Genomic DNA, 144,179 nt, shown 5'->3' on the forward strand with positions numbered 1-144,179 from the left:
GACAAGATTGTATGTACTATAAGGGCATACTGAAATTAGTCCCTGGATCCAATACCTTTAGTAGGATACTAATTAAATTCTCTATTCCTCGGTTTTTCCTATGTTAAAATGGGAAAAATAGGAACTGCTACTTCAAATGAATATGTAAAATTGGACACCATACTAAAGAATATAAAGCAATCAAAATAGTCTGTGGTGCACCCATTTGTGTAGTAATGGTTATAATTGTCACCGTCACTGTCATCCTATTGCTCATTGATTTGCTCAAGCAGGAACCAGTAACATCTCCATTGTGAGATTTGTTGTTACTGTTTTTGGCATATCGAATATGCCATGGGTAGCTTGCCAGGCTCTGCCGTGTGTGCGAGATACTTTCTGAAGCTTGCTGGGCTCTCTGAGAGTGGCGGAGCAATTGAACCTGGGTCAGCTGAGTGCCAGGCAAACACCCTACCTGCTGTTCTCTGGATCCAGCCCAATGGTTATAATTTTGTACTTAATATCAGGTGTCTTCAGAGTTTATCAAAGGTGCTGGTACATTAATTAACTAACAGACACAAACAAATAAAAAACAGCCAAAATTAATGTCCCACAAAACAAAGTCTTTTCAGTGTGCATGTTGGAAAAAGAAAATCTTTCCAACTAACACTGGTCCAAGCTATACATAAACTATAGACCAGATACCAAAAGTGTTGGGAGAAAAAAATAAAAGAAAAATATTCCCTACATTAAGAGAAAACTATGTTTCCATCATCAAGAAAATAATCACATCTCCTTTGTATGTATGTAGTCATGTTAGATCAAAAAGCAGCAGTCTTGCAGTTTAAAGACCTTAGATTGACCTTAGATCTTCTGAGATTTCATATGAGCACTATTAAAAAGAGAAGAGATTATTTTATGCAGAATAGATTTTTAGGACTAGAGAAAATATAAACAAATCATCCTACTTTTCCAGGCCTATTTTAGACCATTAATGGTAGATATTACTGGGATGAGTATTATGCTTATTATGATAATGATTGGATGTAGAAGATGGAATTCAGAAACCATAGTAGGTAGTCTCACTCCCTTGGGTCTTGTTCCCAAATCTTTTACATGACAAGCTCTTTTGATAGAACTGGATGACTTTAGCAAAACATCAAACTGAAAACATTGAAATCATCTATTTAAAGTATGAAATAGAAATACAAAGACTGGGAGCACAGTACCAGTGTGATTGTAGGGGAAATAAAGGCATAAGATCCTGTTCACAATCAATTTAAATTGACTTGATTTCCAGATACAGCATCAAATTTTGTTTTCCCATATAACAAAGATGATGACTGTGTTATTAAATTTTGATTATTTATTTCCCAGGGCTATCATAGGACACAAACTTTTTATTTAGAAAAATATATTTTCTCCAAAATCTTAAGTATTAAATAATTTTTAAGAAGTAAAATGCTTTCTCTAGTAACATGGTAATTCAAAGGCAAATTTTCCCCAAGATTAATAGGGGGAAGGAAGAGGGAGGGTTACGATGACTTGACAATAAATTAGTTCTATTTGGCTAGATGCCATTAGAAAACAGGTACTATCCTAATAAGAAATATTTGAGTAGAACCCATAAACAATATGAACTAAATTTAAAAAAATACATAGCTGTATTTTAAAAGAATTCAGTGGGTTATGGGATAAAATAAATGAAAAATTTCCATCACATTATTTACAAATTTCAAATCCTTATACTTGTCAAGTTATGTAAATAAATTATAAATAAATAAATAAATAAATAAATAAATAAATGTCTCATGCATGAAGGAAGAGGAACCCAAGCATGTGGAACCTGGGGCTGAGATCTCCACGGCTGCTTGGATCGGGACTGGGCTTCTTCCACCCAGAACCCCCATTTTTCAGTAGCTAGCCAGTCATACCCAAAAACTACTCCAAGCGTTGTGTAATCCCATCAACGGCCAACATCCACAGACTACACAACCAAGCTCCCAGAAGACATCTAGTAGCCTAGTTCTCCCTCTTTGAGAATCTGAAAAGCTACCAATAGACAAGAGTCTATTGCCCACATGGGAGAGCCTGGCAAGCTACTCGTGGCATATTCATATCCCCAATACAATAACAAATATATACATACCTCTCAAAGAGCTTGGCAACCTACTGAAAGTATCCTGCATGCATGGCAGAGCCTAGCAAGTTACCCATGGCATATTTGATATACCGAAACCAGTAACAATAGGTCTCGTTCCCCTGACCCTGAAAGAGCCTCCATCATTGGGAAAGACGAGTAAGGAGAGGCTGTTAAAATCTCAGGGCTTAGTGTAACAGAGACATTACTGGTGCCTGCTCGAGTAAATCGGTGAACAACGGGATGACAGTGATATAGTGATATAAATAAATATTACTTTATAATGTGCCCTAATTTTCCAAGTTTTTTGGAAGTGAAAATTTTATTAAATTAGGCAGTGGAATTAAATATAATGACCAAGAATTTAAACCCACATAAAGAAGATTCATTATCCGTGCACTCTTATCTCTAATATTTTCAGCATGGATCTGATATGATTAACCAAAACAAGAAATGAAAAATTATCATGAATATTTCAGAAGATTGTAAAAGATGGACCATAAAGATCCAATGGACTATGGCAATATCTCTAAAGGTCCAATGGTTTTTTTGGTGTTTGGAGTACTGCTAACTTTACTAACCTAAAGCAGTAGACATTTACACTTGTATAAATCAATGAAAATTATATAAAAATACAAAAAATAAGTAACTAGAAAATAAATAAATATTAAATAAATGAAAGTAGCTTAATAATTATGGTCTCAATCAGCAGACTAAATGTTAAATGCACAAGAAATCTTTGTTCAATTGGTTTGTTAATTGATAAAGGATATTGCTACAAAGAATAATTTATATGATACATTTTGAATTTGCTTAAAATGTGTAGGCACTGCTTATACAAACCAGTTTTGACCCAGAGCTACAATCATGGTAAAAAAAACAAACATAGTGAAAACTCACAGTGATGGAGAAACAAACAGATTAAGTATGATAAAAGAGAAGAAAAAATAAATTGATCTTCCAGAAATAACGTACATTGTTTGAGGTTGTGATATAAGTCCATTTCTGTGATATAGTGATTTGGTTAATTACATACTCATAAATATGGATAAATCTTCCACTCCCAGGGAAGATTCATCCTGCCCATATTCTCCAAAAATTAGAAAATAAATGTCATTACACTAGAAGGATATTCTAAATTTTATAGTATATATAACAGGTTTAAAATGGAAAGATTTTACACCAAATATGTTGCTGGGTCTCATTCCCCTGACCCTGAAAGAGCCTCCAATGCGGCATCGTTGGGAAGAGAGGCTTCTAAAATCTCAGGGCTAGGACGGATGGAAACATTACTGAGACCACTCGAGAAATTCGACGATCAATGGGATCATGATGATGATGATGATGATGATGATGATGATGATGATGATGATTTCTTATTATTCTTCAATAAAGTTAAAACAGGTTATATTTGCAAATTATGAGGAAGAGGAAAGCTAGAGAGAGAGACAGAAAGAGAGAGAGAGAGAAAGAAAGAGAGAGAGAGGAGAGAGAAACATGCCTATGAGAGAATACTGGCTTCTCCAAAGGTGGAGAGAAATCCAGTGCACATCCCAGTGTTCAAGTATGAAAGCATAAGAGTTCATATCTCAAGAGGGGAGCTGTGGGCAACACTTTTGCTGGGGTACCACACGTGCTCAGCAACAACACATGGGCACAGGCAGCACATGATCCAAATATGATTGTCTATGCTCTGTTTAGGAAGCCAAACCAATAGAAACTGAAAGATAGTACACGGATTAATGCAACTGGCTTGAATGCAGCTGACTATGTTACATATAAGACCCCTGGCATTACATACAGTCCCCAGGCATTTCCAGGGACTGGCTCTGAGTAGGAAACAAAGAAAATGAAGTCAAACTCTTCAAGCACAAGCACTGTAGCACAGTCGTCCCGTTGGTCATCGATTTGCTCAAATGGGCACCAGTAATGTCTCCATTCTGAGACTTGTTGTTACTGTTTTTGGCATATCAAATATGCCATGGGTAGCTTGCCGGGGTCTCCCTAGTGGGCAGGATACTCTCGGTAGCTTGCCAGGCTCTCCAAGAGGGATGGAGGAGTCAAATCCAGGTCGGCCACATGCAAGGAAAATGCCCTACCCACTGTGCTATTCCTCCAGTCCAAGCATAAATAATCATTTAAATGTTAGTGGTTTTATTGAAAATACTAAGGTTTTGTTGATTTTGTTTTTCATTTGGACCAACCTAGAGGTGCTCAAGACTGATGCCATATTGTGCACAGAGGAATCATCACTACCAAAACTTTGGATACTTTATGGGATGCCAGGGATTGAACCTAGGTTCACTCATGACAAGTCTCTCTAGCCTCAGTCAAATACCAAGATTTTGGGGCTGGAGCGATAGTACAGCAGGTAGGGTGTTTACCTTGCATGCACCGATCCGGGTTCGATTTCCAGCATCCCATATGGTCCCCTGAGCAGCGCCAGGGGTAATTCCTGAGTGCAGAGCCAGGAATAACCCCTGTGCATCGCCGGGTGTGACCTAAAAGAAGCAAAAAAAAAAAAAAACCCAACAACAACAAGATTTTAATCTCTCTAGGGACATTTGTTCTAAAGCTTCTGAACTTGTATTTTCATAGGAAATTGGAGATAATATTTCTCAGCCATAAGAAAAGATATCTGTATTGCAAATCATACTGCCCAAAAGAAGAGTGAGAGAGATAGAGACAGAGATTGAGACAGTGAGAAAGAGATAGAGAAACACAGAGACAGAGACAGAGAGAAAGAAGAAAAGTGCCTGTCATGGAGACAGACTGTGGGGAGGTTGATGGGGGGCGGAACTGGGGATATTGGTGGTAGGAAATATACTTTGGAGGAGGGATGGGTGTTGGAACATTGTATGACTGATACAGGACCATGAATAGCTTTGCAACTCTGTATCTCATGGTGATTCATCTGTGTCCCATGGTGATTCAATTAAAAAAAAATAATAAAGAAAAGGCAAAAAAGAAAAGATAAAGTCATGCAGTTTGCTGCTACATGGAGGGACCTGGAGAGTATCATGCTGAGTGAAATTAGTCAGAGGAAGAGAGACCAACAACAAGGGGGGGGGGTAAGAAATGTCCAATGACAATGGGAATAAAGAACAAAGCACCGGTGTTCAGTAGGAAGCATTACCACCTGAGGGGGCAATGCTGTGGTGGAGGGAAGCTCAATGGATAAACCCAATAGTGCTGTGAGGTGGTTACATATAATGTATGAAGCCCTATCAGCAACAGTACTGTAAACCACAGTGTAAAAACTTATGTACTACAAAAGTTCCCCTTGAAGAGGCAGACTGGGGGGTGAGAGGCAAGTGAGGAGGGGGGTGATTGGTGGAGGGAAGTGCCCACTGATGAAGGGTTTGGTGTTGAAACAATGTATTCCTGAAACTCAATCATCAGTAACTGTAATCTCACAGTAGCTAAAAATTAGAAAATAAAAATTATTATTAAAAAATCATCTGAGATTTAGAGTACCATGAGAGCTTTGTTCATACAAACATGTATGTCAGAAGTGTGACTCAGTTATGCAAGACTCTTGGTTCATATAAAAAGTCCTTCACAGTCCAGAATCAACAGATATTGTAAATTAATCCAAAAAATCTCCTCTTTCCTAGGAGATGTGAACAATGTGAACTTGGGTAAAATACACATATATTTAGCACTCCAGTATTTGTTTTCTACTGTAACTTAATACGTGCTATTGTTAAAAAAAGGGAAAAACGTCCTATATGAAAATATTGAGTGAAGTGTCTTTCTCATAACAGATGTTTATGGAACAAGACACATGAGACAGTGTTAACTGAGAAGCTATACTTACTAATAGTGTGTCCATGTTTAGGTAGAGAAAACAAATCTACCAAATTTTCAGACTAGTATCATTGTGCTGTGATATCTCTCTATTACAGATGTGGGAAATGATTATAAAAATAATCACATAGCCCCTTTCTCAGGGATTGGTGAGTCAGAAGCATCACTGTCTTATGCTCAATATAAGTAAGATGATGGATAACACTTCACTTGTGCCTCCTTGAACTAATCAATGTCTCCAGAAAGACATCTACATCATTATGAAGAGATATGCAGCAACTACTAAACACATCCTTTTTCTAGTTTGTGGCAGAGCTTTTACATATATTTTATCACACAGTATGTGATACTGTAACTCGCTAAAAATAACACTGTAATTCTCATTAATTCCCTAATAATAACATTAAATATAGTATCTACAATTATCATTTGAATTGAAACTTTATGACCAGATTTTATTCTGTAAAGATTTTTTTAATATCTAAGCAGAGCTACCACTTAAATACAAAATCTGGGATTTGCAAACTTTAATGATGGAATTTCAGAGTTATTATTTATAATCATATATCATAATAATCATGATGATATCATAATAATCATATATCATTATAATCATAACTTGAGTTATAATCACCTATAACTCAAGTGCAGAATAAGGTTGGAGAAATCAAACTCCTTTATACTGGGTTTACAGCATGATTTGTAAACCTGTCTGTCTCACTCTTTTTTCTATGTAACACACATAAATTTTCAGGATGTTTCAGAATTTCTTATATGTTTTATAGTAAATCATATATTTTCAAAGAGTGACTATGCTCCCTAAAGAATGCTTATAAGTTATAGAGTTGAATATAAATCTTAGTGTAGTAACCTTGTTTAACAGGAAAATATTGATATGTGATAAATATAACACCTATGCTGGAATGATATAAGTATAATGTAACTGATAAGATAAGAAAGAAAACAGGAAAATTATTTTAAGTTCTTTCAATTAGCAGGACTAAATTTGGCCTGAGAATATGATATACCAATCCCAATGGAGTTTCTTCTTTAGAAAGTGAAAACATTCCCCTTTTATTAGATGACACCCAGTTTGCTTCTCAGTTTGACTTTAAGAGAAATAATTATCTTGCCAGGGTTGCAAGTATAGTATAGCAGATAGGGTGCTTGCCTTGCACACAGGCAACCAGGCTTATATCCAGACACACACACAAAATCCTCTTGTGCCTTGCAATCTCTCCATAAACAGGTATCCAAAAACAAGATTCAAATTATGATCTGTCATAGAATAATTGGGCTATTCTTTTTGGTCACTGTCTCTTTTTATCTTCATCTTTAAGTTGAGAGATCTAGACTATTGAACTGTTGAGATCCCTCCTACAATTAATCATGCATGAATCATTTATGAATCAATACATTCTTATATGATAAGTCTTTCAAAGTTGTGTAGTTGTCCAATTCTATTGGCACTCCTCATTAACAGGTCTACACATTTTACTTGATTTGGCACCTAAATTTTTTACCACATGTTTTCAATGAAAAGAATCAGTCAATTATTGCCATGAATTAATCCATCTAACCATTCATCCATCCATTATTAATCTACATTCTCATTCGCTCTAATAAGTCATTCTCATTCAACAGAGAATAATTGAATAAATATCACAGAAAAAAGTGTGAGTTTCTGGGTAAGTACAGTGACAGATATAAACTCTCTCTCTCTATCCCTCTCTAGATCTCTCTCTCCTTACAATGCATGATGAAGGAAGATGGACAGTTTCATGCTAGACTAAGGGTCACATACCTCATGTTCAAAGTCTAGTTCAACCCCAGCTCTGTCAAGATAAGGTGTCAAATATAATGGTATCTATCTAAATCCTTCTCACAAAGGGCTTTCCTCTTCCTCTACACAACTACTTTTTGGATCCAAATTCTAGCCTTTTCACTCCAGTACTACTGCTGGCACCATGCGTAACACTCTCCTTTGTTTTGGTTTTCAGCATAAAAAATTCCCTATCTTGCCTATACTCCAACAAAATGTTCTTGTGCTGAAATAGTGTATTAGCCTTGCATTTATCATTGTATAGCCAGGAATAATATTTAGAGAAAATGTTTTACGTCAGTAAGTATTCTACAGACTGCATATATAATCTCACTATCTCCTGACAATAATTGTTTATTGTAGATATCTTTATCTACATTTGATAGATGAGAAAAGTAAAATTCAGAGAGATTTGGCCATTTTCTCATGAATACAGATTAATATATAGGTTGGCTCCATTTCTTGACTCCAAATAGGATTTTTCTGCAATAATTTAATTACTTCCTTGTCTTTATATGATCAAAAGCTAGAGAGAACTTCCAACCTATAACTGTGGCATAGCTGGGATGACCAATATATTCTACTTAGAACAACTTTGAGAATTTTCATTTTGAATACATGCTTAATTTCCACCAGACTTTAAAACAGTCATGGTATGAAGGAGGGCTCCATTTATAACCATTTTATAATCCTTGAAGACTAGGAATGTGAGATGATGAATTATGTTCTACATATCACAAGGATTCTCTGTTGTCCGAGTTTAAGCACAATTACTATTCACCACAAAACAATATTATACTTTGTGTATGCGGTTGATTAATCAATTCCTCACAGCTGCCCATTGTTGTCAATAATAGTTCCCCTGTTAGTAATGGGATGATACAAATTCAGAAATTAAGTAAATTTTAAAATTTAAATAAATTTAAATTTAAGCAAGTTTCCCAGTTTTCACAGACATATTTTTAGTGCTAACAATATAGAACAGTTCTGACAATGTTGAGGCCCTTTACAATCTGAGATTGCCCAGATGTTTCTGTTCTTCTGAGCCACAAAGGAAGATGATAGAACTGACTCTCAACTCTCTCCATGTTGTTGTTTTTATTTCTTCAAAGAGAAGCCTACCTATCTTAAGGGCAAGGACAAATCTTTTTTGTCTACTACAATCTTTGCTGAGAACTTACTTGAGAGACCAATTTACATGTATCATGTATGACTCATAAATCTCTTTTTTCATTTGCATTTGTTAAGAGAAGAATTTAAAGTACTGGAAAGAAGTAAATAATTTGCAGAAACTGGGAATTGGGAATCGGAGTGATAATACACAGGGTAGGTTGCTTACCTTGTATAAGGGTACTGGGATTTTCCATCCTTCATATCCTGTATGCTCCAGGAGTGATCCTGAGTGCAGCACTAGGGAAAAAAAACCCCTGAGAACAGGGTTGGCCCAAAAACAACAAAAAAAAGTTGCAGAAAATAAAATGTTCAGAACTAATTGTTGGTCAGTTGAATCTAATCCAAAGGCATTTATCTTTGTGTGTTTGGGGCCACACCTGCCAGTGCTCAGGGCTTACTCCCTGAGTCTCTACACTCAGTGAGTATTTCTGGCAATGCCCAAGCCTTATTCCTGCCTCTGCACGCAGAGAGCACTCCTGGGAGTGTTCAGTCGATCATAGGCGTTGCCAAAGATCTAACTGATGTTGACTGGGTGCAAGGCAAAGACCCTACTTGTTGTAATATTGCTCCCGCCCGTGAAGGGATTATTGTAAATGCCTTCTTTTTGTCAAAAAAAAGGGGGGGTGGGGGATAAAACAGAAATAGGGTGGTTTTTGATATTATATGTGTTCAAGTAGACACAGCACCACTTCTCTGAGGCCAAATTACTATTGGGTTGGGAATATTCTACAATGGTTTAATGTTATAGAATATGTTCCAAATACATAAATGCACACAATATATCTATGCAAATGTTATCTTTATTATTTTTTGGATGATAATAGATGTTAGAATTAGAAGAAAAAAAGCCACTCTGCTTCAGAAAGTGTTAGGGTCTCAGCAGCCAGCATGAGACTTTGACCAAATCCCTTGAAAGCAAGAGCTGGTCCTGTTTACAGGGGCCCAGGGGCTTGCCCCAGCACTCCACACACATAGGCACTCTGGTTGAGGATGAGGGATGTAACAGTTATCATTTGCCTCAGCTGATACACGGGGCCCTGAGAGCGGGATATGCAAATCATTAACTAACATCTGTACTGAGCCTGACAAAGCCAACGTGATACACGTGGATTGCCCCCTGAAATGCATGTATAAAAACCCCTGTGTGAGAGCGGATTACTGATTGACCACCAGCTTTTCCCCCCTCTGCGTGGCTGTGTCTCTGAGGCGGCAGGAGTCGGCGGTGTGCAGGGTGCCAGGGCAGAGGTTTCTCTCCGACCCACTCCCTCTCCTAGAGGGACTAAGTCTGGCGACTTCAGAGGATCATACTCCAGTGTGCCGGGGTCGACTGGCCGGGACCCCGACAAAAAAGCAGATTTTTGGTTTAATCATCAGCAGTATAACTATTAAAATGACCAATATTGCATCTGGGTAAAGTACTAAGTTGTCATATAATGTAATTAATAATTTATTTGCATGTTATATGTGACACTAATCTGCCGCTAAATGAGGATGTGTGTTCTGTCCCTGATCACACAGGCAACAGCATGTAGATCTCTGCTGAAGTCTTCTTGCTCCGTAATTTATCAGAGAGTACCTTGGCTCGCACCCAAAGACTAACGGCTATTCTGCAGGTAAAAGTGTTTTTTGTGCATTATCTATGCCTGAATTTCTGGAGTCTCCCTGCATAGAAGGCATTTATTTTAAAATGTGTCTTAGGGTGTGAGTAGGTACTATATAATTGATCAAGTATTTGGGGAGAGAAGTGACTAAACATCTTCCCAAAGGAAGGCTTAGCATCAAAGAATTATCGCTCTTTGGCTCTCCTTGACAGGGATATAAATCAGCGAGTAGGTGAGCCTGTCTTTCTTGGGAAACTGCAGCTTTATAAATAAAAACACTAATGTATGTTGCTGCTGACCATCCATGGTGGCCTGCTTGCCGTGAAGGGCCTCCTTCATCAGTCCAGGAACTTGCCCACTGCCAGGTGCTGCTTACCTTTATTCTTCTTTTTAAAATAAATGTTAATGTTTATTCTAAAGCAACAATAAAAATACCTTATGAGTACACACTCATTTACATGTTTTCTTGTTTTTTTTTTCCCACTTGACTATAAAAATACAATTTCCATTTGTTGGAATAAACTCTTTAATATAAAACATATTTTCTTTCTTTATATTTTATATTTTATATTTCTTTATATTTTCTCATATAGAAAATTACTATCTGGGGCTGGAGAGATAGCACAGCGGGTAGGGCGTTTGCCTTGCATGCGACCGACCTGGGTTCAAATCCCAGCATGCCATATGGTCCCCTGAGCACGGCCAGGGGTAATTCCTGAGTGCAAAGCCAGGAGTAACCCCTGTACATCGCCAGGTGTGACCCAAAAAGAAAAAAAATAATAAAAAAAAAGAAAATTACTATCTACTTAACTCACTGTTTTAAATTGGAAAACTTATTAATGTCACACTGACCATTTCCCACGCTTGTTTGACTTTTTTAGTTATTTCAACCATATATGGTGGTGTTCAGAGACTTTTCCTGGCATTGTGTTCAGGGGTGTTCCCTGGTGATGCTCGGAAGACCATGTAGTACCAGTGACAACTTTGGCCTCCTGTATGCAAAGAAGCCATAAAAGTATATCCTAACACCCATTTTTAATTAATAATTACTTTCAAATTAATACAACTTGAGTCTTTCAGTGTAAAGAGTTCGTTTCCATTTGTGTCTTTGTGTGTGGGGGGGAGGGTGTTATTCCTTGAACTTGTTTAATAAACAAATATGGTACATTTCTCAAAAATAGGACTATATTTTTGTGATATAAGATTAAAAAACAAAATTCATGCTCACATGAATTAATTTGGTGGAGATCAATCAGTAAACAGACTGACGTGAAACTTTCAAGACAAAAATTCAGAGGATGTAATGAGGGGCAACAACTCAGTGGAAAGACAATGAAAAAGATTCCTGGAGCAGTGGTATTGCTTGCTCCAGGAAAAATAAGAACTCAGCATCCTTTTGATGTACTTTTGGCCATCACATCCCTTCTCTTATGAAATATTTATTAAACTATTCTTCACATTTTGGAGATGGTTATTTGGTTTCTTCTACATATTCATTTTTGAGACTTTTGATGTTATCTTGAATATCAGTTATCTAAAATGTATCTTCTAATAGCACAGCTGGTAGGGCATTTGCCTTGCATGCAGCTGACCTGGGTTCGATTGCTCCATCCCTCTCAGAGTGTCTGGCAAGCTACTGAGAGTATCCCGCCCGCATGGCAAAGCCTGGCAAGCTACCCATGGCATATTCGGTATGCCCAAAACAGTAACAACAAATCTCACAAAGGAGACATTACTGGTGCCCACTCAAGCAAATCGATGAACAATGGGATGATAGAGTTACGATAGTGCTTAAAAGATATATCTTGTATGAATATAAATCAATATTCACTATATCACTGTCATCCCGTTGTTTGTCCTCCCAGCCCTGAGATTTTAGCAGCCTCTCCTTACTCATATTTCCCAATGATTGGAAGCTTTTTCAGGGCCAGGGAAATAAGACCTATCATTACTGATTTTGGCATATCAAATATGCCACGGGTAGCTTGCTAGGCTCTGCCCATGTGGGCGGGATACTCTCCGATATATATGTATATATAACTAATAATAATATATAATAATGATAGTATGTATATATTAGTTATATATATTAATCTCTATGATTTGTTGCCTACTGTCTGAAATCCACCAGATATGGTGTGGTAATTATGGAAAATGGGTAGGAATTGTCTTGTAATCAATATTATCTCACTAAAAACTGGAATAGAGGTAAAAAGAAAGGAACAGCTTGTTTAGATAGGTAGATGGGTATGTATCATGACTCCTTTGCAGATCTGAAAGATATTGAGTATTATGTCAGCAAACTGGAATTCAAGGTGAGGAGGAGAGTGATGAGGCAATTCAGCTAAGAGGAATAGGCACAAGGTCACAAGTCTTTAACAAAAGATATACTATGAAAATTTAAATTACATAATTCCTAGAAAAATAGAAAGTATTCCCTACTCAGGTTTCAGAAATCAATTATACCTAAGCTTTTATACAGATTCAATGCAACCCACATCCAAATTAAGATGATGATATTCCAGGACTTAGTAACAAAGTTTGTATGGAATCTAAAGAAAACCCAACTAGCCAAAGTCATACTTAAAATAGGAATCTAAGTAGTTCCTCATCCTGAGGTCTTGAGAAGTTGATCCAAGATCCTGAGATCAGATTGGGATATATTGAGGAAAATATATAGAGGATCTATTGAGAAAAATAAAGGCAGAACACTCAAAAAATTACATGTAAAAAGAGATCTTTAAGCATGTGCCATTGGCAAAGGCAACAATAAAAAAAAATAAACAAAATGGACTGGAGCAATAGCACAGCAGGTAGGGCATTTGCCTTTCATGCAGCTGATCCGAGTTCAATTCCTCTGTCCCTTTTGGAGAGCCTGGCAAGCCACTCATGGCATATTTGATATACCAAGAACAGTGATAAGTCTCACAGTGGAGGTGTTACTGGTGCCTACTCGAGCAAATCAATGAACAATGGAAGGACAGTGCTACAGTGTCATTAGAAACACCAGCTAAAACTGAAAGACAGCTAACTGGTATGGAGAAGATATTTTCAATAAACACACCATATCAAAGATTTATCTCTATATACATATATGTACATATATATATATATATATATATATATATATAGCACTGTAGCACTGTCAACCCACTGTTCATCAATTTGCTCTAGTGGGCACCAGTAACATCTTCATTGTGAGATTTGTTGTTACTGTTTTTGACATATTGAATATGCCACGGGTAGCTTACCAGGCTCTGTTGTGCAGGAGGGATACTCTCTGTAGCTTGCCAGGCTCTCTGATAGGGATGGAAGAATTGAACCCAGGTCGGCCTCATGCTAGGCAAACACCCTGTGTTATTGCTCCAGTCTGGACATATATATATATATATATGTATATATATGCATATGTTACAAAAATCAACAAGAACAAAAATCCCAAAACCATATTAAGCAATAAAGAGAGGGAATGAACAGGCACTTATTGGAGAAAATGGATGGTCAACGGGCACAGGTGCTGAACATTGCTTACTCTTAAGTAAATTGAAACCAAGTCTGCAGTAGCTGGAGTGATAATATTTCAAGTAAGATGCTTGCTTTGCAAATCACCAATCTGAGTTTGACCCGTGGTACCCCATATGGTCCCACTCAGAATATGGAGAATTTCTGAGTGGAGAGCCAGGAGTTAAACCTAATCACCACCGTGTGTCTCCCCTAAAACAAAATTAAGACAATTAGATATCATATGCCAGTGAATATGGCAAATATACAGTATTATGGGGATAATCTTTACTCTTGGGGATATGGCGAAAACGGAGCTCTCATCCACCCCAATTATAAAATTATCTGGCTCAATCCCTATGGTAAACTGTATGGATATTCTTTAAGTGAAGTAATATAGCTACCATGCAACCCAACAGATCCACTTGGCATCCACGCTACCAAGACAAAAATTCGTTTAAAGGACATATGCACAACACTATTCACTTCTGCACTGAGTATAATAGCTAAGATATGGAATCAACCTAGGTATCTAGTGACAGATGAAGGATGCATATGTAGCACATGTACATGAGGGAATACTATAAACCTTCAAGTGTATACTTTCAGGAACAACAAAATCACAAAACACGCTGCAATTTGGAGGGAACTGAAAGATATCATGTTCAATGAACTAAGCCAGAGAAAAAAGACAAAAAGGATACTGTCACTTATATTTGGTATATAGAATAAATGGATAGTAATAACTGGACAGTGAGTGCAAGTTGTTAAAGGTACAATAACTCAATCACCCTTGGTACCAGAATTAATGGCACTAAAAACAGAAGCTCCAAATTATAACAATAATCATAAAAATATGTCTTTCAGAGAGACAGGCTGGGTGCTTGATGGTGAGCATGGGAGGGAACTTGGGGGAACACTGGTAGAGGAAGTTGGCAGTGGTGGTAGAACCAGTGCTGGGACAGTTTGCCTATATATCTACTATGAATAGCTTAAATTAACACAATAAGTCATAGTGTCTTAATAAAAAATAAAAATTATCTACCAATACAAAATTGTTAATAAAATTAGGAGCTGATTCTTCAAATGAAAAATGTAGATAATTTATCCTTAGCTAGACTTATAAGGATAAAAAGAGAAATCCCACCAAACTACCAATGATGAAGGGGAAAAATTATAATAGACTTATCAGAAATACCAAAGATCACATAGGGTTATAGTGAGGTTATGATGTTAAACTGGAACACCTAGAAAAAAAAATGGATGAATTCTTAGAATGATATAACTTTACAAAACATAATGAGGAGGGAATAGAAAAACTGAACAGGTCAACCTAAAATAAGTAAACTAAAACAGTAATTAAAAGTGTATCTCATCAAGAACAAAAGTCTTGGATCAGGCAGGATTACTGGTGAATTTTATTAAACCTTCAAAGACTTATTCCTATACTTCTCAAGCTCTTTCAAATTATCAAAGACATAGGATCTTTCATCACAGTTTTTATAAAGCGGATGATTAATATTTTTACCTGCTTTGGCAAAAATATTACCAAGGAAGAAAATTTCAGACAAATATTTCTGATGAATATTAATGTAAATATCTTCAACAGAACCTTAGTAAATTGAATCCAATAACTATCAAGAGGATAATACACCATGATTAAGTGAAATTCATTTCATAGATATAAGGATGATTCATTACATGCAAATAAGTTGATGTAATATCTACAAAAGGTAAGATAAATAATACTGTTATACCAATAAATGCATAAAATCCTTTTTGACCAAATTTCATCTATTCAGGTGCTCAATGAATAAAGATAGGAGAAACCTGAAAACTTTCTCCTGATAGTAATGACCACTTACACCAAGCTGACAGTCAACATTACACCCAATGCTGAAAAACTGAAAGCATTTCCTCTGACATCTGGCAAAAGGAAAGAATACTCACTTTCTTCACTACAATTCAATATTGTATTGGAGCCCTAGCTACAGCAACAAGACCAGAAAATAAAAGGGGTCCAATTTGTAAAAGAAGTCACTATTTTGCATATGATATGACACTACACATAGGAGATCCTAAAGAGTCTACCATAAAACTCCTAGAAATAGTAATTTAGTACAGTAAGGTAAAATAATATAAAATCAATACTAAACAATCAGTTGCATTTTTGTATACAAATAATGAACAAGCAGAGAAGGTGTCCAAAAACATTAAGTATCCAGGAACCAATGTAACAAAATATATGAAATATCAATACCTTGAAAAACCATTTTCCTAAAGTTCATGCTTTCTTCCATCAGCAACATATGAGAATTCCACCTTTAAGGCAATAGCAGTACCTCCTATTTGTTGGAAACTATGTTCTAGGTAGTGCAGCCGGTGATGGTTCACATGTATTACCCATTAAATTCTTTAAATAATCTTTTAGAATTAAACTCCCATTTAATAGAATTTCCTGAAGCTTACATAGAAAAATGATATTCTCTTACAGTTATTTAAAAATCAAATGGTGGTTTAAACACACACACACACAGAAAAATTAAATGGTTGAGCTGAAATTGAAATCTAAATAAGTCGGAGTCTTAGAATCAAACTTCTCTCAATATATGTCAATAACTCACAGCTCATTTAAAATGTGCAAAATTTCTATGGAAAAGAATTACAACACCAGTGTTTTGCCTTGTTTAATCTGAAGAAATAGTGTTTCAGAATTTTCTGGAATTTGACTTTTCTAGGAAAGTAATTTATTAAATAAAAAATAGGAAATGTTATGCAATGGGAGACAGATTTAGTTATATAATGGATGGGAGGTTTATTTACACAATACTCTTTATTTCTTCTGTTATCACTGCAGAAGAATGTCTACTCCAGATTAATGTTAGCAATAGATCAGATGCTGTGGTCCTGCAGAATTCCTGACTTCAGGACATAATCAAGGTAAATAACCTTATCTTAGAAGGAGGCTTCCTTTTCAATGAATAAGGCTGGAGTAGGAGAGAATTCTTTGTCTTAGTAGACCTTGTTCTGCTTTCATACATATAATAATGAAGATTTTTTCATAGGCTTCCTACAGAATAATATGGCATTACCTATCATTACTGACTTTCATTCAAAAGAAATCTGAAAGAGTAAAACAGTTTTGACTTTAATATTCACAAATAAGCTCTTTCTTCTTAGATTTATTGCAATTATACGCAATAAACTTAGTCCATTGAGGATTCAAAAGTAAAATTCATATAGAGATTACAAGGTCTTTCAAAATGTATAGAAACGTTTCCCAAGGTAGATATTGAAAAGGAACAATGGTTGCAGTAGAATGGCTGACCTCTTACCACTAAGGTGACCTTGGATCACTAACTCAGCCTTCTTAAATGTCAGTTCCTTTCTTTGTCCAGTGATAACAATAACAATATATTGTGGGTGAGATGGGTTAAATAATATTATGTACCAAATATTTTGAAAGCTGACATGTGTAAGAGAAATTCTGTCAACAAAAAATAAAATTTATTAAATAAATTTATTATTTAAGCATATTGTTATATCTCTTATTTATCAATTTTGTCATTATAAATTTATTCAGAAAAAATAAATATATGTGTTATTATTTAAAAAAACAAACTTTGTGTCCAGGCGTCAAAACTCTTGGATTCTGTAATGCAAAAACAAAGTCATGAATCTCAGTTTTGTCAACTTTAACCCATATGTCATAGGACTACTCACTTGTTATAGCCTTCATGGGACTCTTATGATTACTAACTTCTACTTTCCGAGTAGATATGTTTTTGTCATACTGTGTTCCTATTCAGATATATTTTGAATACTCTAGGAGTCCTCTTTGAGCAGAGGAAAAAAAGTGTAAATGTACCCTATGTTTTAAGGACAAGCAAGAAAGACATCAGGACAGTTTGACCTCTCCTGACCCACAGAAGACACTAAAGTCCTTCAGACTAGGAATTCAGAGCAAGGCCCCAAGGATTTCTGTCTTCCTGGGAGCACACACAAAATGGATGCGGATGACATCTATGAACCAAAATGTAGACCACAGAGGCATAGAAGTGAGAGTATTTACCAGAATATAACCAGGTATGAGGCTTTAGACATTGGGGATGGCGGTCGGTTAAAAATTACAAAGACACACACATGGGAGGGAGATATATGATGTGTGTTGTGTTGTTCTGTCGTTCGAGGGGTCTGGGGGTGGCGCACTCTTGTGCATGTCACTCGAGTTCGGTGCTCTGGAGCCAGTGGATATGGACTAGATCGGGATGGCTCCTCCTTGTGCTCTGCTTCTGTGTGTGCCACTGTGCTATCTTCGGTCACTCTCTCTGTCTCTTTAGTCTCTCCTCTGGTCTCTTCCGACCTCTCTGTCTCTGCTACTGTGTCTTCTATCTTGCTTCTGTGTCTTCTCTCTTGCTTCTGTCTTCCCTCTGTCTTTCTGCCTTGCTTCTGTGTCTCCTCCTTGCTGTGTCTTCTTCTGTCTGTGTCCTGCTGCCTCTTCTTCTGGCTCTGTTGTCTCCGCTCTTCCCCTACAGTCTTAGTTTATATAGAAATCACATAGGGTGGTGACACAAAAGTGGGTTGACATTAACAAATCAACAAAGAGGGGTAAGACTACTCCTCCAGGAGATTAACAAAATCTCATCTAAGAAGATTACTCCAGATTTCTAGTAGATCCACTCAAGGGTGGGGTCCAAACAAGGGTGTGTCCCTTTCTTCCTTCCTCAGCTAGTAATCCACTTACATATTTGTAGTAAATCTACTTCAAATATTTCTATCAATGTCATTCTGTATGAGCACAGTAAGAGATGTATCAAACTTTAAGTTTGTTTCTTTCTGAGGACATCTCACTATATTTTCTAGACCACAGTCCTCAGGTCAGGTTAGTCTTCCTAACCCCAGCAGAGTCCTAGTCTCATCGTTACTTTTGGATCATGACAGCATTTGTCTATGACCATGCTCTCAACTTATAGTTGAGTATTGTGGTGCTTTGGCCTGGCCCATTTCGATGCCAGGGTAGCTCACAGCTTGCTCTGGGTCCATTCTGTCCCTTGTTGGGACCCTGCTTTTGGAGTGCTAGGAATTAAGGGCAACTGAGTCGAGAAAGCAGATGCCCAGGAGTAAATATTATTGGAGTCAATCAGCTCCCAAGTTACAAAGCATAATATTAACTGTCTTCCTGTGTCCATACAGAAAGGCCATTGCACTAAGGTAAACTAAGTTCCCTGTGCAAGGCTGAAAGGACAAACCCAGTGTTATCCTACAGTGGTCCACCACTAGCCACTATAGTAGCAGCAAGTTTTACAGAATGCTAACTTTGGAAGTCTGTTTTGAGGTCACTAGTCCACTGTTCTCTTCACCATGTTTTGGAAGCCGTCTCTAAAGCTCCTGTCTTTAAGTAAATAACCCCCTATTACCACCTCTTCACAGGAACTCTTCAGCCTTTAGTATTGAACTGCCAAGATAGTTACACATGCATTGAATTAATGACTGAATACGTTGGACAAACACGTCGTTTTTCTTTCGTTGGATCTTTCTTTCCTTTCCTACCATTCTTATTTCTCTTTCCAACTTGATGAAAACCTGCTTTATAAGCTTCTAAAGATATTATTACTTTTTATGGTTTATAGAGTTACAATTTTCACATCAGAGATAAAATCTGCAATATCATTTGGTGTATATTACATGAGATATAGCATACCAACACAACTGAAATCCCCCCAATGAAGCAAAAATATTTTATTAATGCTGTGGATTTTAGGCATATCATGATTTTCCTATGAATTATTTGTTAATGCATTTATATATGTTTAACCCCATTTACAGAGATATGTTCTTAGCATATGCAGTATTATTAATATTTTACTCATATAAAGCTGGGAATGATGAAAATATAACTTAAAAATGACAGAAGTTTTAAACAATATTCAGATTTTTACTTTGTAACTATATCCATTCTAACACAGCACAGTCAAAGAATATAATATTTTAAGAACCATCATGACACACATAAACCCATTATGGGTCTGTGGGGCAATTGTCAGCCAGATACTTTTATAAGATTTTCTTGCAACACAGGACTTTTCATTTTCTTATAAACTTTTGCAGCATTTGTACTACAATGGGAAGATGAGTCATTACCTCAATATTTGGAAAGCCAGCCTGGACATTTACAAAGTTTGCCAAACCATGCATTATAGTAAACATAAACTGTAAGATCTAGAAGTGACAGTGTTCAACCATAATTGTTAGTATAATTGTTTCTATTAAGTGTCTTGGACATAAGGAACTCAAAATGTTTAGTTAATGCAATGTTTTTTTCTGCACATTAAGCAATTAATTTTCCATGATTTATTAAATCTTATCTGATTTAAAAATTTCCAAAGACATGAAATACAATGACAACAAAAACAAACTTTAGGATAATACTGAATCCTCAATTATTCTAAGAATAAACCAAGTGATACATAATAATCTTATTCAAGCTCATAAACAATAATGATAGATATTTTTCATGTTGGATCTCAGATGGAAGACCCTACAGTATGAAGTATACTTATTCTGCATAATGACCGTTTTCCATAAATATGGCACTGGCTCAAGAACCCTATATACAGGTTCCTTGTTATTTTAGAAGAATAAACCTATTTGTTTAAAACAATGATAGTTCAGATATTTATTACCTTAATATAAAAACATACTTGTTGATAGCAAGCTTAATTATAAGACTATGACTTATTAAATTAGATTTATAACTTTTAATAATGATTCCTATCAGAAATATTAGAGTAGTTACTAATAAACTAGTGATGCACTATGAAATATTCCTTTATAATATCTTATTTGTTATATCATAATTCACCCAGATTTTTAAAATATATGTAACAAATATAACTACATATAATTAAGGCATAGCAGTGATGTTATACTTATACACTGTGAAAGGATTATAACAATAGAGTTCATTAATATATCTTTCACTTCATATAGTAAATGTGATTTTGTTTTTTAATTAAGTTTATGCTTGTTTCACATGATACTGTAACTAATCTCAGAATTTCAAGTATAGTACCTAATAGATTATCTATAAATTTATTATAGAATTTTCATCACAGTTTTATTATCTAAACATTCATTACCTATTATGCATAGCATATTATTAACTAACACAAACTCTTAGAACATCAGCTTATAACTAAAAATCTGTGCCCCTTTGCCAACATCTTGAAACTAATACACAGAGAACATAACTTTGAAAACAATTATTAAATTCAGGCTTTGCATCGTAGTTTTAGACTTATTAACACTGTCACTGTCACTGTCATCCTGTTGCTCATTGATTTGTTCGAGCGGGCACCAGTAACATCTCTCATTGAGAGACATATTGTTGCTGTTTTTGACATATCCAATACGCACGGATAGCTTGCCAGGCTCTGCCGTGCGGGCTCCATACTCTCAGTAGCTTGCCAGGCTCTCTGAGAGGGGCAGAGGAATCGAACACGGGTTGGCTGCGTGAAAGGTGAAAGCGCAACCGCTGTGGTATTGCTCCAGCCCTTATTACCGCTAAAGAATAATATTTAGGTGGTATTATTAACTCATTTTAGACATTAGGAACTTAAGTTCACAGAAGTCAAGACATTTTTTTCAGACTTACACTTAGCATCCAAAATATAAATTCAAAACAAGTTCTGTATGACACTAAAATTTATATTTTTAAAATATAAATCTGATTTTTAAAAAAGTGAGCTTTTTAAATTCTAATATTGCCCATAAACTTTAAAAAAACAAATCTTAATAAAACATTCCCTGAAAATGAAAGGCAATGTTTTTGGAAATCAGATGCTAGTCTTTTCAATTTAGGAAATGTCAAATATTAGTCTTCCAGATTCAAGTGATAACACTAAACAAAAACATTAAATAGAATAATCTGGCATAGTAAGTCATCAGAAGAATAAATTATCAATTAACACTTGATGAGCCAGAGAGTACAACAGGTAAAATGCTTGCCTTGCACACAACCTATCCAGATTCTATAGCGGGAACTGTGTATGGTTCCCTGGGCCCTGCCAGAGGTGATCCCAGAACCACAAGTAGGCCAAGGTGGAAGAAAATAGCATGCAGTGGATAGAAAACCTTTAAAGTTATGACATCATGTCCAACCTCCTCATATGCAAGGGAATTAAGACCATCAGTTGTACTGACAACAGGTTCAGCAATGATGCTGTAACCAAGTAAGAACCTCCTGCTTGGGAACACTAATTCTATTTTTAGAAAGGGGTTGTAGAAGAATAAGTAGATTTAGATACATTCATAGGGCAATCTCTTTAGAAAGAAGCTATCTTCTGTATAGGAAGACAGAGCAGAGAACATCACTCATTTTCTCTGGACCCCTCTTCACGGTGAGAACACAAGAAGAAAGACATGCAGAAGCCAGGAAGGGAGTAGGCACCAGAAATAAACCAGACTGGTACCATGATATTCAACTTCAAATGTACAGAACTATGAGAAGTAAATACTATTGTTTATAACACCCACTGTGTAGTATTTTAAGTGGTTAAAATTAAAGCAGGTTCTGAAATTGACAGATACATCCTTCTACTTTACCAAACTAAACAGAGAAAGAGGAAATGAAATTGTAAAGCGTTCTTATACCTACTCCACATTTTTTGCAAGGACTGTCTTGAATTCACCTTTCAACTGGGTGACTTAAAAATAAAAAAGCAAAACAATGTTGATATATTTACTTGAATGCATTTTATCCAGAACAGTATGCTTTTTCTTGGTCTATTTACTGTCACTTTTATTTCCTCCCTTCAGCTTGTCAGCAAGTGGTATACCAGGACTTATTTGAGGGTTCAAATCTTTAGTTGTGCTGTCATTCGCTAACAACAGAAGAGGAAATATCTTTTAATTTCAAAATATATCATTTTTATTTCTACTAAAAGAAAAATGACAGCAGAAAAGAGTAAGTTTTCTTTTATAAATCAAAACCCAATTTTTGCTTTAGAATTTAGTATAGTTATTTTATACAGCATCAGTTCTCTTTTTTTAAGTTTATAAAGAACAAACAAAAATGATTAAACTATAATCAAGTAGGTAATAATAAAGCTTTAAGCATTCAGGGTCATTTGGGAGACAACATTATAAACTATCCTCGATTTTAAGGAATAATAATTAAAACACAAACTTTACAGTAGTAAGGAATTCTGAGTATGAGTTAAAATTCTAGTTTGGTTTTGATATGATCAGGTAGATGGCATCAATATCTCTAGTATAAAAATAGTAAAAATGAAGTCAAATAAGTTGTGTTACTTGTATTATTTGGGTTGGTCATGTCCTTGTCGTCAGGCTACCAACCTATATTCTGGGTGCTAAATTCAGCTGTCATTTATTATTACTATGACAGTAATGATAATTGGTGAAAGTTAGTGGTAATTTTGTTAATGGTGGTAGTTCATGCAAGAAAATGATAACACACATCTTGACTGCCCTAACCTAGTAGCTGTGTTTTTCGTTAGAACTTATAGAGGCATAAAAGTGTATAAGAATTAATACACCTAAGTCCGTTTAATAAATACTTATTAAAATAAAAAGAGCTTAACTATGACTCAACTTAATATTAATTTTGAACATCTAAGTTTGCAAATTGGATTTTTAGAGGAATACAAATTGATTGGAACAGGTTATCTTTCTCAAATTTTATCTAATATCTGCATGATTTTCATCAAAAATTTATTCTAAGCTCAACCTGAAAGTGTTTGGAAACATATAACATTTAACCAATTCTTGGTGAGTTTTAACTAATATCTGTCATTACACCTATTTCTGTATACAGATATTTCCCCTTTGTGTATATGATCTAGTCAAAATGTCTGAAATCATATATAATGTAAATTACTAATTGTGTTTGTGTTCTTTCATGCAAAATCACAGTGTATACTTCATCCCTTATTAAATATGAATAATAGTATTGAACTCACAGTACTTTCTATGGATTACATTATTAGATAACAGAATAGCACCAGAACTTAGAATATTATATTAGATAACTGGTAATCAATCATTAATGGTTAATACACATATGACAATAAAGTATATTTAGCTGGTAGTAGCAACAATAATACTAATAGCAGTAATAGTAATGATTGTAATAGTGTAATAGTTATTTTTTAAAGATCTCTCTCACTATAGATATAATACTGCTATTATCAGTTCTTTTCTCCTGACTTAACAGAATAAATTCACTAGAAAAAATTTTCTGATAATTGATTGCAGATATGAGCTATATTCTACTGGAGATTAGTACTTTCTGCCTGAATCACTTTGGTAATAGCATAATTTAAGTTATTTATAATATTTAGGACTCAGAATTTATCACTGTATACCTAGTCTTTTGAGCTTTAAGAACTAAAATCCATTCAATTATTTTCAAAGAATTAAATTTCTTCTTTTTTTTATTATCGAATGTCTCCAAATTACAATTAACCTGAGTTTGTAATCCAAATTCAATAATGAATTCAAATAATGAGTGCCTTTTGATTCAAGCCTACAAATATTCATTTATTTCACTGTGGTCCAAAGAAAGACAAGAAAGACTAACTGTGAATATTATAGACCCACACATCTCTATAATTTGGATGACTAAGTAAGCTTACTAAATACAATACTAACACAAAGCTAACAAATAATGCAATTAAGCTCTTGTCTTTTAATGTGAATATGGTAATTGATAATGATGATGCCCTTTGTTCCGAATGTGGCTAGATACATAATTATCTTCATCATAGCAAAAAATAATAGAACACTTGAGAAACATAGGGGAACTTTACTTTTTCAGAAATAAATTATATCAAGCTGGATACTCAGTTGCAAACAGCAGCATATGACCAAGATGTACCATGTAAGTAATCTTTATGAGCAGATTGGTAGGCATTTTGTTTTTCCCATATCCCAGGACCTATAGGATTGGTTGGTCCATATTCGGTAGATTGATAATTACAAATTCAATGAATCAATCAATAAATGTTAATTCAATTACATATCACAGATCTCTTTCTTTGTGTTATAATCACTCAGAGCAAGGAGTAAGCCCTGAGCACAGCAGGGTTTGGCCTGAAAATTTAGGAAAAAAAGCAAAACAAACAAACAAACAAGCAAAAAGCAATTAATTTGCAATGAGAAGGAACGATGAAATCATGCAATTTTCTGAAATCTGACTGGAACTGGAAGATATGTTGAGTGAAGTAAGCCAGAAGAAGAAGGGCAGAACCAGGATGATCTCACTTGTCTGTGGTATATAGAATGCTGGATAAGGAAATAAATTACAGTAAAATGTGGATGTATAGATTATCACTTACTCCAGTGTTTGTAGAGAAGGACAGAGAAAGAAAGAAACTATGGGGGAAAGAAGAGAATGGGAAGTAGTGGGTGAACAGGCAGCAGGGATTCATTTATACCAGTGATGTGGGTGAGTGGCTATAGATCCAAAATACAGATTTAGCAACACTGAAGACATGAGATCTAAGCTGCAACCAACTGAAACTTGCAATGCGCCTGTCAAGTTGTCAGGTGGAGTTCGGGTGGGGTTTGGAATAGGGAAGAAATCTGGGAACACTAGTGGAGAAAAGTCTACACTGGTGGTTGTTAAAGTATTATGGGGATACTTCAACACCAATGTGGCATAGGCATTGGAATATTATATACCCTAAACACAACTGTCAATGATTTTGCAAATCACAGTTTTTTAATAAAAATATTATATCAGAGGTACTTGATAATCTACATGTGAGACTTAAAATATTAAGTGCAACAATAACTAAAATGTATTATTTCACAAACCCTTGATCTTTATACATTCCTCTCCTCTACTTTGAGCAGTCTTTCTTAGTGAAGTTAATCCTGATTCAGCTTCGAATCCACGTGCTCTTTCTCATTCCCATGTGGGTGCAATAACAATTTCTAGTCTTCTTCCGCTACTTTCAAAAAGGCATTCAAGTGTGATCAAACAAGTTAGATATTTCTTCTTTTAAATTTATTTTCTCCATAGACTCTAGCTTCCATAAAAATCTTAAAATTTTAAATATTAATATATAGCTTCCATAAAAATCTTAAAATTGTCTATTTATTTTTAAGTTTTCAGAAAAATAAAGAATACCTACTTAGGATACCAATAAGCTGATGCATATTAGATACTAAAATTAAGCCTTTAGAAAATGTAATTTTGTCATCAATTTTACAGACAGGAAACCACAATTTATAGGCCTATAGCAGTCTTCTCAAAATCACAAAGGTAGTTGTCAGAACTAGAATAGCCACTCATGAATTAGCTTTATGCATATAGTGTTCTTCATTTCACACCAAACTGTTCTTTCCCAACACCAATAGTTCTATTTTTATAAAAGATAATGCCTTTCTTTTAAAGGATAATATTCTATCCCATAAGATCTCAGATAATTAGGAACATGAAGCTTAAATTGTGGAGTACACAAATTTAAAACAACATGGAAACAAGAATTCACCTGCTCTGGTACACAGGTACAGGACTCCCAGAATATTATTCAGCTCCAATAAAGCTTCAAGCCTCACTGAGGAGGACCTCAAATCAACATTCCATGCAATAGCAGTAAAAATAAAACAACCACTGAAAGGAAAAATCAGCCAGTACAAGCATGAACAGAGCCCGTACAAATTGAATTGGAGGAATCAAAGAATACAACAATAAGGCTCAGCAACAGAACTCAACATATGGAAAACTTCATCAACAATAGTGAAGACAAAATACTAGCTATACATAATAATAAATATAAATAATAATGAAGTAGCAAAAAATAGTAAATGAGTAGCAGATAATAAGATCCTTGATAGAAATTATTAAGAGGAATAATCCCTAAATTATCAGAATTCCAGAAGGAAAAGAAAAAAAGAAAGGGGACAAATGACTGGTGGACAGAGGAAATAATAACCAAGAACTTCCACAGACTCTGGAGAGGGGCTTGCTTAGATTCAAGTGACCCAAATAATATCAAACAAAATAGGCTCAATCAAAACAATGCCAAGACACAGAGTAAACAATCTGGCAAAATTCAAAAACAAAACAAAAACAGACAACTTGCTGGTTTGTTTTATGTTTGGGGGACACACTGTACAGTGCTCAGGGGTTTAACTTGACTCTGAATTTAGGAAATCACGTTTGGCAATTCTGAGGGACCATATAGGATACTGAGGATCAAAATAGTTTCAACCGCATACTAGACAAGTGCTTTACCAAACTGCTTAAAGATGCAAGAGAGAAGAAAACCTTCAAATACGAATAAAGCAACGTAAGAATCACAACACATCCTCTATATGATATCATGCAAGACAGGAAAGAGTGAATGATATATTCAAAGTACTGAATGAAAAAGAACTTCCAATCCAAAATACATTACCCTGAGAAACTATCATTCATACTTGAGGAAAGGACACAAACCTTTTGCTGCAACCTGATTGGAACTGGAAGATCTCATTTTGAGTGAAGTAAGCCAAAAGAAGGACAAACATAAGACGATCTCACTTATTTGTGATATATAGAATAACTGAGTGAGGAAGTGTAAGGTGGTAAGGGGATACCTAGATCACCCCTGACCCCAGAATTTAGGGAGAAGGATGAAAAAGAAAAGCAGTGAAAGGCAGAAGGAGGAAAGTGGAGTGCTATATCTATATCTCAAAAGCCCAGTCTCAACAATGCTAGAACATGAAAGCTAAACTGCAACCACTCCTCTTGGAAATATGCCCGTCAAGGCCCTGCAGGGGCACACGCAAGGCAGGGGTGGGATCTTGGGAACACTGTTTTTCAGCATTGGTGTTGATATATTTTATTATTAAACCTCAACTATTTTTTTTTTCTTTTTGGGCTACACCCAGCAATGCATAAGGGTTACTCCTGGCTCTGCACTCAGGAATTACCCCTGGCGGTAGTCAGGGGAGCATATGGGATGCTGGGAATCAAACCCGGGTTGGCCGCATGCAAGGCAAATGCTCTACCATCGTGGTGTCACTCCAGGTCCCGTCTAAATCTCAACTATTAATAATTTTGTAAATTATGTTTTTTAATTAAATATTTTTAAAGTATAATATTCTAATGACAAAAAAAAACTGTATAAAGACCTATCAGAAAGTAATTACCCACATAGATTTCTTAGTGGCTCCCTCCTCAAGCTTACGGTTTAAGACATTTGCCAGAAATTAACATTTATATATCTCAAAATTTAATTATACCCAAATACTTTAAACTAGCTGGAGTATGTCGTCAAAAGAATTATACTAGGAAACCTAGTATGCTCGCTTTCTTCTTCTATGATGCTTACATATGCTAATTACATGATTATCACAGAACCCAGTCGAAAATAATTACTATTGCCTGAAACTGAGTAGAGAAATCTACCCAAGAACACCTACCTATCTATTTCAGGGAAGGCAGTATCAGAAATACAAGGCTATTTTGAATGAAGTACCTGCTTTCATGTGTTTCATTTGTTTGTTTGTTTTTTATTTATGCCAAGATAAATCAGTGTTGGGTACCACCTACCGGATTAGTAGCTCTCAGGGACTGATCATTGTTACCTTCTTTAAAATGTTATTGTTTTCATTTTGAGGCCATACCAGGTGGTGTTCAGGTACTACTTTTCTCATAATGCTCCCTTTGGAACGTGGCTGTAATAGAGATCAGATCAAGGTCCAGTGCATGGAAATAGTGTGCTTCAGTCCTTTGGGCTATCTCTCTGTCTCTCTTTCATCATTTTAAAGATTTATGAGAGAAATGAAAACAAGTGATCCTGAACCAAGAATAGTATGTAAGGTGCTTGCCTCGAAGGTGGCCAATTGAGGTTTGAACTCCAGCACCTCACGTGGTCCTCTCAGACCTGCCAGGACTGATGCCAAAGCACAGAGTGAGGAAGAAAGCCTAGGTATTGCTGGGTAAAGAAAAAGAAATATAAAGGAATCTAGATCACTTTTTAAAAAATATTTTGAAATATTAGTGAATGTGTAAAGACAATTTGAAATAGCAAACTTATTTTTAAAATTTTAATTCACATGTATTGTGTTGTTATTTAGGTTTTAATCTAGATATTTTTGAATAAGATTTTTTTGTACCCATTCAAACCGAAAAATCCTACACAGCTGGACCAATAGACAGGCTTATTTATTTAATTTTGGTTTGTGGCCTATTTAATAAAAAGGAAATAACTCTTATACCTTGAAACTATAAACTCAACCATCCTTTAATATGATTCCCTTCAAAAGCAGGAAAGAAAAAAAAGATTTTAATACAAATTTAAACTCTTCCCAGTCTGTATGTCAGCAGAAGCCACTAAAATTTTTGAAGAGTAAATCAATGTTTTCTAAGATTAAAGCTTCAAGGCACAGTAAATCCTTGATATAGTGATAAGTAGACTTCATCCATATCTACGGACAGAAAATATTGCCAATCCTCATAGGATATATCCCTGTTTTTAACAAGATAACAATGTGTTACTTCAGTGTTTTAAAAATGTCTTATGCCTTTATGTAACATCTTGAATATTGCCAAGCTGTTTCAGAAAGCATGTTAATTGACCATTGAAATAGATACAAAACACAGTCATCTACCCTTACATACTACTAAATGCCCATGTTTAATTTTTACTTTTATGTATATATTTTTTCCAAAATCATTATATTCTTGGTTCCAGACACTTGGCAGTAAACATGGTTTGTAATCCTAAGGAGGAAGTTTGTGTAAAGGATGTTAACTGGATGACAATCAATACCTATCTGCGAGGAAAGAAAGTAGGGCATGGCTGAAAGAGGAGCTGAATTGTGATGCAGTTTTAAAAGAGGGCTTATTATATTGCCCAAGGAAAATTTACTCACTTTGAGGTAAACGGACAAACTTTAGTGTTATCAGTGTCCAACATCAGTATGTGCTATTTCCTAGGAGCAGATGCAAACTGAACTAAGCTGTTCTTGTCAGCTAGAAGCAGTTTTTGGAGAGGGATTTTGTGGAAAGCCTTCAACAGTCACTACTCAACACGTGGAAGAGAAGATATGGACAAGATAGCAAGAGCCCACCAGAGCACATACCGCATATTTTGAATTTAAACAATAATTGGGTGTTGGTTTTGAGCACTCTTTGAAAAATAATGCCTGGACATTTAATTCCCACATAAGATATGAATAATTTGGAGGTACAAATGTTTTATCTCCTATGCAAAAGGGGGAAAGTAAAATCTCATCTCACACCACAGAGACTGGCCCACATCCAAAAAAAAAAACAAAAGCAACTGGTGTTGGCCGGAAATGCCTACTGGTTCAGCCCTTCTGGAAAACAATATGGACGATTCTCAAAAAATTAGAAATTGAGCTCCCATTTGACCCAGCAATACCACTCCTGGGAATATATCCCAAAGAGGAAAAAAAAGGTATAGTAGAAATGACATCTGCACTTGTATGTTCATTGCAGCACTGTTAACAATAGCCAAAATCTGGAAAAAATCAGAGCACCCAAAAACAGATAAATGGTTAAAGAAACTTTGGTACATCTACACAATGGAATACTATGCATCTGTTAGAAAAGATGAAGTCATGAAATTTGCATATAAGTGGGTCAACATGGAAAGTATCATGTTGAGTGAAATGAGTCAGAAAGAAAGAGACAGACATAGAAAGATCACACTCATCTGTGGAATATAAAGTAGCAGAATGGGAAACAAACACACAAGAGTAGTAGAGATAAGAACCAGGAGGTCTGCCCCACAGCTTGGAAACTGGCCTCATATGCTGGGAGAAAAGGCAGCTGAGAAAGAGAAGGGAACACCTAGTAGAGAATGTTGGGAGGGCCCACTAGGGTTGAAAGCTGCGTGCTGAAAGTAGACCATAGACTGAACATGATGGCCACTCAATACTTCTATTGCAAACTACAATATCCAACAGGAGAGAGAACAAAAGGGAATGCCCTGCTTCAGATGCAGGGTGGGGTGGTGGAGGTTGGGGTGGGGGTGGTGGGAGGGATACTGGAAATATTGTTGGAGGAGAATGGGCACTGGTGGAGGGATGTAAACAAAATGCAAACATGAACAAAAATAGGTTTCCCAAACTTACATTTGTTTCTAATTAAAGCTTAAATCCAGGAGTTTGGAAGAAGGAACATAATAGCACTGTAGCACTGTTCAGTTGTTCATCAATTTGCTCAAGCGGGCACCTGTAACATCCCCATTGTGAAACTTGTTTCTGTTTTTGGCATATCAGATATACTCTGGATAGCTTGCCAGGCTCTGCCGTGCAGGCAGGATACTCTTGGGAGCTTTCCGGGCTCTCCGAGAGGGATGGAGGAATTGAACCGGGTAGGCCGCATTCAAGGCAAATACCCTACCTGCTGTGCTATCGAAGAACATAATAATCTTTGTAAAATATTGGGCAGGATATGCATTTTTTAAAGATCAAGAAAAGCCTACACAGATATAGGCGTGGTGGGGTGGCCCTAGGTGTGGCACACTGGTGATGCCGAGGGGTTGCTTTCATGGCTCTTTGCTCAGGTATCTCTGCTTGTAGTATCATATCCCGAGGATCACATGACGTCAGCTGCATATGAGGCTTGAGTGCTACTCATTGTATTCTGTCTGTCACTCTGAAAAATTTGTCTAGCCTGCCAAATTTTGGGGTTTGGGGGAGGACATCACCAGGCAGTACATCACAGTTTATTTATGGTTTCGTGCTTGGGGAGGAGGTTCCTGTGGTTCTTAGGGAACCACATGGCACTGGAAATTAAAACTAGTGACCCTGTTTGCAGAGTATGGACTCCACCCCATTGAACTATCTCCCTGATCACTGACATAATTTTTAATTTTGCTCCAGAGCTATTACTATTTCTAAGAGTATTTATAATGTTTATTTTGTTTTCTAATAAAAGTAATTCATAAATATTTTATTCTTGAGTAATATATAGTTCATTTTGCAAGTATTTTGAAATTTGAACTGTCAATAAAATGACTTAGTAGTGAAAATGAACACATTTTAATTATACACAATGCCACGGTTGAATTTTAGCAAAATGATGTTGAATGAAAAAGCATGTGTGACACTCTATTTATTGCAGTCTATTTAAAGGCTTTTGTTCTTGCATATCTTCTCACTAATCCATGATTTCTTGGAGGACAAATTGATTTTAAATTAATCTTTGTAATCTTTACATTTCTCGAACACACAGCATACTTGGCATATAAAATGAATTTTATACATATGTGTTGAATTATGTTGTGTAATTAATCTAAACTCATTACTTGATCATCACTTGAATTCTTAGCTATTTTGATTCATCTCTATTTGTAACTTCCTTTCAAATATAATATGGATTTATGCACTATGCTTTTACATACCAACTATATCCTTCATTATTTCTGACTTTATACAGGTTGCATTTAGAGGGTAAGATGCCTGCCTTGCATACAGTTGACCCTGATTCAACAGTAGCACTGCACTTGGTTCTTTCCCATCACCAAGAGTCACCGTTGAGCCTCTGAGCCTTTGGGGTGTGAAACAAACCATACATCACATACCCCCCACTGAAAATATAAAAAACTAATAATATTTAATTTTTTTCTACTTCAGCAGTAAAATGGGCAGACAGGAGAAATCACTGACCTGTCTGTCTTATGTTAAGTGCTGGGGATCTTGGTGGAAACTCCAAATGTTAAGTCACCATAAGCCCAAGCTCAGCCAATGACCTAGACACACAGAAACAGGGTAGGGGTTTCAAGGTTCTATTCACACACAAAAACGCACAGACAAGGGACTCAGCGCTAAGGGTTTGCAAGACTAAGACACTTAGAACTCTGAGTACTCTCCAGGAGAGGTTTTTAAGTTCTGTGTCCTCTTGCCTATATGCCTGGGTTCCCCATGTGGTGCTATGTCTGGGCATTTACGTCTATGACCTAAGGTCTGGCATGATTTCTTACTAGGTTGTAAACTCAGGATCCTGAGGCACAAGATGAGGTCTGGCTTTCCAAAACAGAGTTGCTGTGGTCCTGTTTCTTTCTTTGAGGTCATGAAGAAAGAGGGATGTCTCCACTTTTTATTTGTCCTTTCAGAATTTATTTAACTATTAGTACTTTGTGGTCTCATACAAATTTTAGAATTGTTTATTCTATTTTCTTGACAGGTACATTGTTAATTATACAGTGATTAGATTGCTTTATATAACATGGTTACTTTAATATATCCATTATTTCTGTTTGTTGTGTTTTGTTTTTGAGATCTTGAAATAACAACAGTTGTTCTTCCTTTCCCATTTAAATTTGTTTACTTTTTATTTTCCTGTCTAATTGCTCTGGCTAGGACTTCTCAAGCTGAGCTGAAAAGCAAATGTGAGAGCAGACATTTTGCCTTCTCTTAGATCTCAGAGAAAAGCTTTCAGTTTTATACCACTGAATGCATTGTTAGCTGCTTCATAGATATGCTCTATTTGCCTTGTAGTATGTTACCTCTATTACAAATATCTTTTGTCAAAAATAGTTGCTGAATATTGTCCAAAATTCTCCAGCATCTATTTAGATGATCTGGCAACTTTTTACCCTTTTCTTATTGCTGATGTTTTGTATCACATTAATTGATTTGAATATGTGATTCATTCCTTGAATTTCTGTAATAACTCACTTGGGGCACATGATTGACTCTTTTAATATATTGATAATTTACATTTTTCAATTTTTGGGGGGTGTCACACCCGGTGATGCACAGGGGTTAGTTACTCCTGGCTTTGCACTCAGGAATTACTCCTGGAAGTGCTTGGGGGAACATATGGGATGCTGGGAATCGAACCTGGTTGGCCGCATACAAGGCAAATGCCCTATCCGCTGTACTATTGTTCCAGCCCCTTTTCAAAATTTTACTCAATATTTTTACATCTATGTCCAACTGATATATTGCTCTTTAATTTTCCCTTTTTTATATTACAGTTTACTTATTTTGAAAATTAGAGTGATATTAACCCAATAAATTGCATTTGAGATTGTTCTCTTATTAATTATCTTTGAACAGTATGAGCAAGATGTATTTTATATCCTCCTTAATTTTTTTTTTGTGGGGACTAGAGAGATACTACTGCACGTAAGGTATTTGCCCTATAGTCTGTTAACTATGGTTCAATCCCTGGCACCCTTAATGTTCTCCCAAGCCAAATCAGGAGTGACCCTGAGCCCAGACCCAAGAGAAAGACCTGAGCATAACCAGGTGTGATACAAAATCCAAAACTTAAATCAGTAATTTTTGGTGGAATTTTCTGGTTATGCCTTCTAGTTTTTTTAGACATTTGTTCTTAGGGTAATCTTTGATTACTGGCTCATTTTCTTTATATTTGATTGTTCTGTTCTTACTAATTTTCCCTGGACTATTCTTGAAATTTGTCACATTAAAATTTGTCCATTTTTCAATATTATTCCGTTTTCTTATATATATACACACACACACATATATATATAGTGTCTCATGATGCCTTGAATCATCAACTATAACTACCTCTGTTATTTTTTAAATCACATTTTTCTCTTTTTTCCTTTGGTGAATATAGAAAACGGCTTACTAATTTTATCGATCCATTTAAGTACTATATTCTGATTTCACTGATTTTTAGAACCATATTTTTGGTTTTAATTTCATTTATACCTGTTCAAATTATTATTTCCTTCTTTCTGCTGACTTTTCATTCAGTTTGCCTGTTCTAGTTACTTCAGGTGGAAGGTTTTTATTTCATTTAAGATTTCTTTTTTATTGATGTTCACCCATATAGCAACGAGATTCTCTCACAACACTGTTTTGACTGCTTCACATATAATCGGATAGCTTGTATCCTTGACTTCATTTTGTCCAATTTCCAGTATTGTTATTTCATATGATTGGTATGTATTTGAGATACATTTGCTTTCATTTGGGCAAGGTAAAATTTTCTACCTATTCAGCTCATAGTTTCTTGTTACAGTTTTGTCTGTACTTTACATCCATCATAATAAGAAATGTGTTGGGATGCTGTTAAGTCATTCCTTTTTTTCCTACTCATTCTGAGAAGTCTAATAATTATTTGGTGTTGTTTTGGGCCACTCTGTGTGGGGCTTACTATCTGTTCTGAACTCAAGGATAGCTTTTGGTGGTGTTTGGGGGACCAAAGCCAGGGATTGAAAGCTGCTCTGCCACATTGAAGGCAAATGCCCTATACTGTACTGTCATTCCAGCCCTATTAGTCATTTTGTATACTTGAGCAACATCTTTTGGATGCAATCTATCAAAGAACATTGTATCATTTTGAAGAATGAGTCAGTGAACATTATATAATTTTAAACCTTTTTTAAAGCTGTTTTTGAGTGGAAACTTTTTATTCATAAATGAGGAGAATAACCTATGCCTTTTTTTGCATATTATTGACTTGAAACACAATCAAATATAAACAGTCCAATCAAATTTAACTGGTTGATATTTAGCTTCATGCTGGAATTTATACACTTCTTTATATAGTATACACATCTCCTGATTTTATATTTATCACTCTATGTTTTTGTTGGTGAGTTCACATCACTCATATCATTCATATTTATTATTAATATATGCGGTTTACCATAACTCTTTACTTTTCTAGTTTTATATTGTCTTGCTTGTTGTTTTCCATTTGCTTCAATATGCTTTTCCCTTTGGATGTGCTGATCTTGTTATTTTCTCTATTTATTTTTTTAAATGATTTATTTATTTTTTAAACTGAGGCATCATGACCTGCAAAAGATTTTATAGTTATCTCTCAGGCAGGCATGCAATTTTCCAACACCTATTTTATTACCAGTATCAACTTATCTCCACTAATGTTCCCAGTTTCCATCCCACCCCAGTATGCCTTCTTGACACACATATTTTGTTTTATTTTTGTAGTTTGAATGCCATACTTTCAGATTTGTTGATTCCGTGGTTTAGATGCATATTTATAAGATACATCAAACCATTTTAGTAGTTTTCCAGTAGCTTGTCAGTCACACCCCAAAAGCCCCCCTTCCCCTGCCATGCAATCTCATCAACAGCCAAGATCCAGAGACTCTAAAACAAACTCCCAGAAGAGAGTGATGCAGAATCTCCTGCTCCCACGCCAGACTGTCTTCACTGGGGCCCTTTCAGAGGTGGGCAGGTTGAGTTTCCCTCCCCGCCCTAAGCAGAACCCCTACAACAGAAAACCTCCAGAACCCAGCCTCAGCCATACTCAAGGCCACTGTCCAATGTCAGATGAGCCTCATCCATCAAGGAACCAGCAGAGGAACCCAGGTATGTAGGACCCATGACTGAGATCTCCAGGTCTGCTCGGATCAGGACTGGGCCTGCTCCACCCAGATCCCCAGTTTTCCAGTAGCTTGGCAGTCACACCCACAAATCCTCTCCCCCTCCCCTCCACTGGGGCCATGTAGTCTCATCAATGGCCAAGATCCAGAGACTATAAAACAAAGCTACCGGAAGAGAGCAATGCAGTTTTTAAAATGGTTTGATGCTATTTGTGTTCCTGGAGCGAGCAGATGCCATTTGGTTACACTAGGACGTGACAGGGAAAAGTGGTGCCTGCTTGAGCAAATCGATGAGCAATGGGACAACAGGTGACAGGTGATTTATAAGATACATCTACACTAGATATATATCCAAGGCACCTGGCACCTCCCCTGTTACCTGTCTTCTTCCTCTTCTTATTTCATTCCCCTCTTCAATATCTTTCTAACTTTACCCTAAATTCTGTAATCTATGAAGTAGGGCAATCTAAGTATCTGTCCATTAATCCCTTAAATTTTCTTTTTATACTATTCTATATATCACAGATAACTGATTGTATATGTGTGTATGTATACATATAAATATATATGTTTTTTTCTTTTGTTTTTTCTTTTGTAAAAGAAAAGTATTTTGTGTACTGGGAGTAGATAGCCAGTAGTGGAATTGCTGGGCCATGTGATATACATCTATTTTTGCTTCTATAAGAAATAGCTATACTAATTTACACAGGAGTTGAACAAGACAGCATTCCCAGCAGCAGTAAATGAGGGTTCCTTTTTCTCCAGATTCCATCCAACAGATTGTTCCCAGGTTTTTTGATAAGTGTCACTCTCATTGGTGTGACATAACTCATTGTTGTATTTAAGTTCAAGGAGGAAAACAAAGGCAGAAAGTCCTGAGGTTTGAATCTCAGAAGCTTTACATAGAAGTGATTCCACTGGCAAAGAAAACAGAAACAAAAATAAACATAAACTTAACACATGATGGTCTTTATATATCCTTATGTGCTTATAAATACATATATGTATATATAATGACTTTTATCACAAAGGTGAACAAAAATAAGCTCAAAACCTATACAATTTAGGAGAATAAATGAACAAATATTCCTCTGAAGAAGATAAATGAGTGGTCAATAATCATATTTTAAAAAGTGTTCATTACAACTTATCGTCAGGAAAATCCAAATTATTCTCTCAATGTCTTAATTTTATCCAAAATGTCTCAAATCTCTACTTCTTTATTTTGTATTACTATGAGCATCATGTCAAGCTTGACATTTCTAAAGTAAGTTTTGTTTGTGCTGGAACTGACTTGTACTTGACTCTACAGATATTTTCTTTAAAAACCCTTTAGTATGTTTTATTATAGCAGTATATCACTTGCTTATGTTTCTGCTACTGTATTATTATCATATTCAAGATTTGTGGGAAAGGAGTTTGTCTGGTTTATTTTTATGTTTTTATGTTTTTATGTAGAAAACTTCATTAAAAACTTTTTGTAAAGACTTGATGGTGGTAAACTCCATTAGTATTTGTTTCTCTGAAAACACTTTTATACATGATCATATTTGAATAGAATTTAATTTTTTTAAACTATGACTTTATTGTTGAATCGGTCTTATTTGAAAAAGAGCAGTAGATATTATTGTGATTGGAGCCATCACTGCATCACTTATAAAATAGTGCCTTTCTGTTAAAGTATTTTTATTCTTGGACAATAATTATGAAGATCGTGGTTTTCTTTCATATAGTTACAATTTGAAGTAATCAGGTTGCTATTATTAGAATGATAATACTTAGGTGATTATACTCTAAAAGTTCATGATAACTCCCTTTAAAAGTTTTTATTGATATCTATGGTTTACAGTGCTATTATGATTCCAACACCACCCATCACCAGTGTACACAATTCTGTCACTGACTACCCCGATATCCTTCTCTCTCATCCTCATTACCACCTCAAATATATGGGTCAGTTTGCACATTATACTGCTTTTGCACCTTTGTTTTACTGCACTGAATTCTGTATCTGTCCCTTTCCTCCTGACTGAATGGAACTTCAGAAATAAGAGCATTACTGGCTGGTGTTTGTTATATTTTTTAAAATGAATATATAACTCTATATTCTCCTATCCTATATGACTTTTGCTGATAAGTCTGATGAAGCATGAAAGAAAGTTTCTAGAGAAAAAGCTAGATATCCTGGTTGAGAAATTAAAACCTTTCTCTCCCTGCCCTACTTTGCCTCCCACCCCTCACTCCTACCCCTTTTTAATAAAAGCTTCAAATTTCAGTCAATACCTGCATCCATACTTTCATCTGAATTTGGACCAGAAACAAAATTGATTGGTTCTGATCTATTGTAAGCACTAAGCAAAGAAGCATATGTGGCATTTTAATTTTTATGATGATCATAAGGGGGCCATTATTAGCACAAATGTAGGCAGGAGGTAAGTACCACTCAGGGAGATGATGAGTCCCGTCAACGTACGCTGCATCATGCACACACTCTTTTTGCAGTCTCCTACTGGAAACCTCAAAAGGGCAGGAATCCTGCTGTTTTCACCGATCTTCCTCCCATGGGGCCTATCATTGCATAATAATAATAATAATAATTACATTAGCAATAAGATAGTAAAAAAAGGAAGAATTTTTAGGTTTATTACACTAGATTCCCTCTGTTTATGGGCAGTACCTGCTCTAAATTTGCTTTACCTTTAACTTATGTAAAAATCCCTCATCCCTGGCCCACTCATATTTGGAATGTAAATTGGTTATTATTGAACCATTTAAGGCTATTATTTAGTAAGATAACTGTGTCAATCTTTCTGTCTGTCTTTAAGGTTTGTTATTCCAGGTTAGTGAAAGCATAAAAATGTTCAAAATAAAAACTGTTAAATTTGTATTGTCCTTCTCCACCTATTTGACTACATGACATTTTCTTAAAATAGCCTAATGATTACAGTGGTGGGTGCAAAAAAATTGTGGAGATGAAAACCATCATTTTGACTATCAAGAAAACAGTGCTCAATTATTGTTCAAAGGGAGCTTGAAATAAATGAATTCAAATACAGCTATATGACATCAGTAGTTTGCACCAAATATAGAGGTGGCATTTCTATCAGATAATGATGGAGGAAACCCATGAGAAGCACCATACCTGATATGTAATAAAATATAAGCATTTAAGCACACCTCTTCTACTTCCTATGTCTGCTTTTCTATTTAAAATATAAGGATAAGAATATCTGTTTCATGCATTCACTATATATACAAAGTGAGATTAGTTATAACATGTTTTTCTTATAGTTGAACAGTGGTAAAGACTTGATAAATATCTGTTGGTGCACAACCATATTGTGAAGATGAGTCCTTAGATGCTGCTCCCCAAGCAGGAATTGGGCCAGGAGCCCCCATTGCACTTCGTGGGTGAGACTAAGCTGGAGAGGCTGATTGAGATGGAAAAGGGAAAAACAGCCTCTGTGGCCAGCAGGTTCCTCACTCAGCTCGAAGCAGCAGCTGCCGCTTCTCGCATATCTCAGGCCCAGCTAGGCTTTGGATGTAAACATTTTTTCCCATTTATCACAGACTCAAGTGTGAGGAGGTTATTACAGTCTCTGTTAACTGACTATGTTAATTTACATATTCATAAACTGTTGAATTTCATTGGACATGATTATAATAAGCCAGCAAATAAAAGGAGGCCAACCAGGCTGCTCTGGGTCACAATACCAGAGAGAGTTTGTGATCCTCTGTGAATCATTAATTTCTTTCACATGCATATCTCAGTGCCTCAGACCGCCTAACCTATGTTCGTACAACAAATATCATTACCTTTTAATTTCCTATAATGACTTATACTTGTGTCATAAATTTTCTGTTTCTTTATATTTTTTGTTATGCCGAGGATTGCACCATGGACTCTAAGCATTCCAATCCAAACCTCTGCCATTGAGCTGTATTGGGCTAATATGTTTTTATTGATCATGTATTATCAGACCATAGGAAAAATAAAAGAATGGGGCATTTTCATAGATTAAAAAGATAATTGAATTCTTCCATTCCTCAGATACTAAACAAAATTTTTCAAATGCTCTGTATATTATAAATTCCCCAAGGAAGATGAACAAGTTATAAATCCCATTTCAGGATCTTGTACAGACATTTTTATAAGAAAAAAATAATATATTTCTTCTATGACTTCTATGACCTTCCAATTCCCTTTTTTTAAAAAGAGAAAAACTATACAGTCTGAACATTCTCCCTAGTTTGCTTTCTGCTCCACTCAATGATAGCAAATACAAGAACAGAATAAAAAATTCTAAGAGCAGAGTCAAATCCCAAGTGCTTCTTTACACACCTTTCTCAGCCTCTGTGGTGGATTCTAAAGATTTACTACTCTGTTATTCAAGCTGCTTCATACACTGCCCTCTGAAAGCTCCAGACCCAGGCCATACTTGGTATCTTGATCCCCAATGTCCTTTGTCATCAGGATAAGTCTTTATATCTTTTTGTAAAGTGGCAGCAGAGATCAGGGAAGATGAGGAATCTTTTCCCACTGAGCTTCAAATGACTCAGATCTAAAGCCCTTCCAAAAATCTCACTGTGGTCATGAGAATGTGAAGTATCATTATCTCTGACCTTGGTCTTTCTCAGCTCCCAGAATGCATGAGAATAAAAAAAAGAAACAAACCAATGATGACTGACATAGGCTATTTTTCATTTGACCAACATTTACTTAGAACTTCCTAGGTGTCAGGAATGGTACTGGATGGTAGGTATATTTTATTTATTCACTCAATAAATATCAAGGGGCATATAATCTGATATTACTAATTTCAGTACTCTTTTCATTAGTTTTGGAAATAAAACAATTAGGTGAATGTATTTAGGAAATATTAGGTTATACTGGGCATGTTTACCACCCAACTCTCAGTCTCTTGATCTCATAATATCAAATTTATAAAAGCATTATATTGTAGGGCCGGAGCGATAGCACAGCGGGTAGGGCGTTTGCCTTGCACGTGGCCGACCCGGGTTCGATCCCCGGCTTCCCATATGGTCCCCCAAGCAGCGCCAGGAGTAATTCCTGAGTGCAAAGCCAGGAATAACCCCTGAGCATCGCTGGGTGTGACCCCCCAAAAAAACATTATATTGTAGCTTAAGTCACAGTATCTTAGTGAACTAAAGTTCAGTTAAGTATCTTAGGAATTAAATACATGATGTAATAATATAATGTCTATGGTATAATGTCTACCATTAATGATGTAATCTCCTCTATTTAGTCTAAGTTTTATGAGCATGAATAAAGTCACTAGATATATATCTGAACTTTTTATTTCATCATATTTATAGATTGCAATTGTCTTTTTAAATTACTTCTTCCATATCAAAAGAAGTTTATTTGAAAACAATGTACAATGACTTTTGTTGGATATTATATAAATATATTCAAATACAAACAAGAGTTATTTATCTTATAGCAATCCTTCTACTCTTCCCAGAACAAAAATATAGTGTGTACAGTATGGTAACTGAAGAAATTGACTGTGTGCAGAAAATCATTCTATATAGAATGGGTCTAGCTGGCTACTCAATTTGATTTGTTCAGAAGACCTAAGAATAAATTTGAGCTCAATCTAGAGGCATTAATGTCTAAAGCAATAATATAGAGTGAGATTATGGCAGTGGAGGAAATTTGAGTTTAACAAAACCAGAAAAGATTCTAACATTTTATGTATACAAACCAAAAAGCAGAATCTAAATTCTATGGAAATGGTTAACAAGTCCAAGGTAAAGATACAGATCATAGAATATTCTTCATATCAAGACCTTTATCACTAATGAGTGGGGGCAGAATCCAAGGCTCTAACAAGAGTCCATCTGGCAGTACAATTGTATCAGATAGTGTGCAGATTATATCAAGACCTAAGAATTCCTAAAAGGACAACAATTTTTTCATCAACATGTGAAGGAGTAACTGGAATACACAGACAACATCTAAATGCCATATTTTGTAAAGATAATTACCCAAAATTCTACTAGACCACATTTTCAGTGTCACAGCAGTGTGTCAGGGAGGAAACAGTTCTTGTTACTCCTGGGACAGGGTGTATTGATCATTTATTAATTTTTAGGGTAAAAAAGAAAGGGAATCAAAAGCTCAAAGAAAATTTTAAGTTTAAGTGATAAAGTTTCCAGACACTGTTTTTTATTTTATTAAAGAATCATGATTTATAAAGTTGATCTCTGCGTTTTAGGCTTAAAATAATTCAAAACTATCCAGACACTACTTTGAGGCTATTATCAGTTTTATAATCTTTCCATATATATATAAGTAAGACTGTTTTAGGCATATTAAATACGCCACATGTAGCTTGCCAGGCTCTTCTGTGCAGGTGGGATACTCTCGGTGGCTTGCCGGGCTCTCTGAAAGGGATGGGGGAGTCCAACCGGGTTGGCTGTGTGCAAGGCAAACACCCAACCCACTGTGCTATTGCTCCAGTCCATTTTGTATGCAGTTATATATATTTAAATATACATTTAGTATGTAGGTACATTTATTCTGATACTACTGAAATGATGTTAGAGTGAATGGAAATATGACAAATAGTAAGTACAGTATTACAGAAGTAGAGGTAAAAATATTCAGTAATTTAATCAATATTTGTGACAATTGTTTTGCTGCTATATACCTGAGTAGAGAGCAGAAAACAAAGCATAAAGGCAGAAACATCTGTTCTGAAGGAATGCACATAGTTATGAGTGCAGGAATAGTGGTGGGATAGATAGCATGGATCAAATAGTACTTTGAAAGTGGGAAGTAATCACAAGCAGAAACAGGGAAAACTGAAACACTTGGAAAGTATACAAAAGAGGCAGAAGGAGGAGGGAGAAAAAAAGAGGAGAGGAAATGGAGGAAGAGGAAAGGAAGAAGAAGAGAAGCAAGAGAGTAACATGGCCAACAGCAACAGAACTGCAAATTTTATCTACAGAACTTACGGGGAAGGTTTGATAAGGTGGGGATTGATAAGGTGGGGGCCTTGGAAATTTGGAAGAGGGAATCAAGCACTCTGATAGGTGTGATATTGGGTCAATGTATGCATGAAAGTATCATTAATGTATTTTAAATAAAACCACCTCACTAATGATGAATAAAAATAGCTTCAAAAGTAAATCAGCCTAAGTTCAGATAAAACGCATGCCTTGGAATAAAGACATTAGGTTGATTTTTAAAATGATGGTTAAACATTGCTTTTTTACCTCCGGATAAAGGAAATTATGATAAAATGCAGATTAATGAAACATGAAGGAGACTAATTCTGCCTTCAAGATATAATGGTATCAAGTACCACTCATTTTGCTTTTGTTAATGACAATTTCTAATATTGTTGTTGTATCAGTATTTTTCTTTTTTCAAAAATATTTTATGTTGTTTGCTTTAAATATATCAATAACATTTAATGTTTAGCAATTTATTTAGACTAATATATATTTACCAATATATTTAGTAAAAAAATAAATGGGGGAAAGCAGAAGTATAAATTGTGGAGCATACGCAAGAACTTAATACCAATTTATATCTTATATATAGTTAGTGCTCAATGTAAATTGATTTTCTTTTTACCAAAAGATCTAAGAAGTTGAATTCATTCTTCCACTGAATATACCCAAGGCTCATGATCTTGAACTGTAAACAAATTAGGTACTAAATATATATGAAAATTAAAGATTTCTCATCAACTCCTTGATCACATCTATTTATTTCCAGTATGATCCAAGGATTATTGGAAGGTTATTTTGTGAAAAGTACAAAAGGCTATTAAAAGCATGAATTTAGTTCATAGAAAAGGAAATAGTTTTGCAATATTATAATTTTTCTTCTAATAAGTGGAAGTAAAATATCCATCTTTAAATCTAACTTGATTATGAATATTGACAAGTTATTAATCTTATTGCACCTGAGTTTTGGTTTTTGTAAATAAATATTTACCAAATTGCTTTAAGGTTCTAAATTAATAATGTATTCATCTATCCAAACAGTGTATAAATCCAATACATGGCACGTAGTATATATTTAATAAACATTTTCTTCCTCTGTAAGGAGCTCTTGTTTTAAGTTCAAGCAGCTACATACTAAGACCATAAAGATGGAGCTTAAAAATATAAAATTTGAAATTGTGTAATTTACTGAAAGCACAAGAACCATTAATTGTCAGTGATGGTTCTCATTAACCTAGCAGCATATGTTGCTATTATAAGGATGTTTGTCATGAGTTCCTGAGAGGTCTATTAACAATAAACTCCTATTATTCCAGATGTTTCACATGCATGTAATACACTCACAATAATTAAGTTCATATGGGCTAAATTCATAAATCTAGAAAACTAGGAAGATATGCTATTCACTAGAGAAGGCATCTTATAAGCTATTTATAATCAGACTGAAAAGCTAAAAAATACCATTAATTACAGGGAAATCCACTATCATTTTTCTTGAGAATGGACTTTGCATTTTAAATAATCTATTACCATTATAAAGGCAGCATCTGAACAGAAAGGGGAACTCTGCTACCACATCTGCTGTTAAAGCCATAGCCCCTTCTCCTGGTAGCAGTGTTATTACCCCTTCTTGTTGCCATTTCCAATTTTTCCAGTGCAGCCCCACTTTTTATTAGAAATAAAGAAAGGTGCTTACATGTTCTGGAGTTTTCTTATTTAATTTTTTTCTGGTCTATTAACATTCAAAGGAGTTGAGGTTGCAAAAAGACAATATGTGGATTAAGGCACTTGCCTTCCCTAACTCAAATCCTAGTAGCATGTAGGGTCCCCTGAATACTGCAAGGGGTAATCCCTGAAGCACAAAGCCAGGAGTAAGCCCTGGGCAATGCTGGATATAAATTTAAAAAAGGAAAAGTCCCAAAGTTTCAGTCTCAAAGTCTCAGTGAGGGACCCCAGAAATCCTCTCATCAATAAAAACTGAAATCAGATCTCTAATATCAAAATATGATGTTTCGTCACAAGATTCCTCTTTAATAGCTCTAATAAAATACCTCATTATTGTCTGCCTGATTTAGTTGGCTTGGTAGCCTGTGAGGTGGACAAACAGAAGGCGGACAGTCTGATACAGAATCAATTTTCATTCAATTCCACAGTCTCTTAACAAAAGGCAAGACAAATGGTTATCCACCATTTTTTAAACCCTATACCTCTGCACCTGGTGAAGGGTAGGGTGGGGGTTGGTCTGATTATTAGCATTTTGAGCAAAGAAATGTGTGAGCTATGAGATAAAAAGAAAGCAGAGAGTTTATTTAAAAGGGAAATGTACGCTCTGTAAAGTAGAGTGTCCAAGTAAAGAGTGGCTCAAGTCTTTGAGGATAAAGTTCAGTGATTTTTTGTTGTGAACTGAATTGGGCATATCAGGCAGGCATACATTGGTGTAGTATGTTGAGTGACTGGGGAGTCCAGTAGGTCCTGACTGGTACATGATGGGTGTATAAGTCTTGACAGTTCTTAACTGGCACAGGACTCCTAAGGGCTATTGTCAGCCTCCATTTGTCTACCTCCTGACCATTGACTGACTAGGTGGGTAATTTCAGGACCAGATATAGTTGGCTGGAAAGTTCTGGGCTGACATTCATGGTTTTTTCCACTGTCCTTTTCCCTCTCAGACCTGTTTACACTTTGAGGGCAGAAATTCATCTTTTATCCCTAGTATCGGTCGTGGGTTCTGGCATATAGAGTCCCTGCCTGGTCAATGGTTATCATATTTGTAGATCTCCAGAGCACTTCAGGAGAAACCCACCCCCAAAGAAAATTTGAAAATAGAACTGTAAAATAACTGTATAATGTAAATAAACAGATACATAAATAATACATAAAAGCTTATATTTATTTATAACATATAGTGTATATAACTTATATTTATAACTTATAGTATATAGTTTATACTAATTGTTTATATTTACTAAAAACTAGCTATTTTCTGATGAATCATGAAAACTCTCAGCAAAATGGGCATTGAAGGAACTTCAATATAGTCAAAGCCATCTACCCCAACCCACAGCAAGTATCATTTTCAAGGGGGAACAACTAAAAGCCTTCCCTCTAAGGTTAGGCACAAGAAATGGTTGCCTGCTTTCGCCACTTCTATTCAAGATAGTACTGGAAGTCCTGGCCATAGCAGTTAGACAAGAAAAACATATCAAAGGTATACAGATAGGAAAGGAAGAGGTCAAGCTATCACTATTTGCAGATTATATGATACTATACTTGGAAGAACCTAAAGACTACAGAAAAGCTCTTAGAATAATAGGTCAATACAGTAAAGTGGCAGGTTATAAAATCAACACCCAACAGTCCATGGCTTTCTTATATGCAAATAATGAAAGAGAAGAAAGACATTTAAAAAAACAATCCCGTTCACAATAGTACCTCAGAAAATCAAGTACCATGGAATCAGCTTAACCAAAGAAGTGAAGGACCTATACAAGGAAAATTACAAAACGCCACTTCAAGAAATAAAGGAGGACACTAGGAAATGGAGACGCATCCCCTGCTCATGGATAGGGAGAATTAACATGATTAAAATGGTAATACTGCCCAAAGCACTATACAAATTTAATGTGGTCCCTATAAAGATACCCATGACATTTTTCAATGAAATAGACAAAACACTCCTGAAATTCATATGGAACAATAAACCCCCCACAAATAGCTAAAACAATCCTTGGGAAAAAGAAGATGGGTGGCTTCACCTTCCCCAACTTCAAACTCTATTACAAAGCAGTATAATTAAAACAGCATGGTATTTGGCTAGAAACAGACCTGCAGACCAGTGGAACAGAGTTAAATATCCTGTCACAGACCACCAAATATATGGCCACTGAATATTTGACAAAAAAGTAAGAAATGTGAAGTGGAACAAGGAAAGCCTCTTCAACAAGTGGTGCTGGGAAAACTGGATAGCTACCTGCAAAAAACTGAACTCTGACCTCTTTCTAATGCCAGGTACAAAAGTCAGATCAAAGTGGATTAATGACCTCAATATCAGACATGAATATATAAGGTACATAGAAGAAAATGTAGGCAGAACTCTCCATGACATTGAAGCTAAAAGCATCTTTAAGGATGATAAATCACTGACCATGCAAGTGGAAGCAAAGATAAACAAATGGGACTACATCAAACTAAGAAGCTTCTGCACTTCTAAAGGAACAGTGACCAAAATACAGAAAGAGCCCACAGAATGGGAAAGAATATTTACCCAATACCCATCTAATAAGGGATTAATCATGAATCACAAATCACAAAATCCCCTTAATTGTCGATATCTTTAGCGGGCTCAGTAACCTCTCATTCGTCCTTTCTCTGAGATCTTAGAAGTCTCTCTCAACTCTGCCCTCCAAACGATGTCGCACTTGGGGCTCTTTCAGGGTCAGGGGAATGAGATCCAGTTTATTACTGGATTTAGCATATGAATACACCATGGGAAGCTTGCAAGGCTGTCCCATATGGGCAGGAAACTCAGAAGCTTGCCAATTTCTCCCAGAGAGAGAAGTAGGCTACAAGATATCGCTTCTGGGAACTTGCTTTTAAGTCCCTGGATGTTGACTGTTTATGGGATTACACACACCTGGGTTCCTCTGCCGGTACCTTCATGAGTGAGGCATGTCCTAACGTGTGGAGAGGGGCCTCAAGCATGGCTGTAGCTAGGTTCTAGTGGTCTTCGGCCACCGGGAGCTCTGCTCAGGGTGGGGAGGGAAGCTGGAGCCCATCTCCTCCAAGGGGCCCCAGGGAGGACAGCCAGGCGTGAGGGCAAGAGACTCTCTTGGGGATTAATATCCCCAAGGGATCAATATTAATTAATTAACATTAATTAATATCACCAAGGGATTAATATCAATTAATATCCCCAAGTATTTAATATCCAGGATATACAAGACACTAGTAAAATTGTACAAGAAAAAAAACCTCCAACCCCATCAAAAAATGGCGAGAAGAAATCAACATAAGTTTACTCAAAAATAAATACAAATGGCCAAAAAGGTGCATGAAAAATGCTCCACATTGCTACTCATCAAGGAGATGCAAATTGAAACAACAATGAGTCTCTCTCGAACCACAAAGACTGGCACATATTCAGAAGAACAAAAGCAACTAGTGCTGCCATGGATGTGGGTATAAAGGGGCGTTCTTTCACTGTTGGAGGGAATGCCAACTGGTCCTACCTTTCTGAAAAATAATATAGACATTCCTTCAAAAACTAGAAATTGAGCTTTCATATGACCCTGCAACACCACTTCTGGGAATATGCAAAAAAGCACAATAGAAATGACATCTGGGGGCCAGAGCGATAGCACAGCGGGTAGGGCATTTGCCTTGCACGCGGCCGACCTGGGTTCAATCCTGGGCATCCCATATGGTCCCCTGAGCACTGCCAGGAGTAATTCCTGAGTGCAAAGCCAGGAGTAACCCCTGAACATTGCTGGGTGTGACCCAAAAACCAAAAAAAAAAAAGAAATGACATCTGTATCTATATGTTCATTGCAGCACTGTTCATGATAGGCAAAATCTGGAAACAACCCACATGCTGTCGAACAGATGACTGGTTAAAGAAACTTTGGTACATCTACACAGTGGAATACTATGCAGCTTTTAGGAGAGATGAAGTAATGAAATTTGCTTATAAATGGATAGACATGGAGAGTAAGGTGCTAAATGAAATGAGTCAGAAAGAGAGGGACAGACATAGAAGGACTGCACTCATTTGTGGATTATAGAATAACATGACATGAGGCTGACACCCAAGGAAAGTAGATACAAGGACTGTATACAACAATCGTATACAAGGATTGCCCCATATCTGGAACCCTGCTTCATGTGCTTAGGGGAGAAGGCAGAGAAGGAATCACTAAGAAAATGATGGCTGGATAAATTGGTCAGGATGGGAGATGTGTGCAGAAAGTAGATAATGGACCAAACATCATGACCTCTCAGTGTCTGTGTTACAAGCCATAATGCCCAAAAGGAGAGAGAGAGAGAGAGAGAGAGAGAGAGAGAGAGAGAGAGAGAGAGAGAGAGAGAGAGAGAGAGAGAGTATGGGTAATACTGTCTGCCATGGATGCAGGGGAAAGGTGGGAAGGGGGGGGGTATGCCGAGGACATTAGTAGTGGGGAATGTGCACTGGTGGAGGCGTGGGTGTTTGATCATTGTGTGATTGTAACCCAAACATGAAAGCTTGTGACTATCTCACAGTGATTTAATAAAATAAAATAAAAAAAACTAGCTGTAAGGAAGACCTTTAGAATCTCTTAACCACTCTATGATATGAATATGTTTATATTATTCAAATCACAAAGATCAATGTGTCACATTAGTACATAGCGAAGTCAGCATTCAGCAACAGAAATCTGGCACTAGAAGCTGCTTTCCACCATTGAACTGCACGTCTGTAGTGATTTCTAGTCAGATTAATGGTACACTTTGGTATTGGATGCTATCTTTCTCTTCTAGCTTGCCTATTAAATGTGTTTACACTTGGAAAAATTCACTAAGGATTATGATGTCTGTACCTTAATGGAGACGTCAGAAAAAGTCATCAGAGAAACTGAGACTGAGTACCAGATTGCATTACTGTTTTTGGCAACATCGATCAAATGTTCCTTCGTCCTTTCATTTTCCTCTGTCTTATGCTTATATTATATAGTGGCAAAATATAAATTTTAGAGCTTTCATTCTGAAGTCAAATAGATTTGGATTCAAGTCCAATTGAAGTTTTTATTTTGTGACCTGGATTATCCCGTGATCTTCATATTGCTCACATTCAGAACTTTCAAAAAGGGGATGAGAATGGTAGTACAGCAGGTAGGGTGCTTGCCTGACACATGGCTGGCCTGGATCTGATCCCTGTTATACCCCATATGGTCCTGAGCCTGCCAGAAGTAATCGCTAATTGCAGACTCAGGAGAACTTCTTGATTACCACCACACACAGCACAAAAGCAACAACATACCAAATAAACAAAAACCAAGAATGCAAATTTTATGATGTGATGAAACCTACATAGAGAATGTTGGAAAAATGAAATGAGATACTACACATAAATTATTTGTACAGTGCCTGGAATAAGCTTAGATGCACATAGAAATATTGCCTAATATAATTCATTCTCATTTTACAGATAAGAAATCAAAGTGTCTGATATATCAGCTAGATACTCAGTTCGGATTGTCAGATGAAGGAGAGTTGAATGAATAAATAAATCAGAGAGGAAGTATGCATGCTGACAATATGCACGCTTAGAAGCAAGACAGAAATCTTTTCTCTGTCTGGTCTCTAAGTAGCAAGGGAGAACTATTTTTTTCATTGCAGAACAATAGCCTCTTCTACATATTATTGGGAGTTTGTGGCCCTGGTGTCCATGGCTCACTCTAGTCACTTGTATGTCTGAGCAGGTATGTCCATTCATCTATCACCAGTAATACCTGGTGAAAAACAACAGAAATCAGTTATAATGTCCTCCACTTGAAATAAAAGAAAGTGAACGAAAGACAAATGAAGAAGCACACTTTTGACCAGAGCTCAAATCATGTAGTCACAACATTGTAACAAAATTTCCTTCTAGTTGAAAAGGGTTACTATTGCCCTTATAATATGTAGCACTGTCCTCTGTCCCATTGTTCAAAGATTCACTCCAGAGGGCACCAGTAAACTGTCCATTGTGAGACTTGTTGTTACTGTTTTTGTCATATCAAATGTGCCAAGGGTAGCTTGCTAGGCTCTACCATGAAGGCAGGATACTCTTGGTAGCTTGCCCGGCTCTCCAAGAGGGACGGAGGAATCAAACCCGGGTCCTTTGCGTGCATGGTAAATGCCCTACCCGCTGTGTTATTGATTTCTCCTGATGTGCCCTTATAATAAATTAATAAATCCTAATCACTTTACTCTCTTCACTTTCCTAAATTCATCTCAATTCTCTCTCTCTTTTCTCTCTCTTCTTTCTTTCCTCTCTTCTCTTTTTCTCCCTCCCTCTTCTCTCTCTCTCTCTCTCTCTCTCTCTCTCTCTCTCTCTCTCTCTCTCTCTCTCCCTCTCTCCATCTCTCACATTTGATTTTTTCAAATCGCATGAATTGTGTTTTCCATCAAAAGGATAATCTCATATCCTTCCTGTTTTAGGATTTGCAAGTAATTTGAGGCACAAAGAAATGTGTTATTAAAGATTTGAGTAGAATATACCTAGGTGGTTAGACAGCAGTGGGAAACACAGGCTTCATTAGAAATTCTGGAGCATGTTTGCTCTGAAATTCTAGTTATATTTATTTACACTATGAATGTGGAGATATTTAAATACATTAATATATCATTTAGAAACTGACCAGAAGATAAACTTCATAGTAGTTTTATCTAAAAATTGTGGTACAAATCTCCAGGGAAGGTAATAAAATCAGTACTGGAGGTGTGATATCTTCTTATTTTAGTATGAGTTACATAAGGGAAAACAGAGTCAGTGACAACAAAATAGCTGCTTCAAGGTTGAACATTTTCTAAATTGTGTTTTGGTATTTAAACCCGCACTTATTAGATTAGGTTCTCTTATATGTGCCATTTTCCTTTTACAAGGATGACTTGCCTCATTACCAGAATTACTCTGCTAGGGCAATTTTAAGATTTATTTGTTTATTTATCTTAATTTAGGGGGCATACCTAGCAGTGCCAGGATATACTCCTGACTCTGTGTCCAGGGATCACTCCTGGTGGTACTCAGGTAGAGCCAAGAATCAAACCAGATGAGGCATGTACAAAACAAACACCCTACCTACTGCTCTCTATCTCTGGCCCCTATTGTAGCTTTCTTCACTAAGGATATGAATGGGTGGAAAAAAAGGTTGTGAAATTAAAGGAGAAATTAAAATCAGCTGATGCTCAGCTAGAATAGACTATAGACAGGAGGATCACGAGATAAGAGAGATTTATCTACAAAACAAACAAACGTTGGATTCATGTTGTCTATAGGGAAAATGGGAAAAGTATGATATTTGAATCAAAACAAGCTCCAATTTAGTACTTTAATAAGAATCATTGAAAAAGAAGTTTCAACTATCTTTACTTCTACCAGTTATACCAATGAACTCTGAGACTTCAACATATCTTAAAGATTTGTCAAAGCTGATTTGTGGTGATTTATCTAAGATTTAATTTCAGAAAATCTACTGAATCAACGACATACATAAAAACTTCTACAAAAACAATGTGAAATAGACTACTTCCGTATTTTGGAATAAAAATTTTCATCTCATTAGCTACATAGTATTTTAGCATATTATAATTAGTTTCTTGCTTTTTTATCTGAAAATTGGGTAAAATCATAAGTTCTATTTTTAGAATAGCTCTATTACTAATAACAATAATTATTATTAATCTTTATAAAGACCATGAAGTTAAATATCTTCTACCAAACAGTGAAATCTGGCATGTCTACATCCACAAGAGGAAAAAAAGGCATGAATAAGCACATGAATACTTTGGATCATTTTTAAATTATTCTACCAAGATATTCATATTATTTAAAATATAATTTTTGAATTATTTCAAAATATATTTAATTTACTACCTATATTAATTTCATTGATGCTTTGTATTCCTTTGCTAGAATAAAGACTCACTGTTGTTTACTGATGATAGTTTTTTTTTAATTACTCGAAAACAATTCTTTTTAAGGAACTGTTTACAAAATTGTCACATTATTGCATCATAATTCTGTGCTTATTTATTTCCTCTTAGAAGAAATAGTTTGGTTTAAATTATAATGCCTTTCAAGGCTGGAGCCATAGCACAGCAGGTAGGGCATTTGCCTTGCATGTGACCAACCGGGGTTCAATTCCCAGCATCCCATATGGTCCCCTGAGCACCACCAGCAGTAATTCCTGAGTGCATGAGCCAGGAGTAACCCCTGTGTATTCCTGGGCGTGACCCAAAAAGCAAAAAAAAAAAAAAAAAACCTTTTTATCGTGACACCTTTCATTGTGCACTTTTATTACATAAAATTCTGTTTGCCCTCTTATTCTTTTTGGAACTACCTTAAGCCTCTATTAGATTCATAATATATTTAGAAATGTAAAACCTTTCTTTATAAACAACTCGATGTTTAAGACTTTTTTAGAACTGCATTTTTTATACAACTATGCATGGGCATAAACCATACTAAATGCTTGATTGGATTATTATGGGATATGCATACCTTTTGTGTATGCATACCTTTCAAGTACTAGTAAAAGGCTGAATATGAATTTCTCTATATGTGATTTTGATGCTAAAACTGAATGTGTTAATGCCTGTGCTATAGTCTAAAACTCTGTAAAACAAACTGGTGGTTTTTGTCAGAGGTGGCAAGTTTCTAGAACAAGAGGCCCCATTGTTGAGAGAGGACAAACCTTGTTCATCAAGTGTGAGATACGTTTCAACTTTCCAACATAGAAGTCGGATCATAAAGTAACTAGAATCCAATTGGAAATGAGAGATGCCTATCCAAATAGGACAAAAAAATGATAAAAAAGAAAAGAGTATAAATTTTAAGTGAGCCATACATTTATTTTAGAGTACTTGAACAGCTAGGTGCTCAGGGCTTATTCTTAACTTTATGTTTATATCATAAGGCTCGCTCCTGATGGGACTTAGAGGACCATGTGGAGTGCCAGGGATCAAATCCAGGTCGATTTCATGCAAGACAGGTATGTTTTCCACTGTATTATCTCTCCAATCCCCTATACATAAGTCTTTTCCTTGTTCTTCATTATTTGTGATTCCAAGGGCAAATTGAAATTTATAATTATTGTCACAAGTTATTTGTATCAAGTAATATGACCAAACTTATCACTTGTATCACTTGTCATCCTGTTAATCTTCAATTTGCTCGAGCAGGCACCAGTAATGTCACCATTTGTCCCTGTTGCATGCTAGTGCAGCCCAATGATATCTGGTTGCTCCAGGAACAGAAAGAGCCTCAAACCATTCATTCAGGGATTTGATGAAGAAATCTGACCATCTAGTTGGTGGGCGGCCATGCAGTCTTCTGACGTCCCGTGGAATCCAGTCGGTAACAGCTCTAGTCCAGCGGTTGTCTCTGAATCACATTACATGACCGGCCCATCTGATTTTTGATGCCTTGGCAAAAGAGACAGTGTCCAGTGTCCCTAATTTTTTTTTTTTTGATTCTTGACCTTCAGTGGAGATCAGAAGTCCAGATTCCTTCTCTCACTTGAGTGAGACGTGATACTCCTAGCATAGCTCTTTTGATCCCTCTTTGGGATACCTGAGTAGCGTTCTCATCCTGTTTGCGTAGGGCCCAGGTCTCTGAGGCATATGTTAGCGCAGGAAGAATGGTGGAATCAAAAAGATGTGCCCAGAGTCGGAGGTTCTTCGTCCTCTTAATCACTTCTTCGACACTCTTGAAGGCATTCCATGCTGCTCTCTTCCTCCTGCGCAGTTCTGGCACCAAGTTGTTCCTCATGTTGATTTCTCGACCCAGGTACACACAGTTGCTGCATTCAGAGATGTTTGTTCTTCCTTCCATTGAGAGCAAATGGAGCTTCAAGGACTAGTTCATTTTTCATGAGCAACATCTTGTTGAGATTCAGCTGCAATCCTATCTTTCCATACTCGGGTCCAAGTTGGCCAGCATTTGTGCCGCTTGGCTAATGTTTGGCGTTATGAGAACGATGTCATCAGCAAAGTGGAGGTGGTGTAATTGTGGACCATCTATCTTCACTCCCATTCTTTCCCATTCCAGTCACTGCATGATGTTCTCGAGTGTGGCACTGAAGAGTTTCGGTGAAATGGTATCACCCTGTTGCACCCCTCTTTTTACATCAATGATCACTTCCTTGTAGAATGGTGAGATCCTGGTGGTGAATCCACAATACTCCTGGTGGAGGATTTTGATATAATGAGGTTGAACCCCCTGCTTGGCCAGGGCTTCGATGACTGCCTCAGTCTCAACAGAATCAAAGCCCTTCTTTAAGTCGATGAACGTTAGACAGAGCAGCATCTTGAACTCTCAAGAAACTTCAATGAGTTTGGGCACTGTGTGGATATGGTCTATCGTGCTGAATCCCCTTCGGAACCCAGCTTGCTCTTGCTCGCATGGTTGTCCTTCGTCTAGTGTTCTTCCTATTCTATTCAGGATGACAAGAGTGAACAACTTGTAGACAACAAACAGCAGGCAGATTGGGTGATAGTTGACGATGTCATGGATGTCTACCTTCTTGTACAACAGAACGGTCCTACTGGTTTTCTACTGAGACGGAACCATGCATTCAGACAGGTAGTGTGTAAAGAGCCAAGCCAGTGTATTGATGAGTACTGGCGGCAGATTCTTTAGGTGTTCGGGTCTGACCTTGTCTGGACCAGGAGCTGTACGCATCTTTACCAACAAAATGGCATGTCAGATTTCAGAAGGGAGGACGTTGGAAATGACATATCCATCCTGCAGAATTTGGTATGTGGGCAGGCGGACATGGCTGTCAAAGAGATCTGAGTAGAAGCTATAAATAATCCTCTCCATTGCCTTTCTGGAATATGTGATAGATCCATCAGGATGTCAGAGGAAAGTCATCTTGGTCTTGTAGTTGGCGAAGGATAGGCGAGAGTTGCGAATACTTTTCCTGGCTTCTGCCGCATGGCCAACACTGCTGCTCTTCTCTCTTTTAGGTCTTCCTTTATCGTATCTCTGCACAGCTTTGTGAAATTATATTTATATTTATTATATTTATTCCAATGTTGAGTGACACATTAAGGAGGTAAAAGATAGAATCCAAACCAAGTTTAGTCATAGGGTTAAGAAAAATATTTTGCTTAACTGAAGGGTAGTATACATGCCATATTTTCCATGCAAAGATCTGGAAATATACTTATTTTAATATTTAATTTTTTGAAAATTAAAAAATATAGAATCATTTGATTTCTATCAATTCATCTTGGCTACCTCCAGCTTAGAAGAACCCCAATCCTAATTATATTCTAATTAGAAGAATCCTACAGAACACTGCAACTATAATTGGCTCAGGAAGACAAAATCATCTACTCAGGCAAGAGTATCTTGAAAGGAAGATGAGCCATAGTTTGATATGCCTTAAAGGAAGAAGAGTATAAATAGCAAGCAATGTAAAAATGATCTTGGAATGCAACTTTATTCTGATAGCTTATAAGGTATGTAGGAATGATTGTGGCATAAATGATCTTTCATGAAGATAAGGTAAAGTCAGAATATGAAACATCACTGGTGCCAACCCAGGTTTGGTGTTTAAACTGAATGATGATTCTAAGCAAGGAGTCCATCAGAACTACTTGGGAAATGTGTTTAATACAGATCCTTGACTTTACCTTAGATGCTGAATTAGTATTCCCAGGATGTACTTAAGACCTGTATTTTTAAGGAGGTCCCTAGTGATATTGATCTGCAGATGGTTTTGGACTTCATAGGCAAGAAATTTTGTATCTATAACTTAGTTCTTACAAAACAGAGGTCATTGAAGAGCAAGTCAAAGAACACTCAATAAATATTTGCTAAGTGAAAAATTAAAACACATCAACAATAGCATTACGAAGTATTGGTTTATTTTCATAGGTTCCCTCCAAGGAATGTTATTCAACCTTTGAGCATCTGCCCCAAGGACATTTGATATAACTGCATTTATGTTCTTTTATCAACCACAGAAATGTTTAAGGGATACGTGGGGAGCATATGCCAGTGCTCCTGAAATCCAGTACATAGTTTTCACTTTTTCCTTTTATCACTTTGCGTTGTGTAGTTGGCATGAGTATAACACAACTTTCACCAGCTCATTTTACTGAGCATAAGAGAACTATTTTCCTAGACATAAGGTACATCAGTAATAATTACCCTAGAACATTTTCATTTATAGTATATTTTTCTGTGTAATTCTATTGTTTATCTTATTGTCTTATTTTCAGTGAGAGTTGCAAGTCCCTGGAGGGCATAAATATTTTATTTATAATCTTTACATAACACAATCCAACTCAGAATCCACAGCTTTGTAGATAGTGAGGAAATGCTTATTGATTAAAGGAAAATTAATTCGAGTTATTGAACCTTTCATTTATGTTATTTAGCTAGTTTTCTGTCACTTGACTATGCAACTCTATGCAGATAGTAAAATCCTTGAGGAAGGGAATTGTGACTCCTACTTTTACATAATCAGAGTATTTACTTAAAAGTCTGGGAAGTAACTGTTACCTAGTATATACATATTAATTAATTAATAAAATAATATGATCACTTCCTTCAGGCTTAAGTAAGTCCAAACAGAATCATCATGAATTCTTTCTTGTTCCATTCTTGCTTCCTCAGTCTTAGAGGTCATGTGTAGAAATAATAAGAGTTCAGCCTCTGGGAGAATCTTTCCTAACAAATGTTTCTTCGATTGATAAATTGAAGTTTTAATAAGCTTAGCTTGTCAATGCAATGCTTTTAAAGGTCTAGCTAGAATAGCAGGTGAATATGTTGTCTTCACAGAGAGATATGTGGGGCATAAAGAGGTAAGGAGTGACCCAGAAGTCATCACATACACTGGGATCTGTGGAGCTAAAGTAGTCATAAATGATCTCCAATATTTTAAAGTGGTATGATTTCAAATAGTGAAGATAGTCCCAGCCATCTTTGAGCAATTAATTTATGTCTATCATCTTTGACCTCTTTAAGTTCCAGATATTCCTATTACCATATCGTCAAACTTTGAAATGATCTTAACTCAGGATGAGAAAATAATTTCCCTCAAATTCTAATAGCAACATTCATGTAACAACAGGCTCTTCTATCCATACACAGAAACTAACTTCAGATGATTTTTCATAAGTGTACAAAAAATGAAATAATGGTATTAGTATGATTGTACGGAATAAAGAAGAAACCAATAAAAGAAAATTAGGAATGCCCAGTTAAAAGAACACTTATGGAATGTTTTATGTTCAGAGTAAAGAATTACACTCATCTTTAGGTATGTAGCTTATTCTTGGTAAGTTCTTAATATCAAATATTTTGTGCTTAAGAAGTTCTAATTACCCATCCATTCACTCATCCATGAAATTTTGAGTACCCTTTTAGATATTATAATGAACAAAAGAGCAGATGTTGTCTCTAGAAGTTAGACTATTACTGCTTAACACACTGGTATTTAAATAAGAACAGATAACTGCATCATCTAACATCATATGGAGCAATCAGCTTCCTGTGGCAGTATCCTGCACTTGAATCAGTACTCTGAGAATATTGCATAGATGAAATATCACCTCTGCTCTATGAAAAGCAGGTGACATATGCTTATATCTTCTCTGCTCTATGAAAAGCAGGTGGCATTTTTCTATTTGCTCACATATTTCAGGCATAACAATAATGTACAAAAGTCTAGATAAAGGAGACCCCTTATTCTTTTCAAAACTGAAAATAGTTCATGGATGCGCTAGAAATAAGTATAGAAAGGAGGAAACAAGAGAAACAGACGAGAGAGGATAAGAAATAAGGTGTGGGGACTGGGAACAGATCATGAAGGCAGATGCACATCATTTAAGGAGTATGAATTTTATCCTCAGCGCTCTTGGAAGCTGTTGAAAGACTTAACAACTGAGTGATGTGATCATGCTTAAGCCTCAGTGTGAATGTTCTGACAGTGTGGTGGAGTACAAATGCAAACCGCAGGTCTAAAAACATTTGGTCTCAGTGAGAATGAGTGGCTTGAATGAAAACTGGATTGAGAGATGGACAGAACTTTTTATTTTACTTACATTCAGGCAGTAGGAAAAAAATAGAATTTGGTAAGTAAATTTTAAAAAGCAAATGAGAATGTTTAAAAAATGACAAAAAGCGTTGGTTCTTGAGATTATGGTTTGATTTTGTCTTGAGGTTGTTTACATCATGACAGGAAGTTCTAAGGTGAAGTCTCCATGTTCTACTGAATAAATTTTTTTTGTTAGCATCATCAAAAATTTTGCTACTATGCCTTCCTTCCATGACACCCTTACCCCACACTCTCTTTCTGAAAACCAATAATGACTCTCTGTAAGTTTAAACAGAATAGCAAGGGGCATTTAGTTAAGAGAGTGTGACAATCTCTCTAAAAGAAGCTGCACTGTTATATTCTTTTGGTTGATTTGGTTGAGTATCAAGGCAGACATATGAACACTTTCACTGACAGAGACCCAAGGCACCTCGTTGGAATACCAGCCAGTGCATAATGCACAGTGAAGTACTTCTAGACTTTAGTTAGCTTACCTTTTCTTAACCATAGTAAAGACAGAACTACAAAGATATTTCTCCATTTTCTGCACATTCTATCCAGCCTCAATTCAAGTGTGCCTTGTGTATGGTCATTGTACTCCTTTATGGATTTGTACAAGTTTCCCGAAAAATTGCTGGAACTGTGTGTAGCCAAAACATTAAACCCTCTCTCTGCTGGACTTCAAACCAGACCAGTACTCTCCTTTGGAAGATTTTCTTCAGTTCGTCCTTGTGGAAAACTTTCTCAACTTGTTTTTGGGCCAATAAAGTCCCCTTTTATATATAATTTTCCATGTTTTTTTTTCAAACATACAAATAATGCTTAATGTATGCTTTCAAATTACAGATGTTTTATAGTTCAGTGTGAAAGGCAACAAAGATGTAAAATTTTCAAGCTTATCAAGGAAAAACATCCAATAATTCATTAAAAATTGGGAAGTAAAGATGAACTGGCATTTTCCCAATAAAGATACAGAGGTGGTTAGTGGGTATATCAAAAAGTGTTCATCATCAGAAGGGACTAGAGAGATAGCATATTGGGCAGGGCATTTGTTGTGAGAGTGACTAACTCAGGTTCAATTCCAAGCACATTGTACGGTCCCCCATGTATATCTAGTAATGATTCTTGAGTGCAGAGCCAAGAGTAAGCCCTGAGCACTGTCAGGTGTGTGAGGGAGGAGAGTTCATCATCATGTATTATTAGAGGACCACAAATCAAAACAATGATGGCTTGTCATTTTATACAAATGAGAATGGCATATATCAAAGAGTTTAAAATAACCAGTGTCAGTGGAGATGTGATGAGAAAGGAATGCTTGTTCACTTTTGCTGGATTGTTGTGTCAGCCTCTTTTGTGTCATAAAGCAATATGGAGAGTTCCTGAAATATTAGCATCTATCCCAAAGCACAATATATTAATTCAAAAGTATTGTATTCACACATATGTTTTTTGCAACACAGTACAAAATCCAACATATGAAACAATCCAAAATTCCAACTACAGATGAATGGACCAAGATGTTGTGGTATATTTATACAATGGAATACTATGAAATGGTTAGAAAGTGAAATCCAGCAATTTTTAACAACTTGCAAGTCTTAACAGTATCTGTATTTCTTGAAGTTTGTTTCTGCTTATAAGAAAATGTGCATGCCTAAGCTACCACAGAATGATAAGAAACACAATTAAAATCCTTCATATTTTTCTAAGGATTTCATAGTTGTTTGCTTGGTTTGGGGAATACAAAGAGTCAATGCAAACATTAACCTTGTCCTGGTTAACTCTGAAGAATATTTTGTTAAAGGATGTTGCCTTACAAATCTATGGATTTAACTTTGACTCCCACAGTCTGTGCTTCTGTAAAAGGCCACTTTCATGGTTGAATGTTCTTCCTTTTTTGAAACAGTAGTATATGCTGTACTAAGCAGTGGATGAAACAAAGTACTTGAAGATACTCTCAGTTATAATCATACTTTACAGTTTTTTCATTATCCACTGTGAATAGAAATCTGAATCAGTACATTTGAAAGGCAAAGAGAATAAATCATAATTTACATGTGAAAACAGAGGAACTGAGGTAAGAATTTGTATTTGTTTTCCCGGGTGAGAAAGCCTGCACATTGCCTATATGGTTCTAAGTACAATAAAGTCAGTAGTTCAGGGGGGAAAAGTGGTAAAACATTTTGGAAAGCATCTGTTTTTGTGCAGAAAAACTACTGTAACATATAAACACAAAAAAAAAAACTGAGAGCTTTTTTGAGTGTTTTTAAGAAGTCTCATAAATTTCATGCATATAAATGTTGAATACCTCCAAAGTGTCAATCAATCTTGTTTTTCAGTATCTGCATAAAATGATAATGAACTTGCATTTAGTCAGTGTCTTGCACAGAGGGAGAATAATTAGACTTGGAAACTATTAGGGCATCTAATTTCATCTCCCTAACCTGAGAGAACTATTTCCCTTGAGTTGCCCCTATTATTCTGTTCTAAAGTTTAAAATCTGACTGGTTTTGGAAAATTGAAAAGGAAGAAACATTTACCAAATTACTATAGGGCTACAAAATTACAGGATTGGGGGAAGAATAATTATCAAGGAATCAGGAATTATGGATTTGGTTCCAGATTGTCATTTGTTTATGCATTTAAACCAAAAGTTTAGGCCATCCTTAAATTCTTTTTTTGTTTGTTTGTATGTTTTTGTTTGGGGCCATACCCAGTCATGTTCAAAGATTGCTCCTGGATCTTTGCCCAAGGGATCACTCCTGGCAGTGCTCTTGGGAATATGTGGATTCCAGGAATCAAACCCAACTGGGACATGTGCAAAGTAGGCGCCTTACCCACAGTACTGTCTTTCCAGCCCCTTAAGATAAAATTTTTTTTTTTTTGGTCATACCCAGCGATGCACAGGGGTTACTTATGGCTCTGCACTTAGGAATTACCCCTGGCAGTGCTTAGGGGACCATATGGGAGACTGGGATTTAAACCTGGGTCGGCAATGTGCAAGGCAAATTCCCTACCCCGCTGTGCTATCACTCCAGCCCCTAATTCTTAATGAATAATTTATAAAGTCCTTAATTTATGAAAAAAATATGGAAGTTAACTCATAAGACTCTAGTGAGAAACATAGAAACCTTACAGAAAGAAGACATCTGTAAGGGGCTGGAGCGATAGCACAGTGGGTAGGGCGTTTGCCTTGCATGCAGCAGACCCGGGTTCGATTCCCAGCATCCCATATGGTCACCGCCAGGGGTGATTCCTGAGTGCAGAGCCAGGACTAACCTCTGTGCATTGCCGGGTGTGACCCAAAAAGGAAAAAAAAAAAGGCATCTGTAAGCTAAAAATATTTACAAAGCTTGGAATATGATGACAACTATTAAATGAGTTTTTTTTTTCTTAGCAATTTCCCTGTAAGTCACTCCATCACTGACCATTCCAAAATCCCTTCTTTGTCAATTTTTGCCCTGATAAATATACATTTTCCAAATTTCAGGGGGGGTGGCTATGGATGCTATTTTATGTGTCTATGAATTTCCTAGGGCTAACATAAAAATATGTTTTATTATATAAAGCAATACAAATTTATTCTCACTTGGTTCTACATCTGAGTGATGGAAAATAAAGCAAGACCATTAATCTGATGAAACACAGAAAGAATTCTTTTTGCCCGTCTAACTTCCGGTGGCTACTATAAGCTTTTTGCATTCCTTTTATTATAGCTGGTTCATGCCATTTTCTTCCGGATAGGGCATTTGATTTGCATGCAGCCGACCTGGGTTCGATTACTCCTTCCCTCTCAGAGAGCCTGGCAAGCTACCAAAAGTATCCCACCCACACGACAGAGCCTGGCAAGATACCCATGGCATATTCGATATGCCAAAAACAGTAACAACAATTCTCAAAATGGAAACATTACTGGTGCCCACTCAAGCAAATCTTGAGCAATGGAACAACTGTGCTACAGTGCTACCTTCATGTAAACTTTTTTGTTGTTTAAGTGTGTAGATGTATTCATAACTGTGATTATCTCATTAGGACACAATTAGATTGGTGGCTCATTCCAATCCCAATATTATTCTATCTTAGCTATGCACATATGCAAAGATGCTATTTAAAAATAAGTATCAATTACAAGATTCAGGGGTGGATTTAATGGGGAAGGTGCTATTCAATTTACCACATGGTCTATCACATGTATCACTTGGCAACTTTCCAAAAGATTAACTTCTTCATGTTAAGGCTTACTACAAACTCCATATTTCCTGACTTTGATAATGACCTTCCTGACCTTCCTGACTCTGTGAATCATCAACTTTCTCTTTGTACTCAACTTTGTTTTCTTCATTGTATTTTCTTATTTCTGGTATCAGATAAAGAAAATTACTATCACTCTAACCCAGTTATCCTTGTAGGTCATGAAGATCTACTTACTTAGAGAGAAAATATAAAAAAGATGAGGATTTCTACCATCTGATAAAGATATATCTATATCTATAGATAGAGTCTATAAGGTTACTTAAGGCACAGAATTTAGAATAGCAGTAATTCAATTAAATTCAAGTAAATTGAGCTCCTGAAATAGGTAAGTCTATATTATAGATATTAGTGGAGAACTCTTTTGGAAGGGATACAAAAGAAATAAGAAAATCCAGGGAAAGACAAACAGCTAATACTCAAGTAAGTTACCATCTAAGTGGAAATTAATAATACTTCAAATGCTACATCATACATACCATTTGATATTTTAAAATATCTTTGTTATTTTACTACCAGAAATTCTTTATCAGATTGTAGAAGACATTCTTTTTCTGATAGTAGAAGATAAATACATATTCCCAGTATTTATGTATTTAGCACAAATACGCATCACAGTCTGAATTCACATTTGTGCTAATTTTCTATATAATTTTCTGTAAACTCTGAGATGAATGGCACTAATCTAATGTGTCATTCCATGTTGTGGTTCTGTCAAATGACTTAATACTATACTTAATATAGTATTAAATTAAATCCTTCACTACCATAAACCTTTATATATGTAAATGTGTATTGGAGACAGCTTATAACTGAGGATTTTGTAAAGGAATATGACATGACAAAGTTATTTTAAAATATCAAATGGTATGTATGGTATGCTATTCAAAGTATTAACTCCCACCTAGACCATAACTGACTTGAGAATTAGCTCCATGTCTTTCCTATGTTCTTAATTTTTTTGTATCCCTACCAATAGAACATTTCAGTAACATTTATAATGAAGACTCACCTATTTTAGAAGCTCAATTTACTTGAAATTTAATTGAATTACTACTATTCTAAATTTTATGCCTTAAATTACTCTATAGACTACATATCTATATATCATTGTATCATTGTCATCCCGTTGCTCATTGATTTGCTCAAGCAGGCACCAGTAATGTCTCCATTGTGGTACTTGTTGTTACTGTTTTTGGCATATCAAATATGCCACTGATAGCTTGCCAGGCCAAGATACTCTGGGTAGCTTGCCAGGTTCTCCGAGAGGGGTAGAGGAATTGAAACTGGGTTGGCCATGTGCAAGACAAATGCCCTACCCACTGTGCTATAGCTCCAGCCCATATCTATATATAGATATCTATATATGTGTATCTGTATCTGTAGAAACATTTTATAAGACTATAATTGTTTCTCTGCTATTAACTAGTTTCCTTATTCTCTTTTAAATTTCTTTTATTCATCCTGAATGTCCTTTTACCGTTTTCCAGCATGAATGTTTAAAAGTACTGTGTGCAATCAACACTGCCCTAAATAAGTTGCTTTCTTAGTGAGTTTCTCTTAAACCAATGTAAAATAAAAATTTGGCAGAAAGCAAATATTTTGAGAAATAACTTTTTGATATGAAGGGTTTGGTATGATGTTAGGTCCACTAGTCCAGTTCTTATTAATTGTACCAATCTCAAATAAAAATAACATTAACATTTCTTTCATTTTTAAAAAATATTTTTATTTTTACGTACGAATCACCATGATGTACAGTTACAGACTTACAAACTTTCGTGCTTACATTTCAGTTATACAATGATCGAGTACCCATCCCTCCACCAGTGCCCATTCTCCACCATCAATGATCCCAGTATCCCTCCCACCACCCCTACCCTCTCTCCTCCACCCCGCCTCTGTGGCAAGGCATTTCCTTTTGCTCTCTCTCTCCTTTTGGGTGTTGTGGTTTGCAATATAGTTATTTAGTGGCCCTCATGTTCAGTCTATAGTCTACTTTCAGCTCGCATTTTGCATCCCAAGCGGGCCCTCCAAATACCCTTTACTTGGTAGTCCCGTCTCTATCTAAGCTGCATTTTCTCCAAGCATATGAGGCCAGCTTCCAAGACATGGAGCAATCCTCCTGGTACACATCTCTACTTCTCTTGGGTGTAAGCCCCACATTCTGTTACTTTATATTCCACAAATAAATGCAATCTTTCTATGTCTGTCCCTCTCTTTCATGATACTCTCCATGTTGATCCCCTTATATACAAATTTCATTACTTCATTCTTTCTAATAGCTGCATTGTATTCCATTCTATAGATGTACCAAAGTTTCTCTAACCAAATATTTATTTGGTGAGATCTGTAAATTCATAAATCAGTAAGTAAAATAAAAGGGTAATCCCAAAACCAAAAAAGACAAACTTGCTGATTATCTCATGTTCTCTAGTTTGAGTTATTATGGGAGTGTAACAATTTTTAACAGTTAGTTCTTCTCAATTCTATACTCCTGGACATGTGATTGATTATGTTATTCACTAATGAATCATTCAATGTTACCTGGTAGTTTATTTTAGACAACATGATGAACCAACATCTAATTGTCTATTATGTTTCATATGAGAACAGTTGGACCTAACTCTAGATCTTGAGTTTTTGACTTTTCTTTTCCTTTATGTAGACTAATAATTCGTTTATTTGTAGACACCAGTGACTTTTTGTCTAAATCAGTCATTAAATTAGATACAATTCTACATCTCAGATGTAGATAGATTTCTTCAGAAATATAGATGTGAGTTAATTCTCTCTAAATTAGGAACACATGTAGTAATTACAGGCTGGAGCAATAGCATGGCATTAGGCCTACCAGGCCTTGCACGTGGCCAGGGTTCGATTCCTCCATCCCTCTCAGACAGCCCAGAAAGCTAACCGAAAGTATCTCGCCTGCACAGCAGAGCCTGGCAAGGTACTTGTGGCATATTCAATATGCCAAAAACAGTAGCAACAAGTCTCACAATGGAGACATTACTGGTGCCCGCTCAACCAAACCCATGAACAACGGGATGACAGTGCAATGCTATATGGGGGTACATATTTATATTTCCTATCACAAGGATATGTACTACACTGAAAAAGTTGAATTTCTAAATGTGTCTGCTCTAATGCTATCTAAATAACACTATCTTAGAAAGTAATATGTTTTAAAAATATAGACTTTAAAGCAAACACAAGGAAATTTCATTTCAAAGAAATGTTAAAATCAAAACAATATTCTACTATCACTATGGCCACTAGCAGTTTTGGCAGAATAAAAAGACAATAGCACAATGGAAATATAAAATAAGATATGAATAACACAGAAGACAATAGAGAAACCCAAAGTTATAAATGCAATATAAAGTCATAAAATGAAAGGCATAGGTTGTTGGTAATATTAACTTAACTAATATACCTCAGAAGGCCCCTAAGATTCATTGCCTTTACAGATTACAAAGGCATTTTGCCCAAAACTCATTTCCTGTAGACTCCCTCAAAGCTTCTATGAAGATACTATCTGTAGAGGAAAATTCTTTCTATCACAGTGGTAAATATGCATGCCTTGGAGCTTTATTGTACCTGATGAGCGGATTTGATGCTATAAATGATCCTAGATCATTCAATTTGTGACCCAAACAGAGGTTTAAAAAGTAACTGGGTACAAAATTGCTAAGTACACTTCAATTTAGGCTAACTAAGAGCTTGTAAAAAAGAAAAATGGCTAAAAAATTATGTAATTAGTACAGCTCTCCTAAGGAGAAATATAATTATAGTAATCATAAATCATTTTTCTCTCATAACTGTAAATAGAGAACAAAGAGAAAATGACAAACCCTCTTTCCCAGTTTTCTTCATAGTGAGGAAATGTTTTTTTGACATGGGTAATTGTCACCCATGATTGTCAGTTGAGAGAGGATGGGGGGAAGGAAAGTGCTCTTGTTTTAATTTCTAGAAAGATCATTTTTCTGTAATTGTCATACACATTATTTGATAAGAATGAACTATTCACACTTCTAGTATTAAGGTTGCCTTTGAGAACTGGGATAACAAGAGGAAATAACTTTACATTTTCTTATGAGCTTTATACTAAACTTTTAAAATGAGAAGTTTTAGGGACAGGCTTTGACAAAGTCTAATTTTGTTGTATTTTTTTTATCCACTCAGGATTTGAAAGCTAAAAAAAGAAGGCAACATTGATATAACTGGTTTTACTTCTTGGTGAATGATATTTCAATTCCATCATAAAAAATTAAATACTGCAGAAACTTTAGTTCATGAAAACCCTCCTGTATAGACCCAGCACTCAAACTGTGATGTTTAAGACTTGAACTCTCTCAAAAATTGAGTTTTGGGCTCTGGCTGAGATTCGACCTGAGTGGCCATGCCTTTGCACAGCCGCTTGGCTGCGGAACGAGCAGGATCCAGATCTATATGACTTGGGGTTCCAGCGAGTGCTTGCAACCATGTATCCAGACTGTGAACTAAGCTTTTGCCCCACGTCGGCTAATGGAGGAAATATCCTTCTTCCTTGGTCTCTCTTCCCTCCGGGAGGAGGAGGTGTGGTGTCCGACATTTTATGGGACCTTTGAGCAGGTATGAACTTTGTGGCGCAGGAAAAAAAAAAATGTGCTTCAAATTTGAAACAGCGGGACGCCTGGGCAGGCTCGGGCTCCAGCCGAGATTTGACCAGGGTGGCCATGCCTTTGCACAGCCGCTTGGCTGTGGAACAAGCAAGATCCAAAGCCAGCTATATGATTTGGGGTTCCAGCGAGTGCTTGCAACCATGTATCCAGACTGTGAACTTAGCTTTTGCTCCATGCTGCTCCAGGAAGGGAAATGATCCAATTTCCAACTTAAATCTCCCTGGACTTAATTAGTAAAATACAGAAATTTTATCTCTTCATTCTCATCAGTGGAAAACTAATTATCAAATATTTCCTTGACAATAGCGCTGTATTCTTGGGGGATAAATTCCAACAAGAACAGTGAGTTCTGTGTTGAAACTCCAACAACAATAGTGAGTTTTGTGTTAAAATATGGAATGTAATCAAGGTAAAGAGAAAAGGAAGTGAAATTTATCAGTTACGCGGGGGGGGCTTGGGGGGTGAGGGGTGGGATATATACTGAGTTTTTTTTTTGGTGGTGGAATATGGGCACTGGTGAAAGGACAGGTGTTTGAGCATTGTATAACTGAAACATAAGCCTGAGAACTTTGTAACTTTCCACATGTTGATTCAATAAAATAAATTTAAAAAAATTGAGTTTTGACATTTTTATCCTAAATATTTCCTTTTTCAAAAATTTGACCTCAGATCCAAAAGAATGGTCAAAAGGATTATAATATAACTGAGCAAACATTTCTATAGGAATAATGATTTTGAAAATACTATTGTGCTAAACCTAGTAGAAAGTTATTTTTTAAGAGAGGTAGTTTCATTTTATTTTGGTTTGTGTGATTGATTTAACAAGACAGACAAAACAGAAAGAATAAGTGAAAACAGAGATAAACAAATGGGACTATCTTAAACTAAGAAGCTTCTGCACCTCAAAAGAAACAGTGACCAAAATACAAATACAGTCTACAGAATGGGAAAGGATATTCATCCAATACCTATCTGATAAAAGGTTGATTTCAAGGATATACAAGGCACTGGTTGAACTCTACAAGAAGAAAACATCCAACCCCATCAGAAAATGGGGGCAGGAAATGAACAGAACTTTTCTCAAAGAAGAAATCCAAATGGCTAAAAGACACGAGAAAATGCTCTACATCACTAATCATCAGGGAAATGCAGATCAAAACAACAATGAGATACCATCTCATACCACAGAGACTGTCACATATCCAAAAGAACGAAAGCAACTGGTGTTGGCCCGGATGTGGGGAGAAAGAGACTCTTTTTCACCGCTGGTGGGAATGCTTACTGGTTCAGTCCTTTTGGAAAATAATATAGACGATTCTCAAAAAATTAGAAATTGAGCTCCCACTTGACCCAGCAATACCACTCCTGGGAATATATCCTGGAGAGGCAAAAAAGTATAGTAGAAACAACATCTGCATTTGTATGTTCATTGTAGCCCCCAAAACAGATGACTGGTTAAAGAAACTTTGGTACATCTACACAATGAAATACTATGCAGCTGTTAGAAAAGATGAAGTAATGAAATTTGCATATATGTGGATCAACATGAAAAGTATCATGTTAAGTGAAATGAGTCAGAGAGAGACAGAGAGATGGTATCTCATTGTTGTTTTTATATTCCATAGAAAGATTGCACTCATCTATGGAATATAAAGTAACAGAATGCTAGGCTTACACCCAAGAATAATAGAGATGTGTACCAGGAGACTAATACCCAAGAGTAGTAGAGATAAGGACCAGGAGGTCTGCTCCATGGCTTGGAAGCCAGCCTCACATGCTGATGAAAAAGGCAGCTCAGATAGAGAAGGGAAGACCAAGTAAAGGATGTTAGGAGGACCCTTTTGGGTTGAAAGATGCGTGCCGAAAATAGACTATAGACCGAACACAATGGCCACTGAATACCTCTACAGCAAATCACAACACCCAAAATGAGAGAGAACAAAAGGCAATGCCCTGCCGCAGAAGTGGGGTGGGGAGTTGGGAGATGGGGTGGTGGTGGTGGGAGGGATATTGGGAACATTGGTGGAGGAGTATGGGCACTGGTGCAGGGATGGGTAAATGGGTAAATATTGATCATTGTATACTGACATGCAGACACGGAAGTTTGTGCATTTGTAACTGTACCCCAAGGTGATTCACTAATAAAAAATTTTAAAAAGAAGAATAAAAACACATGCCTTGATATGCACAAGAACAAGGAAAATTCTTTTGCATTCATATGTAGATATTGTGTGTAAAACAATATATCCTTGGGTAAAACAATATTTCCTTGATATCCTACCTAGCCAGGTAAAGGCATGAAGGAAAGGGATGCAATCCAGTTTCTCAAACCCGGACAGGATTTCTCCCTACAAACTGAAAAATACGTAGATTTATATCTGACTCCCTCTGTGTCATATTCTCTTTCCAACCTTAATGTATCAATACAGTTGTTATCACAGTTAAAAGTGAAATATCTTTTCTTACCAGTTTGTTCAAACTTATTTCCAGAATAATTCAATGGTTTTTGCATGAGATATAATACAATTATTGTATAATTTCCTCAAAATAAAGAAAGACAGGGAGAGAGAGAGAGAGAGAGAGAGAGAGAGAGAGGGAGGGAGGATGGGAGGGAGGGAGACAGAGGGACAGAGAGACAGAAAGAGACAGAGACAGAGAGAGAGAGTAGGGAGAAGGAAGAAAGCAAAAGGCGGGCAGGCAGCAGAAAGAAAGCAAGATTGAAAAAAATTCTACATTCAGAGATCCTTGGAAGAAGCGGGATTAAGATCTACCCTTTGGACCACTTTCCCTTCCTCCCAACAGGTTCCTCAGTTCTGCAGGATGCTTAAGTTAGACTGCGTGTAATAGTCTTTTAAAAGGATTATACTCTGCTTCAGAATCTGAAATTTGCAACCACCACACTATATCTGAGTCCTCTGCCACCAAATATCTGTACAATTTAGACTATTAAGTAGAATATACAAAACATGTTAAAATTGATCATTTAACCATTTCATTGAATAATAACTTTCATGCCATAAAATTTACCCATTTTGATGATATAATTCAAGAAAATTTTAGTAAAGTCAGTTTTGCAACCATCAACATAATCTAATTTTAGAATATTTCTGTGATATTAGTGATTAGTAGTAAGAAATTATATAGAAGATTAGCATACATATAGCTTCTAGAGCAGTGCTTCTGAAACCTTATAATTTTCCAGAGTGTAGAATTATCTATTTTTTGCAATGAAAGAACTTTCTGTAGACTTCTAAATGAGTCCTAGATGGGGAACAGACACAGCAAATATCTAGTATTTAAAACTGAGTTTATGATAAATCATATCTTCATGAGGAAGTTTTATAAAAAATGGTACTAGTACAGAGTTCAGAGAACTTTTTCGTTGGTGAACAAATAGAGTTCTGGGGAAATGATACATCTAGAGAGATACATCCTTAGGTACATCTAAGAAGCTCTGTGTCCCTTTGCGTATCTCCTTCCCTACATCTCCTCACTCTGCATGCTCATCTGTATTTGTCAGCATGCTGTTTTGTAATTAATAGGTAAATGAAGTAAATGTTTCCCTAAGTTCCATAGATGAGTGATTTTTCAAATTCATCAAAGTGAGAGGTAGTCGGGTTAACCTTCATTTAAAATTTTTTCCCACTTATTTATTTTTAAATTTAATCACAATGATATACACATTTACAAAGCAATTCATGATTGGATTTCAGTTAATAATTTTTGAATACCTGTTGGTTCACCAAGGTACTTTTGCCACCACCAGTGATCCCAGTTTCCCTCCCACTCCCCACCTCATTTCACTGCCATAGTGGCAGGCTTTTTCCATCTCTCTCTTTTTCTCTTTCTCTCTCTCTTTTTCTCCCCCTTTTCTCTCTCTGTCTCTCCCTCTCTCCCCCTCTCTTTCCTTTTTGGGCCTATAGTTTGCAATACAGATTATGAAAGGTCATCAGGTATATCCCTATACCTGTGCCCTTCACTTCCCCCTACACACACACAAACACTTGTGGCAAGATTCCAACCATTGACCAAGTTCCCTGTCCCCTATTCACTTCACTTTGAATATTAGTCTCATACAATGTATATATAATATATATTAGATTATAACCAATATATTAATGCAGTCATTCTATACTCATCTCTCTCCTGACTCATTTCACTTAACATGATACTTTCCATGCCAATCCATTTACACGCAAATTTCATGACTTCATACTTTGTAACAGCTGCATAGTATTCCACTGTGTAGCTACACCATAGTTACCCAGTTATCTGTTCTTGGGCACTCATGACCACCATTTTTATTCAAGTTATAAGAAACTATGAGTAAAATGTTTTCTCAATAACTAAGAATTGAGTTTTCATATAACCCAGCAATTCCACTTTGTTGTTCTTATTAATATATTTAGCAAAGAAATTTTCATTTGTATGTTCATTGCAGCTAGAGTCACAATACCTAAAAAGAACTGCCAATACCTGAAAAGAACCCAAGGATCCAGGAACAGATGACCGAATTAAAAAAAAAAAACTATGGTACATATATAGAATGGAATAAAACATGACTGAAAGAAAAGATAAAACCATGCAATTTGTCATCAGATGGAACCAGAAGATATCAAACCGAAATAAGTCAGTCAGAAAGAGGGGTAGATACAGGTTGACCCTTCTCATACTTGGGATGTAAAAAATACAGAAAATAGGGAAAGAAACACTATAATGGAGCACTAAACAGCCACAGGCCAGAGAAACTGGCAAGCTGGTCTACAGAACTGAGGTTACCTGGGTGGGAGGATGGAAGGGATGCCGAGAACACTGCTGGAAAGAAACTCAACCTTTGGGATAGGCATTTCGCCATATTTCTCCACTACACTCTTCTGAACTATCATTGATGCATGTTTGGGTTGCATTGTTTCTGAATTCTTTTTCTGGGTGTGATATTAGAATGATATATGCATGAAGCGATCATTAACTATTATACACCACAATACAATGATGGGGAAAGAACAAAAAAATAAATGAAGGAGACACAGAGAAAAAAAGTTTAAGTAGGCTGGGTTTCTCCTCATTGGGAGACCAGAAGTCAGAATTTTCCCATAATAGTGTCTATTACAAACCTTGCCCTCACAATGCTACACACAAAATAAAACCACTCTTGTTCTTTCTTCCTACTCTTATTCCTACTTGGGAGGAAAAGCTTCATGTTGCTTGAAACAGCTTAAAATTGATCAAATTGAGAAAAAAAATATTTTCATAAAGAAAGAGGATCCTTTGAACATAAAACCTCAAAAAGACTAACTTATTAGTTTTATTATACGGGCATAACTTTCAAATTTATAGATGAATATCATATACACAATAATGGTCCTAATAGACAATATATCCTAGATAGCCTAGGTATATTCTAACACATATGTCTGTACAATTACACTCTGGTTATATGCATAGTAACAAAATTACCTAATTGCACATTGCACAGATTGTATTCAAATTCTTAAGCAATATATGCCTAACAGTGCACTTTGAACCAAAGGACAATAACTTTCTGAGGAATTTACAACACAAAGGAACTTTAAGCTGAGGCACTAATCTTAGGAGCTAAGCACAACTATTTGCACCAGCTAAACAGGCCCCACATTCTGTATTTGTGGCAGTAAAGATGTCTTTTTTCCTCCTAATAGTGGAAGAGCACCTGTCACATTATATATTTCCTGCTTTTAGTGAAACAGAGGGTCTGAGAGGAAAATTCCTACTTTGGTTGTTTCTCTAGCAACTTTAATTCAATATAATCAATAAGCTACTTTGGCACGTTTGAGGTGATCCATTCTGAGCTCTGACATCCCCATCTCTAGTCTCAGGAAACTACAAACCTAAATCCCTAAAGATTCAATGTTTTTGAACCTTTCCTATAACTGCAGCCATGCAATATGTAGTCTTTTCTGTATAGCTTCTATTACTTATCATAAACACTTTTGAGATTACGAAGTCATGCTTTAGCATGTATCACTATTTCCTTATCACTGTGTCACTGTCATCCCATTGTTCATCGATTTACTCGAGTGGACACCAGTAACATCTCCATTCATCCCAGCCCTGAGATTTTATTTATTTTTAAATTTTATTTATTTATTTATTTATTTTTTGCTTTTTGGGTCACACCTGGCGATGCACAGGGGTTAGTCCTGGCTCTGCACTCAGGAATTACTCCTGGCAGTGCTCAGGGGAACATATGGGATGCTGGAGATCGAACCCGGGTCGACTGCATGCAAGGAAAACACCCTACCCGCTGTGCTATTGCTCCACCCCACCAGCCCTGAGATTTTAGCAGCCTCTCCTTACTCCCTACTCGTCTTTTCCAATGATTGGAGGCTTTTTCAGGGTCAGGGGGATGAAACCTGTTATTGTTACTGTATTTGGCATTTTGAATACGTCATGGGGAACTTGCCAGGCTCTTCCTTGTGGGTGGGATACTGTCAGTAGCTTGCCAGGCTCTCCAAGAGGCATATATATATATTTCCCTTTATGATGATGTGTTGACCGGCCCCCATCACAATGCCACCGGATCCGTGCCAGGCTGTTTTCACTTGGGGCGCCCCAGAGCGGGGCGGGTGAGAGCCCTCCTCGCCCCAAGGTACCCATCCCCAGCAGCCAACCTCTACAATTCAACTGCCACCATGCTCCAGGCCCCTTTTCACACGCTCGGCCGAACCTCACGCATGAGCAAAGTCCCAGGGAACCCAGGTAATGCGGAACTTTGTGATCTTGGACTCTGGGCTCAACGGGACCCAGAAGCAGAGATCCTCTGCCTGCTTCCCCCAGTCTCCAGCGACTCGGGTGTCACACCCATAAGCCACCTCCTGCCAGCACAAGATAATCTCATTGGCCACTATTCAGAACTCATGGCTGCTTCTCCTGGGAAGGAGCATAAAACAAGGCCGCCATAACCATGCCACTGGACTCCACACCAGGCTGTTTTCACTCGGGGTGCCCCAGAGGGGGACGGGTGAGAGCCCTCCCAACCCCAAGGGACCCAGCCCCAGCAGCCGACCTCCACAACCCAACAGCCGCCAATCTCCTTTTACTTGATGAATAATATTCCACTGCATGGTATAACATATTATCTATTTATCAGGTGCTATGCATTTGGTTTTTAAATATTATTTGTAAATATTATTAAATCCCATGGATAGCATTTTTGTGAATATAAATATTAAATACACAAATATATTTTTGTGGGGTACATTTCTAGGAGAGCAATGTCAGGGTGAAATAGCAAATTTACATTTAACTTTGTAAAGACACTATCAAAATATTTTCCAAAGCATCTGCACCATTTATGTCCTACTAGCAATGTAGAAAATACCAATTATGAGAGCTGAAAGTGATAGTAGAACAGGGAAGCTGTTTTCTTGCACAAATCTAACATGAGCTTGATCCCTGGCATCCCACATGCTCCCTGGAGTCTGCCGGGAATGATCACTGAGTTCAGAGATAGGAGTTAGCTCTGAACATCTCTAGGTAAGTCCACAAAAATTTTAAAAAGTACCAAAGTAGCAATCCTGCACATTCTTATTCATACTTTCGATTATCTGACTTTCTGTAGCATTATAGCACTGTCGTCCCATTGTCCATCAATTCGCTCGCACGGGCACCAGTAACATCTCCATTGTGAGACTTGTTACTGTTTTTGGCTTATCAAATATGCCACAGGTAGCTTGCCAGACTTTGCCGTGCATGCGGGATACTCTTAGTCGCTTGCAGGGCTCTCTGAGAGGGACAGAGGAATTGAAACCGGGTTGGCCTTGTGCAAGGCAAATGCCATACCTGCTGTGCTATCACTCCAGTCCAGTCCATTCTAACTTTCTGTAATTAATAATATTAGTAGTATGAATAGTCATATAACTAAGCCATGCTTAATACTAATGGTATTGTGTTATTGTACTTTTGACTTGCATTTCTCTTGTGATTAAAGTGATGTCTCATCTCATTTAATGTTAGGATCCAGCCTATGTTCTGATGACCTCCAAACAAATAAAATTTAAATTTCACCTTTTAGTGTAGTCCTTGTTCAGTTCTTGTATACTTTGAATGAATAGCCATTCCCCTAGTTGTCTTACATTAATGGGCATGACTCAGGCATATTTCATTGGAGCCTTCCATAGCACTCCAGTGATATGCCTCATAACATTAAGTGGCGGACATATAGATGATACAGAACCAGAACACCCCGGCTCACCTAGTTAAGTCATCTCAGGTTGCTGAGCCTATATATTTTCGACCCCTAGGAAAGCTTTATCTGGCTAGATGGCCTTCATTAATTTGTTCCTATTTTTCTTTTCTTTTGATTTACTGTCCCCCAAGCCAGGCTGACCAGTTTATCCTTCCAGGTAGGTGTTATATTAGTCATAGGAACTGTAAAAAAGGTATCAAAATAAATGTGTACAGGATCAAATTTTGCCATTCCTAATATGTCTCACATAATACTATTTTGAGGTGATAATTTGCAAGAAAACCAAAACAGAAAAAAAAAAACAAGTTGCACTTTCACAGATTAAAAAGCTGTCTAAGAAAAGTCACTTGTAAGGCCATCACTCTGTACCAGAAAAGGGGGGTTATAAGCTCTTGTCAATAGTGCAGGCCATAACTTAAAGAAGCATGATTTTCTTACCTTCATTTTCTAAACATCTTGGTAATCTCTAGTAAATGGGCATCACTTTAACCTCCAGTATTTTGTCCTCAAATATTAGAAGAAGGCGATTTAGGTCACTTTAGAAAGTTTGTATGTTCCCTAGTTCTCTCTCACAAAGAAGGTATACAAGTTGTTATTTTTAATTTATTTTTTTTCTTTTTAAGCAATCTTTCATTACAGTGGTATCTGGATCAAGAACCCAGAGCGTTAGAAAGTAGGGTACCTTTTTTGTGTCAAATATATTCTATTTTGTTTCTAAAGTTGCATTGCCTAGATTGCTAGGTTAAAATTGAACAATCTGATTCAGCTATTTTGCATATAAGTAAAAATAAGATCATCTCATGTGACAGAATCCCATACCACAGTCTTCTATTTAAAGGCTTCTTCCCACTATACAGACAAATGAAGTTAATGAATTCAAAAGCTTCACCACAAATGACCTAACTTCAGACCATCTTCATATTCAATCCATTAATATTCTCCTATGTGCTGACTCTAGCACTATTCACTCTAAGACAATTTGAGTTTCTTGCTTGTGGACCCAAATCATGATTCATATCTTCTAATAAACACTTTCTGATTATGTTATGGTCTGATTATCATTCAGTCAGCAAGGGCAAATTGTTTTTCCTTTCCTACAAAACAAAAATTAAAAAAAAAACATACGAGTTGTGTGATTAGTCACAGCCTCATAAATTTAAGAGTTTGAGAAGACTTAATATTCCCATAGGTTTTCAGAACCTCCTATATATACTTCATAAAAATATCATATAACACCAGACATATATTTTTTTACCTTCCTTATAAATAAGGAAATGAATCTTATTCAATGACTCAGTTCATCTTATATCTGAAATTGTTCCCATTTCCCTAATATTAATTCCTCATTATTGATGCTTCTATGTCCATGATAATAGGAAACAGTATAGATAGTGGTCATTAAGACATATTCTTGAGTGTGACACATGACACACCTATGACACAATGCTGGATAAATAACTGTAACATTCTATGTCTTATTTCTTTTACTTATATCACAAAGAAATGTTTTTCAAAAATATGAATTTATGTATTTGAAATATTAAAACAATACTACATATAACAAGACATGAAAATTATTAATGATTCTGATTACTAATTTTTCAGATCTAAAATCTGATATGGTTTTTCTGGAAGTATATATTCTTTCCTCTCTGTCAGTGAAAATATCTACAATTAAAACACTTTTTTAGATTAAGATGAATACATAGCCTATCAATTATCATATGTTCCCTAATAGGACACAAAGGGATTATCACAGAGCTACTAATAAGAGAAGGAAGGAAGGCTTTTAAATACAAACTTCTTTGCAAACTATACCTTTTATTATAATACATAACCTGTTTTTAAGTTTATAAGGTTATAATGACTTTGAAGATATTACTCATTAAAGGTATGCTTATTCATTGTGATCAAAACAATAAATAACCACTATTATTGTCATCGTATTCATCTCTATTAATTGAAATCAATTCTCCATTAAAGTAGAAATCACGATGGCATGTCACATTGGACCCTAGATATTTAAGACAGTATAATATGTAGAATATTCACTCATATATATGGGATTGGATGAGAAAAAGAATAAAATCGCTAAACAAAATGTAGATTCATAGTAACTGGGTATTTGAACATGAAGACAAGTAAAATAAATCTTGGTACTTTTTTTTTTTTAGTTTGGGAACTTAAGAAACATGATTGTGCCTCAGGAAAATAGTTGCTAGTAAATTAAAGCATGTTATTTTGAGGAAAGGAAACAGAAGGTAACGGAATAAGACAGGATATGGGGAAACAGAATGTAGACATAATAAGAAGCTTTAAGGGAATCAGACAAGAGGACTTAGTAGGTGATTATCTACAAACAGGAAGGATATATAGACCCTCACATGAGCATGATGGAAAAAAGCAGAACTTACCCAATGTAGGAACATCGGCGAGTAAAATTAACTTAACCAAGAGGCCAAGGGTGTTTAAGCAGCAGAATTGCTACTCAATGTTCACTGCCTGGCTGACAAAAAAAAAACAGAAATAGGAGAGTTAAAATAAGGAATCATTTTGACCAGACAAATTATATACAAGGTTTCTTGTGAATGAAAGAATATAGACTTTGAGTATTATTCCATTTGTTTGCTGGATAATGTCATTAAAAATCCTAGGCATCAAATTCCTTGGGTTATGGTGGGAATAATATTTCCCTTGCCATGGATTACAGAAATTAAAATGGGGAGAGCATTTTTAGTACAACACCTACCATAGAACACCCACTTTTTAAAGAAAAAGAATACATTGGGATCAGTTAACACAGAAATCTGGAGTCCAGGCTCTGGAATTAAATCTCTAAGTTAGAATCTTATATTTCAATTTAGTATAACTTCCAGACTGACCAGGCATGCTATATTTTTGTCTTTACTTCTTTAGGTAGTAAAACTAATAATAAAGCTAAAATTATATGTTTTTATATGTTTGAAATGCAATTATAGCTGCAAAGCATTCAGAATGTATGATTTATTAAAAGTTCAATAAAATTATTATCATTACTTAATAGTCAAATTATTGAAATCAACATGTATAACTAGCTGACAGAAAAATTAATGAAGATTGACTATACCATGCTAAAGCATGGAAAGAAATGAATGTGTAACAAAGGTTAGAACAAGACTTTTGTTTTCTGATTCAGTGTTTCAGGAAATCAAAGATTGATAGATCATCATATGATATATCTAGACGGCTAATTAATGTTTCTTCTAATATCCTGGATCATCCGTGTTAGTCCAATGTAATTACAGGTTCCCTCTACAAAAGAGATAGAAGAATCAGAATAATAAAAGAAGCTGAGATAGTAAGGAGTAAAAGGGAGAAGTGATTATGTAATTAATTTTGGGAGTTCACAGAAGCTTCTAGAAATAAGCTTCTAGGAAGGCAAAGACACAAATTTTTCAGTCTTCTCTATTGCTCACAAAAGGAATAAGTTCTGCCAACATGTTGGCTTTATAACTTGAGGAGAATGCTTTGAAACAAGTTCATCTACAAAATGTTTGAAAACAGGATCATTTTGTTTTAAGCTAATTAATATTTTATGATCAATCAAAGCATTGATATAAAACAATGTAATGTAGCTATTAAAGAATTAAGATTATTTAAAAATGGATATGGAAAATATGAAGTTATGATTTTAAAATCTAAAGAGTTTAAGGATTAAGAGTATATGAAAGAATTGGGTAGAAGATCTAGTGAATATGATTAGCGATACCATTTCTTCTTTTGGGTACTTCTTTTCATTCAGTGTAGAATTCCAGTGTTCTATAATGCATCAGGTATTAAGTTGCCAATTTTGTGTGTGTGTGTGTGTGTGTGTTGTTTTGGATATTTTCCTTCAAGAAGTTGTCTGTAGGGACAGAGATTAAAATTTAAGGCATAAATCAGGAAACTTCAGGTATTTTTGTTTAGTTTTCTTTGAGGCCAAACTTGGGAATTTTCACTGGCTCTGTACTCAGGGATCATTTTTGCTAGTGCTCAGGATATCAATTAACAACCGGGGTTAGTTGTATGCAAGGCAAGCATCTTATCCCCAGTAATGTCTTTTCAGCCCTGAATTTATTCATATTTTATCTATAAAGACTAAGAGAGAAAATAATGTATTCTAGATAGAATGAGGAAAGGCTTGGAAAATAATACATGATAAAAAATGTTCTGTGATTTGTGATTCAACTGAAGCATAAAGGTATTCTGAAGAAACATTTACTTTGGAAATAAATGAGTTGTCCTAGTCTCAGTGAAAGCTGTGGTGGTCACTATAAGGAAAGAGAGAAAAGGATAATAGAAATGAAAATAGGAAGTTCAAAAAAATGTGATCGGAATTGTCATGCTATGAGTTATATATATATATATATGTAACTTATTATATATAATATACAGTCACTGTCACTGTCATCCCGTTGCTCATCTATTTGTTTGAGCAGGAGCCAGTAACGTCTCTCATTGAGAGACTTATTGTTACTGTTTTTGGCATATCCAATACGCACGGGTAGCTTGCCAGGCTCTGCCGTGCGGGCTCCATACTCTCAGTAGCTTGCCGGGCTCTCTGAGAGGGGTGGAGGAATCGAGCAGGGGTTGACCATATGAAAGGTAAAAGCCCAACTGCTGTGCTATCGTTCCAGCCCATAATATACAGCATATTATATAATACACATAAACATATGTTGAGAGAGCTATGAAGCAAAGCCCTTAAAATTTATAATACTGTAAATCAATGATGAATCAACTGCAGCAATAAGCATTTAATAACAATAATGAAAAAAAAGCAGGTATGGAAAACACAAAAACACTAAGTGGGCCATCAAGTTACTTTTTATGTATAAATTAGAATACATAAAAGTTAAATTCTAAAATTAAAACAATTCACTGCATTGAACCTTAAATATTTTTCCAATAGATTAAATTCTTCTTATCTGCTGCCCTTACCTATTCTATGTATCATGATCACAGATAGTCTCCATTTTTGATAATTACTTAATATCAGCATTAGTTTTTCCTTTTATTTGAAAATACATAACAATTTATGATATTTTTTTTCTTTTTATCCCTCTATTCAGGATAACAAAGTTTCTCTTGTTGACATGATTTTTCTAAGTTGTTAATCAGCTTTCATTTTATTATAGTGGTATTTCTTGACTACTTTGGATGTGGTATTCAGAAACTCCCATGATTCTATTTGATTTTGGTGTCTTTATCAATACCTGAAATATGTTTTCCATTTACTTGGTTGTCTATACCATCTTAACTTCCAATTCTGATAAACTGAGTTTCTTGACTATGTGTGCCATTAGTTATGTTCACTCTCCTACTTTTAGAACATCTATTATCTGCAACAGATGATCAGGACAAATTGGAAACTCAGTTTATACTCAGTTCATCAAAAATAGAGTAAATGAATTTTAAGGACCATCTATGGCACAGAAAATAATATACATGTAAAATATTAATATTTTATTTAGTTCTATGGGTTATCAAATGGAAATAATTTATTTTTTTTAATTCTTTTATTAAGTCACCATGTGGAAAGTTACAAAGCGTTCAGGTTAAAGTCTCAGTTATACAATGCTCAAACACCCATCCCTTCACCAGTGCACATATTCCACCACCAAGAATCACGATATACCTCCCCCCTTCCCCCCACCTCCCCAGCCCCCCACCCCGCATGTGTAACTGGTAAATTTCACATGGAAATCTCAAATGGAAATTATTTTGTATTGCATTTAATTGACATGCTTAATGGGGAATTTTATACATACTTTGTAGAACTGTCATGAAGATAAAAATTATTCAGGCAACCTGTCTAACATAGTAACTGATTTGTATTAAACTCTTGGTAGTTATACTATTACTATAAGTTATTATCATTTACTTTAGATATTGGTGAATAGTTTAATAATAATGTGGATAACACAATATGTCACTATAAAGGGCATGATGTATTTAATTTTTTAAATCAGAGAGCCGATAAATGCAAGGATAAAATAAAGAGGAAAGGATGTCACTTAGAAAAAAAAATGATTTTGGATAGACATTGAGAAAAAAATTTTCTGATACTGATTATGTTTTTGGTCTATTAAATAGTCATGGAAATTTTTAAGTCAAAAACATAGTTCCCATAGTTTGACAAAATTTTTAGATTTTTGAATACTCATTGAAATGAACCAGGAATGTAAATCACAACCCTGGAAAAATCTTAAAATTAGATATTCCATAATTCAGTAATTGATGATATGGCGAACAGTGAAAAAAACTGGGAACTAACTACAGATGATAAATATTGCATACTGGTTAACATTCAATTTTATTATCACTGACACTGTCACTGCCATCCCGTTGCTCATCGATTTGCTTGAGCGGGCACCAGTAATGTCTCCATTATGAGACTTGCTGTTTTCGAATACACCATGGGTAGCTTGCAATGATGCAGTTTCTGGCAGAAATTTCCCTGGACTTAGTTACTAAAACACTAAAATACACTCAACCTCGTATCTCTTCATTCTCAGCAATGGAAAAGAAATTATCAAATGCTTCCCTTTCAGCAGGCCTGATTCTGGGGGGAAACTCCAAACAATATAGTGAATTTGTTGTTGAAATATTGAATGTAACCAAAGTAAAGAGAAAGAAAAGTAACATTTATCAGCTATACAGGTGGGGGTGAGGGTGCATGGAGGGGTGGGAGGTATACTGGATTTTTTTTTTTTGGTGGTGAAATATGTGCACTAGTGAAGGAATGGTTGTTCGAGCATTGTATAACTGAGACTTAAGTCTGAAAGTTTTGTAACTTTCCACATGGTGATTCAACAAAAAAAAATTAAAATTAAAATTAAAAAAAATTTAAAAAACAACCATATCATTTCTTTTTTTAAATGTTATTTATTATTTTTTTTATTGAATCACCATGTGGAAAGTTACAAAGCTTTCAGGCTTAAGTCTCAGTTACATAATGCTTGAATACCCATCCCTTCACCAGTGCATATATTCCACCACCAAGATCCATGGTAAACCTCCCCCCTCCTGTCCCTCCACTCCCCAGCCCCCCACCCCCTGCCTGTGTAGCTGATAAATTTCACTTTACTTTCTCTGTACTTCGATCACATACAAACAAAAAAACTCACTATTATTGTTTGGGGTTTCCCCCCCCCCCCAGAGTCAGACCTGCTGGAAAGGAAGCATTTGATAATTTGTTTTCCATTGCTGAGAATGAAGAGATATGAGGTCGTGTGGCCACAGTAGCGGCCTCAAGATTCTAGATTTCTGTATTTTAGTATTTTAGTGACTAAGTCCAGAGGGATTTCTGCCAGAGGTTGCATCATTGCTAGCTCGTACCTCTCTGCTACTTTATATTTCACATATGAGTGCAATCTTTCTGTGTCTATCTCTTTCTTTCTGACTCATTTCACTCAACTTGATACTTTCTATGTTGATCCACTTATATGCAAATTTCATGACTTCATGCTTTCTAACAGCTGCATAGTATTCCATTGTGTAGTGTACCAAATTTTTTTAGCCAGTCATCTGTTCTTGGGCATTCGTTTCTTTTCCAGATTCTGGCTATTGTAAACTGTGCTGCGATGAACATACAGGTGCAGATGTCATTTTGACTATACTCTTTTGCCTCTCTGTGGTATATTCCCAGGAGTGGTATTGCTGGGTCAAATGGGAGCTAGATTTCTAATTTTTTGAGAAGCGACCATATTGTTTTCTGAAAGGGCTGAACCAGTCGGCATTCCCACCAGCAGTGTAGGAGGATTCCTTTCTCCCCACAACCACGCCAACAGCGGTTGTTTTTGTTCTTTTGGATATGAGCCATTCTCTGTGGTGTGAGGTGGTATCTCATAGTTGTTTTGATCTGCATCTCCCTGATGATCAGTGATGAAGAGCATTTTTTTCATGTGCCTTTTAGCCATTTGTATTTCATCCTTGAGAAAGTTTCTGTTCATTTCTTTGCCCCACTTTTTGATGGGGTTGGATGTTTTCTTTTTGTAGAGGTCAACCTGTGCCTTGTATACCCTTGATATCAACCCCTTATCAGATGGATATTGGGTGAATATCCTTTCCCATTCTGTAGATTGCCTTTGTATTCAGGTCACTGTGTCTTTTGTGGTGCAGAAGCTTCTTAGTTTAATATAGTCCCATTTGTTTATTTCTGTTTTTACTTGATTGCTCAGGTCCATGTCATCTTTGAAGATACCTTTGGCTTCAATATTTGGCTTCAAAATTTTTTAAAAATATCAAATTTTAAAAAACAACTATATCATTTCTTACTTAACTATGCACCTTTACTCTTTTCAAGGTTGACCAAAATTGGTAACAAAAAATTCATCTGGTACTAAACATAATGTCAGATTTTTCTTTATTACAGGGCTATCTAGATTTTTTTTATTGTTTTGTTGTTCATTTTTTTGACTCTTTGCTCAAGGATAACTCAGTGATATTTGAGAGACCATATGTATGTGGTGTTGGGGATTGAAGTAGGGTCTATTGCACACAAGGCAAATGACACAACTTCTGTATTATCTCTGTTGCTCATACTTTTTCTGTGTAGGTGAAATTCTTAGTCTAAAACAGTTTAAACGTTAGCAATATTAGACAATTATTTCTTGAAAATCTAGGAATACTTATGGAAATGCCTTTTAACTAAACAATATAAATGGTCTTTTGCAGTGTGCAATTTTCAGTTATAACAATGAGAATGAAAACAAAACACTTGTGGTTGTACTGAGTTAGATTGTTTTAGGAAACCAAAATAAGTTTTAGATTCTTTATTATAAAATTTCTTTACATGTGGGGAAACTGATGTTTTTTTATGTTGTGATACAAAAGGCAGATTAATCAGGATCTCAATTTCCCCCACTTCAAAAACATCATACATTATGATTTACAAATGTGTAGAGAGTAAAATGAATGGTTATATGCAACATTTAGCAATCACACTGTCAATATTGTACTTTTATATTTGACACTTTCTCCAGAACACAGTAGAATGGGAAGTGTCAAAGCTGTAAGATATAATACCTTTAAAAGAGTGTGCATCTATTTCAACTACAATCCTTTGCAGTATTATAAGAATCTAGATCAAATATATAAAGAATTAATAAAAGTAGTTATCAGACTCAAAATTCTCTGCCATGCCCTCAACCAACTACCTTCACACATTACTTATTTAGTTAACAAAAACAAGTGTTGCTCAAACTTGAAAATTAAGACACGTTATTTATTTAGTTAACAAAAACAAGTGTTGTGGGGCTGGAGCAATAGCACAGCGGGTAGGGCATTTGCCTTGCACGCGGCCGACCCGAGTTTGATTACCAGCATCCCATATGGTCCCCTGAGCACCGCCAGGAGTAATTCCTGCATGCATGAGCCAGGAATAATCCCTGTGCATTGCTAGGTGTGACCCAAAAAGAAGAAAAAAGTGTTGTTCAAACTTGAAAATTAAGAGGTATTGGTATTTTAGCTTTACTCATCTCTCATTACAGATTAATAAGTAAATAATACTTGTATTCACCTTGATTATCACTTCTCTCTGCATTCCATATTCTACCATGCTCTTGCAACTATTTCCTATTAACATGTTGGATTATAGCTTTAAGAATTTTAAGAAGTAACACTGGTCTGTCTTTTCTTCCCCAACAGAGATCTTAGGTTTATTGCATTATACCCACCACAGTATTTGCAAGGCACATTCAAGTCCATCATGTTGTTATAGAAACTTATCTTTTAGTTTTGTGGGGATGTGTCCATATTGTTTTCCAAGGCAGTTGAACCAATTAACTTTTCCACCAAACATATATTTAAACTTACATCTTCTGTTCCCAGTATAATCCCAGTTATGTTATGTTAAGAATAAGTGAACAATTATAAATATTATATTTGCAATGTTTCCTAATTTTCTCTAAAATATTTTCTCCCAAACCAAAAAATGGCTCTGCAATTCGCTTTATTCTTAATCAAACTAATACAAAAATATCTTTAGTATCTGTGTGATGTAATAAAAAAGGATGTTGAATGAGCCCAAGGAAACTTTGTGATTGTGAGGTAGTAAGTCTACTTCTGGGAGTCTCAATTTCCCATCTGTATGTGTGTTTAATAATAATTTGAGGACTGTATGCATATGTTACACATAAATCACATAACAGTGCCCGGCAAATACTTTAGTATTAAACATATATTGACTGATTATTTTCATAATTCACTTTCACTGTATCACTGTCATCCCGTTGCTCATCGATTAGCTCAAGCAGGGACCAGTAATGTCTCCATTTTGAGACTTGTTGTTACTGTTTTTGGCATATTGAATACACCACGGGTAGCTTGCCAGTCTCTGCCATTGGTTCAGGATAGTTTCAGTAGCTTGCTGGGCTCTTCGAGAGGGGTGGAGAAATTGAACCCAGGTCGGCCTCGTGCAAGGCAAACAACCTACCCACTGTGCTATAGCTCCAGCCCTTTTTAGAGTGGTGAGCATAGCTGCCTTCCATTTTCATAATTATAAGAAAAATATAGTCTATAAAAAATTCTTGCACAGAATCAAAGCTCATCCCTCTGAGGTTTAAATTTTAGTCTAACGTTTGTAGGACTCAGGCAGCATATATCTTAGTAGAAGGAAGAAGCTGACCATAGTTCAAAAGCAGGGCAGAGAGCCCAGGGCTTTGCTGGATCTTATACCATTCGAGAGCTGAAGTTACTGACCTAGCCACTGAGAATTTGATAGAAAACCAGACAGTGGAAGATAATAAGACTGAGCAATAACAGCAGGAATTCCCTAGTCATTCTTCAAAATTCTGTTGTCTTGCATTAATTATTTGTGAGTACTTCTCAGAAAAGTAACAACAAATCCAGCCATTGGCTGAAAGATTTCATGTTGAGGTTTTCTCCAGAGAAATTTCTTTTGTTTCTGTTTTGTTTTGCTGAGGGGCCACATCCAGCTGTGACTAGTGTTTTCACCTGGATCCCTGCTCAGGGATCACTCCTGGTGGTGCTCCGGGGACCGTATGTGGTACAGAAGATTGAATCTAGGTTATCTGCTTGTAATGCAAATGTCTTCTCTGCTGTAGTATCTCACTGGTCCCAGAGAGATTTATTTAGAACAAACCTTTGAATCATTGAAGAGAATAACAGATAAATACACATGTATTTTTCCCCAGTGGGGGAGGGAAACTTTTCGTAGAGAAAGACTAGATGAAATATCACATTCCATATTGACATAATTGAAGATATTTTCAAATCCTGTCTTCCTTAATAATTATAGAAATGCAGGATGTCCTGAATATTTAAATAAGGGAAAATATAGTAAATAATTTAACTTTCTGTAGAAAATTTGAATTTGACATAAAATTGGCTGTAGTGTAGTATTAGAATATGTGTCTTTTTCCCCTGAAGGGATATGGATTGATTCTTTTTTTTTTGAGGGTACAGTTACAGATTTATACATTTTTGTGCTCATGTTTCCCTCATACGAAGTTTGAGAACCCATCCCTTCACCAGTACCCATTCTCCACCACAAATAAACCCAGCATCCCTCCAACCCTCCACAATCTAATCCCCCCAACCCCACCCTGCCACTGTGGCAGGGTATTCCCTTTTGTTCTCTCTCTCTAATTATGTGTTGTGGTTTGCAATAAAGATGTTGAGTGGCCATCGTGTTCAGTCTCTAGTCTACATTCAGCACGCATCAACCTTCCCCCACATGGCCTCCAACCACATTTTACTTGGTGTTCCCTTCTCTATCTAAGTTGCCCTCTCCCCAGAATGTGAGGCCAGCTTCCAAGCCATGGAGTCAACCTCCTGGTACTTATTTCTACTATTCTTGGATGTTAGTCTCCTACTCTGTTATTCTATATTTCACAGATGAGTGCAATCTTTCTATGTCTATCTCTCTCTCTCTGACTCATTTCACTTAGCATGATACTTTCCATGCTGATTCACTTATATGCAAGGTTCATGACCTCATTTTTTCTAACAGCTGCATAGTATTCCATTGTATAGATGTACCAAAGTTTCTTCCACCAGTCATCTGTTCTAGGGCACTCGGGTTTTTTCTAGTGGATTGATTTTTATACTGAACTGTAAGGCTTTTATTTTATTTATTTTCTCGTTTGGTTTTATGGAGGCCACAACTAGTGGTTCTTTTTTTTTTTTGGCTTTTTGGGTCACACCCAGAGATGCACTCTTGGCTCTGCACTCAGGAATTACCCCTGGCGGTGCTCAGGGAACCATATGAGACACTGGGAATCAAACCTGGGTCAGCCACGTGCAAGGCAAACGTCCTACCCACTGTGCTATTGCTCCAGCCTCACAACTGGTGGTTCTTTGGGTATCTATGCGGTGATGGAGATTGGACTTGGGACTTAGCACATTCTAGACATGTGTTCTGCCACTTGAGCTATCTCCTCAGGACCCAGTGTATTAACTTCTAATTGTAAGATTGACCCAGATGTATTCTTTTCCAAACAGCGAGGTTAGCAATAAGTCTCATAATCCCACCATCAGTTTTCTTTGGTAAAGAACTTGTCTAAAGAGAGATGGTCACCATGTTAAATAAAGTAGGCCAGAAGAAGGATAAACACAGATGTTATCACTTATATATGGTATTTAGGATAACTGGATTAGGGAATGCAATATTTTAAAGGAGGAGGGGGAATTCCCATATCAGACTTAGCCCCTTAGAGTCTAGGGAGGAGAAAGAAAGAGTGTGGAGGGGAGGGGGAAAAATATAGATGAGAACCAATGAGGGCCAATTTAGAGGATTAAGGTACACAGGATTTGTTAAGGAATGATAAATCCAAATATACATATCACAGAATCAACAACATTGCAATCAAGAGACCCAAACATTATCAACCAAACTTTAAAAGTGCCTGTCAAGAGGGCAGGTTGGAGGTGAGTTGGGATGTGGGAAGGAAACTGGGAACCTTGGTGGAGGGAAGTTGACACTGGTCATAGGATTGATGCTGCAATATTGTATGTCTAGGACTATGAATAATTTTGTATATCACAGTGCTTTAATAAAAAACAAGTTACTCATTTCACTTAGCAAGATATTCTTCAAATCCATCTATTTATAGACAAATTTGATGACGTCATTTTCCTGCCATGTAGATTTCATTGTATTTCTTTATCCATTCATCTGTTCTTGGGCACTCAGGTTCCCACATTTGGCTATTGTGAATAGTGTTACAATGAACATAGAAATGCAGATGGATCTTCTGCTGTGTGTTTTTGACCTCCATGTTATATTTCCAGAACTTATGTTTCTGGATCAAATAGGAGTTCAATTTCTAGTTTTTTGAGAAATGGCCATATTGTTTTTCTAAAAGTCTGGACCAGTATACATTCTCACCAACAATGAATGAGGGTCCCTTTCTCCAGAGACAGATATAGAATGACTGAATTCATTTGTGGGATATTTAAAAAATATATGAAACTAATATCCAAGGCCAGGGAAAACAAGTCAGCACTGGTCAATGGTTAGAAATTACCATAAGGGTATGGGTGGTTAAGGGTAGTCATGCTAGGGGAGTGTTCTTTATGACAACATTAATTGGAAACAACCAATCTGGCCAAGAACTGAATGTTGAAAGTAGGTAAAGGGCTATACATGATAATCTTTCAGCATCAGTATTGCAAACCATAATGCCTAAAATGAGAGAGAAATAGAAAGAGGGAGAGAAGAGAAGTGGTGGGAGTCACTTGGAGGGGTGGGAAGGAAAGTGGGGACATTGGTGCAAGGAAACTATACTGGTGGAGGGATGCATATTGGAAAATTGTATGACTGAAACCCAGACATGAACAGCTTTGTAAGGGTCTATTTCATGATGATTAAATTAAAAAAAAATAAACTTTTAAAAACATTTTAAAAAATAAGTGAAAAACCGACATTTAAGGAAAGATAACGTGATGGATAGGGTACTTGCCCTGCTTGCAGCCAATAGGGTTTGATCCTAATTCCACATATCAGGATCTGAGTACTGCCAGGAGTAACCCCTGAGCACAGACCCAGGAGTAAGCCCTGAGAACTTCACCGACCTGTCCCCCCTTTACTGAAAGCAAAAACAAACTTTTCACTAAGCATAAGTGACGTATATCAGAAAGCAAACATAAAATACCAGATGATGGCCCTCAGATAAAGAAATGAAGAAAGGAATTAGGTAATCTCCGGTACAGACAAATACTGAGACAAGAACATTAGAACTGGGAACTAAGGAACCTAAGGAGTGGAAAATATTCTACGGGATAAAGGTAGAATGCGTGAAGCACAAGTGGGAGGATTGAAGTGGTGGCTCTGCAACTGTTAGACAATGATTTACCTGGTATTATAAATTGACACTTTGACAAAACAATGATTAATCCGAAATTAAAATTTAAAAAAAGTTTCCTCAATATTGCTTAATTTGATCCCCTCAGAGAAACACTTATAGGCATTATCAAAATTCTGCAGAAAAATAGAATATGCACATCAAAGAACTGAGCACTCAGGGGCTGAAACAATGGAAGAAAGTAATGAACAGGGCCAGTACACATGTCTGGCTGTTTTCCACCTGGAAGTTCCTTTGCCCATCAAGCACCTAAGAATGGACACCAGAATAAGGAAAAATAATGACACTCTAAATAACAGTCCTTGGTGATCCTTCTAAGCGGTAAGTTGAGTAGAAAAAGATTGTTTCTTGTACGATAACATGGGGTTTGTCCTTTTAGCCTTGTCAGAGGAAACTTAGTTTACCTTAGAGCAATGTCCTTTCTGTATGGACACAGGAAGACAGTTAAAAATATGCTTTGTAATTTGGGAGCTGATTGACTCTAATAATATTTACTCCTAGACATCTGCCTTCTCCACTCAGTTGCCCTTAGTTCCTAACACCCCAAAAGCAGGGTCCCGACAAGGGACGGAATGGACCCAGGGCAAGCTGTGAGGTACCCTACCATCGAAATGGGCCAGGCCAAAGCGTTACAATACTCAACTATAAGTTGAGAGCATCGTCATAGACAAATGCTGTCATGATCCAAAAGTAAGGACGAGACTAGGACCCTGCTGGGGTTAGGAAGACTAACCTGGCCTGAGTACTGTGGTCTGGAATATTTAGTGAATGTCCTCAAAAAGAATCAAACTTTAAATCTGATATATCTTACTGTGCTTATACTGGATGACATTGCTAGAAATATTAGTAGTAAATTTACTATAACTATTTAAGCGGATTACTAGCTGAGGAAGGAAGAAAGGTGACACACCCTAGGGTGCTGACACACCCTAGTTTGGACCCCACCCTTGAGCAGATCTCCTAGTAATTTCCTTAGATGAGATTTTGTTAATCTCCTCCCTTCTTTGTTGATTTGTTAATGTTCAACCCACCTTTGTGTTACCGCCCTATGTAATTTGCTATGTAAACTAAGACAGAAGAAGAAGACGGGGAGACAGAAGAAGGAGACAGGGGAGACAGAAGAAGACAGAAGAGACAGAGAGAAGACACACAAGAGGACACGGGAGAACAGAGAAGACACAGAAGACACAAGGGAAGACACAGAATCGAAGGAGATAACACAGACAGAAGAAGACACAGAAGCAGAGACAGAGAGATGTCGGAAGAGACCAGAGGAGACACTACAGAGACAGAGACAGAGACAGAGAGACAGAAGAGAGCACAGCGGCACACACAGAAGCAGAGCACACGGAGGAGCCATCCTGATCGGTCCATACACAGCGGCTTGAGAACACCAAGAAAACCGAACTCGAGCGGCGTGGTGTGTGTGAGAGAGAACTGCCTGAGTGCCAGTGGACAACAGAACAACACGACACATCACGTCTGCCCCTCCCGCACCTGCCGCCTTTGTGTATTTTTTACAGTTTCTAATTGTTAAATGAAGGAAAAAACATTAATAGGAAATATGACATCACAGTACATTAGAAAATTCAGTGCATATGGCATTCTTCAATATTCTAATCATTTTCTATATGATTTCAGAAACATAATTTAAGATCTCCAAAACTTCCATTATATTTCTATATTACAGACTTAACATCATATTCATATATAATGAGTAAACATATTCTACTGCTTCTATCAGATAGATTAGAGGTTTACTGAAATAATTTATATAAGACATATAAACAACTTTTGTTGATATTATAAAGAACTCAAGGTATAATCATAGCTCTGCTGGTAATAATTATGATGAACCCTATATTACTTTCACACAAAATGGAAAATAAATGAAATGAAGATGCACAATCAATTGTTAAAGGCAGAAATGTAAGCATCTGGTCTATTGACTTCAGACAGTGAGAGAATGGGGTGATAATCTATTATAACTCAGTTACCTGTGGCATCTGTGACCCCCAGCTCTGCTAACTACTCTAAGGAACATGATACATGCATTTCATTGAATTTTTTCCATGAGAACATGTAATGAAAGTTAGAGCCTAAGCATATGAGTTAATGTGAAAAAAAATCATGCCAATATAAAAATCATTTATATTTGAATCTCAAGATTAAAATATTGGCAGTATGACCCTGGATGGAGGGCATAGATGAGAAAAAGGTATCAATTTCTGACAGAATCTATGTGGCCTTAGAGAGTAATAGCTTGACCTTCAGTGATACACAGAGTTTTCTATTCACTTCCGTTAAAAATGACACCTTGTACATTGACTGTAAAATGACTTTATCATACTAATGGTCTTAGAGGAAGTCATGGAATTACAACAATCTTTCTTTTTTTAAAGGAAATTCTTATATCCTTTATTAGGTAGGAACCTGGAAGTTTTAAGTTTTAAACATTATCTTCTGTAAACTGTCATCTCTTTGGTGATAAAGTGGAGAATCTGCAACCTAAATAAATGCATTACATGTACTGCTGTGCCCATGTATTTCTCTCTGCATCTGCTTTTGGATTGTACACTCCCATCCACCTCACTTTAACTTTTTGGCAGTAACTTCTGTTAACAACATAATCTGACTCCATCTCTTAATGACTTCAACACTTTAGGTAGGTACCTACAATTTTCAGTATAAATTAAAAATGTTTAGCAAGTTATACAAGACTTATCATGATGGGACCTGACTTCTCCAGCTGCCCAGGCAAACATATTGCAACCACTTTTAATGTGGCAGTTACTCTGCTGAACCCTACTCAACATATTATTTTTGTGTGCCGCTCAAATCTATACACATTTTATGCATGAGGCAACTGAAATTCAGAGAGAGCAAATTTAACATTTTTAAAAAAGACACCAAAGTCATCAAGAGTATATTGTTGGTAGAGGTTCAAGATCTGTGGCTTTGCTCTGGAGCCTTTTCTGCTGTACTTGATGTCATAGAGCAAATCCAATTTATACTGCTACTGTCTCTCTATTTAGAAGTTCCTTGTTTGTACCTTATTTGTTCTCTGTCATGATAGTATTAGTGACAAACACATTGCCATCTAAGTAGAATTTTGTATTGTAACTTTTTTAGCCCAAAGTAAAGCAACTAAGCCATTCCTATGTCAAAGTTATCACAGACACTGGGGCTGGACAACATGCAATGCACTTGACAGCATGCTGACCTAAGTTTGATCTTCAGCATCCCCGTATGGTCCCTTAGCCCCTCTAAAAGTGATCCCTGTGTACACAGCTAGGATTAAGTCTTGAGCATAGTTGGGTGTGATTCCGTGCCTCCAAAGAAAAAGCAAAATAATAATAGAGTTTACACTTGACAGTGCTGGGATCAGAAGGTCCCATCATGATCACACTCAGCTGAGTAACATTAAGGGTTGATGCTCTGGTTGCTGTTCTAGGGAGACAGAAGATCCACACCCAGTGGCGCTGGGTGGTGGGTTTGTGGTGTGTGCATGTGTGCGTGCGTGTGTGTGTGTGTGTGTGTGTGTGTGTGTGTGTGTGTGTTGCAAGGGTGGTGGGTAGGGGTGGGGATTGGGGATGAAGTGGCCCAGCAACAAATGCACAACCAGAAATCAAAATCAACTCAGGGCCTATAGGCTACAGATATTCAACCACTTAATACTATCTTTCCAGTCCCAGTCATTCCTGTTTTGGGAAGGTTGATTTGAAAATTAAAATTTATAGAATTTGAAATAAAAATAGCACTATTGTCCTATTGTTCATTGATTTGCTTGAGCAGGAACCAGTAACGTCTCCATTCTAAGACTTGTCATTAATGTTATTGGCATATCAAATACACCACGGGTAGCTTGGCAGGCTCTGCCATGTGGGCGGGATACTTTTGGTAGCTTGCCAGCTCTCTGAGATGGACGGAGGAATCAAACTCAGGTCAGCCACATGCAAGGCAAACGCCCTACCCTCTGTGCTATCGCTCCAGCCCAAATAAGAATATGAGACAAAATTATAAAATAGCAGACATAAGATTCTTCAATGAAGCCTTAGAGGAAGATAAAGAAAGCAATCTAATATTTGACCTTTGAATAGAATTCTCTGGCCTGAAGAGAGAACTGTGAAGGGGCGTGTTGTGTTGTGTTGGGTATAGGGTGGGGAGGGTGGTGGTGGTGAAAGATCAGAAAGAAAGAAAGAGGAAAAAGGGATTCTGGAGTTTATTGAGCAAATAATAAGTACTAGTGAAAAGTATAATCTATTCACATAATCAAGGATTTTAATATTGCATTGCTATATCTTCATTTAACATTCTGTTGTTCATTTACTTTCACAAATAAAGCAAATTGATTGATAAGGAAATCTTTATATTCCATATTTTAGCTTTATATTTTACAACTGGACTGGAAGGGGTAGGACATTTGCCTTGAATATGGCTGACCCGGGTTCAATTCCTCCCTCCCTCTAGGAGAGCTCAGCAAGCTACAGAGTTTCCCACCCTCACGATAGAGCCTGGCAAGCTACCTGTGGTGTATTCGATATGCCAAAAACAGTAACAAGTATAATAATGGAGATGTTACTGGTGCCCACTTGAGCAAATTGATGAACAAAGGGACAACAGTGCAACAGTAAGATTTTCCAACTATGGAGCTTTTAAGGGATGCATCTATTAATAAGTATTACAATTTAGATGTGGAAGGTTACTATATTTGCTATTTTCTAAAAATGTATATTTTAAGTAACACTGGCGTTTTCCCCCCTTCTTACCTTGGCATATGCTTCTGTTTGTTCTCTAACTCCTGTTGTGTTTAGAGATAAACTAGGATAAAATCTTATCTTACCTTCTCTTCCATAATCTCATACATTGTGAACCAAGTTTTTCTGTCCTCTGAGTTTCATCCTTGAAAGTATTTCTACAATAAGCAGGAATTTTCTGTGTTCTATTGTGAGAAATAGGTATTTTTCGATGAGAGTCTGATGTAACAGTATTAGTAACTCCAGAACCAGTCTTGTTAGATTCAAATCTTGGCCCCATCTTTTACTATTTGAGGCCACTGCAAAAATTGCTAAATATTCCTTTACATCAGTTATCTTATTTAAAACTGGGAGCAATAAAAGTATATCCTTGTAGAATTGGTATTGCCAATTTTTGTTTTGTTTTTGATCCACACACAATAGTGCTCAGAGCTCTGGAACCCTATACAACAGCATGACAAGAGAAGGTTCTTATCTGATGTCCTAACTCTAGGACCCCTTGCCAATTTCTTTACAAGAAGAAAAAGTAACTTGCACCTACAGGCTCCTCAATGTTAATGGAACTAACAAATCAGACTACCCAGGACAAAAGAAAGTGAATAGCTAACACAGTTTTAGACTTTCAGATATCATTATTTCTAATAGTAAAAAGTCATAATTTGGGGTCTGGAACAATGGTATACTGTGTAGAGTATTTGCCTTATGCAGCTCTGTCCTGGGTTTAATCTCAGGCATCCATATGAACCTGAGCACTGCCAGAAGTGATTCATGAGGGAAAAATCAGGAGTGAGCTCAGAGCACAATTGTGGCACAAAAAAAAACAAATCAAATATGAATGAATTTGATCTATTCATATTTTTTTAATTTTAATTTTAACATTTATTTCTGTAAGTTTTCGAACCTGTGAATCTCCTGGAAAACAATTGCTTTATTCAGAAGAACGCAGTTCACAGTTCATTCCTGCTTCTTAGCATTTTCTTTCTTTAGACTGTGCTTTTTTTATTTTAGGTTAATTCTTCTCCTTGCTCCTTTGTTTTGAAAAATAAAGTGCCAAAGTGGCAACAGAATTTTACACAAAAGACTTTAGTCCCCACAGGGCCTCTGCAAATCTTTTTTCATCTGCATGACAATTACCTTCAGCTAAATTCTGTTTTGCCATCCTAACTATTCCATTACCTTCTGAAATACAGCGCTAAACTAAGGTCTGTTCTAAAGACTCTAATAGCTCAACATATTTTGCAAAAGATTCCTCTTTAACTCTAGAGGAGTTTTCTTGTGATAATTGACTTGGTTTGTTATCTAACAGTAACCCTGTACCTGGAGAATGTTTTCCTGGGAAAACTCTATACACCTGTTTTATTACAAACAGAGAAATTTTTTGTTTTTCTTTTAATATCTATATTATTCCAACGTATTGAACCATAATTGGCAAAAATTGTGTAGGTTGAAGATTTATAACAATGTTTTGATATATACACATACATTGTAAAATGATTACTACCATTAAAATAATTAACATATCTATCACTCATATAACTACCTTTTACAAAATTTGTATTTAGAACATTTAAGATCTGCCCATTTAACAAATTTTAAATATATATTATCAACTATAGTTATGATGATTTAAACTAGAGTTTTGAGATGTATTCATCCTGAGAAATCAAAACATTGTTAAAAATTTCAATATTTCCTACATTCTGCAGCGTGATATGAAAATCACCATTCTACTGAATAAATTTTTTAATGAAAATTGTTAGATTTTTACATATAAATGAGAACTGGTTTTGTTGTCTTTCTGTGTCTGGCTGACTTTTCTTACCATGAGGCTTTTTCACATTGTTATGAACAATAGGGCTTATTTTAAGGTTGAAAGATTGCATGTTTATATATCTGTATCTAAGTACATTAGGAAAGAGATCATATATTTTTTATCCAAAATCTGTCAAATAATTTTTCCATGTATTTTTCTTTTTTTTTATTTGAATGGCCATGAATTACAAAGATATGTATGATTGAGCTTCAGGCATATATTATTCCAACAGCAATTTGTTTTTTCCCTGTATTATATACTGCAAATAAAGTTGCAATGAAGATGGAATGAAGAATATGTTTTCAATGTTTTGATTCATTTTCTTTCTTATGCACAAATATATGCTTCTCTACAAAATTCATGTTTATGATTAAAAATACATTTTTCGGAAACATTTATCTGTAGCTCAGTGGTTTTCATTACTGTATAGTATTCTTTTATATAGTTGTAAATTAATTTATTTTATAGCTCACCCTCTCAAACCCATGATCACCACAGCAGAGCTTGCATTTTCTATATTGAAGAAGCCTGTGTTTTTCTCTGAATATGTATTTTTTCCTTTCTCTCACATCACATCTTTCTAAATAAGTTTTGTTCCAGAAACTTTCTTGTTTCAAAAAAAAGAAAAGAAAATTTCACCACTTTACTAGGTTAATCACCACCCGATTTTATTTTGCTTTGAAATGACTAACGATGTTTCTAGAAACATTCTTATTTGTGTCTCCATCTGTGAGAGTGCTGAAATGAGCTAGATCAAAAATACAGAGAGATTGTCGCTCCATAACCTGTCCTAAAAGACATCAGGTTATCATATTGGATTCATGACAGGCATATATTATTCAAATATTAATCCCTTTACCGGTGTCCAACACCCACCATCAATGTTCAGCTGCCTCACACCCCAAGGCTTGCCTTTGTGGTAGGTCCTTTACCCCTGCCTTGTTGTCTTAGTGTTCCCCTCCCTAACTTGCCCCTACTCTGTCGTAGTAGCAACTTCTTACTGAAAACCAGTTCTCCTGCTCGTCATACCTATTGTCATTGGGTATTTCATATTCTCCTGTGAAGTTTCTATGTATCCTATGTTTAGAAAGTTAATTCTGAGTCTATTACTCTCCCTCTGATTGGTTTCACTCTCTGGATTTATCCACATTGCAGCCAATTGCATGACTTTATCTTCTTACAGCTGAGTAGTAGCTCACTGAGTATATGTACCATGGTTTCTTTATTAAGTCATCTGTTCGTAGACATTTAGGTTGCTCCCATATTTTGAATACTATATATAGTGCTGCAATGAACATAGCAGTGCAGATGTTTATTCTGCATTGTACTTTTGGGCCCTTGGGGTTTATGCATCGTAGTGGGATTGTTGGGTAATATAGAAGTGCAATTCTTATTTTTTTGAGGAATGTAAATGATATCTCTAATGTTTGAAAATTCACAAAATATTGCTCAGTTGGTCCAGTGAATGCTGATGGAGCACATGTGTACAGATATATACTCATAAACACCTGGAAACATACACAACACTACACACACAATTCACTGAAGGTATATATATTAGAAACTATGGTTACAATGAAAGTGCAAAAAGCTATAGTGACATTGTTCAATTACACTCAAGTGGGTTATATTTTAGTTTACAGAGACCAAGCTTAATATTAAATAAATTAAAATTTGAAAAATGAAGATCAACTTCCAAAATATGTCAGAACGTGGTGTCACTTTATCCTTTAAAAAAAAAATCTTCATTCTAAGCCTATGTTAGAAACAGCAGGTCCTATAAATAGAAATGTGTTAAAAGTCTAATTTCATGCAAATTTTAAAATGTATGAATATTTATATGGTAGTAAAATCACATATCTTAGTGTAAATCACCAAAGTCTAGTTTATTTTCTTTCTAGATTTTGTAGGTATAGCAACTGTTCTTTACAATGGTTAATGTATACAAAATAAAATTCTAAGAAATCAACATGGCCTCCTATTTTTTACTTCCCAAAATTTTGAACTGATTCCAAATGCAATTCAGTCCTTTTTAGGAGTATAATGTTAACATTTGAAATGATAAAACTTTATTTTGAAGTATTATGTCTAATATAAGCAATATGTAGGTATATATAACCTACAAAAAGGTATTCAATAATTACTACCAATAATTGATATAAAATAGTATATCAATATATAGCTCAGCATACAGCATATACAGAATAAATGCATGTTAAAACTATTAAACATATATTTACTAAAAATCTGGTTTATGCTGTGTCCTGAGTTAGATAGTCAGATATATGTATGGTAAGAGAAACAGTGATGAAATAATTAAACTGAAATAGATGTGATCTATTGTAATTCACTCTCAATTTACATATGGACTTTATCTTCAGTTTTCCAAAAGATGTGCTTTCTTGAGTGGTATAATGCTCAATTTAACATAAAATATACATCAATATTATATACCATCTTTTAAATTTTATTTTTACTATATATTTTAGGGAGCCATCTTCTGGTCCTTATCATGATATATTTCTAGACAAACAAAGGGGAAGAGAAATAGATCTCTGTGGGCTTGAACATGTGTTTTTTTGGGGGGGTCAGACCCGGCAATGCACAGGGGTTATTCCTGGCTCATGCACTGGCGGTGCTCGGGGGATCATATGGGATGCTGGGAATCAAACTCGGGTCAGCCGAGTGCAAGGCAAACTGGCCCTACCCTCTGTGCTATTACTCCAGCCCCATGTTTATGAGTTTATTTGTTTGTTTTTCTGTCGTCCCCGTTGCTCACTGATTTGCTAAAGCAGGCACCAGTAACATCTCCATTGTGAGACTTGTTGTTACTGGTTTTGGCATATTGAACATGTCACTGGGAGTTTGCCAGGCTCTGCCTTGAGGATGGGATACTCTTGGTAGCTTGCTGGGCTCTCCAAGAGGGACAAGAAATGGAACCCGGGTCGGCTGCGTGCAAGGCAAACGTCCTACCTGCTGTGCTATCGCTGCAGTCCTATGCATGCTTATAACATGCATTATTACAATCATGAGAAAAGGCAAGATAGAAACGCTAAATTTGACATTAATTTCAGACACTATGATTAAGACGAAAAGAAATATTCAGCACACTCGTATTTCAGTCACTCATGTGCTTAATGCAGTGATGTGTACATAAGCACTTAAGATCCTGTGTGATGGTACACAAAGGGGAAACAGAACTTAAATGTCAGAGATACTCTGTGGTTTCACTCACTGAGTGCAGGCCCTTAAGCATAAAACACAAGTGAGAAAGTAACATCACGTCCATGGACTGAGTCTGACTTCAGTGCCAGTGTGCCACCAGGAGCTCATTTTATCTGGAGCATCCTAGCAGGACCTTTTTTTTAATCCTACCAAATACCAACAATGAGCACCGTTCTTTCGGGTGATTACATGGTGATTAATTGAGAGGCAGTTAATTGAGAGGGAGGTGAGCTGAGCTGTAGCATAGAGACCTTCCCAGAGACCAACCAGAGTAATTTTTTTGTTTGTTTGTTTTGCCTTCTGGGTCACACCTGGCGAAGCACAGGGGTTACTCCTGGCTTTGCACTCAAGAATTATTCCTGGCAGTGCTTACGGGACCATGTGGCATGCTGGGGATTAAACCAGGCAGGCCGCATGCAAGGCAAACGCCAACCCACTGTACTATTGCTCCAGCCCTAGACATATAAAGATCTAGCACCAATCCCACCACCATTGTCAACTTCCGTTCACCAGATGTCCCAAATCCCTTTTTGCCCCCAAAGCCTGCCACCATGACAAGCACATATTAAAGTTTTGTTGTTTAGTTTGGATCTCATGTTTTCAGTGTTGTTGACTTTAGTTTGTGTGGTAAATATATATTTATACCACACCCACATAGTAAAAATACACTCTAGTTGTGGGTGATGAAAGTCTCACAGTTCTGAGAGCACAGGGTTAGGAAAAGAAATCAGAACCACCTGCTGGGTCATGCCCCTTACTAGGGCATTGTTGGGTTAGCTAAGAGGTTCCTCACCTCTGCCTGGCAAGCCTTGGTGGCCCCTGGCCCTGAAGAGTCTGAGCACCTGTGTCCCCTCAGGAGTCACATTGAACCACCCAGCTGCACTGGCGAAATATCACTCTGCTGGTCCCAAAGCAACCAAGAACTGCTTGGGAGGCCCACAAACACTTTTATAGATTAAAAAAAAAATCATGCATGTATGATATTCTGTTGCAGTGTTTTACCTTTATACTCCTGTAGAGGACTGGATCGATAGCACAGTGGGTGGGGCATTTGCCTTGCACACGACACCAGGGTTCGATTCCTCCATCTCTTTCAGAGAGCCCATCAAGCTACCAAGAGTATCCCGCCTGCACAGCAGAGCCTGATAAGCTACCCGTGGCGTATTTGATACGTCGAAAACAGTAGCAATAAGTCTCTGCTCAAGCAAATCAATGAACAATGGGACGACAGTGCTACAGTGCTCTGTTTGAGGGCTGATAAGTCTTTGTTGTAGTTTTCCCATGCATTATAATATGTTCAGCAGATCCCCTGGGTTCTTTTTTTTCCCCAGATGCTCACAAATGGCATATCCTATCACAACCACCATGTTGTGAAAAAAAAAATAGCAATCGTAAGACTGCCAAGTGTTTTTAAAGGTTAAATTACCCCAGTGATGAACTGAGTAATAATACAGTGGTTAGGCTTTGCACACAGTCAACTCGGGTTGAATCACTGACACCTTATATGGTCCCCCGATCCTCACCAGGAGAGACACTTGAGCTCAGAGCCAGAAGCATGACTAAATACCCAGGTGTGGAAAAAAATAATAAATAAATCACTCCCAGTGGATACTCGCTTGCCAAGTAGAGACAATAGAACATCAGACAGGGGAAAAAACCTAAGATGGAAAAATAGATCACTCCAATATTTTTGTGGTTGTTTAAAGAAGGACAGAAATTTTAAAATACAACGTGTCATAATCCATCCATTCAATGAGACTTCTCAAAAGTGTTAGCTCATGAATCTGAGTGAAAGTAAACATGAATAAATGATGAAAATCCTTTTGACGGCATTAACAGCATTAACGTCTCTATAGGGCACAGTTATGAAAAATAACTACTAGCAATCATGTGCTTTTGGTAAGCTCTCTAATTCTGCCCTCAAAAACTCAGTTTCTTCACCTGTAAAGAAAGGTCAATTCCTCACTTTCCATGTTTAGGGTGAACATTAAATTACAGAGTCTCAGAGTCTCTCTCTTTCTCTCTCTCTCCCTCTCTCTCTCTACATATATATATCATGAAATCATGAAATATATATATTTTGTGATATATATACATATGCATATATACTTATATATGTATATATACATATAGAGTGATTTAAACACACACAAACATACATACACATATGCATTTATATATACATATGTTTAAGATGTGCATATGTATACACACATACCTCTTTGCCAAGTTCCGACATGAACTGTCATAATTATTTGTTTATATTTACCTATAGATTATACAGAGTATATTTTTATCATCACACCACAAGCTCCTAACCTAGTTTTGGCATATTGGCAAGCAAATGACTTATACTGTGAATTTTTTCAAACTTCTTGGTCCATCTTACCGTCTTATATATTTTATTCCTTTCTTTAACTCTTTCATTCTTTTCCTCCCTTACTTTTCTCTTCTTTTCTGTTCCTTGAAGGGATGACACATGTGCTCCTGCCAGGAGGAAGTGCTCAGGATTTGCTCCTGGCTCTCCTCAGAGATCCCTCCTGCTGAGTCCCAGGAGACCATCTGGGGTGCTGGCATCCAACCCAGGATGGCTGTGTGCAAGGCCAGAACCATATCGCTGTACTATCACTTCAGCCCCCTCTTTCCTTTCCTTTTCTTTAAAAAAATGTAATTTCATTTCTTTGGTGGGGTTGGGGTTGTTCCTCAAAAGCTATGCTTAGGAGCCTTAGGGATGCCTCCAGGTGCTTCTCAGCCAGCTAGCAGGTGGTTAAATTGTAGAGCGAAGGATGCGGTGCTGGTCGAACTCTGTGCTGGGGTTTACTTGGGTATGTAAATGGTGCTCAGTGGACCTCTAAAGTTACCCCCAGCAGTGCTTCATGGACTATGGATCAAACTAGAATATGACATGCACTTAAAAACAGTAATAATAAGTCTCACTTGGAGACATTACTGGTGCCCACTTGAGCAAATCAATGAGCAACGGGATGACAGTGATAGTGACAGTGACTTAAAATCCTGGACTGGACCTATTAAAATACAAGAAAAAAACATCGCTTCAAGTAATAATCAAGTACGTGACTAATATCAAATAATTTTTCAACACCAATTTCACTAAGAAAATCATGAAATCTTTTCCTGAATCGCTCTGAAAACAAAAATATCCCATTCAAGAATTTTTGATGGTTGGTTATTTAAATAATATTACCAAAAGTTCTTATCACAGCCCTTATACAAGTCCATGGCGCAGGAGTGGAACATCCAGGGTTGCTATAAGACAAGTTTGAGCTCATCATTACTTTTTTAACTTTCTTTTAATATGAAAATATAGAACTAACAAAGACTGAAGTTTCTAAATGAGATGAGCTTAACAGTCACCTGAGGAATGAGGAGAATGAGAAAACACAGAGTCCGCAATCAGAGGAATTTCTTCATAGCTGAGCACTGATACTTTCTGTAAGATCATGAACATAGGACAACCTGATGAATCTTATTTTCCTCACTGTAAAATGGGAGATATGGAGAGGGAGATATGGACATATGGAGGTGGAGTAAGTTACTGTATATAAGGATTCAGTAACTTGAAAACTGGTTTTTTGAGGTTTTTTTAAGGGGGCGTATGGGGCCACATCTGGCAGCACTCAGGGCTTACTTCTACTTCTGCCTCTGTGTCCTGGGCTTACTCCCAGATGCTCAGGAGACCTTATGCAGTGCCAGGGATAGAACTGAGATTAGTCACAATAACAACAAGTGCCTTATTCTCTATAATATCTCTGACCACCAGACCACCAGAGTTACTGGAAAATTGGAAGAAAAAAATTCACCACAGTAAATGATGGAGTCATATTAAGCAATTTTCAATTCTAATTTGAAGTAGCTTATTTGATGTTAACTTGTTTTGTTCAAAGAAATAATTACTCAAAATAGGAATAATAGTCAAAAGATTAATTTTATTCTTATACCTCTTATCAAAGCAGAGTTGAAAGGAGGAAAAAAATGATAGGCTAAAACGAAAGCTTGTAATTTACCAAAAAAGTTTAAGAAGAGTTTTCCTTCAGGAAAGAAAAAAAATATGCTGTATCCTAAGGATACTTTACCTATCTTGAGATAATTACATCCTTGATAGTAAGGAACATTAAGAGACATGCACAGTCATTTAGAACCTCCAGAGTTCTAAATGACACAGTCATTTAGAACCTCCAGAGTTCGTCTCTAGTTCAACTTATCTTTTGTTACTAATACTAATTCACGATCACGAAATCCCGTTAATCATCAATTTCTGGAGCGGTTCTCAGTAACCTCTCCATTCGTCCTTTCCCTGAGATCTTAGAAGTCTCTCTCGACTCTACCCTCCCAATATTGTTGCACTGGAGGCTCTTTCATTTTCAGGAGAATGGGATCCAGCTTGTTACTGGATTTACAATATGAATACACTATGAGAAGCTTGCAAGGCTGTCCCATGTGGGCAGGAAACTCTCAGAAGCTTGCCAGTTTCTCCCAGAGGGAGAAGTAGGCTATAAGATATCATTTCTGGGAGCTTGCTTTTAAGTCTCCGGATGTTGGCCGTTGATGGGATTACACACACCTGGGTTCCTCTGCCGGTACCTTCATGCATGAGGAGAGGGGCCTCGAGCATGGCTGTAGCTAGGTTCTGGTGGTCTTCCAGACAATCTCTTGCCCGCACGCCTGGCTGTCTTCCCTGGGGCCCCTCGGAGGGGATGGGCTCCAGCTCCCTTCCACACCCTGAGAATGCTAATTATGATTGTATATCCAAAGAAAACTACTGAAACGGAATACAAGCAGAAGCATGGTAAATTCATCCCATTATATTCTTTTTGAAAACTAAATATTTGTAGAAGAGAGTCTCTGCCTTCAAATACCTAAGTAAAGGTAACAAGTTGCTAGGTTTTAGATACAAAATCAAATTTATGAATAATTTAAGAAATAGTATGCTCTGTAAAATAGGAATTTGTATCTTAACTCTGCCATTATGACACAATAACAAGGAAAATCACAGAAATTAAAACAGTGTGCCTAGATGTCACCTATGATATTCAGATTTAAGACAACTATCAGAAGCTAGAAAGAGAAGTAAGAAACTCTTATTCTCAGAGCTTCTGGTCCAATCAAGTTGCTAGCATCTTAATTTCAGCTTTTGTAAATGACAACATAACAAAAGTATGTCGTTTCAAGTCACCAAATTTGTGCTATGGGAATCTTGGAAGAAACTGCTAACCTCATCCTTGTATATGTATTGCATTATTTATCACATGTTGGAATAAAAGTGTGCATTGATCTATTATTAATTAAGTAATGATGCTGTATTTGGGCTGAGATATCAATGATAAATAGATACAGATCTGAGGTGTTCACATACACCTCACAAACTGAAACATGTGGGCTGGAGCTATAGTACTGTGGGTAGGGCATTTGCCTTGCGCACGGCTGACCCAGGTTCAATCCCCGTATGGCCTCCAAGCAACACCAGGACTAACTCCTGAGTGCAGAACCAAGAGTAAGCCCTGAGCAGTGCTGGGTGTGACCCTTCCCCCGCCCAAAAAGAAAGTTTTGTTGAAAATTTTGTTGAAATTTTGAAAAAGAACATGCAATGTGTGATTGTGGTTGTCAGTGCAGGGTGTCATGGGAAAAAATGTTATGACACTGGGAACTGATGGATCTTGGGATTAATGTGAAAACATAAAAAAGTTCCTAAAGAAGAAAAAAATAGAGAAAAAAGAGTTATATGGGATGAGGACTTCATATAATTTGACATGTTGGAAAAAATAAAGAATTATAGGAATTAAGACTAGAAAATAGAAAATTAAGACTAGAATTATAGATAGATCTTTGGTGAAACATTAGAGTTTTAATGTTTTTACTGGAAGGTCGTGCTTCAGTTTATCCATCTGACAAATATATAGATTGGATAAACTAATACTTTAATCTCTAGTTTAGTGATGGTATAAATAACTCCTTGAAAGTTATAACTTTGCCTCTGACACAGAACAAACTAAGCAATAGATCTGGTCAGTTGATAGTCACAATTATCACATAAGTGTTATTTCATAGTATATGGAATTAGTTGACACTTAAAATACTTTGCTGGGAAGCTTTAACAAAGCATATTAGTTTAATCAAAATATTAGATTCATTCTTTCTCTTTCTGAGCTTGTGTCTTAGTAATAAAAATGCATAGCTTAATACGGACCATCCAATCAAGGTGTTAAACACATTCTGCCAGTACAGTATGAGTTTATTGGCTGTGATATCAACTTGAGTGAAAATTTCAAAATGTATTAATTTTTAAAATATTACATATGTACTGTTCTCAATCTTAACACACATGTGCACACATACATACAAATACATGCACATACACATATATCATGTGGAAGAACTAGCTTTGATTGGTCATTTTGTTCAGTTTGTTATGTTCAAATTTCAGTATTGTAAAGAAGCACATTGAAAGGTTTACTGTAGTGTAAACAGTTATTTAGAACTGAAATTCTGACTTTATCACATTTCTGCTTCTTATTAGTGTTTCCTTAGAAAAAAACTTAACTTTTTTCAACATCAAATTCTCAACTTCAAAATGGAAGTAATATATATCACATAACACAGTGAGTCTAAGGCTTTACAAAATTAAAAATGTTATAATCTATAGCAATATTCACTCATTTTAAATGTTCAATAAATGATATCCTTTAGTTAACCATGACATGTTGATCTAATGGATTATTTAATAGATTTTTTAATCACTGGTCCTTAAATAACTATTAATAAATTTCATTAAATAAAATAATTTAAGGATAGTCACAAACCACTCAAACACTAAAATGCATCAATTATTTCTAGCTTTGATGTAGCTTTGAAAAAATTACTTATGATGCATTTCTACATAGTGGCATATTAAGATCAGGTAGAAATTTCTCCAATAATCTAGAATCATATAAAACATTAAGCATACTAACGATGTAATGAATTATTGTGGATTGTATTACTCTTCCTTAACCTAGGACCCCGGTAGTTAGAGAAATATCAACTATTTGCATAGTGCTTTCCAATCTGAAAAGTGCTGACCTTCTGTGGTTAAGAATAATTCTGAACTTTTTTACATCAGCGGTAAGTTGGAAAAATGAAGGTTTCTTGGATGACTCCACGTCTAACCCATGGTGTATTGTTAAGTATTCATCCTGATTCAAACAAAAATCATGTCACATTATATTTGGCCACAACTTGTTGGAAGTTTAACACCTATACTATGAGCTTAACAATGACCAGTTAGTTTTATCATGGAATAATTCATGTAGTATAATATGGTTAAATGTCTTAGACATAGAAAGTAACAGAGGAAACACTGTTTTTAGTAACATTTGCCCATGCAAATGTTATTTTCAATGTTTTTATGGACAAAGACGTATATTTAAAGATAACAACAAAAAGACATTAATTGTATACCACATTGGTAACTTATTACACAGTCAACATTCCTCCACAATTCCCTAATTCTGGTTTCATGTTTTATTATAAAGATCTGGATAGTTTGATCAGCTGTTTGCTATTTATGAAGTAATCTTCTCATGGTAAATAGTGAATGAAATAGAGCATATTTTTCTAATTTATAGGGTCAAAATATCCTATGACTTCTGGAATAAACTAGTCAAATAGAATGCATAATTTAACATATGTTCATATGTTGTTATCATCTATAACATAAAATGCAGTCTACTTCTTTTTCTCTTGTCAAACTTTCACCATTTTTCCTTCTGGCCACACATCCATTATTTTTATTTGTTGGCGGTGTTTAATCCCACTTGCAAAATTAAATGCCAAGCATCAAATACAGTCAAAATATATGTATATAGTAAATTAAGCATATACTACACACTCATGTTAATAACAGGTTAACATGTCCTTGAAATTTTGACACACAAGTATCAATTAACTGGGAAAAGCTTGTAGTACTTTGTATGACTTATATGCAATAGATAAAATTATGTAAAATGCATGTAGCTTTTTTATTATTCATATATTGCTAAGAAGTGGCATTATTGCAGTTGCTAAGGATTTATTCTTAGCCCATTCAAATTTATCCTTAAAGCTTGAGAGACCACAGATAAAATGTCTCTTCAGAAATTGGAGTTCAAGTTCAGGACTGCAAATATGTGCTTAATTCAGTACAAGCACAATGTTACGAATGTTTTCACATCTCAGTATTTCTTCTAGGGACAAGTAAGACAAGGAATATTGCTCTTCACATAGCTGCATTTATACTCCTAAAATTTCCACATACTATGATAAATAATTACAATTATGAAAACTTACAGCACTGTCCCCAGAATTTTACTTTCTCAAGAATTTTTAGAAGGAAACATATTACTCAGATACAATTCTATTGTGTTATGAAACAGGACACATATTTTGACCTTTAGCACACACAAGGACTGGTTCTTCCCCCTGTACAAGTAGATAGGGAACTTGAAAATGTTTTATGAATCTGATCATAAATTCTAGCACTGAAAACAGGTAATAGTTTAAATGTAAAAACAGTCATCTTAATTGAATAAGATGGTTCTTGTGCAGAACCTTTTCCTCTTTTTCTTTTTCTTTTGTTTTTTTAAGCAAGAAAATTTTTATTGAAGTTTATTTGGAAAGATGTGAGGGGAAAGAACAAAAGCAATACATACTTTAGAAAGAATAAAGGCTTCTCCAGAGTGGAAGTAGGAAAGCAATGACACGCAGAGACAAGTGAGAGAGATGTGTGTTCCAGGGAAAACATGGGCTTGCAGAGCAAGTGCTTTTCCTCTTTTTCTTAAATTTCTGTGGGACAACCTTAAACTTACCTTATAGAGAAAAGTGGAAAATATCGTACTTGGAACTCCAAGACTTTACTTCCCTTAATTTAATGTATGTATGACCCAAACAAACCTTTCTCTGAACTTTTATAAGAGAAAAAAATCTGGTATAAGTTTTAGGAGCTCACTAAAGTCAAAATAGAAAGTAACTTGATATCAAAAGTGTTTTGGAGGCTTGGGGAGACAGTATAGGAAATTAGGACCTTGACCTACACACCAATCACTAGTCACCAGTTAGAATCCCTGGTACCATATATGGTCTCCTGAGCCCCTCAGGAGTAAAACCTGACCACAAAGCCTGTAATAAGTCCCAAACATTGCCTAGTGTGAAACCATAATAAGAAAAAGAAATGAAAGGGAGAAAATAGCTAAGATAGTTTACTTGTGAATTTCTAGACTTTTTAATAAATAAGAGCAGGATGTTGCATAGAATATGCAAATATAAATTAAATTTTAAATAAATAATGACAAAAGACTCAAATATCTGTGTATATTGTTTTTGTTATTTAGAGCATTTACTGGTGCGCGCTTGAGGAAATCAATGAGCAACAGGATGACATTGATACAGTGCTAGCATTTGTAAATGCATTGTTTATGAGTTGTATTTCACCAAACTCATGGTGAAAGAAGAAAAATGGGCATTAGATCAGCAAATAAATCAAAGATCTAGAAAATTATTAACATGTATTTTGGGAGCCTCCCAAATGGAGGTTATCAGAATCCTCAGATCTGCTCTCAGCAATGCTCATCTAACTGGATCAGATGGTTGAGTGCTGGAGCACCACAGTTCATCAGGGCTCCAGGGCTCCAGGTCTACAACTACTAACACTGGGAGTAGAGGAGATATGACAGTGATAACATGCATGTTGGGAACATGCTGTGCATTTGCTCTAACCACTCTATTACTCTGAACCAAGAAAGGGTATAAAACATGTATAAAATGCATTATATTTTTTATACATAATCTCTATGTTTTAATAGCACAACATGGTATAGCTTCACACCAGAGAGAAAGGACTGCATCCAAAATGTCACCAAGAGGAATGGAGAGATTATGCAGCAGGTAGCGTGTTTGCCTTGCGCACGGCTGACCTAGGTTCAGTCCCTAGCATTCTATGTGGTCCCCCTAGTACTGCCAGGAATAATTTCTGAGTGAAGAGCTAGGTGTAACTTCTGAGTACAGATGGGTGTGATCCCCAAACAAAACAAACAAAAATGTCTGAAAGTGCAAGTAGTGGCAAAAAAATGGAGGAAAAAATAAGCTCATTCATAGTTAAATGGTATGTAAACTGGTTCAGCATTGATAGAAAACCATATACACACACATACACACACACACACACACACACACACACACACACACACCTTTATCTTCCCCTCCCCCTGCCCCACAATTCCACTAAAGTATATATCCTAAGGACAAAAAAACCACTAATTTGAAAACATAAGCATTTATATCATTATAGTTCTATTCAAAGGAGCCAAGAATTGGAGGTAACCCAGGTAACTATAGTTGAGTACAAAAGAAAATGTGAGACTGGAGAGATAACACAGTGGGTAAAGAGCTTATCTTGCATGTGATTAAACTAAATTTGATCCCTGGTGTCACTAATGGTCTCCCAAACATCTCCAGGGATAATCACTTAGCACAGAGCCAAGAGACAACCCAGAGAACTACCAGATGTGTCCTAAAACCAAAGAGAGAAAGGAACTCATATCAAAACTGACTCTTCCACTCTTCCAGAGATGAGTATGAGGAAGACATGGAGAACAGAATAGGTGAATAGGTGATGGTGTCAAAGGGATTCAGGTAGAATAATATTGGCATTTTTTGGTTGTTGAGTTACCATTATAAATGTTTTTAAGAGGTCTGAAAATGTGTGTCCAAACTTATTTGATAATGAAACTACTGTTATCTCCCTACAAATAGAAAAAAATATTAGATATCTAAGAGATTCATGTTTCAGAAGATATGTGTAATAACATTCACTGTAATATAATTGGTTTGGGAGTTTTTGCCAATTTGCAATGTATTTGCAATGTATTTGCCAATTTGCAATGTAAATATTTACTGGATAATATGGCTGGCATAGTAAAAATAGCTTTATATGACACGAATAAAAGGGTGGGCTTAAAATAAAAAATGGTCCATAGTCAAGACATATCTCATATGTCCTGTTTATGAGGCAGTGGTATACAACTCTATTCTGAGGTACACAAGGGTGTCTCGAGGACAGAAGCAAAGACTCCACATGATATGACGAGGGATAGATGATTTCATCTTTTCTCTGAAAGCACAGTGTCAATGATTTTAAATAGAGAGGATACATTCACAACTGAATGACTGCCTTCTATCAAATACCCTTTTTTTAATTAAGGAAAAGCCAAAAGCATAGTAGGTGAGGATTCCTTCTTTGAAGAAAGGGCAAAAAAAAAAAAATGAGTCCAGGCCAGAGCTTCTTCTCAGTATCTCCAGTCTTCGCTATGCTTCCTCAAGTGCTCAGTATTCTTAAAGCAACAAAACAGGCATCCTCAGGGTCACAGAGTCTCAGCAGACTTTCATTGAGCACACTGAGGAGATCCTTATAAAAAGGGCTACTCTAGATAGATATTAAGAGCAATTAACTATTGGATCCTTTTGAACATACCAAACTTATAATTTGATATTATTTGTGAAAATTATAGTATATAAGTATATGTGTGCATATAATATATACAAAGAAAGATATACAAAGATTATTAATATATTTAAGAAATACAAAACAACTATTTCTATTTTATTACTTAACATTGCCTGTTATTTTATGCTTTTAATGGACACATACTATTTACAAAATATACAAAAAAATTTTCATTGTGAAAAATTAAATCACCAAACAAATCCAAGGGAATATTATCTATCTGAACACTATTAAGGCATTGACTTACTTCCTTGAAGAAATAGCCCCAGATATTTTTTTCCTTTTGGGGGGCTGTATCTAGCTGTACTAAGGGCCTACTCCTGACACTGCACTCAGGATTCACTCTTGGCATGCACCAGATTTTCTTTCCTAAATCTAAATTGAATTAGAAAAATTTTATATAAAATATTTTCTTAAGAAACGCCAGTCAGTGATAGCACAGTGGGTAGGGCATTTGCCTTGCACGCAGCTGACCTGGGTTCGAATCCCAGCAACCCAAATGGTCCTCTGAGCACCGCCAGGGGTAATTCCTGAGTGCAGAGCCAGGAGTAACCCTGTGCATCGCTGGGTGTGACCCAAAAAGCAAAAAAAAAAAAAAAAGAAATGCTAATCAACTTAAAAGACAATTATGATTTGCACAATTATCTCACAAGTCACAAAATAACACTAAAGAGCAATTAACAACAAAAATGATCTCTTAGATATGCCTATGATTATATTGGTGAAAGGGTCAAGGACATTTAGGACACTAAAGTTTATTTTAAGCTTCTGAAGTAGAGAGAAAGATTGGAAACATGTGTTGCAAAGTTTTATCATCAAGTACTTATTACTACAGATGGCAGATGGCACGATCACTCACTTTTGGCGAAACAATTTAGGACCTCAACAAATCACTCAAAGGCAGTTTCTTGTCTATCCCCTTTGAAGCCCAGTGACTTTTATCTCAGTGAATTTTATCTCAGGTTCATTTCTGTATCTCTGAAATGAAATTAGAACCTAATCTCACTTCCTCTAAAAGATGTGATAGATATGAAAATACTCTGCTATACAGTTACCAAGTAGGCTTGATGCAATGTGAGTAGCTATGACTTCAGGGAGATATTTCTACATACTGTTTATCTAATAAAAGTACTACACTGCTCATAATAAACCTTGGTGAAGAAGTAGGTAATGCTCTTTTAAAGGAAAAAAAAAGTTGTGTTTTTTTTTTTTACTTCAAGTATTTGTAATTTTAAAAAATTAATTGGAGTAGGGGAAAAGTACGAGGTCTAAAGTGCTTGTTTTGGCTAGCTAACTCTGATCGTTCCCAGGCACTACATTGCATCGCTGCATGCCAAGAATGATGTCTGAGCACAGAGCCGGGAGTAAGCTCTGGGCACTACTTGTTTTTTCCTAACCCCATTCCAAACCTAATAAAATTATAATTAATTCTATATGGTTCCAATTTCATATAATAATTTTAATTAATTTTTTCAAGTTTAATCATCAGGAAAGCAAATTTGTAGATCTTCAAATCCTTATTTTGACACAATTCTTGATTTTCAAGAAACCTAAACCAGATGGACCCCTTTATCACTATCAATAAAGACATTTGAATACATGGCATAAAGTAATTAATAATTAAATATACTTTTTAAACAAAAAGTGACTTTCATTCTTTTAGTTTTCTTTTGCGAGACACATCTACATTGATCAAGTACCATGAATGAAGAAACTACACTGAGTGAGCGAGTGTTATGAGTAAGGTACAGGCTATAGAGTTGGAATGTACAGAGTTAGCAGTATGTATGAAAGCAGAAGAAAATATAGCTGTACTGAAAGCCCAATAAATGCAATGCTAAATTTTATCTTGCAGCACATAGGAATTTAGAAGGGTTTGATGCATAGTGTCAAGTGTACATGTACTGGGGGATCATGGAGTGGGAAGATGGTTGCTGGCTAGAGAGGAAGCTACAAGAAGGCAGTGTAATAATAACTTTGCAGCTGTGAAAATGGCCATTGGGTTCACACCAGACCATGGCATGGAAGGTGCATGTTCCAGCCCTGTGAACCATTTTCTGGCCTCTGTAAGGTTGGTTTTAAACCTTCAATGCTCACCTTAAATCTAAGCATGACAGCTTGGCATAATGCACTTTAAGATTCAGGGATTCTGGGGCTGGAGTGATAGCATAGAGGTTAACTCCTTGTATGCGGCCAACCCGGGTTCGATTCCCAGCATTCCATATGGTCCCCTGAGCACTGCCAGGAATAATTCCTGAGTGCAGAATCAGGAGTAACTCCTGTACATTTTGGGTGTTACCCAAAAAGCAAAAAAAATAAAATAAATAAAGATTCAGGGATTCTGTTTTTTAAATGTTGCTAGGAAATGGGATCTCTCTCTATTCTGGGTGCACCCTTTGTATTATCTTTCTCAAGTTGCGTACTCAATTTGATTTTGCCACTGCAGCATTTCCAAGTCTGGAGCTCTGGAGGAGAGGTTCCATTCTCAGGCCGAACTGTGTATAGAAGAATGAAGTCTGGAGAATGTGTTCTCTGGTACTGTCTAACTGCACTGAGAAAAGTGCCTGGCTCTGTAACGTGACAGTTCTGAGCCTGATGCATGTGACACGGCCATCTGTGTCTCTCTCCTCATTTGTAGAAGGGGCAAATGGTAGGAAATGAGTATTTCCTCAGGTGTGTGGGCCTTTCATGAACTGCTGTACTTTGCAATATCTGGGACAAACCAGTTTTCTGTTATTAGCTGTCACTGTCATCATCATTTCTGAGAAGTATTCAAGACACCTATGGAAACTAGCACTTGTTTGGATAGTTTGTGATCATTGAAAACTGCTTTCAAGACATTTAAGTGAAAATCCACTATGACCCATGAGAACAAGGAAAGCACTACCTTGTTTAGCCCCTAGGAGTTGTCTTAGATATCTTAAGGAGCAAAGGCAGATAGATAGATTCATAAGTAGATAGATTCATAGACAGATAGAGAGATGCATAGATAGATGGTAGATAGATAGAAGGATTGGTCCATAGATACATAGACAAACATACAGATAGCTATTTCACTCAGAAAAGATACATCCTGATCAAAATGACAAAAACTTTAGATAGAGACAAAATTCTGAAAGCAGCAAGATCAAAGATGAAAATTGCCTATAAAGGAGCATCTTTAAGATTGACAGCTGACTTATCTGATGAAACCCTCAGGACCTGAAGACAGTGGCTGGATATAGTGAAAAAAATCAATGAAATAAATGTCTCACCGAAAATACTTTACCCAGGTAGACTCTCATTAATATCAGAATGAACAACACACAGTTTCACATACAAACAACAACTCAGGAACTTCATAGACACAAAACTATGGTTACAAGAACAACTAAGTGGGCTACTTTAAGACAAGACAAGGCCCTCAAGTACACCAAATTTCAGCAGAAAAATGGGACAAAACCCCATAACAATAATCTCTCTCAATGTCAATGGGATAAATGCACCAATTAAAAGACACAGAGTGACGGGATAGATCAAAAAATTGAACACAATAATCTGCTGCCTGCAAGAAACACATGTGAACAGTCAGAGAAAACACAGATTCAAAGTCAAAGGCTGGAAAACAATTCTACAGGCCAACAACTGCCTTAAAAAAGCTGTGGTGGCCAGCCATTCTGGTATCAGACCACATTGATTTCAGACTGAAGAAGGTTGCCTGTGGCCGGCGTGCTCTTGTGGGCCGCTTGGTGGCTGGCAGCTTACAGGGCACCTTCCTTCCATTGCTTTATGTGCCATCTGCTTAGTAGGAGCCCTCTCATTCTTCCCAACTCAGCTGGAGACTCCTTCAAGGTTAAGGAAATGAGACCCACATTTGCTACTATTGTTGGATAGCTTGCCAGACTCTGCAGTGTGCGCAGGATAACCTCAGTAGCTTGCCAGGCTCTCCCGGGGGGAGGGGGATGGAGGCTTTTTTTGGGACAATCTCTAATCCTCTACGAAGGATTAACAATATCAAAATGGCAATACTGACCAAAGCACTATACAGATTTAATGTGATCCCTATCAGGATACCCATGACATTTTTCAAAGAAATAGACAAAACACTCCTGGAATTCATATGGAACAATAAACCCTCATGAATAGCTAAGGCAATCCTTGGGAAAAGGAAGATGAGGGCATCACCTTTCCCAACTTCAAACTGTACTACAAAGCAGTAGTAACTAAAACAGCATGGTATTGGGCTAGAAACAGACCCGCAGATTAATGGAACAGAGTTGAATATTCTGGCACAGACTCAAAAATATGGTCACTTAATCTTTGACAAAGGAGCAAGAAATGTGAAGTGGAACAAGGAAAGTCTCTTTAACAAGTGGTGCTGGGAAAACTGGACAGCTACCTCAAAGAAATGAACACTGACCTCTGTCTAACGCCACATACAAAATCAGATCAAAGTGAATTACAGACCTCAATATCAGACATGAATCCAAAAGGTACATGGATGAAAAATGTCAGCAAAACCCTCCATGACATTGAAGCTAAAAGCATATTTAAGGATGAAACACCACTGACCAATCAAGTAGAAACAAACATAAACAAATGGGGCAACCTCAAATTAAGAAGCTTCTGCACCTCAAAAGAAACAGTGACCAAAATATAGAGAGAAGCCACAAAATGGGAAAGAATATTTGCCCAATATCCATTTGATAAGGGATTAATATCCAGGATATACAAGTCACTAGTAGTATTGTACAAGAAAAAAACCTCCAACCCTATCAAAAAATGGGGAGAAGAAATGAACAGAAGCTTCCTCAAAACAGAAATGCAAATGGCCAAAAGGCACATGAAAAAATGCTCCACGTTGCTAGTCATCAGAGAGATGCAAATCAAAACAACAATGAGATATCATTTCACACCACAGAGACTGGCACACATTCAAAAGAACAAAAGCAACCAGTGCTGTGATGGATGAGGGGGAAAAGGGATGCTCTTTCCCTGTTGGTGGACAAGTAGACACAGGGGCCAGGAATATTGCCCCATAGTAGGAAGCCTGTCTCATGAGCTGGGAGAGAAGACAACTGGAATGGAGAGGGGATCACTAAATGATGGCTGGAATGTTCTCCGGGATGGGATATGTGTGCTGAAAGTAGATAAAGGACAAAACGTGATAACCTCTCAGTATTTGTATTGCAAACCATGATGCAAAGTAGAGAGAGAATATGGGGAAATTGTCTGCCCTGGAGGCAGGGGGAGGGTGGGAAAGGTGGGGGGTACACTGGGGACATTGGTGGTGGGAATGTACACTGGTGGGGGGATGGGTGTTTGATCATTGTATTACTGTAACTCAAACACGGAAGCTTGTAACTGTATTTCACAGTGATTCAATAAAAATAAATAAATGAATGAATAAATAGAAGAAAATTTTATAAAAAAAGATTCTATGAGGTTACTTATACTCTAACTAAAGGTAACATATTTATTTATAGAAATGTCTATGCTTTGTGTAACACTTAATCATTTCTTCCCTGTTACTAAAGAAATTGGACCTAAGGGAGATTATTCTTTGGAATAGTCTTTCAACTATATTTAAGGGCATCAAAATGTCCTCAATTTTGTTCCAGCACAGGGAGTCAGTATTAGTAACAGGTTACTGACAGGACCCCTAATGAAAGAAAATCAATTAAAAGATCTTCACAAAGGATATCTGTTCATCTCTCTTTTCAACTAACACTCATGAACCGTATCTCTGAGCTACAGCTATAGCTATATTATGGCATAATTTGAAATTTGCATGTGCTTAATATCTTGATTCTATCACCTATATATTTAAAGATCAAAAGAAAATTAATACATTTTTTGGAATGTTCCTTGGCCTTTAACTTGTAAAAAATGACAATGCCTCTCTTTAAAGTTTATTGGGAAGATCTGAATAAGCTAGTAATTTAGTAACTATTGGAACATAATAAGCTAGTAATTTAGTAACTATTGGAACATCTAACAGAGAATACTATCGGGGAAAATGTATGTGGCTTACATTTTAGATGATCTGAAATCAGAAAATACATTAGTTCTGTGTATGAGAGGACTAATTAGAAGTGTTGGTTTTGTGTACATATTATGATGTTGCATGAATAGTACTCGAACTAGATCTCTGTTGACATTGTGGTTAATTCTTAGATCTATGGATAGTTCAGAAAGAAATTCAAATAACCCATAGACAATCAAGAAAAACTAATCATAGAATACTGAGTACCTAGTTTGAATTAAAATTTACGTTAAGACTTTTTAGCACAATCTCCACTGATTATGCAATATTCATTGATACATCTACAACATTTATTACTAGAATAAGCTTCAATAGTGAGTGAATTTAAGCTAAATGTTTGATGCATTTTAGCACTACTGAGAAATTCATCAGATGAGATGGAATTGTTTTGGACCATGATAATAAATAAATGCCATTAATCACAAGATAGCATTTATAAAAACAAGCTATATGATCTGAGATATTTTTTCCTATTTCATCTATCTTCACCTAAGATGAAAAGATGAAGAGTTTTTCTTTCTCATATCATTTTGATGTATCCACAGAGAGTATATATGATTCTATAAAAATAATATTCTCAATAATATATGCACTCAGATAGACAGAACTCCCTAAGTAAATATATATGAGAACATTCTTTCCCGTCACTAGCTATGATTCATTTATTACTGAGCTTGCCAGATTTCTTGGGAAAAGAGTACTGGAAACTTTCTCAGCATCTATTTCAACAATTCCTAAGTTATATCTTTTTCTGATAGTTAAAATTTGAACAAGAAGAATTTATAGTTTCTTTATGTTCTCCTATTGCACACATCTTCCCACTCCACCCACTATCTTGATTCAGTAGTTATTTTTTATTTATTTACTTATTTAAAATTTTTATTTATTTATTTTTGCGTTTTGGGTCACACCTGGCAATGCACAGAGGTTACTCCTGGCTCTGCACTCAGGAATTACTCCTTGCAGTGCTCAAGGGACCATATGGGTTGCCAGTAATTAAACCCAGGTCAGTCACATGAAGGCAAATGCCCTACCCACTGTATTATCACTCCAGCCCCCTCAGTAGTTATTTTTAGTAGTAATTTTTTTTGCTTTGGAAATTTAAAGTAAAATTATCTGAAGAAATAAGTGGTAAATATTGGTATTTATATATAATTATTATCAAGTCTACTAAAGTAATTTTCCTTTGATGTAACAGATAAAATTTCAAAAGCTTTTAAGAACATTCTGGCTTTCAATTGACCCAATATGTTAAAAGAACACAATAAAGGATTTCACTGTGAGTCTTCTATTCTCCCATAAATAATAACCATGTAAAAACAGAGAATAAAAAGAAAAAAAACATAAACCAAATCCCCGGATAGGAAGATTGTCTTATGTTATGCTACAGAAAGAATCTTGTTACTACATAATCTAAAGCAAAGAAAGTTTAAAATAGGAATTAAGAATCAGTAAGACCTGGAAACAGACTGAGCTATTTGTTTTCTTTTTATGACTTAATTAGGACTAAAATTAATAACAGATCAAAGGAGAACATAATAGTGATTTTGTAATAAAAATATTGTACTCCCTACTTTTAGATAGATACCTGCCATTTAGCAGTTACTATAATCAGAAAATATGCTAATCAAAGTTGTTCTTCTCGCACAGATATTTTGAATGTCACTAAATTTGGGGGTTAATAGTATCAATGCATGTGAAAAGAAGCAATCCAAGAGACCTTGTTAAAACTGGAAAACATTAGGATTTATGATAGATTTTCTCATTAATGCTAACACTTTTGTTACCTATTATATACATTTCTTAATAAATTTTCTGGAATATGTACGAAATGCTGAAAAAAGTTACATTTATTTAAGCATAACTCTAGAGGAGTTTTTAGTCCAAATCTATATTTTGTTGATAAGAAGAGTGGGATTCAGGGATATTAGACAATTTCAAAAGATTTTCAGCTAATTGGAGTAAAAGCCAGGGTAGAAAAGGGCTGATTCCACTATTACGAAAGAGACACCAGAAGCTTTGAATGTTCTTACACAGATAAACATAATCTGCTTCTGTGCCATAATCATGTATTGTTTTTTCTATCACCACAATAAATTGCATTCGGATGCATTCATGGACAAATGAAAGTGAAGGAGATAAATTAAAAGTCAATTTTTCCTGCAACTTTTTAATGCACAGTTTTACATTGCTCATTCCCCAGGTTAAAGATGAAGGGGAAAATCATCTTTATAGTTAACATAAAACACTTGTGTGATATATGACTTCGTAGAAAACTATGATGTTTCCAGAACAGTTTACATGCCACTGAATACACAAGCCTCTTAGGAGATTCTGTCAATAGACATAACTTTCTTACTTTGTTTTCTTTCCTATGCTTTATAGTTTATATAAATTATTTTTACATAGCAGACTCTGAACCCATGGAAATAGAATGCTTTAAGTCTTATAAAAGGATTTTTTCACTGAATTGTATTTTTATTTTACTTTTCTTTCTTTTTTGATTTGCCAGTGAGTAGTCAGGATATATAAACTCTTTTTCATCTTGGGTCTTTTGAAGGAGGTACAGGTGAGTTTTATAAAGAAATTTTATCAGGCAGCAGATGGAGGCGTTTTCTGCATCATGTTTTATAAGAAAGTGCATTCAGGGAGCCAGAAAGCTTTCGGGGAAAGGTATTTGCCTTGCATGGGACAGCTCCAGGTTGTAGGCTGAGGACCATGTATGGTCACACAGACAACCTCCAGGGCTGATGCCTGAGCACAAAGACAAGAGTAAGCCCCCAGCACAAGCAGATGTGGTCCTGAAGCCCCACCTTCTCAAAAACAAAAGAGGGGAAAAAAAAGACAGATTATTTATTCAGAAACTGTTCTCTATGATATTATGAAGTGGCTTGGGTTTTCTTCTTTTTAACTCTGTAAAATATAACCTACTTCCAGAGTTTTGACTTTAACATAAACGTTTTGACTTTCATGAGCACATTATTAGACTGTCCTAATAAGCAGTCAGATGCAGACAATATGTCAAAATGCACATTCTTTCTCTCCCTTCTATTTTCCTTTGGTCACCTGACAGCTTATACACAACCTAAGCCTACTACATTTTCTGAAATGGAATAAGTTCTCAAGATGCTGCTTTATTCTACCCAACAATAATTCAAAACTTCCTTATGCCTTATTTGGACTAATATAGAGATTTCTCAATTACTTTTTTTCCTATCACCTAACTTTAGTTCTGACAGATGTTTTGCTACTGATATAACAATACATGTCTGAAGTTAATTTATTCACAAACTACCCAGTTAGATTATAACTATTCAATAGCTAGCCACCATTTCAGTTTATTTTCCAAAGCATATCTATGAAATAAAATCTTATGAATGCACTTATCTAGTAGCTATCTGACTAGTTTTCTAATAAACAAAAGAAAACTAAAAAAGATACACAATTGTATAGTTAGGAAATACATGCATTTACATATTTTAAAAAATTTTGGTGTCTGAGAATTATTGTCAAATTGAGCCACACAGAACTTTACTTAATTATAGTACAAACTGCTGATTAAAAGACCTATGTTCATAAGGTCAGTATTTATCTTCACCATTTGGTTTTGACAAGAAACTACATTTTGGCACATTTTTGCTCTTTGACCTCTAAAAGTCTATGGTCAAAATATTTGTACTAAGCTATATATTAAAATAGAAACTACTTTGTCTTTTTTCCTATTATTTACAGTACCTTGTATATAATTTGTCTCAAAAATAATTGATGAGAAACGGTTAAACAAATAAATGTATAATAAACTGACAGACAAACTGCCATCTTGTTTTACTCTAAGTTCCAAGGCAAGAAATGCTCTCTAAAACTCCCCAAGTCAAAGTATCTTGGGGCATATGGGGACATCCCACCATGTTCAGGCTTACTTCTGACTCTGCCTAAGGGACAATTACTGGAGAGTTTTGGGGGCCATATGTGGTGCAGGAGATGGAACCTGGGTTGGCTGTGTATAAAGCAGGCATCTTAGAAGCTGTACTATACCTTTGCTCCTCAAAGTATATTTTATAGAACAGTTCTTACCACATCCAGCGCCCATGACTTTCTTATTTAGAAGGGCTTCTACTTTTTATCCCTTCTATAGAAGAGCTCTTCATTTTTCCCAACTAGATTTCCTGTAATAAGGTGATTCGCAAACCATGAGGTATTCGTAACTGTAGCCCTTCCTTTCTAGAAAGACATCTAAATTAACCTTTGGTCTTCATGTTATTTCTTTGATACAAGAATATCTACAAAATATCACAGGGCAAATGATGTTTCCAATACCTCAGAAAAATTTAGAGGTGTTACTTGTGTGACTCTCACAGTCACACAATTAGTACAAATAAGTGTTACTGGAACTTGATGGTCTACTTTTTAATGAAGGTAACTAGCTTTTACTCTGAAAGACTGTTATCGACCCTCTACTTACAGAATTTCAGGAATTGAAAATTTTCCATCTACCTATTCTAAGTCTTATCAGATGCTGATTAATATTTTATTTCTAGCTAAAATTTCAAATCTTCATTATATTCAGTGATGGCTTCCAAAATTTCCTCATCCAGAGACAATCTTTAATGCCATGAGGGAAGCTGAAGTATTTTAGAATTAAATACAATGAAAGGATTTCTATTATTTTCCCGCATTATGCTATGAACTTGGCCATAATTCATCATTCCTCGATCAGTGGCTTTGCAGCTATAGGCATGTGATAGTAATGCCACTGACAATGTGAATAATTTATCGAGTTCAACATAGCATGTTGCTTTCATATTTGTGTATGTACACGTATTTTAATGAGGGTCTGTGAGTTCCTTAAGGTTTCAAGTGACTTGAAATAGGTTTTCTCAAATACCCCATCTAATCATTGAGAAATATTGAAGTTCACAAATATCCAGACTAGAGAACAAAATGAACTTACTGAGATAAGAACTCCAAAGCTGTCTGCTTTCTACTGCACTGAGAACAGAGGGGGCCAGCACATTTAATGCATACTAGAGCCATAAGTACTGATTTAATTATTTAAAAAGTCAGTGTTGAAATAAATTGAAGCATGTTGCACATCTCTCTAGCAAATCTTGTGAAGCATTTGAACCAATATAGAGCTGGATCTTTCTTCATAGCAAATTAGCTAACAATGATAAAAATTAAAAAGCATAAACAAATGATGTCAAGAAATACTTTTATAACAATCTCTGAAAGACATAATGCTATTTTTTAAGTTGAATTTTCAAATTAACTGAAACGAATCATTGACTAGATAATGCCTGTGTCTCAAGAAACTTCTCAATGTTAGATGGTTGATAAAATTAACACATAATTAATGGTTTTAGAAATATAAATAGTCATCTTTGGGAGAATGAATAATTCCCAAGTAAGAATTAAAAAACTTGGTGATAGTGGTTAAACTAAAGAAAACAAAATATACATATAAATAGAAGGAAGTTGCAGTTTGTCAGCAATGGAAACTCCGGAAAATGCAGATATTCTCACAGTGAAACTCAAATATTACTTGAAATACAACCCAACACATTATATGTAATGAGGATATTGGCAGTGGGGCTGGTTATATTTGATGACATCAGTGAAATCTAATTTCCTAGAATGATCACCCATAAATATATATGACTTAAAAATAAATCAGTGGACCAGAGACATAGTACCAGAATTAAGACAACTGCTTTGCACACGACAGACCACAGAGACACTAATCATGATCCCCTAAGCACCACCAAGTGTGACCCTACCAGGAGTAACACCCCAAATTACTAGATGTGGCCCTAAATATCCTTGTGTTTATTTAAAATAATAAATTTGTATCAGAAAAATGCATTTCTATGCATTCTTGAAAATGCTTTTTGTTTTTTTGTTCTTTGTTTTTGGTATTTTTTTGCTTTTTGGGTTACACCCAGCGATGCTCAGGAATTATTCCTGGCTCTGCACTCAGGAATTACTCCTGGTGGTGCTCAGGGGACCATATGGGGTGCTGGGAATCGAACCCGGGTCAACCGCGTGCAAGGCAAATGCCCTACCCACTGTGCTATTGCTGCAGCCCCAAAAGTGTTTTCTTTGCATGAAAGTAGGTAGCTAGAAAACCTTAGGACAAGAGACTTCTGAATCTATGTGGATGAACCTCCATGTCAAGCTCTCTCTAGGTTTCAAAACAATCTCTTTGCTATGACAGAATCCCCATAATTTTGCACATTTTGAAATCAAAATAATAAATAAACAGAAAAAATGAATTAAAAACAAAAGCTGTTAGTATCTAAGTTGACCTTTTAAAATCAAGTTAAAAATATATTATTTTCAACCTTGCTAGTAACCAGATTATTGTAACATACTCTGAAACATACAGCATTGCCCTGATATAGTTTCAGAATATCTTTTAGCAGTCTAGATATGGCCTGAGGATTTTTTAAAATTAATAAAAAATACCCAGAATAAAACAGAATCCATTTTGCTAAAAGTCTAGGAACTAGATTTCCTCTAGTCTAATACACTGTGCTGTGGGCTAGACTATGGTGTCAAATTAGGCTGGAGGTGTCTTTAGATCAATATAAGTTTTTGTCTTATGTTACAATGAGGACGGGTTTAATTTTGACAAGAATGATTGGTGACTGTGTGTTCGTGTATGTTGTGAAAAACTGTCTTCTATAGACAGTCATTTATGCATTAAGAATATAATAGTGTTGGTACATAATTTCCATTAAGTCCATTTTTGACATAATTAACATTAAGTCAAAGGACAAAATAGATCTTTAGAGGAACATGTGTAAAGGATTTTGTTTTTTTTTGGGTCAAGCTCATAAGTGAAATATCAGGTAATCTAATCATGTTCTCTAGAAGAGGAAGAAAAATGATCTTTCTAATCTCATTCACTAGCAATATAAGTAGAACGACATATTTGTAGCACAGTTTAGAATTATAAAAAGATTACACTGGCACTGAGTGTGCCATTTTCTCAGTTATCCTTAAAACCAGTCATTCCAGATGCATCTATCTGTAAGTACTATTGGGGATGTTATTCTATAGCGCTGCACTTTGTATCGCAAATCTTTATTTTTCTATAGAACTTATTAGAAGACTTTTTAAAGAGAAGTGATTGATGGCAGGCCATGCCTTTCTCTTTCCAGCAACAAGACCTCAACAAGCTTTATTTCTCTCATCAGCAACTTAAAGTAACTAAAGCTAGACTGCTGGAGCAATAGCACAGCGGGTAGCACGTTTTCCTTGCTTGCAGCCAACCCAGGTTCCATTCCTCAGTCCCTCTCAGAGAGCCCGCGTGCTATCAAGAGTATCCCGCCCACACAGCAGAGCCTGGCAAGCTACCTGTGGAGTATTTGATATGCCAAAAACAGTAACAAGTCTCACAATGGAGACGTTACTTGTGCCCGCTCCAGCAAATCGATGAACAACAGGATGACAGTACTACAGTGCTGCCTAGACTGCTAAAAAATATTCTGAAACAATATCAGGGCTATGCTGTATGTATTGTACCATTACAGTAATCTGGTCACTAGGACGATGGAAAATAACACATTTTTAACTAAATTTTAAAAGGTCAACTTACATACTCTTTTTTCATTCATTTTTTTCTATTCTTCATTCCAGTGAATTACACTTTACATATAAAAAGCACAATTTAAGTGTACAAATCAAAACATACAGTAGTTTAATAGCAGTCATCATCAAATATATTTGCATCAATTTCTGCCAGCCCAAACCTCCCCTCATACCTCTATAAGTCGACACATTCCTCCTCTAAGTGTGTTACTTGTCAACTATTGCTTGTCAAGCATTGATCTTATTTCTGTTACTATGGCTCTTTCTTTTGTAGAATTTCATATGAACAAAATCATTGAGTGTTTTTGTGCCTAACCTCTTTATCGATGTGGGTTTTTTTTGTGTGTTTATATCTGACTTTTTAAGTTTATATAATTCTTTTGATATTTACTTGTGTTTTGCATATATCAGTAGTTAATCCCTTTTCATTGCCAGTCATTATTCTACCACATATTGTGTGTATATGTATATGTGTATATATGTATATATAACATTTATGTATAAATTAATTTTATATTGAATTACCTTTTTTGCCTGACATGAATCAATCACTTTTTTAAAGAATAAATCTTTGTATAAGAAAATGTCTTATTTTTCTCCTGGGAACTTAGGAATATAAGATTAGTATCAGTACTTTTTTTACTAACCTGGCGACCATTATATTTCTATATTAGAGAAAAATATTCTTTGAATAAATAAAAATTGGGTTGATTACTGAAATAAAATAAATTCCATTTAATATCTTGGCTTCTTTTTTATAATAATCTCTCGAGCCTGGTCAACGTGATTTTGACATAGAAACAGCAATCAAATAGCTATGCTTGGCTGATTTTCTTTCATGTATTAAAGCTTAGCCCTAGGTCACAACAACAGCAACAACAAGTATTTAAGCCTCAATAACTCTGTTAATGAGATATTTATGTCATTTTTATTTAAATGTAGAAACTAAAATATGGAAATGATTAAATTTCATAAGGTTACAAGTCAGGAAAGGGTGAATTCAAGAATTAAAATATGAATGTGTTTGACTTCTAATTCCATTTGTCTTAAAACTTTCAGCTCACATATATACATATACATACACATGTGCTCATATATACATACATATACATATGTATACATATATACATATTTATGTATATGAATATGTGCATATACATATATATATAAAAGAACAGTGGAATTATCAACAGCAATTATTTTTTCACAGTTATGTAGGGTAAAATAACCCAAATGAAGTCATAAAATCCAAATTAATAGATTTGGTATTTTGTGAGGGAAGGTCAACTTTTCCTTCACATCTTTTTCACTCTGCCCTCATATAGTTAGAAGGACTAAGGGAACACGTTAAGACCTACTCAAGAAGGGCATTCATCTTAATAATTCTGTTATAATGCCAGAACTATCATGACTTAAACATCATCTATAATAGACAACTTTAATTTTCACAGATTGTGAATTTGATTTATTACCTGAAATTTGAGGGGTGTATTCCAATTATAGCACCTTTAGCACTAGCAATCTATGTTTTAGTCTGTAAGGCTAGGGAAATCCTTAATAGCAATGGTAATCCCTATATAGTTCTTTCTATGAGAAGAACCCTCTAGACATCTGGTGACTTTTCTCTTATTAATGGCATTCTTGTACTCATAACAGAACATGCAAAGAAAGCACTGCCCATGACTAATTTTTGTATTAGGGAAATCTTCCATTTGGGCCCTTTAGAGTTAGTCTCTTGAAATTCTTGTTCAATGGAAAACTGTAACTGTGTGTGTGTTGGGGGGGGGGTGATGGGGGTGTTGTGAGGATGTGTGTGTGAAATTTAGAATAAGTATCAGAAGGCCAGTAAGACAGTACCATGGGTAAGGTGTTTGCCTTGCATGGAGTTGATCCAGGTTTAATCTTGTGCCCCATATAATCCCCAGAGTTAGCTAGGAGTCATCCCTGAGCACAGAGCAAGGAGTAAGTCAGGAGCACATATGGCTGTCACCCATCCTACCTCCAAAATATCAGTATTGTAACACTTCTGTCCAATAAATACTTTTATAAAACGTAATCAACTTAATTGGCATCACAAAAAGACGGCAACTTCTCTGTCACTACTATCCCACCAACATTGGCTGTTACCTGACTTTTTATTATGTGTCCTTCAAATGGATGGAATACTGGTCTGTTGTTGATGGAAATGTCATCTGGTTTAGCCGCTATGGAAAGCAATATGGATATCTTTTTAAAAATAAGAACAGAATGGCCATATGATTTAGGGTTAGTACTTCTTGGTATCTGTCTCCAAAATACAAAGACATTAATTTAAAGGTACATATAAACAGCTATGCTCATCATCACACTTTGCACGATAACCAAGATATGGCAACAACCCAAATGGCCAACAACAAATTAATAGATCAGGGAGCTGTGACATTATCATTTAGCTATAAGAAAAAAATAATCATGAAATTTGCAGCAATGTGGACGGAACTAAAGAATATCATTGTATCATTCTGAGGGGTCAGTCAGAAGAAAAAGGACATGTATATATATATATATATATATATATACATATATATACATATATATGTAGCACTGTCATCTTATTGTTCAAGGATTTGCTCAAGCAGGCACCAGTAACGTCTCCATTGTGAGACTTGTTACAGTTTTTGGCCTACTGTTTTAGGCCAAATATCGAATACACCACGGGAGCTTGCCAGGCTCTGCTATGAAGGCAAGATACTCTTGGTAGCTTGCTGAGTTCTGAGAGGGACGGAGGAATTGAGCTCAGGTCGACCGCATGCAAGGCAAATGCCCTACCACTGTGCCATCACTCTAGTCCAATCATATATATATATATATATATATATATATATTTATTTATTTATTTATTTATTTATTTATTTATATAAATTGGAATGTAAAAGTAAATTGACTTTACTTTTAAAGAGTAAAATTAACTTTATTAACATACAATTTAATACAACAAAATGATACATTTTAAATAGTAAAAAAGAAAATTTCTCTAGGTTAGTCAGAGAGACAGTATAGAAGATAAGGTGTTTGCCTTGTATACAGCAACTCCACTTTGATCCTTAGAACATCATATGGATCCCAAACCCTGAAAGTTGTATGCATTTTCAGGCAAGAGAGTAAAAGAAAGAAAGAAAGAAAGAAAGAAAGAAAGAAAGAAAGAAAGAAAGAAAGAAAGAAAGAAAGAAAGAAAGAAAGAAAGAAAGAAAGAAAGAAAGAAAGAAAGAAAGAAAGAAGAAAGAAAGAAAGAAAGAGAGAGAGAGAGAGAGGAAGGAAGGAAGGAAGGAAGGAAGGAAGGAAGGAAGGAAGGAAGGAAGGAAGGAAGGAAGGAAGGAAGGAAGGAAGGAAGGAAGGAAGGAAGATGGGAGGGAGGAAAGGAGGGAGAAAGGAAAGGAGGGAGGGAGAGGGGATAGAGGAAGGGGAGGGAGGGAAGAAAATGGGGGAGGGAGGAAGGAAGAAGAAAGAAAAAAGAGAGAGGGAGGGAGGGAAGAAGGGAGGGAGAGAGGGAGGGAGAGAAGGAGGGAGGGAGGGGGAGAGGGAGGGAGGGAAGGAGAGAAGGAGGGAGGAGGAAGTAAAGAAGGAAGGAAGGAAGGAAGGAAGGAAGGAAGGAAGGAAGGAAGGAAGGAAGGAAGGAAGGAAGGAAGGAAGGAAGGAAGGAAGGAAGGAAGGAAGGAAAAAATGTCTTTGCAAGGACAGAAATCAAGACCTAAAAATGTCTCAATATTTTGATTTTCCTGTCCTCTAAGTATGTAAATATTCCATGTGAAGCTGACTATAGAACATGTAGCCTTAACAACATTCAAAATCTAAATAATGACAAAAAGGATAAAACGTACTCATTTATTTTACAAACTGCTATATCTTTACATAAACAGTGACACAATTCAGGTATTTTATATATGCCTTACAAAAGAGCCAAAAATTGTTTTCTTGTACTAAATAAGTACTTTTGAATTCAAGGTCCAGTTGTCACTTTCTTTTACATTAGTTTGGCTGATGCCATCCCAGAATTATGCAATTATTTCCTCCAATACTTTGTTTTAACAATGGCAGAAGAACAAATTATGCACATATAAGCTTATCAGAGTATGATCACATAATTTAATGCAATAAAATAAGTTTAACTTGAAAAATTCAACTGTTAGTCAATTCTTAATTTTTGTTAAGTTGCTTGTTGTTTATGAAAGTAAGATTAGGTTCATTTAAGTGGCACTTGAGGCAAGAGCTGGAGAATGTTATAACTGCCTCACAATTTTATATACTTTATTCTTTTTTCCCCTCTTATTTCCTTTCCTGTAAAGCTTAGCAGAAGAGAAATAGCATTTGGAGTAGGGTGGTCTGGGCATCCTATCACTTCTGAGTTACACAATTTCTCCAAGTTTTACATTGCTTATCCATCAAATTAGGGTAATTATATTTACCTACAAAGCAGTCATCACCATTCAATGTGTAATTATCCCATCCACTTGACATAGCCAATACAGAAAGAGAACACATTTTGGTGGGAATTTCTGTGATAAATTCATGATAGAAATCAGCCACACATACAATATTTAAAAAAGAGCAGTTACATAGGGTAGAGCTAAGACTAGCCTTAGAGTTTTGAGAGATATTTGTTGTTAGGATGTTAATGGCAGAAGTAAATCACCCCAGTGAAGAGGTATGTTTGCTCCTAGAGCAGATATAATGTCTCAAACTCTGAGTAGATGGGACAACCTGGGAATGTTGGCGCATCACTAGAGAGTGGCAGTGCCTCAAGGCAATATAGAAGCACACATACATCACCATTTCCTTGCATTTTTCCGGGCTAGAATTTCAGTGATATGTTATTTTTATCAGGCCTTTGTGTTTTTCATATAAAAGAAAATTCTTGAGAAGAGCATTAGGAAACACCATGGGAAACCTATAATTTGCCTAAACATCCGAGTTTTAGAAGATGTTGGTGGCAGCTGGTCGAGCAGTCTTTTCTTTTACTCTCCAATTTAGAAGGAAATGCTGCCAACAATCTCTCTTGCTAATGGAGGAGCTGGCCTGGATGTTTCAGAAGAGGTTGCTTTGGGGGCAGAAGTGAGAAAGAGAGCACCCGGCTTGTCTAATGGTGTAGACTGCATCCTGGCTTGATCCTACATTTCTCCTGGCACTGTTCAACAAATCCGCACTACTGACACCTATCACATAATGCATTAGCCTGAGCAACGGGGACAAACATGAAAATGAGAATTTTTGTGTGTGTGTGTCAAGGGAAATTTTACAATCTGGTGCAAGATAGCACCCTGTCAATTTTTGAAGCCAACAAAAAATCATATCTAATATGTCAAGCAAGCCCACAACTTCCTTCTAGTTATTGAACCTGAGGAAAAATTTTTACTCTGACATATCTCTGTTTGAGTAAATATTAGGTTTTCCTCTATATTGTTAGAAAATATTAGTATCTCCAATTCAGAGATGAAGAGATTAAATCAAGTAGACTAATTTCCAGCAACCCAGGGGTCACACCCATAAGACCCACCCTGCCACTGCCAGATAAATTCCTCTTCAGCCGACCTCCATTACCTAACTGCTGCCAAGCTCCAGGCCACCTTCTGGATGCTTGGATCGAGCCTCACAAACGAGTGAAACCCCACAGAACCAGGCTCAATGGGACCCAGGAAAAGAGATCCTCTGCCTGATAACACCAACCTCCAGCGACCCAGGGGTCATAACCATAAGACTCTGACTGCTGGTACAAGATAAATAACTCATTAGCTGACCTCCACTACCCAAATGACATCACGCTCCAGACTGCCTTCTGGACCATGCCGCCACTTTGCAGCTGTATGATACATCATAAACGCTTCCTACCAATTTTCCATCATTACTGCAGCATATGTGATGGGGTTCAAATGTGTGAACCATCGAACACTTATAATGGCGCTTAGAAACCGTCCTACAAGCTTCCATCCCTCTCGGAGAGCCCGGCAAGCTACCGAGAGTAAACTGCCCACAAGGCAGAGCCTGGCAAGCTACTTGTGGTGTATTTGATATACCAAAAACAGAAACAACAATAGGCCTCATTTTCCTGACCCTGGAAGAGTCCCCAGTACGGCAGCATTAAGAAGGTCGAACAAAGAGAGGCAGATAAAATCTCAAGGCTGAAGGAGGCTGCCAAATCAAAGAAGGACTAAAATGACTGTTTGCAGTTTTAACACACATACTCTGGCATTGGAAGCATCCATTGAGGACCTGATGGCGCTAAAGATCAAATATGACTTCATTGGATTGACTGAGACGAGAAGGTATCAAACACATCATGCCATTTTAGACACTGGAGAAGAACTGTTCCTCGGAACATGCGACAGTAGAGGCATTGGCGGTGTTGATGTCCTTGTCAACACAAACATGGTCATGATCATTGATTCTTTTGAATGCCTAACAACTCGAATCAGATGATTACCTTTGAATAGATGTGGCTCATTGCCGGCAGTTTCTATCTTTGTCGTCTTTGCACCAACATCCAACTATGATGAAGAAGAAACTGAGAAATTCTACATAGAGCTGGAGAAGTTCTATAAAGAAGACCACACCTTCTACAGGGTCATTGTCAGTGATTATAGCACCAAGATAGGACTTATAAGGTCACCCAAAGAACTCCACATTGGGACCCAGGGCCTAGAATGGAACGAACAGGGTGAGAGACTGTCTGAATTCATCATGTTGACCAAGACTATCCATGGTAACTCGCAGCTCCAGAAGGCCAAATCTAAACGCTGGACATGGGAGTCTCCTGGTGAACAGTTCCACAATGAAATTGATCATATTCAATCAACAGTTTTGCCTGACCAATGTCGATATTGTCCAAAAATTCCAAACGGGATCAGACCACCACCTCCTTCATGTGAAATTCTACTTCACAGAGCGGGGACAAAGGGCTGCAAAGTTTAAGAAGAGAACTCCCAGCACCAACTGGGAGCTCTTTGGTACTACTGAAGCAATATGGGAAGGTGCTATCATTGATAACATCCTGAGGAATACGATCAACTGATTCAGCCCCTCCATGATTGTGCGAGAAATGCAGAGTCACAAAAAGTCGCCTGTCTTCGGAATCTCTAGAGCTCACCATGGTCTGGTGCGCAGCTCAGGCAATCACAAGCTAACATCCGAGCTCACAAAGCTGTGCAGAAAAGTGATAAAGGAAGACCTCAAAGGGAGAAGAACAGCATTGTTGGCCAATGCACCAGAATCTAGGAAAAGTATTTGCAACACCCGTCTGTCCTTCGTCAACTATTACACCAAGATGACTGCCTTCCAACGTCCTGATGGATCTATCACACATGTTCCAGAAGGGCAATGGAAAAGGTTATCTACGACTTCTACTTGAATCTCTTTGATAGCCATGTCCACTTGCCCACATACCAAATTCTGCAGGGTGGATATGTCATTCCTAGAGTTTTCCTTTCTGAAATCAAACACATCATTTTGTCAATAAAGAAGCAAACAACACCCTGTCCAGATAAGGTCAGACCTGAAGAATCTCCTGCCAGTACTCTGGCATGGCTCTGCACAGGCTACCTGTCTGAATGTAAGGTTCCATTCCAATGGAAAACCAGCAAGACCGTCCTATTGTACAAGAAGGGAGACATCCACAACATCAGCTACTATGGCCTGATCTGCCTGTTGTCCATGTCTACAAGTTGTTCACTCGAGTCATCCTGAATAGAATAGGCAGAACACTAGATGAAGGACAACCATGCGAGAAAGCCGGGTTCCGAAAAGGATTCAGCATGATTGACAGTATCCACACAGTGATCAAGCTCATTGACGTTTCATAAGAGTTTAAGATGCCCCTCTCTCTAACGTTCATTGATTTAAAGAGGGCCTTTGATTCTGTTGATACTGAAGAGATCATCGAAGCCTTCACCAAACAGGGCATTCAAATTCAGTACATCAAGATTGTCCACAAGCTGTATTACGGATTCAGCACCAGGATCTCACCATTCTACAAAGAAGTGTTCATTGACATAAAGAGAGGAGTTCAGCAGGGCAACACCATTCACTGAAACTCTTCAGTACCACCCTCGAGAACATCATGCAATGACTGGAATGGGAAGGAATGGGACTGAAGATAGACGGGCGGCAACTACACTACCTCCATTTTGCAGATGATATTGACACCAAATATCAGCCAAGCAGCATGAATGCTGGCTGACTTCGACCATGAGTGTGGAAAGGTCTGACTGCAGCTGAATCTCACAAACATAATGTTCATGAGAAAAAGACTATTTCCTGATGTTCCATTTTATCGCATGGTTGTCCTCTCAATAGAACAAACATCTCCGAATGCAGCAGTTATGTGTACCTAGGTCAAGAACTCAACATGACAAATGACCTGGCACCTGAATTGTGCAGGAGGAAGAGAGCAGCGTGGAACACTTTCAAGAGCATTGAAGAAGTGGTTAAGAGGACGAAGAACCTCTGGGCACATCTTTCGACTCCACCATTCTTACTGCACTAACATACACGTCAGAGACCTAGGCCCCACAAAACCAGGATGAGAACTCTATTCGAGTATCCGAAAGAGGAATTGATGCTTGAAGTATCATGTTTAACTCAAGTGAGAGAAGGAGTTCGGAGTTCTGACCTCTGTCAACAATCAAGAATCAGGGATGCTGTCTCGTTTGCCAAGGTGTCGGAAATCAGATGGGCTGGACACATAATGCGATTCAGAGCTGGACTAGAGTTGTTACCGACTGGATTCCACAGGATGTCAAAAGACTTGTGGCCGCCCCCCTAAAAGATGGTTCGATTTCTTTACGAAGACCCTGAAAAACAGTTTGAGGCTCTTCATGTTCTTGAGTGAGCAGACGCCATTAGGCTGCAGCATAGCATGCGACAGGGATGAATGAAGACATTACTGGCACCCGCTGGAGCAAATCGATGAATAACGGGATGACAAGTGATACAAGTGATAAGAGACTAATTTTCTTGGGCTCACAAGGTAAAAAAGTTGTGAATTACAATATTAGCTAAATACTTAAATATTAAACCCCAGCCACCCCGCCAGGTTCTTTAAATATTTTGTAAGGTCACATTGTAATTATAAAGGCAGAAAAACGTTCACAAAATTGTTAATGGGACTATACTGTTCACATCTCAAATTATTTTTTGTGCGGGATACACCCAGCTGTGCTCAGGGTTTATTCACAGCTGTGCTCTTGGGAATTACTCATGGTGGCCTGTGGGGTACATATAACTGCCACAGATTGAACCCAGTAGGCAGTGCACAAGCAAGCATCCTATCTGCTGTGCTATCTCACTTGCCCTCACATCTCAATTTAAAAAAAACTATAAGCCAGAGATAAAATCTTGAGTATTTCCCAATCCCTGCGACTATATAAGGTCCTCAAAACATTGCCTGATGTGGCCCCTAAGCATAGATCCAGGTGTGGCCCCTGAATGCACAACCAGGAGTGGTGCATGAGCATTGCCAGGTATGCCCTCGGCCCCTGAATGCACAACCAGGAGTGGTGCATGAGCATTGCCAGGTATGCCCTCCTCATGGAGAGAAAAAGAGAATGAAAGTGAGAGAAGGATAGAGAGAGAGAGGAAGAAGAAAGCTATGAAAGAAGTGTAAAAGTGAGAGAGTACAAAAAATAGATACAAAAATGAAAAAGAAGTAGGAAGAGAGAATGATAGAGAAAGAAAAAAAAGAAACTAATGTTGAAAATTCCAGAAATCCAGTAAAACACAAGAAATAAATCTCAGATGGAAAGACAGAGCAAATTAAAAAATAATCCAAGGGCCATGGGATAATAGTAGGATAATATTTATAAACTTCAAGGCTGTGAACTGAAGAGAGTGTTTTCTGTAGCGTGTGTATTATGGTATGCCATGAATATAAAAATGTGCTGCCCAGTTTCTTACAGAATTTGCAAAGTATGTAATAAAAATACAAAACGTGGAGCTAAAATCATTCTCTTGAGCTAATTGTAACCTCTATCCAATTATCTGTTGAAATAATGTACTTTTTAAGAACTCCAGCATCCTTAACCTTAAAATTGAAGGAATAACTTATCACTTGTGTTTGTAAAGAGTTCTATAATCCTCCATCTTAAATAGAGCAAACTGAAGTACTAATAAGTTTAGCACCAGGGGCTTTGGGTTGTGCCCAAGGTTTGAATTCAGGCCCTGCCATGTAACATTAAACAAGCAATTTCACTTCCCTGAGCATAACACTTTCATCTGCCAAATTATTATAATCGTTGTGCTCAACTCATGAGGGGGCTATGGGGCATTGTTGCCTAGTACATGCCTCACTTCATACCTAGTAAAGCAGTAAATTATTACATCTTTTGATATTTTTAACAAAGATGATAATGCCGATAGAAACAACAGCATTGGTAATAATGATAAGAATATTATACATGGTAATAAAGACATAATATGGACAGAAAATTCTTCCATATGGCTTTCTCCTTGAGATAGAAACAACCTCCTCAATATCACTGAATATCTTGGAACACATCTCCATTGTTGACTTTATTTTATGGTCCTTTTGTTTCTGAATTTCTTGTCTTTCACACGAATGCATGAACATTGTGAAGTTCAACTTTATGGTTTTCAGTTTCCTCATTGTTTGGACATGAGCACCATTACCATATCCTAGGTTCTTATTACAAAAGCCAAAATCAGGCTCCAACACAGAACAGTAACATTCGAATATGCATATTAATAATATATTTAAGTGACTCAAGTATATTCTTAATTGGATAAATGTTTGAACACAAAGAATCAGGCAAAAAGAACCTCTCTTAGACTCTTTGCCAAAAAAGATATGTTGCAAATAAAATAAAATCTTTATTAAAGTGATGCTATAGTCATAAAATTACTTACTATAAGAAACAATATGACATAAGAGAAATGGTCATGTAATTTCTGCAATAAGCATATTCAGTTATATTTTGACTAAGATTTTACCTTATCTGTAACCATTACTGTGTAAATAATACAATGAAAACATGCCTAAGCTACTAGTCCAGCAAGTCCCTGGTTAGACCTTAAATTACAAATCTAATAGAACTGGACTTATGCTCCAAATCCATGATTTAGCCCAGAATATTCATTATCATAGAGGATATTAAAATATAAAAGGTTCTACATAGCTTAATACTGGTTGCAAATAAAATCCTTTTGGACTAAAAAGTACAAAATGAGAACCTTTTGAATAACTGAACACTTAACAGATTTTTTTTTATTTTCTGTGAGGTACAATATCATCAGCATTCAAAGACTTTACAGTGAAACTATCCTTAGGGTTTGAATCCCAGTTGAAATGCTAATTGTGCAAAGTTTAAAATGTTATTAATTATAATGAACTCTTTTTAATGTAAAGTTGAAATGACAATAGTTTTTAGGGGCATTGGACAAATTAAATGAGATAAAATGAATAGGAGAAAGTGTTCATACTTTTTTCAAAATAAATCTCTAAGAAAATTAATATAAGGTGACAGCACAGTGGTTGGGGCACTTGTCTTGTATGCAGCCTACACAGATTCAATCATTGGAACACCTTATGGTCCCCTGAGCCTTCCAGGAGAGACCCCATGGCAAAGAGCCAGGAGTTAGCTCTAAGCACAGGCAGATTGGATGAAAACCAAACAAAAACCATCAGTATAGAACATAAGTAAGTAAATATTGTGGGATTCTACTCTGAGTGTCTTTATGTCTCTGTCTCTCTATGGTTGTATATATGTATGCATTTTTCCCTTTAAATAAGTGATCATTTCCATCAGTGTTAAATATTTAGCTGAAATCGGTTGCCCCCCTTGTCCCCCCCACCCGACTCTTGTGGGTAGCTTATCCAAAGTGGAGAGAACAGGGGAAGCCACTTTCTCCCAATACACCTCTGACCCCCCCCTGGGAATGGCTGGGAAGGGTAGTACTGGTAAAGTCTGTGATGAGGCCCTGTCTACCGCAGACCAGGGTCCCTCAAGCCCTGGCATGTAGTCATTGAGCCACACCTAATATCTACTCCAGATGGCTGCTTCGCATGAGAATTAATCCCCACCACCTGATATCTCGGGGAAGCCTTGGATTCAGGCTGGAGCAAGGACTTGCTCTATGTAAGAAAAGAAAACCAGTCCTAGGCCTCACCCAGCCCTTCCGGTGCCTTGTCTTTCTCTCAGAAAAGAATTTCAGAAGATGAACAGTGAAGCAAAAACGGATTTTAGTTGGAGATTTTGAGTAAAGCGAAGATGGGAGGGAAGGAGGGAGGGAGGGAGGGAGGGAGGGAGGGAGGGAGGGAGGGAGGGAGGGAGGGAGGGAGGGAGAATAACATGCTCAAGAGAGAACACAGGCTTCACCAAAGATACAGAGCACCCCATACACATCTCAAGATGGGAGGTACAGGTGATACAAGTGCTCGGCACCACATGAGCTTGGCCATGTGACACAAGCAGCACATAGGCTTGAGCAGCAGATGTGCGCACATCCTTGGCTCAAGTTGGCTTATATAGTGTTTTCCCGAGGCACCCCAGGTGGAACTTTCTACCTAGTCCATTGACAGGGTGGTTGCCAAGAGGGTAGAGTAGGGAGTTGTAGTTGTTCAAGGTCTTCTTTGAAAAAAGTATTCTTGACCTCTGCTCCTGCTCAAGCTTCTCTTGGAGGGTGGGTCTTGTCTGGTCTGGGCTAGCTACAGATAGAGGTTTTACTGGGTCTTAGTTCCTTTATCCACATGCTGGGTCCTGCAAGTCTTAGGGCAAAGTGGTTATTACTTTCCAGAAATTCCATTGTGATGGGGGTCTTTTCTATGTCTACCTGCCTACATCATGACCTTTGCACATCTACATTTTAAATGAACAAAAATTTCCTTCTAGGACATAAATTCTGCCAGGTTAAATCAGAAAATTAAAATTTGGCAATCCAATAAAGAACAATCTAATTATAATGCAGTTTTTAAGATGATAGTAAAGGGGTTATAGTAAAGGTGGTGGCAATGATAACCATCATTTACTGAACATTCACTGTGTGCTAGATTCTCTAACAGATATTTTATACACTTGGAATATGCTTACATACAAGCTTTTATAACCATCTTATTTCCATAAAAGAGTTCAGATTATTTAAGTGGCTTACTTGAGGTTAAACAACTAATTATCAGCACAAGAGATAAGAATATCTATACCACCAGTATATATAATAGATAATCACTATATTGAAAGAAATGTAAGAAATACTTCCAAAAAATTCTAAAGGGAAACCAAAAGATGAAGATAATAATCCAGTATGTTTTATATTTCCAGCATTGCCTAGGGGAAACTCCAGTGAGCTTACTTGCTGACATAAGAACTCCATCACTCTGCAAGTCCATTGCTGTATGTATAAATTCAGATATAGCTATCACAGTGTTTTCAGATGATTAAAATTGAACTTGGTTCCCATGATTCATATATTTATAAATGTAATTGCCAGATATACTAGGTGCATTTCTAGATGCATATTGTTAAATCTAGTTTCCAAATTGTGTTCATAAGTTGTGAATTGTATTGAACCCACTTATCATTAAGTCCATGTTAAAACACTCAACCATGTTAGAACACTGCTATAATATCATTGTGATCTCTCTTGGTCTCCCTGTCTCTCTGTCTCTCTGTCTCTGTCTCTCTCTGTCTCTCTGTCTCTTTCTCTCTCTCTCTTTTGGTGCCACACCTGGCAACACATAGGAGTTACTCCTAACTCTGCTGTCAGGGATTACTCCTACACTCCTAGTGGGGATTAAAAGACATATGTGGTTCTGGGAATCAAATGGGATCAGCCCCATGCAACAAGTGAACTACCCATTGTATAGCTCTCTGACACCTCTTTTTAAAAAGAAAATAACATCTACCTTCTTAAAACCAAATAACTTATCCATGGGCATTTAAAGACAGATTTTATGGCATTTGGTAATAAATGTTTAATAACATAATAAATGAATACAGAATGTGTCCACATTTCATTTTAAATTTCTAATTAGTATTTTATTCTTTTTGTCTCAGTCTCAGGAAAAGTAACAGAAATGTTTGCCAAAACATACATATTATCAACATGAAAATTAAGGATTGGATTCTTTCATAGTTCGCCTGTATCAGGATTTTAAGGGCACCCTTAGAAAACACAGTCACTTATCTTAAAAGAGATGCAATTCCCAACTGCCAGGCTCATCTATCTCCTGACAGGTTCTACAAAGCAGCTGCTACCAAAAAAAAAGATCAGCTCTTGATGTCTAAACTAGTCGCCTATTTCTTTGTTCATCAAAATTAAGTGCCACATTGTAATGAGGATGGATCTTGCCAAGACCCATATGCAGCTCTTGGCCCAGTTTTCAAGTGACAGGCGGTACCTGGATAGCTACAAGTGTCACACAGTACAACTTGATAATAATTGTTTTTGCTAGAACTCAAAAACAGATAAAAAACAACAGAAAAAAATTGGCTAGTCAGAGCTTTTGACTGGTGGAGTTTGATGGTGTCCTCCGTGCTCTACCCCTGTCCATTAATCTAATAAAAGCACATTAACAAAATCATTTAATAAAATATTTTCTTTTTAATGGAATATATTGCTGAAATAATTAGATAATGGGTATAAAGATAGTTTGAAAATTAAAATGAATAAAGCACACTAAAATTTTAAACCTTGGAATAGAATTTTCTTCAGGGTCAGAGAAGTGCATTTTGAACAATCCTCATCAGCTGAGAGGCTGATTTCTACAAAATGGCCATGGAGTCTATTAAAATCTTCCAAAAGCTGTTAAAAGGTTACTTGCTGCCAATTTAGAAACTAAGTGAGAACTACCTTTGTGGTGAAATGAGTTAGAATTTTAGCTGAAACCGATTTTAATGTGAGGAAAACCAACCACCAGCTCTAGAACATTTGCTAAATTACTTCTTTCTCTAAACCTCATCTGTGTAATAGACACAAATTTCTATTTTACATAATGATACAAGAAACCAAAATCAAGTTTTCTATTTAAGAATCACTGATTGTTTACCAGATTTTTCCCCTCCCTAATTTCTTCGACTCTTTCCATCACCAGTGTCATTAGTCATTAGACAATATTAGATCACACAGCTGGGATGGGAAGAGTTATCAAGGTCATACCTGTGAAAACCAAGAGATCTCTGATTTCAACTTTTTATGTTCACAAAATTTCCAGTTCATTGCATATGTTTTCTGCAAATAATTATTGTCATGAAAATTATTAATATAACTGAGTCCTTATTAATTAATTTCCTTACTCATTCACTCTGATTTACTATCTATGACTTATTAAGAATAGATGGGATCTGAGGGATAATACAGTTGATATGGTACTTGTCTTCATGCAACTAACCCAGGTTCTATCCCCAGTATCCCTTCTGAACACCAGGAATAATTCCCTGAGTGCAGAGCAGAAGGAGAAGTAAGTCCTGGGGACTGTCAGGTGTGACCACCGCTTCTCACCCCCTCCCCCCAAAAAAAAGGTGTGAGTGTGCACACATACACACACACACACTCACAATAAGAAGACTATTTGGATACGTAAGGGAGAAAGAAATAATTTTACTCACAATAGAAGGCTGCATGCCAACTGGTGAATTAATATATGTTAAAAGCTGGAGTTAATTTTGGATTATTTACAGAAAAATTATATCAGGTAATTTAAAGGAAAAGAACATAAGAATTGTTCAAGACTCATCAAAAAATTCTCATTCTTAGGAAAAAAAATTGAGGGGTCACATCACACCTGGCGATGCAGAGGGGTTACTCCTGGCTCCTGGCTCTGCACTCAGGAATTACTCCAGGTGCTCAGGGGACTGACCGTATGGGATGCTGGGAATCGAAAACAGACCAGCTGCCTGCAAAGCAAATGCCCTACCCACTGTGCTATCTCTCCAGTTCCACTTAGGAAAATTTTGATTGAGTATAATACTCCCATGATTTTAATGATCTTCCCCAATATTTATTAAATGCAAGAGAAGGAAACAGAAATTACACAGTTGGGAAAATTTGACATATTTTTCAATAAGTGATCAAATTTAAAAACACCAATAAGAAAAGCTTTGAAACCTAACCTTATATGATGTTATTATATTAAATAGGACAAAACATGCTGCATGCCCTGAATTTCACTATGAGGCACTCTCAAGTAAATTATGAATAGGGGATGCTTTACAGAAAAAGAGCAGAATGTGCTCTTTAAATATGTAAATGTTAGTATCAGGGAGATAATGTAGGTGGCTGTGCTCACCCTCATCTGATCCCTGGCACCACATGACTCCTGAGCATTACCACGTGTAACCCCGGAGATCCCCCAAAATAACTGGGGTGGGCCTATTGGTCAGGGAACACAGGAGGCATGGATAGCACTGCATTCTCAGAACATTTGATTAAAATGCAGACCAGGCTGGCAGAGAACCTCTGGGAATAGCCCCCAAACCCAAATCACCACTTTAGAGATCCCCGAAATTTAGAACATAAAGCCATTTTAAAAAAGTATTAATAAAAATAATGAAAATGTGTCAGGTTTTAACATATTTAGCAGGTAAATGAGGAAGGAGCTAGTTAAATAAAATATAAAACTCAACATAGCATTGCAGGAGAAAGTACTATTAAGGACACAGTTTGACTGAATTACAAAACTGGTATATTAATAGGATAAGTGTACTGAAAGCAGGTAAAGGATCAAACATGATAACCTCTCAGTATCTGTATTGCAAACCAAAATGCCCAAAAGTAGATAGAGTATGAGGGAAATGTCTTCCATGGAGCCAGGGGGAGGACCGGGAGGGGAGGTATACTGGGGACATTGTGGTGGAGAATGTGCACTGGTGGAGGGATGGATGTTTGATCATTGCATGATTGAAACTCAAACATGAAAGATTCTAACTATCTCACAGTTAAAAAAAACAACATTGATTATTGTACATTTGCTAGATCTTGAAACTTTTGCAATATTTTCCAAATGAAAAATGAATAAATTAAAAAATATACTATAGTATATACCATAAGTATATAATTTATAACATGAGATATTATTTCTTTTTTAAATACTCTCCTAAGTGTTGAATAAGGTGGTTTAAATAAAAATACCAGGACTTTTAATTTATGTAAGACTTCACATTTGGTAATATTTTTCTCTGCCTAGAAAACTATAATCACTCTCTCAGAACATGATTGCTTTCAATCAATTTTTTCCTCTAAGACTTAAAGCCAAGTTTTTCAATCATCAGAATTCTAGCCATTTTCATGATTTAAATATCCCCCCCTCAGAATTTGTTTGAGATCATGAAGATATAGAATGGGGTTCTGCCTCTTGGATCTGAACCATCCCCAAACATCCTGAATCCTGAAGAAGGGACTTAGCCCAACCCAGAACATCTCATGGGGAAAATCCTGGAATCTGGGCTACTTAACTTCATCTTAAAATTTATAAATACTTTATGAAAAACTGTATAACAAAATGTTAAATTTTATTTGGAAAATGATCTGATTCTTTTTCTCTATAATAGGAATAAAGTGTTAAATGGAATGAATGTGGGTGGAGAGTTGCTCCTCTGCTTTTGCTCCTATTAAGGACTTACCTAATAATGTTATTATAACTCTTTCAGAAAATAATAAATGACTGATTTAAAGTAAAAAGGTAACAACTTCAGTGTACTCCTGCTAGGCACTAATCTACTATAATCATCTACAGACATGGTTTAAATTTTAAATCTATTACAAGCATCAGCAATGAGGTACACAATAAATCTTATAAAAATTTCATCCTTTTATGTTTAATTTAAAATATGTAAAATGGAAACCATCTAAAAATGTCTAATTCTTGAATAACACAGAAAAAGACTGGAATTTAGAAAAACGGTTGACCTACAGAAGGTGTTCAATCTTGTTCTAATTTCTACCCTTGTCTTTTTGTGCCATTCAAACTGAATTGTGATGGAAAGTTGTGATGGAGACCTGTGATAGTTCTAACTCAGGAAAACTTAAAATTCAAATACAGAAAAGAAATATACAGCCACCTATTCATTTTGAATTAATTTGATTAAGTATGATGAGAGTTCACAAATCACGAAATCCCCATTAATCGTCGATTTCTCGAGTGGGGTCAGTAACCTCTCCATTTGTCCTTTCCCTGAGATCTTAGAAGTCTCTCTGGACTCGGCCCTCCTAATGATGTCACACTGGAGGCTCTTTCAGGGTCAGGGAAATGAGATCCAGCTTGTTACTGGATTTAGCATATGAATACACCATGGGAAGCTTGCAAGGCTGTCCCATGTGGGCAGGAAACTCTCAGAAGCTTGCCAGTTTCTCCCAGAGGGAGAAGTAGGCTACAAGATATCTTCTGGAAGCTTGCTTTTAAGTCTCTGGGTGCTGACCTTTGATGGAATTACACACACCTGGGTTCCTCTGCCGGTACCTTCATGTGTGAGGCCTGTCTGAACGTGTGGAGAAGGGCCTCGGCAGGGCAAAGCTGTAGCTAGGTTCCCATGGTCTTCAGCCACCGGGAGCTCTGCTTGGAGTGGGGAGGGAAGCTGGAGCCCATCCCCTCCGAAGGACCCTGAGGAAGACAGCCAGGCATGTGGGCAAGAGACTCTCTGCATGATGAG

This window comes from Sorex araneus, chromosome X (genome assembly GCF_027595985.1).
Source record: "Sorex araneus isolate mSorAra2 chromosome X, mSorAra2.pri, whole genome shotgun sequence".
Lineage (NCBI taxonomy): Eukaryota > Metazoa > Chordata > Mammalia > Eulipotyphla > Soricidae > Sorex > Sorex araneus.